We start from the raw sequence: 143,203 nt of genomic DNA, 5'->3' as shown, positions 1-143,203 counted from the left end.
TATTAAAAAATGAAATACTGTGTGTTTAACCTTTATCTTTTTTTTCTAAAAACAAATTAAAGTGAAATCGAACACATTAAGAAGCTTGCGCCTGACAATTATATACATATTTATACGAATTTGGGGAAAATAAAATTAAGAGACAGTTAGCTGATATTTCAATGTTATTGGCGAACATATTTAGCTGTTTACATATCCAGCATTTATAGAGCAACATTAGCATTCATGAAATTATGATGTTCGCGTCCACCTGCTAAAATTAAAGGGGCTTTATGAAACAATATTAGCTTAAAATGTCCAAAAATTAACCACTATTATAAACAGAATGTGATTAATTAATAAATTGTGTTTCAGAGATATCTACTAAAGTTAGCAAGCTATCAGCTAGCCTCACTTAGCAGTGGTCTAATGATATGCTGCCCCTATTTGTTTTGAGTATGAATTTGACAGGTTGCCAATTCTTACATGCTGCAGCTTTAAGTGCATCATTTACTCTCTTTTAGCTCCATTTTTGGTCTCCACCACCTCTTGAGTCAAATATCTTTCTCACTAGATGTTAAATGCTACTGCAGCTAGTGGCTAACTTAGTCTCTGCTGTTTGGTGGTGGACAGGTAGAGAACACTGACTGAAAAAGATGCAAATGAGACAGTAACAGTAAAGTTGCCAGTTAGAAAACCAAAACAAACTTTAAAGAAGCTGTTAAGAGCTGAAGAGAGATGCAGTGACTTGATAGTTCTCTATAGATTGTAAAATACAAGGGGGAGGCTTTGACATACACGTAGTCATGTGATACACTGGCAACACAAAAAAATATTTTCTAGCAGCTTTAGTTTCGGTTTTATTTAACACCACCTTTTAAACATTTTCTTCCTTGAGAGTTGGCCTCCAAAAGAAGAGGAGCCATGTTGTGTAAAACAAGCATGAATAAGTGAACAGTCATAGTAAACCACTAAGCCGCCCAGCGTTTTAAGTTTGCTCCCTTGACCCTGGCTGCGTCGCGACCATTTTGCTGCAGTGCTTCAGGTGTTTAACCTTGTCATATTAAAGCGTTTGTCACTGGAGGGCTAGACGACTGGGGCCAGGATGGTCCGGGGATTTAAAAAGGCCTGCGCTCCCAGATCATCAGACTGTCAGTTGCTGTCTGAAGCCTGCCAAGAAACATCAAAGCCTCGGAGGACACGCTCGTATCATCTTTGAACCTCAGCAGCAGAACACGCCCTCCCTGCCCGCTTGCATTCTTGCCATACATCACCAGTTTCTTTTGATAGTTAATAAAAAGTAGGGGGGAATTGATAAAGACAAGAATTAAATTAGACCAAGTGGAAAATCAAAAGAGAAACACCTTTGAAGATTTGTTTTGGACTCGTTGTTGTGGGCATGTCTGACGTGGCATGCCGAGCGCTCTGTCAAGGTGCGGAGACAGTCTCAGTCTGAGCTCGCCCGTCCTCGGAGGGAGCAGCCTCCCATCAGCTCCTGGCCAAGATTGATGGCTATGAAAGAGCTACCTGAGGCAGAGATCAAAGTCAGACAGGATACATACGCCTCAGTGTTTAACTCTTTCATCTCCCGCCTTTTCTACATGAGTCATGACCCTTCACCTGTCTATCTGTTTGACCTCTGGCTGATGAATGGTAAGGACGCTCCGTGGGGCCGCCATTTTTCTTTACTGGGCAAAAAAACAAACAGGTAATGTAAAATTTGTAAAGAATTCAAAAATACCTGTCTGATGTGGGAGAAGGATGGGAAACAGTGTCCAGAATTTCATGTGGTCATTTTTAAACTCTTCGCCAGGATAAATAGAACCTTGGTTTCTCAACGTGGGGCTCTCCTCACAGCGGAGGCCAGTGGTAGAGAGCTATTTGCATTCCAGCAGTGAGAGTGAGGACAATTAAGCCATTTCCCCTCCAATCTATCTCCCTCCAGCCAGCCATCCAGGCAGCCCAGTAGATCAATGGGAAGTGCAGCTGCACAGCCCATGTGTGCCAGTTTGTGAAGAGAAGATTGGGGTTAAAACCCTCCTGGCCTTCAGATTGGCTCCATACCTGAGTCAAAGCACAGACAAACCAACAGCTGTTGCCCGGCAGAACCGGGAAAGAGAGTTTCTTGCCCCATCTGTCAAACCATTACACGGTCCTGGCTTGAGAACACTGTTTATTTTCCTAACGATTTGAGCTGAGATGTCTGTATTTTGTGTTTAGCCTCATTTTGTACCTGAAAGGAGAGAGCAGGTTCATTCCACCACCTGTAGAAAGCCCCGCGCTTCCATCACAGTCCAGCCCTGTGCTGTTCTCCCCGCAAGCACTCGAGACTGGCCACTCCAAAATCAATTAGCCAAATCACATTTCACAAAAGTAGCTGAGTTCTGCTTTCAGCGGCCAGGGCCCTCAGGTGTCACAGAGTCGGCTTAAAGGTGCGGGCAGTGATCTCTGGTTTAAGTTGTGTGGGATTAGACCAAACAAAGAGCCATAGATATCCAGCCGCACCTGTGCAGCTTGCTCCTCAAGGACCGCTAATAGGAAGAGTCTTTGGTCCAAATGGTTGGTGCTCAGAACTTAATCTCCCAGCTCTCGGGCCATCGCAGGTATCCATTTCCCCTGTTCCCCAGCAGCAGAGGCTGCCCTGAACTTGGACATAATCGCAGAGCCATCATGTAACAAGGACTGCCATCTCTGCCAAGTCCAGGTGATCAATCATTTACATGTGTAATTAGGAACGGGTGTCAAAACAGAAACTGTACACTCGCTCGGGGACCCTGTGCACAGCGGGCTGACATCAGACTTGGCAAGTGGTGGGTAAACAGACTCAGAGAGAAAGAGACAGAGAGACAGACAGGAAGAAAAGTGAGATGCTGAGATGTGCAGGTTTTCATGACACTTTCAGCGTCTTACCACCGAAGGGCTGAACAGCTCCTCATCATATCAAGTTATGAAAAAGCATATCAGTGTTTGAATGGTGACTTGAATAATGGTGGGCAGGACTCTAAGTTCATCTCCGTTGTCACTGCAAATATATCCCTACAACCTTGTGTACTGTCTTGGTCAGATGTTGCTTTTTATAAATTGAGCATCCATATTAATGTTAGAAACGCTTGTTACACTAGACCACTGGTGGCGTAACGTGCAAACAAATGCGGCAACAAAGACAATGGCAAAGAAAAACTGGATGTAAACAAAGGACATCTTAGAATAAAAAAAGTCAGCATTGGCAATGCTGGACGAAGAATAAAAGGAATTTAACATGTTTGCTTAAGAAGACACATATATTGGTGAGTTACACTGAATGAAAACCCACATGTGTTTATTTACAAGAAAAGTCCACAGGGCACCCTTAATTCTTGAGTCCAACCCTAAAGCTATTTTTGGGACATCTAACCTCACAGATCACATTACAACAGTTTGACTGTTTCCTGAGTGTTTTCTTACTTTTAGACTTGTTGATTTATCTTAGTTAAAGGGGCAATATGTAAGAATTTTAGTTGCAAACGATCAAACATGAATTTAAAACTATCAACAGAGTGTTGTAAATAAATTAAAGATGCCTATGCATTGTGATATAGAGAAATCTATCAAAGTTATCATGCTACCAAGCTAGCCCTGAACCAGTTTGTACCCCAAAAGATAATACTTCGAAGGTAACAACAATACTTCCCCCGTGCTCCGGGCTCGACAGGTGATCAATTCTTACATATTACACCTTTAAACTTCCATACTATCAGGAACATCGCTGATTTTAAATACAGGTATATTACTTGAAAAAAAATAAAACGTGATTTGTGAGCGGGAATACTGAAGCAGAAAGCATGGGCCAAATGAGTTGTGTTAGGGATCAGCAATAATCACAAAACACTTTATAATAGATCCCATTTCCCAAACAAGTCAAACCACTTGTGCTTTGGTCAAGTGGCTTAATGGCCTCCTGAGTGGCCAATCAGCCATTCAGCCCATCTGAGGTCACAACAAGGGATTACACCGCGACAACAAACACACGCCACTGAAAAGTGATGCTTTGAATACACATGATAAAAGGACGAGGGATGCTAAGACATGCGGTGAATCTGCTTTGATTTTTAACCAGCATGTTATCTCATAGACGTTGTCGTCTTCTTCATAATGCTACTTCAGTTCAAACTGGTGTACGGTCCGAACGTGACATACAGAAATAACTTCGCCGCAACAATTTCAGTGTAAATTTGCACGACAGCTCTGTAAATCTTAAGTGACATTTTCCCACGGTCAACGGGCGTGCTTATAACTGGGCAGGGGAATCCACAAATACCAATGCCCAATAATCCACCTTTCACCTGGGGGGGATAGGTGTGGTGCTGCGGGGCTAAGGAGGGGATATGTGCAGGCTACCGTGACTTATGTGGACTCATCCAGCCAACACCTCAGTGCCCAGGGGGGTGAGTGGGTGTTTTAGAGGAGCCTCTCTGGGGCCTACGTTTAGAGTTTCCCGGTGCAGAGTGGCTGAGCTTTGAAGAGGCAGGTCCAGTAATGAATTAGAGTATTGTCTGCTCGGAGGGAGAAGCCTCCGGGTGGGACATCAGATCAAAGGATGTCCTGCCTTTATTACTACAGCGTCAGTTCAGGTATGCAACTGGACAGAGCAGAGGGCAGGCACGCTGACCCTTCAGGAGGCTTGGAGTGACCATCCCGACATATACAGGTGTGTTACTGCAATCTCACATCAAGGCCGTTTCACGTCATCTTATCTGATGAAGTCGCCAAAGACCATATGTAGGTGATTGAAGCTGTTGCTTTTCCAAACACCCAAATTCTGGGTCCGTCTATTTCCTGATGAATCACACACAAAGTGACTTGGTGATTTAGCACTGTATAGCAGTTTGTTTAGCCAGAAAAGAAGATTCAGATAGTGATAGCTACCATAACAGACTAAATTCAAATTCAAATTGTACGAAAACCCAAGCAAAAGATGTCACTGTGGCCACACTGTTATGTTCCGAAATGAACAAGATCTATGCAGTGTATCATGGACCATACCATATCGGGGATATATCTATATGTCTATATATATATATATATATATATATATATATATATATTCATGGACAATTTCCTCTGTCATCACTGTCAGGGTGTCAAGCTCAAATGAAATCTGACAAGTTGTCATAATTTCCCCACAATATAGTGGGTGGATGCTAGCTTGTTTACATTTACACACTATTTTTCTCGTCATTTTTGTACACTAAATATGTTCATATGTATATAGGACTTTATTCTTTCTGTTCTATTTCTTACCTTTTTTAATTTGTTTCGTTTCATTTTCTTTCCGCTTTTTCCGTGAGGGTTGCAGGATGTTGCCGCTTTTTATCCCCCTGAGGGGTTGTGGGGCTTACTGGGGCCAAATCCAGTTTGGCTCATGGGCCAAGGCCAGGGCACACCCTGAACGAGTCGCCAGCTCATTGCAGGACCCTTACTGATGGCAGTGGCTGCCCCACAGGTGCCAACTGCACATCAGGAGCAATTCTGGGGTTCAGTATCTTGCTCCAGGATACTTCGGCATGTAGCTCAGTCCCACCCCAGGGGAGCCGGGGATTCGAACCAGCGACCTTCCGATCACTGGTCCACCAGCTCTACCCACTGAGCTACACCCGCCCACCTTTTTTAAATTATTTTGTTTATTTTTCTCTATTGTTATTGTATTTTAAAGTACTACTGTCCTTTTGCTGCTGTAGCAAAGAAATATCCCCATTCCCCACTGATACTGATTCTGTTTCTGATGTACTCTTAGCGACCAGGTTGGGGTAAGGCTAATTTACTATTTTCAGCATTTAGCTGACTAGCACAGAAATTTTTGCTTTTGTTTCCTGTCGAGGTGAAGACTTTGAAAGGAGGAGAATGTCGCCTGAAAATAGCTAGCCAATGGCTGACTCATGTAAACAATGCACATCAGGTGAGTAAGACTATGAGTTAGTCATTTAACTCCACAGAATCAAGTGAATACAAATTACACCTACATCGTCCAGACTTTTCTTTGGAAGATAGTAGTTTTTTTTTTGTTTTGTTTTTTTTTATTTAAATTTTTATAACATTTAACAACTAAAGAAGACACATACAAATCATAATTAAAAAAACAAAAACAAAAACAAAACAAAACAAAACAAGACAAAAAAAAGCAAAAAAAACAGAAAAAACAAATAAACACAAAAAAAAACAAAACAAAGGAAGATAGTAGTTATGTAATAATGATGATGATAACCTTCAGTCCAGCGTGGCACACCGAGCCTCAGTGTATAGCTCTGACATCACAGAGAAAAACAGTTCTCTCTCTGGCATGTGACGGCTTCATGCATCAGGCCACTCAGCCTTTACAGTGCAAAGTCACAGAGGAATGCACTGACCGCTCCTATCAGGTGGCTCCGCTTTGTCCTGGGGCTTGACCAGCCTCTCGAGGGGTCACTCTCCCATGACATCCTCGTCCTCAGCGTGGAGAGGGAAACAACACACTTCTGCTTTGATGTCAAAGTGGTTGGGCTCAGAGGATGAGGCAATGACGCGAGAGACACAAACACCTGGATGGAGTGGAACCAAACAGGAATGCCGCTGAGCGTAGATGGCTGAGGAGTACATGTTGGATCTGAAACTTGAATATAGAAGAGCAATCACAACCTGTCCATAAGGTCCCTCTGCAATGGAAACATTGTAGGACGAAACCTTGATGACTTGACAACAAGAGATAAACCAATTCAGTTACCTCAGCTTACAGTAAGCATGATGAGATGGTATGTCAGGAGCCACACACATCCAAAGACTGGCAGGTGTTTGACCAACATACGATAAAAAGACATGAAACATGTAAAAAAAAACAGAAGAAGAAGAAAGTCTGCACAGTCTCCATAAGTAATATTTTTTTTAATTAACTCATGACATTCCCATCATCCTCGGCAGTACTTTGTGTTTAGTGTTAATTATCAGATGTAAGCATGCTAACTATGGGTTAACACAGTTAAAGATTATACCAGCGTAGCACCAGCATCTTTTTATTGTCACCATGTGTATGTTAGCATGCTGATTTTAGCAGCCTGAGCTGCTAGAACTGCTGTATTCTCAGTATGTTTGTCGCTCTTTTCAAGCATTGCTAGAAGCTATTGTTGGTCGTTCTCAGCCGTGGCATGCCTACCTGCACAGCCAAATTTGTCAGTTGTCATCTATGCAACATCAATGACAGTCAACACTTAATTTCTTTATAATTTCATTGTGTCTAAAAGGAGGGTGTTCCCACGGGTGCAGTATATGACAGTGCTGCAAATTCAGGTCAATCCACATGAAAAGAGAGTCTGTCAAAATTAAATTATGGTGTGTGTTTTTAAGTACTACCTCGGACCAGGCACACAGCCAGGTAGACCAATCCACCCTTAAACATTTGTTTTGATTTGTCATGTCACTCACTTGTTTCCTCCAGTTGACAGAATTGGCTCAAATGTCAAGAGAATCAACTGACGAGCTTCTGCAAGGAAGTGTTTTCTACTTCTACTCACTTTCCAGCAAATAAAAATAAACACCATCAAAAACGCCTGACACTGGGAAACACAAGCATGACTCAAATAACTGGGTTGGACATGACCTGCAGTGATAATTTGATAACAATAATAAAGTATGAGCCCAATGGTATGTATTCACTGTATATCTTATGTTTAGCTTAACAATCTATACTTATGGACCTGAATGTTTTTAAAGAATTAAAGGTGCAGTATGCAAGAATTGCCTACCTGTCTAGTTCATATATTCAAGACAAATAGGGAGAATCATATCACCAGAGTAACCGCTAACTGCTGGTAACTGTATCTCTCATTACCCCTGAACCACAGCCGCCCACTTCACACATTGAACTGTTTTATTTGAAAAACAAATACATATTGCACCTTTAACGTGAGTTTTATAAAGCAGTAAACCTTTGCTGAGAGACCTGGAATCGAATTTGATTAACTGTTGGATCAAATCCTCACACCCTTACCACCAACATAGGGGTCCAACACCGCAGACAACCCCCCACGGATGGGAACAGAACATTGTCTCTCTATGTGGTGGATTGCTTTCCTGTGGGAACGGTCCCTCTCCAGTTGCCCATTCCTCCTTTCTGTTTCTCACCAGCTGGGATTGTTGCTCAACCACCCAGCCATAATGTCATAATTGTCCTGTTCCTCTGCTCCTCTTCACCCACCCGGACACAAAGCAAAGGCGGCTTAGGGCGGAGTGTGAACAGGGGGTCCCAGGTTAACTGGGTGGGTCCTGGATTATTCCCACACCTGCTGCTCCACTCACCTTGGCACTGTGGTGGACTGTCCTGTGCCACAAGGAGGGAACTGAGTTAATGTTCTCTGGTTAGGAGTATTGTATTAATAACGCGCAACCGTGGAAAAATGGTGTCCTGTGCAGGCACCGCTTTAGTTATGTCTAAATGAAAGTTGTCTTCTCCATTGCTAAAAAATATTCAACGGAGGCCTTGCTGCACCCTCCTGCACTGAAAGCTCCACAGGTCTCAATTAGCCCTGATGACTTGCCTAAGGGGAGCATGTGTTTAAATCAACCGAGGAAGTTATTGCTGTGGAGGCATAATAATTGATTCCGTGGGCCCCAGAACCACAAAACAATTACTGAATACTTATTTTTGTTTGTCAGCTATGACAACAGGGGTTTCAATAAAGCAGCAGGAGGGGAAAACAAAACTCCTCACATGGGACCAGACGTCACACTGGAACAGCACCCAGCTTCTGTATGTTACACAGAATTAAATACTTGGATAGTTTTTCATGCAAGACTACAGTTAGATTTTTTTTCCTATTTTCTATAACTGATCCAAAACATTGATAAAAAGAAAAATTGATGGCTTTACATGAAACATCCTCACTAATTAAACGTCCCCTGTGAGTGATGTGGAGTCTTGTAAAAACATGAAAACAAAAGTGGGGACACAGGGGATCAGGGAACAGGTGTTCTACATGTATAGCATGTCACCTCATCAGTTGAGGTAAATGAAACCACACCGCCATCTGCCATAGTCACATGTATCACCTCTTATAGTCGTAGGCACGCTGAGGAAAATGACCCGCTTTAGCAGTGTACACAATATGGGTTGATTATTTTATTGTGGGTTACTGCTAGAATAAGTTTACATGATTCAGTGCGAAAAAAAATACATGAGCTTTCTCAAACTGTCCAGCGCTGCTGCTCTGTATTCCCCCTCTTTTTTAAACGCTCAGTTGTAGCTCCTGTTTCTTTAAGGCCAACCTTGAATATCCAAGTCTGCTCTGATTGGTCAGCTCACACATGCCTAGGCCAGCACCGCCAACAACAACATAGCAGCTGTGCTTAATCGATTTGTACGTTCCAAAGTAGCCACGAGGCCTAACATGCGAATGAGCGACATGGTGACGTGGTGTGATGTCACAAAGTCATGGTCATGTTGACGAGGCATTTCATGTCCAGTGTTGAGCCTCTGTTGACATTTTTAACTTTCAAGATTTTTCACATTCACAAGAACATAATATATCACTGCAGGAAAGGAAAAAACAAAAAAGCGTAATATGTTTCCAGCGTCTTTTAACCCAAATGTCTCGTCTTCACCAAGATTTCCTTATAAGTCACTGCAGCTCGTAATGTGGCGGCGTCGGCAGTGATGCACTTCCTGTGGGTTTGTCCCCCTGTCTGGCCCGCAGAGAGATCTCACGATAAAGGTTTCAACCAGGGCCCTGCTTCTCGCCAGCTGCCTCCTCTGGTCACGTTAACTTGGACCTCATTAGTCATAATCTGCTCCCCTGGGCCAGCTTTGAAAAACCTCTGTACAGAAACGCTCCGAGCGAAATGTTCCTGTTATGTGCCTGACCCCAAAAAACTACAACGGTTATCTGATGGATGGAGCCTTGGCAGTTCTCCTGTTCGAATGAGGCAGAAAGGAAAGTCTCTTTCAGATAACAGCGGCACTTTTGAAAATCTGCATGTGTAGACAAATATGCCTTGTGGTGCACCGTTTTCTACTGCTTATGAGAGCTTACCTAATTCACGACCACAAAACCAGCCGAAAGCATGCATCTAAAAACCATATTTATTTGTGGTCGCGCGGCATGAGGAGAGCATTTCTTAAAGAGGCAGTGCGAGAAACTGAGCGAGCAATGACCCCAGGACAGTAATCTTGGGCTGAGGAATTCAACAAGCTTTAGCAGACGTGACAAACTGGTAGTGATAACACCAGCAGAATGACTGATCCTGCTCAATGCCAAACATGTAACCTCCTTGTCGGCTGTGTGGGGGCGAGTGCTTCAAACACATCCATATTTCAGTGACAGAACGCTGGGGGGCAAAGACAACCCATTTACCTATAATCTGTTTTTAAAAGCACATGAGGAGGAGCGAGGCAAGGCCGATAACGATGGTAAAAGCTTCTTGGGGAGATCTGCCTAGGGAGACGAAAGAAGAAGAGGAAGATGAGGCTTCAGTTGACCAGAGCTTGACCCCCATTGCTCTGGTTAAGTCACTTCAGGTAACTAATACATTTTGTTTTCATGTAGATCACTGCCATGCCGACACTTCCCCAGCGCCCTGAGCTCCAAGGCCAGACTGCTAGCTGTCCAGCTAGCTGAGCTAACTAGCTAATCGCAGCAGGTGGCAAAATCTAACATCTATGCACCTTTAAGAGGTTAAATACTGTATTGACTAACTCTTTCCTCAGGTCGCTCAAGTTTTCCATGCCTCTTTACTGTCATTGTCATGCAGTTCTCTGGTGAGAAGGCCCCAAAGGCCACGAGGGCCCGAAATGGCTCAGGGGGTTCACCTTCTATTGTTTCTCCGTAAGATTTAAAAAACCACTCTGTTTTGTCGTCTTTCCCCCTCACCGCTACCTTTCTCCAGTACGCACTCACCGCAGAGCCAGGAGGAATGCTGTATTTAGTCTGGCCAACAATGAAAACAAAAAAAAAAAATCAACAAAAGCCAAAGTGCCAAACCCGACCAGGTTACCTCCCCTGGACTTACAATGCTCCTGCTTACCTCAACCCTTCAGCCCAACCCTTGCCCCCCTGCCAAGACAAGAATGCTGGAGGACAGTGACCTTTTCACCCAAGAGTCCCACCTTGGTTTCTCAGGAAGATTAGGAGGTGGTAGAGGAACTGGGAGTGCCCGATGGAGCTCGCTGTATATCCCAGTTGGAGGGGATTCCAGTTTTTCTGGAGCAGGACCAGAAACTGGGTTTGGAAAACTCGGGTCTTAAATTTCATGCTGTATTGCAACAACCTTGTGCGCTTTTTACGCTCCACTGGTTTGGCTATTATTCAACAATGTGAAACCAATGCAACTGCACCACAGCAGTTTTCTATTAACTGAGCCGTCCATTATGAATAACCGAGCGCAGCCTCATTAAAGGCGCTTCTCCTCAGTGGCAGCAGACTGTTAGCAAACATTAAAGTGTGATTGGTGATTTTATGAGCCCCGCTTTCAAACTTGGTTTCCGTTGACTTCCATGTTGTTGTTGGAGCGCTGCCCGAAACCGCCGTTCCAGCCGCTCGCAAGGCTCCCAAGAGAACAGAACCATGGGGAGCGCCATCAGGTGTGTTCATCATGCTTAGGTGCTCATCAGGTGGTCTGGTGATCGACTGCAGCTGTCTGGGTGGTAACAGTGGCCCAGCAACTGCTGATACCACATGGCTTCCACTGGTTACAAAGGGAGCATGACATCATAACCGAGGCCTGATGAACATTAACACGCCAAAAAATAACACATAGAAATGCACTTTTTCTGTTGTGTTATCAAAAGTATAGACTTTATGTTTTCAGTCACGCTAGTGGTAAGGCTCACTCTGATCCAATCTGAATATCTCAACAGCTGTTGGATGGACTGAAATGTAATTTTGTACACAAATTCATGGAAATTATCCCTGACGACTCTTACTGACTTTGGCAATTCACTGGCTTTTTCTCAGGCGTCAACATGAGGTTGCCATTTGTGGTTATGAGTGAAATATTGCACAACAATTGGATGGATTGGAATCAAGTCTTTGTACAGATACTAATTCCCTCCTCAGAATGAATTGTATTAACTTTGCTGCTCGTCAGGTCAAAATTTCAGGATGCTCAACAGTCTTTGGCCGAATAAAACTAATGAGGTTTCCATCTGTGTCACCGAGGCACAGAAGTTAACATGCTAACATGCTCGGTTTCCACATGTGGAAATTCCAATCACATATGAGAAAAAGCCGGTCGCATATGAAGACCATTCACATGTGTAAATGGAAATTTTGGGTGGAAACTTTCATTCAATCGAATGTCATATCACTTTTGAAATTGTCCAGTACACATGTGGCATTATTTTATTTGCTGTTTGATGTTCACATGTTTATGGGAAAATAACCAGTCCCATGTGAAAATGTGGAAATTCACACGTGAGGAATGAAAATGGGATTTTGTGTGCCATGTGGAAATTCTAATGTGAGAAGAAAAAGTACATAAATGAAAGTATGGAATTTGCAGTTTCCAGTTCATGTGACATTTTTGTTCCTCTCACATGTTAAAATCTCATTTCACATGTGTAAATATTCATTTCACATACGACATTGTGATTTTCACATGCAAAAATAGCACATTTAAATGTGACATTTTCATAAAGGTAAGTTAATGAACATAATAGACACATTTCCTAAACATTAGCATGTTAGCATCGTCACTGTGACCAGGTTACCTCATTGAACCGCTGTACTGAGGTACATACTCACAGAGCGGCTGGAAATGGACTGTGTTGTATCCATATGTTTATGTTTCTTTTGCAAAGATGTTTTTTGTCCTTGTTACAATAAATTATGAAAAGCCTCTATACTGCAGGTCAATGATCAAATACACCATCATCATATTACTAAATTAAACAAATAATGTCCAGAGGAGCGACACATGCAAAAGTGAAATGTCGGAACACAAACAGCAAAAGAGGGGTGTTATGAAACCTACTGTACATCTGCACGGCACACTTCAGAATTACCTCAACCATGTAGAGTCACACCATGTTCCACAAGAGTGAAAAGACAAACAACAGCAATAGTGGCAAGCAAAGCTCCTGACGTGCTCCACATACTACATCTCTGCAGCAGCTGGGTGTTACCTCCGCAGACCAAACCAAATAGAAAAAGCAGAGTTTTCCACTATTAAAGCTTTCACAAAGCAGAAAGCCTGAGATTCCAACGCAAAGATTAAAGACTAATCCACATCATGCAGTCCTGATAACCCAGATTAGCTGCCATTACCGTAAAGTGTTACCAGATGCTGCCACGACATGATCATTAGTCTCCAGGTTATCAAATCTTTGCTCTTTAGTTTCTTTATATCACATTTCCCTCATGTCCTATTAGATCCAGTTGATATCAGCTTGGTCTGAAGGTACAAAATAGGTGGTGTGACAAACACAAACAGATCCTACGTCCCTCAAATGATAGTTACATGCACAAATATTTAAGGGACGGGAGTTTGTACTTTAAGGAAAACAGTTTTATCTAAAGTACAGGCTCTTGTTTCTGTTGAGCTGACGAGTAGCTGGGTGGTGGTAGTGCCTGAGGATTAACAGAGGTGTGAAAGGGTAATACCTTGCCTCAAGCTTCATTTCAAGCTCCAACTGCAGCCACCTCAGACTGTCAGGAAAAACGGAAACCAAGCTAGATTACTGACTAGAAATATTCAGACATACTTACTGTTGCAGCTTTTTTGGCATTGTAAAGGAAATTTCACAAGATCGTCTCCATTTCAGCAACTGTGCTCAATCTAATCACATTTACCAACTGTGTACATTAGCACTGTTTAAACTCAGGACACTGTCTCTGATTTTCATGTGTTACTCTGGTCCATATACTGAGGTGTGTCTTGGGAGAGTACACAAATAAAATGCAATAATCTGTGTTTTGTATCAAATTAGGCAAACACTAGAAATAATATGCTCTTTATTCGAAAACAAAAAAACAAATAAAAACACAGCTATAACCAAAGTAAACTAAAAAGATGTAATAGACCAACAATACATTTGAGCAGGTAGGAGCTTCTAAGCCCGCCCTAGAACTTAAAACAACCAGTGATTGATCGTGTAGACAGATGACCCACTCTCTCCTCTTTCTCCTGTCTCCTGAGCCACTCACACGCCTGCCTCCAGTTGATCAACTGTGTCATGTAGCAATGAGATTTTGAATCCAGTTATATACTTTATAAAAAATGTTAAAGCCATAAACTTGGAAATTATGCAAGTTTATGTAGTATTATGCGTTTTGCTCTTTGAATTGGTTGTTTTTTACTATTGTTAATATGCACAAAGTTAGTGTAAATAAGGAAATAAAGAAAACTATGATGAGTTTGTGCCCCTTTTAGGTGTTAAGTGTCCAGTTTCAGTGCATATGTTATTAAATTTGAGACTATATGATGTGGACTCCTGCTAATAGGGGCAGTTACAGGTCATCTGCAGGCATATTTTTGTATTAAATGAATTATGCGAGAAAGATAAATACATAATTCAGTGTCTTCTAGCTCCTATAGATTAATGCCAGAAGCACAAATAGAGCTTCTGACATCTCAGGAGAAAAAACAGCTAATAACCTTTTAAAAAACAAAACCAGGACTGCACTCCAAATGGTCCAACAACAGCTTTACATTTACTTTGATCCAAAGTATGTTAATTGGACAGTGCAACCGAGAATTATTCAGACAAAACTGACACAGAATTTGTCCTCTTCTTAGGCACTGTGTAGAAGTTAGTATTACTCAGATTAGTTCATGTTTACCTGTCAAATGAATCAAACCACGTATCAAATAACAGTGTTAATCCAGGTATTCACTTCCTGTGTGCTACCACACTGCAGCCAGTGGTTCAGATTTCAGGACCAACAAACCGGATTAGTATCAGGTTCAACAGCATTTAGCCACTATATTTTTTGCATATTTTAGACAACAAGTAATTATAATATGTTTACTGACCCATAGTGTAAGCCTCATTATGCTAATGAATTGCCAGTCATAATCAATATTTCTTAAACTTGCCAGATCCAAGTCACTCTCATGTTTTGGCTTTTCCTTCAGATACTGACCATGAACAGGTCTGTCTTCGGCTTCCTCTTTGACGTTTCTTAAGTAATTTATTTGCTCAGGAAACATAAAATCACATTATAACTACCTAACAGGACTGACATGCATAATGCATTGCTCTCCTGTGAATATCTATTTTCCCCCAACTCAGTGATTAATTTCTGCAGGAAGCTGCAGGTTTGTGTGCATCTAGGTGCGGCGGAAACCCAATCCATCAGGGCAGAGCAAGGCGGGTGGGCCTGCGCTGTCTGACATTATCCAGACACCATCATGTTGGCTTCGGCTTCGCCGCTGACACACGTGTTGCCATCAGCACAAGCTGGCACTGAGGGACGAGAGAGCAGAGATAAACAAGTGGCTGCAAACGCAAAAATGTTGCATGAAAGAGCTGGTTTGTTGTCAAACAGGAAGTTAGAGGAACTACATCAACACATAAATACTGGAAAGTATTGTTGTACATACAAATTCAATGCAATGTCATTAAGCCTGTGGAAATGGACTGCTTAATTTTACCATGTAACTAAGTATTGGATGTAACAAAAAAATGTTACATTTTGAAATTTTTGATCGAAAGGCATACCAGAATACCATCATTGCAGGCAAAACAAAAAAAAATTCACTTTCTAATCAGAAAATAAATGAAGACAGAGCTTTGGAACTGGGTATAGTGTGAACACAAAATAGCACAATATATGTGTATCTCTAGCACATACATACATGCATACACATGTACATTTGAATGTTAAGATTTAAGGGGTGAAACGTTTTGGTTTTGAAATTAAAAACACTTTATATCACTAATATTATAAAACCTAAGCTTACCAAATAAAATAAGTCTGATCCTACTAAACAAGCCAATTCTCCCTTTAAGAGGTTGTGAATAATCACTACTACTCCTGTGATATTTAACTAGTAAGAACCCAGCGATAACACTGTGACTAAAATGAAAAAGACACCTGTACACAGAAACTCTTTGCACTAGTGAGTCAGTTTCCTCTCAGACTGTGTGATTGTGTTACTGTTTCTGAACTGCCTTCATCTTTATCTGCTTCTAAGGAAACCATCTGCTACCGCAGCAATGTTGTTTTGCAAGAGGTAACATCAGTCAGTGAGGAAGTTTATCCCACAAAACTAATCTCTCTCATCTCATGGTTTATGCCTTCGCAATATGCAAATGCGTAAACCATGAGACTTGTGCTGATTCAAAAAAACCAAAACATATATGAGTATGAGAAGAAGAGAAAACAAATCCAGAGGAAACACACCCTCAGATTTGTGGTGAACCAGCAGCTGAATCAGAATAAATTAGTGTTACAGGAGCTTTATTTTAGACATGCAAAGTTGAAAATGGACAGCTTTAAGCTTCACATTTGCCATGTAACTACAATAACTAGGTTATATTTAATTATTTGGTTATTTCAACTATTTATATGTAAAATATGGTGAGAATTCAAAGGTAGATCCAAAAACATTTCACCATAGTAAGTGGCAACAGCTGCTCTTTGCATAGCTTCAGTTGTGGCTAGCTCCTGTTGGCTAATTAGCTCGAGGCTCAGTTAGCCGCAGAGCCAATGACCAAGACCTTGAATGGGGTGTCACCACGGCACCCGGACTCAGCTCAACTGGGTGCAGCAGAGAGTGAACACGGCTGGACAGCGAAGTGGGACTGAACGAAGCCAGCACAACGACGGAGGTCAGTTTGACAACAGGGGATACACTACAGAAGTGATTTACAGCTCTGTCTAGAATATTCTTAATCACTGAATTGAGGATCTGTTTTCAACCAAACCCCATGGCCATGTTGATGATGTAACAAGACAATAAAGCCCAAATCATTTCAGTAAAGAAAGAAACTTGAATTCCGAAGGTGTACATTGTATTTTTAAGGATATAAATGAAAGAGATGTTTTACACTAAAACTCTGTCCATATCTTATAAATTTCTCTTTTAATATATTGTCAATCCATTTCGTTTCCCTATGGAACAAGCTCACTAACAGATCTCTAATTGTCTTATTGAATGTCTGCAGCGCCTTCACACATTCTAAGACTAAACAGGAGTGCGTACTCTCTTTGTCCAGGCCCGTCTGCTAATCCACACAACCAGCTTCCTACTGCAATCAAACCTTTGTAAACTTAAGCAAGATGGCCTCCTCTGCTGCTTTATTTCAACCCCGCTCTTACCACAAATAGGTCTAAATCGACCCAATTACTTACTGCTTCCTTAAATGCTGGAACCAGATTTACTGATACTTGCCAGCAATGACTCTGATTACTATCTGCTTCATCTGTTGTCTTCTTGTTTATCCTGTGAAGTGACAGTTAGTGTGGCACATTACGTAAACACAGCAGCAGTGATAGAAATCATAGCCCTGAAATGGACTTCCATTACAGACAAATACCCTGCAAGTAGAGGCTTTCAAGCCCATACTAAATCTAATCATCTAATTTTTTTAATCATTACATTTTTTCCACCAAATTTGACTTTTACACTTTTGAAACACAACAGCAGATGTTTCAATTAGCACACACTCAAAGTGTCATCCTGCTGCACTACACAAACAGGAAAAACCATTGAGAGACAGCAAAGGTGACAGATGAGACTCTGAGTGGGTTAGCATATGGTAACAATCAGGGAAAGTGAGGGTCTGCTGGCCCAACAGTAATTAGCAGACGGCCTCATGTTCATGTTTCTTTTAATAGCTCAACACGGCCCAGTGTGGACTAAAAATAAACAGGGCAATTATGGGCGGCAAGGAAGGGCATCATTTGAGGGGCCTGACCTTTGAACCCAGGTCAGAACCCATATAGAAGCATCCATGTGGACCACCTGCACCCCTCTGGGCCACTGGGGAAAGGAGCCATGTAGTGTTTATGTTAGGGGTCAGGCGCAGAGGTAGCCCATTGTAGGGTAAACTACATGTGTGAGTAAATACTGTCTATTTATATCATAAGAGGAGTCTAAAGACTTGCTATGTTTTGGAACTAAGATGCAAGCAGTTGAACCAGCTGTGTAGGTATACATTAGGCCTCCAAGTTTGAACTTAGAGGCCTAGAGATTTATGCACAGCTCCAAACAAACTAGTGTGCACAAACAGCAGTTTGGTCAGAGATTTGAGTGTTTTATGCTAGTCACAGCTACTATAGCCTCAACCAGAGATGAGAACCAGGATACAGAGGTCTCGTAAGCACTCTTCTTTCTAACTCCACACCAACATATCTCTCTTTTTTCAAACTGGTTGTCTTGAGCCCTGAAAGAAATTGACGCAAGTGACATTACTTGGGGAAAATATCATATTTAACGCAGCTTCCTCTGCTGCTACTTAGGGCTTTTCGCGCTAACAACTTTTCGCACACTGCAGTAGTACCCTCGAACACCTGTTATTGGACAGTTTATCTGATACTGCCATTTTGAGTTAATGTTGTTCCGGACCATCATTTCAACTTATGTCATTACAAGGAAGACCACATCCGTAGCATTGGTCGAATGGGTTACGCATAATACTAACTTGCCTATGTTCACTACTTTTCTGCTGTTTTGTTAAGTTTAGCACACTTAATACTTGGTTAGGTTTAGAGAACTAAAATATTTGTCTGGATTTAGGGAACTAAAGTACTAGGTTGGATTTAGGGAACTAAAATACTTAGTTACTTGGCAACAAAAGTACTTGGCAGCATAAAAACATGGTTTGGATTGACAACTTTATGTATAGTTGGTGCAACCCAGCTGAGAAATCAAAGTCTTATGTGGCTCAACAGAGGTTTTCAAAAAAATTTAGTTGCTTTCAATGAAGTAAGACCGGATCACGCCCCAAATGTTTCATGCAAAATTCTTGATGCGGAGCACAGAGATGTTTAATTCTAATCCCCCACCCCACCCACAAATGTGTTTTGTCTAAATGACCATGTGTTTGAGGGGAAATCAAAGTCCCCAGCTTCAGCATGGATCTGTTTCTCTGCAATGGCTAGTAGTCCAGCACAGATGTTCACATCAGCCCAAGAACAACAAGAAAAGCTTTTCACACCTGGCAACTCTCAAACAGAATTTGGCACCAAAGAACCTGCAAGGTTGTCCCAGATTGACCTTTCACCTCTTGTGATGTCAATGATCTTCTCGACCAATTAGACGCTGGAAGCTGCCCTTGGACTCGCCTTGCCTCAGACACAAAGACAAATGATTCTATCAGATTAAATGTTTTTTAATGGCAGGCAGAGAGGCCAAATGTGGGTCTTTCACAAGAGGCCATATGTGTATTTCTCTGGTTATCATTCCAAATGAGGCTCATTTGTAACCAATATGTGAATGAAAGGCTAACCTCTGGCAGACATGTGGGGGAAAATGTCTTGTTTGTTACGTCAGGGATAGCACACAAAAAACAACAGTGTAACAATTTATTTCCTTATGTCAGTATCACTCCATCATCATCATGTTCTCAGATTTGATTGACTATGAGAATAACTGGCAGGCAGTAACAACATGGAATCATATTATGTAGCTTTGCATATGAAGCGGATTATGTGCAATATGTTCTGACCTCAAGCTGCCAAAAGAAACAGCAAGAGCAAGCCACACATCCAGAGGCCACGCTATTTTTAAACCCACATTTGGACTTGGCGCTCTGTGCCTACCACAGCAAAGGCTGCTGGAGCCATCATTGAACCCAACACAAAGACATTGTCCATGAGACGAGAGCTTCAAAGAAACAACAAGGTCAAGTGTTGTATTTTTACTTTCGGGTTCTGGGCCACACTGTAAGGCCAATCGGACCTCATGTAATGGTATGTCTTGATGATATTCCACACATACATGCACAGACCTATGATCACTCAACCATCATCCTTTCATTCAGAGAGCTGGTTGTGGGGTCCTTCACCTGGCCATTGGGTGACCTGGTCATTCCTCCTGCCCCCTGTCAGTGGATTATACCCCACCCCCAAGAGAAGAAAGACTCCTGCACCACTTATGAAGCGTTTGTTCTTCCTGTCAGCCTTCAATTGAGGATAATTGTCTCTTTCAGATCTTGAGGGCCTGTGATCTGCCATCCATTGAGCCCAAAAAAAGGTTATGTTTCACCTCAGGTTGGGGAGTGGGGGGCAAAGATCATCCAAGATTCAGCAAGGAATGCCTTGATACTGATGTAAACACTGATTTTACATCAAAAGGTTGATCGTCAGTTTATAAAAGGAGCAGTCATAGGAGGTTGTGTGTAATGTGCAATGACTGTTCAGGGCATCCCATCGCCCTAGGGGCAATAGATAATGTGTTTGGGACAAACAGAGATCTTCCCTGGAGGCCCCTACATCATAAAAAACATTGACTGTAAGCTAGAAGCCAGAGCCACCATTACGTCATCCATAGGTCTCTTAAGAACCAGAACAAAGATCAAACTGGGTGGCACTGGCCGTTGCCATCTCGGTAGTGCCTGACTCCGCCTAACTCCCCTCTGATCGAAAATGGTCAAGGAGGTTATATGGAGGTAGAACTGAAGCGCAATAGTCAGATAAACAAGCCCACCCAGCTGGAAGCTACCAAGCAAACTAAGACTTATAAGCTATCCATGGGTTTGCCTGTGTTTGTTCTCAGTTTTGCCTCTGACCAAAGTCAGCACTCACCAGAGAGCCTTGAGTTTTTGTCAACTTCAGTATTCAAATAAGAAAGAATGATCGTACATTACAGTGGACTGTGGCACTTCCACGGCTCATTGCTGTAGACAGGGAGATAACACAAAAATGGCTGTAAGGTCAAGATTAGTGACTGGATTTAGCTGAAAGCCTAGCAAACAGCTTGCAGCTAGCTGTCACTCTAGGTGACCACACTCTTTATTATGCAAACGTTGTGTCCTAATACGATGTACAAATACATAAAACTTCCACCGTGCAAAGTTGTTTTGAGCCAACAATGCAAGGACACAACATTTAGATATCAATAGAGATAAAAAAAATAAAAACTGGGGTCCTACACGGATTGATTCACTTTCAGGACCAGCCTCAAGTGGACATTCTGGTGAAATGCAGATTTTGGGACTTCACTTCACCCTAATTTTTCAGCCCCGGAAGTTGCCCGTTTAGTTAAAATCGGCTGGAGGAGAGTTGGTTGGCAGTTAGCTGCTAACAGCCAGTGGGCAGCAGAGTCTTGCAGATTGCTTGGCTAAGGGAGCTAACAGCTACAGAGCAAGTAGCTTACAGCCAATGGAGCTAATAGAGGTGACAGCTAAACACATAGCAGGACTGAGAGCTGTGAAATGCAGTTTAATATGACAACACAACAATCTTTCAGTGAATTAATATACTAAAATACTTCAGTTCAGTACAATTTGGAGGTAATAGTACACTGAATGCTAATGATTTTAACTAACAACTATGGCTGATGATAACAAAGCAAGGACACAATATTTAGATTTTTAGTACTTCGGGATGGGTGAATTGGTCTTTCAGAGGGGTTCTAGGACGGTGGTGAAAAATGCTAGTCTGGATCTCTGAGTGCATCCGAGGTACTGAAGACTTTATACATGAGGTTTCGAATAAGATGATTCAATAAGGAATTCTGGTTTGTGTGAGGTTTCTGGTTTTTCTCTTTCTCTTTTTCTTTCTGGCACGGATGCGGCCATACACCATGCACGCACGCATACTTCTTCATCCCCTGTGGTACTTCCTCAACCCACACATGCAGCACAAAAATGCTCTGCATAGTAACAAGCTCTGGCTCAAATTTGCATAACACATCCAGTGCCGCTGACATCAGAGAGGGTTTCCTCCTCTCGCTGCCTTTGCTCTTCGCTGCAACACCTGCAGCTGGTCGGGTCTCACAATCAACTCCCAATGGCAACAGCTGCGCTCCAGCAAGAGCATCGTGTGGGAAATTAGCATAAGCTGAGCCTCGCAACTGGCCGCTCCGTCTGGTTATTCTCAAATCATATGTGAACCCGCACAACACATAAACACATCACCCCTCCTTCCTCCCTCTCTATCTCTATATTTCCCTCTGTCTGTCTGTCACACAGACACACACAGTCTGAATTGTGGGTCAGTGCCTCATGTGGTGACAATGTGTGCGCTGTGCTGCAGCGGTGGTGGAGGCAGCAGTCAGTCTGTAAAAAGAGGAAGTGGTGCTGTATGCCCCGGAGGAGTAGGGTCCCAGGGAAGAATGTTTATCCTGTCCGCCGCCTTTGATCTTTTACTGTTAATCACTTCCTGCACACTGTATATGAACTAAGCAGCTTTGCTTTGCAGTGACAACGGGAGAGGAAGAGGAGGGGCAGCCATTTTGGATTTTTCTAAACAGAGAAAGAAGGGAGGTCTAATGAGCGGTGTCATGCTCTCTCTCTCTCTCTCAATGAACGTTCTGACCACTGTGAGCAAATATATGGAAGCTTAGAGCCGCCTAATTGTCGTTTGACATGGGATAGAGCTGGACGCATTGTGTGGGACTTCCAGGAACAGCGAGCACAGACACTTACAGTAAAGCTGCCACGCTCGAGACTTATGAGGCCCTAATGTGCATCCAACACACCATGTGGTTTGAGTGGCGGTGACAGTCTGTGGCCGTTATAATTCAAAGTCTCCAACCCTCAATGCCACTGATCACACGAGGGGAGACTCAGAAGTTCTCTCACGTCCAGACTGCTTGTCTGGGTTTTTTTTTTTTTTTGCTTTCCATTTTTCTGTCGCAGTCTCTCTGTCTCGCTCTCTCTCGCGGATTTGCACACCACCCCAGCTGCAGGACCCCGTGCAGCACACACCTAACCCCTGCACATTCTGACCCCCCCGAGCATCTGAGAGCATTTATACGACTCTGGAATTCAGAGAGCTAAACCCCACACCTGGCAGCTGAAATTTTAGATCTCCAATCCAAGGACATTCGGACTTAAAGAAGACAGGGCCTGACCTATACCCCAAACCCCTGAATGGTGAGTGGTGTGCATGCAGAAAACACACACACAGACAGACAAAAGTCAATGACAGTTTGAATAGTACCAGTGGGCGGGATGCATCAATGAAAGACAAAGCGCGAAGCTTTTGTCCCTGAGTGATCGCCTTGAATTAAACCTGCTGCTGTAGATCACGTGTGTCATGAGCTGCTTTGACAAAAACAATATTGAGATGAGGAGACAGGCTTCATTCATTTTGGATTGTGTGTGTTGAGTTGTGTGCCTGCGTGCGTGCGTGCGTGCGTGCGTGTGTGTGTGTCAGGAGCTTTGTCTTAAAGGTCTCTCCTATCAGTCATTCAGCGATGCCCTGCAGCCTGTTCTGAAGCATGCATCCTGCTTGAGTAGGGCCCTCCTCTCTCACACACTTACCAGAACTATGCAGCGTGCTCGCACACACTCCAGTAACTAACCAAAGCAGATTCACAGTAGGGAAGGGTCATTGTTGCTTTGCCATGGTTTCAGTGTCGTGCATTTCCAGTAGTCAGGTAACGGCCGTGCTAATGCAGCAATGGTTTAGTTCTGTTGTGCGAATACAAACTTCCCTATTAATGGTTTAATGGCTCTCTGAGCTAAAAACTACAGAGATGCCGTCAAAGAGAAATAAGGCGTCAAAAGTATTCCTTAGGTTTTCCAATAACCGCATGAACCACATACCACAGCCTTACCCAACATGTGAATTTACTGTCCTTAGCCGCTCCTCTGACTCACTTTGTTTAAGTGCGAGGTTCGCGTCTGTGTGTTTTCCTGTGACTGTGCGAGTGCGTGTGTGCGCACCTATCTATGACGGGGCTTGCGTGACTAGTGCGGAGTGTGAGCAGAGAGTGGAAAGGTTCCTCTCTCGCCTCAGGGGAATAGCAGTGTGTTGTGTGCATCAAACCGCTTTTAATCCCACAGAAACTTTTAAAAGGCCATGTAAAACAGCAAGCCCCTCAGGTAGCTGCTGCACAGCACAGACAGGGCATTAACATAATGTGAACATGCGTGAACACCGTAGTTCCCACAAAGCTTTTGTGCCGCCATGTGAAAGAAGTGACAGCTATAAACATTATCCCTCCTAGATTTAACGGATATCTAATTCTGCTTTCCGTGTTTGTAAGTTGAGTTTTAAATGTTTAAAGGGGAACTATGTAGTTTTGGAGTAGAAATTACTTTTAATATTGACAATATTAGTGAGGTAATAATACAAACTCAGACATATTTATCTTTTGCATGGCTGAATAAACAAGCTGTTCCCAGGGGAAATATGGTCCCCAGAGCACTGTTTGGAGCTAGAGAGGTGGCAGGGCCTGCCACATATAATCAAAGTAAAATTGATTATTTGTGAAATTGTGTGGTCTTTTAAGGTCAGTTTGTTTATTTAGTTTTAACAGTCGTGACAGCAAATAGAGTTTGTTAATTTAGTTTGTTCAGACATAAAAAAAAAAATCTAAAATCAGTCAATGAGTATCTGAAAACTTCCTCCACAAGACTACATACTGCTCCTTTCAAAGGAAGACTTTGCGTGCAACTCCAGGAGTCTGCCTCTGTACTCATCACAACAGGTTTCAGCAGCCGTCTGGTGCAGTTGAGGTGAGTCAGACCGCGCTGAGCAGGGTGACTCACCGCCTGTCATCTCTCCTACAAAACATTATTTATTATCTCAACCAGTATTTATTTGGCGAAACTTACGCAAGCGTGCTCGCTCTTTCCTAGCTGCTGCACATTTGACACAGTTACACAAATTCACACCTAGAGGCTGCCCGGTACAACCACAGCCATCAACAGTCGGCTGCAGAACAGCTTCACCGAAGCAGCTGGGGGTTAAGTGTCCTGCACCATGAAGGCTTTCTGTTATGAAAAGGAGGGAGCTGCAGGAAATTTAAACCGGACTGACTTCCAAATACTGTGTGCTGTTGTCACTATGGTTAAAAGCAGAGGAGGGATAATGATGATGATTACAGTTGAATTGAAATGAAGCAGGTATCAGTTCAAATGTTTTAATCAAAATGGTTGAGTTATTGCTCCAACATCGAATAAACATTAGTAGGCCGAGTAAAGTGAATGGATTTCTCAATTTATCTATCACTCTGCCCCTAGAAAAAACACACATATACTATCAGGTGTAAACAGATACGTTTTCACAACATCTGGGGCCCTTTATACGTTATCTTGAAATAACAGTCTTAGCCTGTATGATGGACGCACCTGGACAAATACTTTAAGTAGCACTCTGCAATGTCCAAATCTGTCGAAGGCTTTTATTTATAACATTTGTACTGAGAGTGAATCATCATAATATGATGTTCAACGAAACCCCCAGTTATTTTTTGTGAGCGTGTGCTAAGTCTTACAATAAAAATACTGCTGTTAACCAAGTAAAATTCGAGATTTAAAAAAAAAGAAAGAAGAAGAAGAGACTCTTTTTTTTCTCTTACAAAAATGTGTATATATGTGACATGAAGGTTTTGCATGTGAAATTCAAATTAACAGCTGAAAAGAAAAATGTCACATGAGAACAAGAAATTTCCTCCAGTGATCGGCTTTTGTTTACACATTAAACAAAGTTCCCACATAAGAAATTTATGCTCAGATTGGAATTTTTCCGAATGTGGGACCATTTTGCTTTTTAACTGGGGATTTTTCACAAGCGATTGGGATTTTTTTCACATATGAAATAAACATTTCCACACAAGAAATGTACATATCTCGTAGTTTATACGCTCATGGCTTTTTTTAAACATGTGGATTTGAATTTCCTACAGGTTTAACTGCTATGTATCTGCTCCAAGATCTGAAGAGGCTTGAGTCCACATGCTTGACTGAACAGACTGCAGAGCAATATTTTGTTCCTCAGTCTGTAAAACTATTAAATCAAAGTTTGGGGTCTGCCTATTTGTAATAGCTGATTCATCTTGTTTGGTTAAATTGTGTGTTTTGTTATGTATGTAAACAAGTGTACATCCTGGGGCTGAATACAAATTTCAGACAAAACGTCTTTGAGAATTAATTAGTGCCACATTTTCGTCCCATCTTTGGTGCTAAGTGTTTGTGGTGTGTCTGTGCTGCCGTTCCCCGGGGGATCCCTTGTTAATCAAAGAGTGCGGGCACAACTGTGGTGTCTCTTTTTTGATTTTCTGTTAATGTTGTTTGCGTTTCTTTTATTTGTCTGTTCAGGGGTGGCAGATGGTGCTGCTCACGCTAAGTTCTTTTATGCGCTCCAAACAAACCACTGAAAAAGCAGAGTAAAACCCCTTACTAAGCAAAGAGAATGGACGCCATGTTGGTTCAACACACGCAGGATATTTATTATATTTATTTGAATAAGTCCGCAGGAACAATATTAATGTGTACTCGTTGAAGAGAACAGCTTGACATAGAGAGGTTGACAAAGGTGGAGTACAGGTAGTCCTGAGACAAACGGATGGGACGGGAATAGGGGGTGTAACAGAGATGGAGGAGCTGAAAGAGGGTGGGATGGATGAAGGGAAGCACCCTGCTGGTTCCCAGTCTCAGTGACAGAGTGACAGGTGGAGGGGGCTGGCCCCAAATGTGTGTTTTTTGCGTGTGTGTCTGTATGCGAGTGCAAGCAAATGCGAGCAGGGCCTTGGGGACGGGGGTTCACCTGTTCAGCTCATGTCCTGACAGGTAGGACCCCCTCCCCCATCTCTGCCAAAGACCCTAACTCCCCCTCACATCCTCAGCCCAAACACCGCCACCCAGGGCCCCACGTCGTTCCCCGACAGTTTCTTTTATTCCATTTCAGGGTTCAATCTGGTCGGTGCAGCCCCCTTACGCTCTCGTCCCTGGGCGGATGTGTGGCAGCTTAAAGATTCCCATCTGCTGTCCTTGAATTGGTGCCAGAGGAGCTGGGAATGGCCGTCTCCAATGCAGGAAGAAGTGAGAACTGTTGAGGCTTTGATTCCTGGTCGATTTCTACGCTCAGGGTTAGAGAGCATCACATGATGTTTGTGTTGGAAGCAGTCGGGAGGAATGATAATGACCTGTCTTTTATTGTTTTGACAGTCCAGGTTTTTAATGAGATCGGTCGGGATCTTTTCTCAAACGTGCTTACACTCAGCCTGCCCTTTTCCATTGATAGAGAGTTTTCATGTTTCAGATGAGTTTTGAAAACGCCACACCACCTCTTTAGCTTTGATTTGCATTTCCGGAGTTAAAGTTAGATTCCATTTGGTTTAGTTTGGTTGGTTGAGGTTATGGTGAGGCTTCGGAACCTGTTTTCCCTTTCCTTCTTGCGACTCACCACCCCGGCTGGGCCCACACAGCCCACTTCTTTTTCAATTCATATCCGATTGAGAAGTGGACGTTTTCCTCCATGCAAGAAAAATAAGAAATTCTCGTGAGCTCAGGTTACAATTAGCTAACAAAGAAGCTCATTTAGGTCCGGTTTGCTTGTGTTTTGTGTTCCTCATCCCTCAAAACTGACTTTTCACCCATTATTGTTATATCGCAGTACAAATACTTAGACAACTTTTGACCTTCACTCCCAACACTTTAACTCAAATATCTGTACTTCCTCCTTCTTCCATTTTCAAAACAGGCTTGTCAATGCAGTTTTCATGCATTTGAGGGAAACAATAAATCATTTTTACTTTGCGTCATTGCACGCTGCCCTGCCAGATTTGCAAGACTGATTTCAACCTCTCAGTGCATATCAGGCAGGGCACGGCAGAAGCAGCGGGACGAGGTTACGTAAGAAATGTAACAAGATGGAAACAGACAGCAAGGGAGACTTGAATGAGGAGAAAAGGCATGCAGGGACAAAGTTGAAGTCGTACTTTTTACCTTCAGTGTCTGTACTTTCTTACTTTTACTTAGTTGAACTAGGTCCTTCACATTCTTTACACAAGGATCTCTACTTCTGCATTTGCCACCTCTGCATACGGACACAAAGCCAGTATAAATAACCCACTCTTTCATATTATCTCACTGCAGCCACTCAATCATGTTGTTCTATGTGTTTCGGTGTGTCTCTCTCCCCCCCCCCCCCCCCTGCAAGAGACAGGGAAGTGGTGGCCTGGTGCCAGTAAACACAGAGCTTTTGTTTGTGGGAATCGGCCTCAGGTGCAGTTGACCCCTGACCTTTGAGCCTGCAGGTTGAACAAAGGGCCATTAAGTAGTACTGGGCATGTCTCCACTCCAGAACGACTGAGACAGAGAGGTTTACAAAGGGTCAGGACGTGGACATGTGGAGTATACTTTATGAGTGTTTAAAAGAAAATAACACAACGCCAGTCAAATTCATACTTACAATCTGGTGATGGTTTTAAAATCATGCAAAAAAAGAAAAGAAAGAAAACCCACAAAGCTCTGTCTCTGATTCCTAACATTAATCTGGTGTTTCTGAGGGGACAGCCACCCATCAAACGGGCGCCGACAGCCGCCGTCAACACTTGTGAATCCAGACCAAGTCACTTCATCATCATCTGATCAGTGGAACAAGGTCCCCTTGGAGGTTTCCTCTTGTCCCCCTGTCACTGCTATAACAAAGTAGAGACAGGGGCTCGTCCTCTGGGCTATGGCTGGTGACAGGTAGGTCCCTCAGATTCAGCTGGGACATACAATGCCCCCAGTCACTCGGAGGGACCCCGAGGGGAACATTGGGGGTCACTCAGACTGAAAAAGTTAGGGTGTGCGTGCCTTTCTCTTAAAAATGTCCAAGCAAATGTCAGTTTGCCTTTGCGGAAGTCACAATTTCAAATGTGTGTTGAAAAGCCTCACATGTGAACGACAACATGTAAATGAACATTTTACAGAAGAAATGTATATTTTCATTCCTGGATTAAAATTTACACACGTAAACTGAAATTGGGATGTGAAAGCAACAGAAATATGCACTAAACACATTACAGATTTGAGATTTCCTTTCTCTACCTTTTGATTGTTTCTGTCTCTGTTTTACATTTTAATGTGTGTGTGTGTGTGTGTGTGTGTGTGTGTGTGTGTGTGTGTGTGTGTGTGTGTGCATGCAAGCCTGAAGCCAGATTTCAGTCCTCCTCTCAGCTCTTCCCTCCTCCGTCTTTCTGGCTCAACACTGCCACCCAGTGATCTCACCCGGTGAGGTAACATCACTCAGTCAGTCATCAGTCCTGAGGCCTGTGGTTAGGTAGACAACATGACCTCACTGCTGCCAGGGAAATACATGGGACAGGACGGGATGGGATTTTCCATTGCACCCTGGAGGGAGTATGCCAAGACCCTCCTCCTATGAGCTAACAAAGACAAGTGCCTGACACAGTCAGAAAACCTCCACAGTGGACATGTCTGAATGCGAGCAAATGTGATTTATTGTCGAGCGTGGGCTCTCTCTGTTGAACCTGCTCTGATTTTCCTCCATGTTCACCTTTTTTCGATCATCATAAATGCCAAAAACAAAGTAGAAAGTGTGTTGGGGGGGAGAGCTGTGACTTCTCGTGTCTCTGTGCCACCTGTGATCTGAAACAGAGTGGATCATCACATCACATCACAGATGCCGGCATCAGAAAGTGGCAAAGCATTTCTTTCGTAGGTCATGAACAGCAAAGCTGCTACAGAAACGACACAGTGGCAGTCGTCACCTCTAGACAGACTAAACTGGGTAAGAGCCAAGTGTCATTTGGCATAACAAAGTGTTTCTGTTTTTAAGTTCATGCTGTTCTGCTATTATCCTAATAGAGAGCACGTCATTAGCATTCGACCTGAGAAGACACGCGGACCATCAAGATGTAGATGTAATTAGCGACGGGGAAGGAAACAGGAGCTGAAGGGGCCCATCACACCTCACGGAGACGTGAGATACTGGAGGGAAAGGTGGCTGAATAATTCAAGGTGGACGTCAGTAAAGAGCAGCCGCTCTGAATGGGGTCTTATATTCAAATGTCGTAAATATACATTTACAATCGCTGACACACACGCACACAGGGAGGTTTTCACACAGGTGAAGGATTTTTTTGAAAGCATCAGACAGTTTATCAGATATCACACAAAAAAATGTTTTCCGTCTTGATTCGTAAATTAGTCATACACATATAGACAGCATGGAAAAACCTAACAAACACACAATACAAAAACAGGAGAGGAGACAGATGGGACCAAGAGCCCACATGCAACACAGAGTAACAATGGCACTGTATAGAATTGGAGAAGAAATTCAAACTCAGACTTTTAATATTTACAAAAATAATGAGATAATAATACAAACCATAACTGAATAAATAACCTGTTTAGGTCCCCAGAACACTGAAGCTAAAAAGGTGGCAGGGTCCGCCACATATAAACAAAGTAAAACAGTATGAAATTATGGTGTCCTTTAAGGTCAGTTTGTTTATTCAGTCATAAAATTGAAGACAGTTTGTTTAGTTAGTTTGTTGAGGCATAAAAAATCTTCTCTTTTGATTCAAATTTCTGCCACAAAACTACATAGTGCAGCTTTAAATACAAACACAAAAACTTAACTAAATCAATAATTAAAAAATTAAATAAATTAAATAAGTGGAGAGCATGATTCGTGTGGGTGTGGATGCATTTGATGTGAATTTTGCAGGATAGCTTTGGTGTAGTATTATTAATTTTTTTCTACATACATCCCAAATATGAAGGAAATTTTTTTTTTCCCTTTTCCTTCTCTATCTATTTTTTTTCCATTCATGATCACATAAACATTCACAAAATTCAGGCTCCCTGTCATGAGCAGAATTTGTCCCAAAGAAAACTGTTATCAACTGTTCTTCAATAGCAATGGATCTACTAATCATGTGTCACGTGAAAGACAACACTTGCACTGATGAGCCCACCTGCCTCGACAGTCTCCTGCAGTTTTATAGTGTTTTTTTTTAAACTCATTGTTTTTGGTGTTCCGGCTCGTAATTCTATTGTTGTGGTCTGCTCTTACTGTTTTTTGGCTGCAGCAGACTGTTTTCGGCGACAAAACCTTCAAAAACCCCGCCGTACAGAGCGCCGAACACAGGACGGAAAAAAGCTTTCAGCCGCTAGAGAGACAGATATTTTTATATAGTTTTTTGTTTTAATCTCAAAGAAGAGAATACTGGACTTACATGAGTCAGCTCACCTGAACCATGACCCCAAGTGAATGGTAATGTTGCTACACATCTGCCTAATGTGCATCACCTATGAATACGTTGTACATTTAATTATATACTTTTTGTAGAAACTATTTAATAGAAAGACATGGACATTTGAATTTATGAATAAGAAAATATCTTAGTAAAACACGTAAAGTCAGTGTTTTAGGGATTTTTTATTTTCTTTTTTTGTGCGTAAAGAAAATAACATTTACTACACATTACCAACAAAAAGAGCTCAAAATTGAAGATGAAAAATATACTAGCAAAAGTAAACATCTCATTTTGTGGTCATCTTTCTGGGCCTGGTCTTTTTTGAGGATGTGCTGATTCGTGTTATCATTTGTTTATTTTACTGCATTCTACTTGTCTAACTGTCCATGACCAGATTTGTGTTTCCTGTAAGCTAACAGATATAATATGTTCAACAAAATACAACACTGGAGTATACATAATAGACACGTGAATTTCCGCTATGTGATAACCACTCACACATCTTTGCACGTGTGGAAACACACATCCCAAAACACACCAGGGTCTCAGCAGCGTGATCCTCCTACACCTCTCCTACACCTTGTTGGGATTATAGGTGTTGGTTTTCTTTCCACCGTGCAAGAGGAACCAGGGTCCTGCTCCTCCTATGTGCCGGAGCATTTGTACATATACATGAGCACGGGAAACCTGATCACATTTAATAATTTATGACGACTCTGAAACCCCTTCACTTCTGTCCATTAGTCCCTCTAAGACCTCAGGTCTTATGCTACTTTGTAACTTCTTGAACACAAGAGAGCGTGTCTGTCCGCTGCCTCCACTAAAGCCTGTCACAGTCACACTGACTAATATCAGGTTTGATTGTGCTCTAGGTCGTATCACCTGTAGCTTCACCCATTACTCATTTACCTTGATGATTTAAACTGATGGGCAGAGGAGGGCAGGGCAGCCGTACTAAGTAGGTGTCAGTGCGGTCTGGCCACACTTTGTCTCCATTTGCTTAATTAATGTGTGCCTCTTTCTCCTGCCAGCTCCACCAGAGGTATAAATCCTAGCTGACAGGGGCAGCAGGGGGTGGTGGGGGGCTGGAAGTGACAAAGACGCCTGCTGATAAATAATGCACAAGGTACACCTCAGAGTGTGACTAATCCAGACCTCTTGACACGAGACGGCCGGGGCTTAGCTACGACATTAGCCTCGATGCTTCCTGTGATCTTGGACCTCTGATCTTGGCCTTAGAGGTTCACGTAATGAGTGTGTGTTCAGTGGTGAGCCCAAATATATCAGAAAGAAAGAAATCTTATTACAAATCACAAATATTTGCTCATTAAAGGTGCAATATGTATATGTATGTATATTTAAGTTTTGAACATTTGAAAATTAACTACAATTATGAAAAGACTGTGAAGAAAGCAAATTTTTGACAATGTGTCAAAGACGTATATGTATCTCTCACTCCCATTAAACATTGGCTTAACTAAGGGTGGGTTAGCTAGATTCTGGGTAAACATCAGGTGGCACATCAGAGACAGAGGAAGGATTTCTATGAATGAAATGTGAAAAAAACTCTCCTCCTCGGCCTGAGTCAGGTAGATGGATCTATGCCAGAAATGATGGTTGTTGAATGAAGACAACAACTCCGATGATCCCACACGACTTACACCTTTTGTTTTGATTGGGTGACCCCTAACAGCAGAAATTACATAATGTGTGTTTAAAGATTTTGTTACAAACGCTAATGTTGTAAATGCTAGCTAACCTTAGCGTTACTAATGCTAGCTAGCTAAAATGAGGTATGGGTCACACAGAGATAATTAGAACAATCCTTTTGGAACTGAAAAACATTTAAAAGACAATTGATTCACAAGCATGATAATGTTTTGAAGGAAAAATAGTCAATTTTATAGTTTTATAGTTTCCACAAGCTCTGTAGATGTTTTTTTGTTTTTTTTATAATTTGTCTACATGAAAATGGTATCAATATGACCTTTTATTAATGTATATTTAATTAGATACTGCCCATCTCTATGAGTGTTTGTGTACGTCTGTATGCAAGAGAAAATAATGTTTCTGCGTTCCTACGATCGTAGCACAGATCACTGGGAGGAAAAAAAACAGTCCATCTAGAATAACAAGCTGGAGGCACAACAAAGAGAAAACTAACTGGCACCTTGCCTTGAGAATAACATGAACTTAATAAATCGGGTTCATCTGAGGTGAGCATTTGATTACATTGTGCCACCCTGTTCTCTGCCATTGGCGATGAAGCCGCAGATGGAAAGAGAACAAACGAATGACCACGCCCGAAACAATCGGGACGTCAGTGAGTCCAAATCCCTGTTTGTCCAAGGTTGCCACTTATCCTCTCGATTAAATAGGCCAGCTCTTATTTAAAATAAACATTAACATAGTATGCAAATGAGCGGGGCAAAACTGCGTGCCAGTTATTTGTGGTGTTGTAATCTAATGAGCAGCTAATGGCACAGGTAATGTCATAACACTCAGCAGATCCCTGCTCACTCACTCTACCACCTGCTGGAATGCAGTTTTCCCTTGATAATTGGGGCAATTAGAGATTCCCCTGCTTCACTATCCCTGGTCGTGGAGGAACCCTGCTATTACTATTACACAACTCGACCAGGAAGACTCACCTCAGGGTCTACAACCAGCTTATCTTAATTATCATATCAGCTTGCCTCAGTTCAGCTGCAAACGCAGCGCTAATGTAAATTAATGGCAAGAGAAAGTGGAGCAATTACATCAGTATGTGTATTTGAGACTGTTACTGATACAAAGCAAACCTAAAGCCATGTACATTAACTGTGTATATCTACACACATGTGCTCACATGCACAGGCTGAGAATGAAAATATGCTCACACCTCTCTGTTGTCGCTCTCAAAGGAATGACAGTGACAACTGAGATCAAACGGAAAGCAGAGAGTCTCGAGGTGTGGCGGCGCTGGAAAAGCAACAGTAGGAGTTGGTCTCTTCATCTGTCTTGAGTAAGTGTTTCATCTTGTGTCTCATGACAGCTGATGGCAATCATTTGCCTTTGTGTGTCATGCCACGCCAGCCGTCACTCACGGACCCCCAGTACTCTCACACGCGAGGCTTGTCTTTTATCAGGAGGCCCCTTCTTTTGTCTCCAACCTGACAGACAGAGATTAATCCCCCCTCGCACACCTTTACCTCACATTTAGGGCCACCTTGTTGTTGCTCGGGGTTGGGAACCACTTCAGAGAGATGACATGGGAGAGAAAAAATACAAGAGGAATATTGTGAGTGATACAGTATCGTCTCAACACGACCTAAACCGAAAACAAACATGAGATATGTTACAAAAAGCTCGGGCCTTGGTAGGAGCCCAGGGGTACCCCTCGGATCCAGTGTCTCCACCAAAGCTCTTGTTTTCCAGTACACAGTGACGGAGACAGCAGACACAGTAGGTAAGTGTTTGTGTCGGGCCAGGCCTAAGCCCCTTAGACTCCGTTAGTCCCCTAACGTCTACTCAGGTTCCTCAGGTTCTCAGGGTTGGACCTGTGTTCTGTTCTCTGAGCGCTGCCATGACACTGGCCCTAAGTGCCCACAAACACAAACAGTAATTGTGATAGATTCATACAAACAGGCACATATGCACACACACACACACACACACACACACACACACACACACACACACACACATACGGTGTAACACCCCTCCCTTTGCATAAAGAGCATCCCAATGGAATGTGGTGGTGTGTGTGTCTGACGCCACGCTAAGCCACCTCAGTCCTGCTGAGGAGTCTACTTTTGCAAGCCCTGTCGTCTGCGTCTGGCCATCACAATCATGAGAAAATCACTAGGTGCCTGCGGGGCACATCTCCCAGGTTACAGGTATGCCTGTTGACACATGCCAAATCCCCCTCTTTCTCCCAGGTTGGTGGTGAGCACGCTGGAACGCCCTGTCTAAACCACAGACTTCACATAGGCCGCTGAGCAGGGCAGGACATGTCTTGTCACGTGATGGAGCCACTGGCTGCGTCGATGCCTCGTAAACATGAGCGCAAACCTGCGTGTTGATTTGCACACCAACACATGCGCACATCCCAGCACGATTCGCCAGGTAAGGGTGCTGCTGCCCCCGGGGGCTGTTTGGGGCCTACAGCAAGCCACAACTCTGCCTGCTCTAGTCGAGCCGCTGATGGACAGGAGCGTTGGCACATTCCTGTGACAGGTGACGGGAGCAGCTCCTATTTGATCTCCGACTGAGTGCAGAGAGAAGAGGAAGAACCAGAGAAAATAGAAAATGCCCTAAGAAACATCTCCGGTGACAAACCTCACCAAGGCACCAGAGTACATACTGATGAATACGCTGATACAAGTTGTGAAGTGTTTCTCCAAAATTTTACTGATCAAGATTTTACTTGAACAATGTTTTCAGGCGAAATTTTTGTGCTTTTTGTGCCTTCACTCCTCTGTATCTAAAAGAAACAATAGTGTACATTTTATTATTGGTAAAATTTATTATTGTTATTGCTTACTGCAGATTGTAATTTGACACCAAAAACATGTGACTATTTTATAGGACATAATGTGTTGTTAGGGATTAAACATCACAGTAAATAGAATTAATACAAATATAATAATAAGAGCCCCTCCATGTGAAATACAAAAACATATACCCCAAAAAGGGGTCATTCAACATACTACTAACTACTTTTGACCCATTTTTGTTGAGAATATACTAAATTACAACATTTCTACTTGTAATGGAATGTTTTTCATCATGGTATTGTGATGATAAAAACAATGCTATAACAATTTATAACAGTTATTTAAACTTTTTGTACAAGAGGCACACAAAATCTCAAGGCACACCTGTATTCATAGCAGTGCAAAACCCCTTAATCTCAAAATGATACACCTTATCCCTCTGCACATGCTTTTTTTTAATCTATGCTAAATAAAGTCTAACAAACGGCTATATTACTCATGAAATGATCATGAGCAAAATGATTCAAGTATTCATTCAAAATGTTCTAAAATTACACAAAAGCATAAAATGATCCTCCTTCACACTGGCTGTCAATCAGGGCCTGTGATGTGTCACACCAGTTCTGACTCAGTAAATCAAAACCTCAATAATTACTTGTATTATTGTAAATACATTGCTGTAACAAAAATCCTTCGGGCACACCATTTGGTAACCAGGGATTTAAAACACTGCAGGGGGATGTAACATTAAGCAATGTTGTAAAAAGTACACAAAATTCCTAATTTATAAAATTTACAGTAATTACTTAATTATCGAAAGTAATTTACTGGCAATAAAGGTAAAGTAAAGTACAAGTAAATTATATACTAACATGTAGGCCTAAGTATACTATATACTATGGGTACTATAGTATACTATGTTTTTTTTTATTCAATTGCTGATCATATAAATTAATTTAAAAATGTACTGCTGTGGCACTGATGCAGCATGAAATCTGCAAAGTAACTAGTAACTACAGTTTTCGAAAATAAAAGGGGCGGGGTAAAGAGTACAATGCTGTGTCCAAAATGTCCTGGAGTGTAAGTCTGAAGCAGCAGAAAATTGAAAAGCTTAAGTTAACTTAAGTATAAGTCCCTCAAAAGTAAATATAATAAGTTATAGCGCATCACTGTAAATTAGTACATTTACTGTTAAACATTCCATTGTTCCAGCTTAAAAAATTAGATGGTTTTTGCTTTGAATTATTTGATAATTTGTGGTTTTGTATTACTGGTTGGACAAGACATTGTGAAGATTCCACTCAGGGCTCTAGTTAATTGTGAGGGCAACTGAAGTGACATTTTGTATGCAGATTCTAACTTAACAGAGTGCTTTCAAAGTGTGGTATTAATAGTTATATTTAAGGATCTGAGCACTTCCTCCGCCGCTGTTAAAATGTGGGAGTGATATAAACAACGATCATCTGTACTGCAGTTTAAGTAATCTGCTGTAACAGCTGGCAGGACAATGATGTCGAAACAATGTTACACTGTTGTTCGGGTTGAAAACTGATCCAACAGTCACATTTCCTTGAAAACATTTATCCAGACGTGTGAGCTCATATCACACAGTAAGTCATTCAGTGGCATCTTAACGTTTCACTGTACCTGTGTCATCATTAGAAGTCTCCCTTTTATTCCCAGTTATGCCTGAAACCACACTGTGTACATCACAATACTCCTTAAGACTACCAACCACAAATGCAAACAAACCCACAATGCCCTTCTGCACACCTATAATGCACTGTTGTCTCCACTCAGAAACCGTGATATCCTTTAATGTGGGGGGAGAAAACGCAGGTTTGTGTGATTGAAATGCAACATTGGATGCGCGTATTTGTTTTGCCGCCATGGCGACGAAATCCGGGCGTAGGAGGGAACAAGAACGAGCCTGGAAACAGGAACGAGGAGAGTCGGATGATCGGGTCGGCGTTATTAAAAGCTGCTACCTGCACATAGCACGCGGCTGACACATAGAGTGCCCGCCGTGCCAACTGTGAAATGTGTGTCAGTACCCTGAGAATACTGTAGGTACATCCGTCAGCACCGAGCTCTGCTTGTTTGTTTTCTGTTCGCAGGTATCTGTCATTCTGGTGCAAAGACACAACAACTCTGCTGTTGAGAGTGTTCACAGGCCTGGAGATGTATTACATTTCAAAGCCGGGCTTGACACATAGACAGGCACGAGCAAGTCAAGTTGAGAGAAAAATAAAAAAATCTGTGTCCTCATCAAAAGAGCTACCTTTTTGGTTTTGCTGCAGACTGTTAAAGAGGTGTTTAATTAATTCTATTCTCTTGTGGCTCCAGTCTTTCTGGTGTGTGTAGCTGCTAGCGTCACATGCTCTGCTTGTAAACAAGGCCGTCTTGTATTTCCTGTTGCCTGCCTGGCACGCTATCTTTCCTCCATGCACTACGAGGCGCAAAAAGAGGAGACGAGGCCTGTGTGTTTCTGCTCGTATGTGCTTTCTTATATGTGCTTCTGCGTGCTCACATGTGTGTTTGGGGAGTGGGGTGGATGTCTTGGCTTGCGGAGGGAAGGTGGTTCAGCCACCGCCCTGACTGACTTCCAGGCTCCCCGGCACGACCGCAAACCCCCGCTCCCCCTCCCCTCCCCCTCCGCTCACCCCTGCAGAGGCCGATGCCAGATTCAACACAGCATCCACGAAACAAACACAAACTCCCACTGTTCCCTTCTACGTGGCTTGCAGCGGTTGTGCAAGACGTTTGGTAGAAAATCCTTGTTTATATCGCAACCATAATACAGTAGATCTACAAAGAGAGGCTCTGGCCCACGCCAGAGCCACTCAAAACATTACTGACCACCTTCTAAACACTGAAAATTGAGCCTCATTGCAATGTAAAGGTTGGGGCAACGGGGGTTTGGCCCCTTGTGGAAAAATTCTGTTCATACTTTCAGATGCATAAAATACGCTTGCGGACCGAGGGGTCGATGCGTAGGACATGCTCGTTGACTGGGCAATCCCTTCGCCTGAATGCAGCTCCTGTGCGATTGTGTTTCAGTAAGTAAGTAAGTCACGTTTCTGTATGAATGAGTGGTATTTGAGTCTATACGTCAGATTTGCGAGAGGCTCAGGAGGGCTGGTCCCCTCATGTCCCCCTCCATAAACCTCCAGCACGCCTCCCAGTCTAAGCACTGCCACTCTGTAATTGTGGAGAAACCACAGCACACAGCCCCATATATAAATACCCTATTCTCCCAGCCTTGTCAAAATAAAGGTTGTGTGGGGAGAGAGAAATAGGGCTTTTTTGGTGGCCCTCTCCCCCACTTTGGAGCTATTTTTGAGCGAGCTCCTTACCTTTCGGGTGAAGCGCCACAGATTTGATAAATGAACACGAATCTGAGGAGGTCCCCTTCCTCTTAAGTGTTTCTTTCTTCTTTTTTTTAGCTGAGCTTGACATCAAGGGAGCTAAAAATAAGGCCGCTGGTTTTAAAAGTTGTGAAACTTCCGTAACTGGATGGGAAAAGGTTTGACACTGGCACTGTAGCGTGTTCATTACAACACGCAGGTGAGCTGACGGGGGGCCCTGTTTCTTTACAACAACAAAAAAAAAGGCTTAAATGTAAAGATTTGTCTGAGCTATGTACACACGGCAGCCTGTTGACACGCAGCCTGCTTTGATCTGTGTTTTCAGTGAGCGGAGACTTCCTCGTCGCCTTTGCGGCCCACTCACCTGTCTGCGTCTGCGGCACTGTCTTGTCTCCTCTGAGCACACATGAAAAATGCTTTAAAAGTGCTTTGAACACCTGCTGAGAGTGCAGCCCCTGACCAGGGGGGAGACTGAGCCTCGTCACTTCAGTTCCACAGAGAATGATGTACGATTTTAGTAACTGGGGTTCAGAGTTATTGTTACTTTTTTTAGTTCTATTTTTCCCAACACATTAGTTACAGACAATCAGTGGTGGAAGCAGTATTAAGATCATTTACATAGGCATTAAACACACTTATTAGTGGAAATAACCACTCTGTGATTCCCATTTAGACTGTAAAATGACAACATCTATGTATAAACACAGTTCCCTATAAACTTCGCTTTCACAACGCTCATCGCTAGATTTTTTTCCCGCCAAAATGAGGGATTAATAACAACATAAAGGAATCTGCCACTGCGCAACCAAAACAGGAAGACACATCGTGTCCCTGGTCACTATCTCCGGGTAAAAACTTGAACAACTGTGAAAAGAAAAAAACCCTGCAGGTCGAGGAGGGGAAGAAGGTGAAGAGTGAGCGCAGTAGAAGCTGAGGTAAAACAAGAGCGAACCGACGGAGAGCGTCGGTGTTGTGTCAATGTCTGTTCCCGTTCTAATATGTGTTTCCCTTTCCATGGGGACTTGAGACAGTTCGAAACCGGCATTCTTTCAACCAAATCAGTAGACAAAAAACACGATAACACAACCAAGTGTTTAACTCTGCCTTTTTTGTAACTGTGAGGTCAGGGTTTCTAGGTCACATTGGGATTCTTAAGGTTATTTTTTGCTGTGGACAACAGCTCCAACAGTAATACCACAGGGAAACACTAGCAGGGGGGAATTTGAAAAATATGAGTCAAAGGTTGAGGTTAAATGGTAAATAAATGGTCTGCATTTTTATAGCGCTTTTCCAGTCTAACGACAGCTCAAAGCGCTGTACAACACATGCCACATTCACCCATTCACACACACATTCATACACTGATGACGGAGGCTGCCATGCAAGGCACCAACTGCTCATCAGGAGCAATTTGGGGTTCAGTATCTTGCTCAAGGACACTTCGACATGCAACTAGGGGGAGCTGGGATTTGAACTGGTGACCTACTCATCACTAGACGACCCGCTCTACCCACTGAGCCACAGCCGCTCAAGGTTAAGATTGAGCTCATTTTAACAACTTCATACACTGTCGGGCAGTTTTTCAGCAGTGCATCATATTCTATAAGATCCTCATGTGTTTTAAGCGTGGCAATCCTCTGAGAACCATATTTCTCTAAAAAGTAATTTTTTTAATGGTGTCAAATCGTACAGTGCAGCCATATGTTCAGAGACACAACCTCAGGAATAGATGCCATGGATTTCTGCATCTGTCCGTGTTTAGTTCCCACCATTCTCCAGGGGGGAAAACCCTGAAAATATAAATGAATAATGACAGTCGTCCACAGACACGAGAACACCAAGCGCACAAAGTCAAAGAGAAGACGAATAAATGAAAATAAGAAATGAAGTGTTAAGTGATATAAATGAGGAGACGAGGAAACCATGACAATGCATTTTCCTGATTATCCAAGAGGGCTTTTTTAATTGTTCATTTAGTTCGAGAAGTACAGGAATTTTCTCAGTCCATAAGGATACAGTTAATCCTTCAGGTTATCACGAACATTCATATTCAGAATCCCCTAACCTGGAAAATCCTGCTTTTCACTCAACAGGAAGTGTAGGACACATTGTAATCTAAACAGTAACTTTCCTCTGACATGTAGTGGAGTAGAAGTATGAAACTGCATAAAATCCCTTTAAACTTTACTTTACTTTAAAACATCACTCGAAAATCCCCATTTCATGTCAAAGTTGTACAAGAGTAACTTCATTTACATTCCACTATTGGACTAAACAACATATTGAGCCTTATTTGTTAAACTAATGGCATTCATATTTCCGAATACATCATCAGCCTGTGTCGTCTAACACTGTGAAATGGTACGTCCTCGTCATTTTTAAGAAGTTTCCTGGTAAGAACTGCCAGGTGCTCATTTGGTTATTATAAGAAACGTAGAGGCAATAACAATGGAAATCAATTCATTGCTGAAGCAGCGAATGTGAAATAGCAAGGATGGAGAACAAAGCTAATAATGAAAGTGAATGAACATTTAATTGAGCCATAATAGATTTTCTTTCCTGTTTTCTCCATAAAGTACTTACTTACATGGTTCTTGTCAGGATTTTTTAAAATCAGATTATAAGGAAATCATTTTAAAAACAATAACATTAAGTGTTGCCAGTATTGTGATTTAAACAAAATAACTCATCTTTTAGTGTCACCCCTTAAAGCGTCTACGTTTGCAAATAGCATGTCTCTTGTTTATACGGTCTCAAATATTGTTGCAAAGAAGTTGACTGAATCTTATTCTAACTCTTGCATAGATACATTTTTGTGCTGTCTCTTACATGCAGCATGTGTTGTCCTGCTGCCAATCTGTCATGTCCCATAAAAGTAAACCTACGTAGAGGAGAAGATTGAAAACACTGGGATTGTGAAACGATATGGAGGTGAGTTTCATGACAAAGGGGTTTTCTCAGTTGTGAGAGTTTACTTATTGATTAAAGTTCAGGTTTCAGAGAATCATCCTTGCCTCTTTTTAATACCGTATAATGCGAAGAAATCACATTTTTTACACATCTTTTCTAGCCTCTGCCTTGAGGACAGAATTGTTCCTCCACTGGGAAAAGGCATGAAACTGAGCCCTTGCTCTGCTTTAGACATGTGTACAAGATATTAGACTGGTTATGGATGTCAAAATCATTCAAAAGTTGCTTGTAAACGTGCCAAAGAAATCGGTCTATTCAGTGACAGCAGGGGAATCAGGGACTTAGCTGGCCCTCTCAATCCCCTGCTCAGCTCAGATATCATGATACCTCTGGTTGGGACGGGGTCTACATTGATGCTGCTGCACAGCCCGTACAGCCAAGGATGCAAACCCATGCACACATGTTCTTATGAACATGCACACGCATCGCATCCTTCACACATCTCCTTCCCTTGCTCGCTGTCTCACACACATACACACACACACGGGCAGGCAGCCATGGGAGGAGGGAATGTGAGGAATGCTCCAAACCCCGGGCTGGTGTTCTGACTCGTCCCAGACTTCATGCCGTCACCGCCGGGGTCTGTGGCCAGACCTCCCTGTGCCAGACCCACTGGCTCCAACACCCGCCCAGGCCAGCCGAGCTGCAGCTCGCGACCCATAATTAACCAGCAAGCCGCACTGCAGCGCACATCCCTTCCCCCCTCCCCACACTCCTGCAGGGGCCCCTCGGAAACTCGGAGGAAGAATATACAAACTTGAGCTTGAAGATGAGGATGCTCTGGAAGATAACGTATTCATACAGTATGTGTATTAAAAGCAGAAAGTGTCAGCGTTCAGGATCATTTGCTTTCAAGCCTTATGAATTCCCTGGATGCAATTTAGCATGAGATGTTCAGACCATATAATTATAGCCGGTAAGGCATTCTTGGCAAAGATCAAAGTTGAAAAGCTAAATGGTTTTCTGAAGAGTTTACGAACTCGGAGCAAGAGAAAACAAGAGTGTAGTACCTTTCGATAAATAAGAGGTAAGCGTGTGTGTATGTTAGTGTGTATTAGAAGTAATGCCAGGGTACCTGTAATTCTCCCAGACTGGCATAATTATGGTTGAGACGTCTGGAGGAACACTTTAGAGAGTAAGCAGTGATCATCTTCATTTTTCTGAAGGCTGCTCTCTTGTTCGGGCAGGAAAGACCTTTATTCAAGGTGAGGTTCCTTTGGATCAGCCAGAGGGTCTGATTCAGGAATCTCATGCCAGCCAAGTTTGGTATGCATGAATGCTAAACTATGACAGAGGAGTACAAGGTGAATGATTTATCTCTTCTTTTGATTGCAGAGCCAGGCGTCTCCTGATCAGACACAACACAAGATCTAAAAAAGCAGCGACACAGCTCCATCAAGTGCTAGATGAATGATCGTAAAGCTCCATACATGCCTCTTCTTCCCTGTCAGAGAAGCCTCCTTCCCGCTGATGTGGGGTCATGGCTTGTAAATTTAACAGGGCTTCCTCGAGGAATACCTCATCCTTTGAAAGAGAAACAGGAAAATTACATGGTGGACAGCCCACTTGGTTTTTCACCCCCTTTCTTGCACTGTAATTTGCTTCTGGAGCGGGTCGGCCTAAAATAACCTTAACCTAATATTCACAACATAGGGAGACTTTGAGAAATGCTGGAGGTCTCCCCTTGGGTGGCGGTGGACTGTCCTCAGCCTGTGGGCGTGTGAGAGATTGTTTACTTGCTTACCTCTCTTAGATACATCAAGAGGATAGGCGGGGTACTCGTTTTTGCTCCGGTGCTCAAAGCGTACTCTACCGCAGTTCTTGATATGCCTTTAAATGTGTTCGACTGGTCAACTTGATACCCCTTTTTGACCGAGGTAGTTCAGGTGCTGGTTCGGATCTACTGCCCACTATGGAACCAGTTCTCTGTGCTTCAACAGCCAAAAACAGGCTCCCGGCCAGGAAAACTAGTTCCAGAGCTGCTTAACAACTGCTTACATCAGGGGCTGGGAGTGGGGTTATTGTGACCAAGGACCAACTAAAACCACTTTTGACCGACTTGGGAGAATAAACAAATGATTTTAACTATTTTCACTAATCAACGCAACGGCAGTGCGAGGATCAGTCATGCTTGGGTGCCAGTGTAGGCAACAGAGTTGTTGCAGTCAGCCAATGCTTTTTTTAGCAATGCGGAGACAGTAACTGACTGATCTGAGTCTACAGTAGCTCCCCTACTTCACATGTTGAACCAACTTTGAACCAGCACTTTCACCGACCAGAACCAGCACTTGGTTCACTTTGGTCTTGTCCAAGTTCTCAATTCATTTAGTCATGTTTGTATTCAGTAGGCGAGATGTGGTTTATCACAAGTATATTGTGAATATGCAATAGATCCGTCAGTGTCCTGGCGAACCGCTCCGTAGTCCTGTTTCAGCATTATTCCCCACGTCTCCAGAGCTCAAGCAGAAAACCACTAAACCCAATTGATGGGCATCAAAAGAGAAGTGCCCATGATCTCACTTGAACCAAAGTTTCCTACAGGCAGGTTTCTCATTAATCTGAGGCTGCGCTCTTCTCCATATCCTCATCGTATTTCCATGATCAGCAACCATGACGCCCCAGATGTTTATACAGAGTAAGATTGGCTCTGTCTCAGCTCCAGTATGCACTCTTTAGATACAATATCCTTAAATTTGACAGTGATTTATGATTTGTGATTCATGGAATATGTGGTTTTATTTTGTAGCAGAATTGGACATGTTTCATCTTTGACATTTTGCAAATGAGTCAAAGATGTCTGTTTACTTTTGATGCTAATTATTTTAATCCCTGCAGGTTAAAAATCGAAATGTAAAGGGGAGACTTTCTGGTAATAGGATGACTTTTAATAAAGCATAATGTATTTTAATGCCAGGACACACCACACATGCCTACAGACATGAATATAAAGCCTTGCATTTCCTCATAAAAGCGCTTGCATTCACATACACACGCACAGTTTCCCCGCCAACCCCCCCTAAACCCCCAACACTCACACACCACACCACACCACAGGCACCACACACACACTGGTTCTCATATGGAATATCGTGGGTGGCGCTGGACCGGTAGAGGGCTCTGTAAATAGCTCGGGAGCAACCCCTCCATTTGAGCGACCCAAATTTCCTTTTCTGAGGTCGGCTGCCTGGGCTGGAAGTGCTGTGCAGCAAGCCTTCAGTCGCCACGGGAGACCACAACGGCCACGCTGACAGCACTTCACAGGGACCACGGCATGGCAGGGGTGACCAGATGGCCCTCCACACACAGCACGATGGCACAGCGAGCCCACGCACACACACCTTGTGCGTGCAGATCCCGCATACACCGGTGCATTTAACCATGCATTCTTGCTCCACCTCGGCGTCTACATACAGTACATGAGTGTGTAGGTATGTGTTTTCATGCTTACAAGGAGGTAAATACAGGTCAACCTACACACAAGACTGTGAAACTACATTCTGTGGAGGAGAGGGACAGTGGGTGGCAGGATGGGAGGGAGCGTGTGGTGTGTGTGTGGTGCATGTTTGTGTGTTTGGTTTGTATCTGTGTGTGTAGGAGGCGATTAGTTTGCTTTACTGTTTGACTGTAAGTATTTGTGACATTGGTTTGTGTAAAACTGTGTTTGTGTATGTGTGTGTCGGGAGGGTAAATCTCCACGCAGCAAAGATGGAAAAACATTGAAATGGAAGAGGTCGTCACCACTGCCCCCACATATCAGTTCAATTTCACAGCTGGGCGTTTACACTGCAGGTAAACTGTACATTGGTCAAGTTGTAACTCAGTCGTTTACAGCCGTTGTTTAACTAATTTCAGTGTTCATATTACTGACACTTAAAATTTGATGCGGCTTCCAACAGTTTTAAAATGTTTTGATAATATTCAGGAGATTCTGACTTCTGAGGTTTTACGACGCTAAGTTGTGTAGTGCTGAAAACTCAAATTGTAGCATTACGTTCACAGCCAAGGCAGCAATGTTAGTGAACGTCTGACATTTTTGGAATATATTTCCTGTATTACTGAGAGTTATAAGATTGATAACACTCTCAAATTTCAACACTGAATATGATGCTGTAGCCACCAGCTGATTAGCTTAGCTTCAAAACCAATGTTAGCCAGTCTAGCTCCACCCAAAGGAACCAAAATCCATCTACCAGCACCTGTAGCTCAGTGATTAACCTGTTATATCTGGTTTGATTTATGCACACAAAAACAATGCATCTTCACGTGGTTTTCGTGAGTCTAGCAGCAGGAAGTGTAATGCTGCAAAACAGTCCTAAAACTTGGGTTTCATAGAGTTTTCTGAGTGAAGGTAGGTGGATTTTGTGACCGTTGGACAGAGCCAGGCTAGCTGTCTCCAAATCTTTATGCTAAGCTAACAGAGCTGCATCGTATTTAGCAAACAAGTGTAAGAGTGGTCAGCTATTAATCCTCTCTCCTAACCCTTAACAAGCAGACAGGAAGAAGCGGACTGCATTTCCAGTGTGACATTAGCTACTGTTGCTCTCTGTTAGCATAAGCGGAGAGAGGCGCTAAGACGAGGCACATGAGAACTCATTTTTCACACCAATCTTGTCACATATTGCCAATAAAAGAAGTGATAAATACTTGTTAATTGTTTTAAAATTATACATATAACCCAATGCAAGCCACCTGGTTGGAAAAGTTATCAAATAAAAAAATTTTATGTGCTGAGGATTGATTCAGGTGTCTCAGTCTGAGGAAGGAGGCGGCTCTGTAGGCCCCTGGTATGGTACAGCACTGAAACGAGTTTATTTTATATCACCATATAAGATATATGAAGATTGTTACCACAATAGGTGGTCGTACTCATACCTCTATTTCTACAGGGGCCACCAGAATCAACAACAAATGACAGTTCCTTGTAGCAGATTTAAAGAGCCTTTATTTTACCCCTGGAAAAACAAAAACAATTTAAAAAATGCAATTTCTGTTATGAGTTTTTGATCGTAACTCCTCCTTTAATGTTTTGATGTTTTCATAGAAACATCTGGCAGGTCAAATCAAACCTATTTTTAAAATGTCTTTTCAAAATAGAATACCTCTATATCTGAAGACATTTAGCCCAGCATTTTCTTCATCCACTGAAACTCAGCTGAGCATAAATGTTTTCCAGCAATAGCCAGGAAAACCACATACTAATTACACTTTCAGCAACTGAGCAGCTTCACTGGAGGAGCAAGAGGTCCTGCTTAAAGGCACATCAGCAGCAGTAAGTGTATCCCAAGTTTTACCCAGCTACTTTGCGGATTTGAACAAGGGAAGTTCCAAACTCACTTGACAAATATCAAATTAAACTGTGGTCATCAAAATAGTAGGTAACTAGAGTCTTTCGTTGAGAAAATGATAACACATTTACAGACTTTGCAGTTTATCATGTACGTGTCCATTGCATCAAAACCTGATCTGAATGTGCAGAATTTAAGAAATATGCTCTACATGCACTGATAGCACTGGCAGATTTTATGTTAGATTGTCTTTCCAGGTAATTTAGAGCCATAACTCTGCCTCGGCAGTGCCAACAAACAGTTAAAGGGCTGTTCTCAGAGGTTGTTACACCATATCATGCACAATATCTCTGCCAGAAAACACAAAGCACTTACTAGAAACTCAAATGAACCATGAGAAACCGTAAAACACAAGGTTTTGGGCAGCAAAGGTAGTAAAAACAACAGAGACTACCCCATGTTTCTCCTTCAAAGGCCTTTTGTTTGTAGTGGAGGGACTGAATGTTGCCATTCATGTCGGCCATTTTTACTCGGGACAATATTTTATAAGCCCTTCAGAGAGGACCTTTTCGCTTCCTTTTCCTGTGGTTTGGCCCGGGCCGAGCTGTCAGGAGAGGGGAACAGCCAAACCCAAATGTAGATGCTCAACTTGGCAGGCTCTCCACGGAGTGTCCTGACCAGACAAAAGCAGGGGAGAGAAATACAGCCATTTATTTATATTCGCTGTGGTTTTGCGTGTTGCGTCCTAGACTTCCAGACCCCGGGTGGATATTCTGTCTGAGGACGAAGACAGACGGATGGCTTTCCATTGACACACTTAAAGGAACGCTCAGAATTGATGTCAGATCCATATGTGTTAATCGAGTGTGAAGTTTGGATGTGTGGTCCGCCCCGTCCTCCGTGGGTTTTTTTTCACCTTTCAGATAAAACGCTGTAGGTCTATCTTCCACAACAGGTTAAGGTTGAAGACAGACTATCATCCTGTTAATACTTGACATTTTGTATGATGGCCTATAATGACAGCAGCAGGGAAAGCATGAAATTTGAGCATTGTCAGATTTGCCCCTTTTTCTGTGTGGGATGACCTCACTACTGTCAGCCAAGGTATGGAACCAATTTAGGGGAGCTCCCCTGAATTGCTTGTGTGTTCAGATTTGTCAAACTCCACTACATCTGGGCCCTCCTCCACTTCACTTTCATGTATACTTGTGTGTGTTGTGTGTGTGTACGTGAGAGGGGTAAGGATCGGGGGGTTATAACAAAAACTGAAAATTCCTCCAAAATCAACTCTCTGACTCACACCTTTCAATGTGGGAGAGCCCATAAATGAGTCAACCAAAGCTGTTTCTATATAGGCTTCAGAGGCTGGGAGGAGGTGGAGGGGGAGGGCTATATATGTTCACACACAAACACACACATCCACACACACACACACACAGACACACACACACACACAGTGGCTGTGGCTAGCTAGACCTCTCTGGTCAGGAGCCGGTGCCAAGAGCAAAGCCCAACAGTGGAACACTGGGAGTCTTGTGCCTGATTTTGGAGCCACTGGCTCTCTCCCGACCTTGCTTCAAAATACACTGCGGCTTCGAGGAACAGCACTCTCAGCAGTGGGGAGGCCAGGCATGGAAAATTTAGACGCAACAAGAAAGACTGAGGGGGGAAAAAAAAGGAGGCAGGCGAAATTTATGTGCTCATTCACATTTGCGGCCGCGAGCGTTTTCTTAATGTTTTTAACACACTCACTGTACGGCTCTCCGAGAGAATTTCAAATCTGAAAGTGAAAGAAAAAACTGCACTGTAACGATAGTTTGTGACTCCGTCCAAACAATAGCGGGATTACACGTTGCAATGTGATGACAAGTTACACAAGCACATGTTTGAAAATGTCATGTTGAGTCAAAATGTATTTTTGTACAGAATATTTCACTTTATAAACTAGAGTCTGTTCCGAACACTGAGATACAGGGTGGTGCTCCTGAGGCTCTGCTGCTGTGTTTTGCCCAGTAGGTTAATTTCTTGAACTCTTGTATTTTGTGTATATAATTTAGCCTCGTTTATCGTGAGTTGTAATTTTACCTCCTCCATGGAGGTTATGTTTTCACCCGTGTCTGTTTGTTGGTTGGTTTGTCAACAGGATTACACAAAAACTACTGAAAAGATTTCCAGGAAACTTGGATGGAGGACGGGTCCCGACCCAGAATAGCCCCCGATACCTTTTGTAGTGAGATCTGGATAAAGTGATTTGTCCAGGATTTTATTCTTATTTTCTTTAATTTTCCAAGATTTTTCTACATTTATGTTAATTGTTCAGGGATTAATGCATGGATATTGATTTAAAAAATCAGGCGTAACTAGCTGGGGTATCTATGAGTGTGTACAATTAGATTCATTTATATATATTGCATATTAATAAATATACAGATGTGGCTGATTTAAATAGTTGCCTGGCTGAATTAAAGGGGGCTGTTGGGCCAGTGTCATTTTTATCAATGTATCTTGCTGAGATGTCTCTCATCTTGTTTTCACATTGCTGATGAGTTTGAGAAACATCCTCCTCATTTGGTTTTTCTCTATTTCAGTCAACAACATGCCTTGTGTAAGATGAACATTTCTAACTTTTACCTCTCTCACGTTGGACAAAAAAGACACACCTGCTAACATCTGGCTTCTGTCCTCAATGTGAATGTATATAATCTGCATTTAATCCCACATCAATTGACTCTGCAACAATCATGGGTTTCAACTGGCTGTGATGAAAACACAACATCCGCCTGAACATGCTATTTTCTCCACTTCCCAGACGCGATTATATGGCGGGTGTTGAAGTTAAGGCCACTGGCCTCGGTAATACTTTTACATCCGTCTCTGTTCAAGCTGCGCTCGAACATCGCTCAGTCGCTGCTAAGTTTAAAGAGAGACTCTTGTTAAAGATATTTTTAAAAGTAACCGTTGTCAGCTTCCATGCTAGTCAGCCGCCTGATCTGTACTGCACATGTGCAACTTTCAACAGAGACAAGAAAGAAGCAAGATATCTTACTCCCTACAACTTCCATCTTCAGCTCCGGAAAGAACGATGTGCCTGAGTCAGAATTTTATGTAGTCTGATGAGGAGTATGATTTGCTGCTTTCTATTGTTCTACGTGACACATGGGGGGAAAAAAGCAGAAATGTTTACCGAGGTTTAAAAAAAACCTGCATATATACACGAGTATCTGGTATCTGGGGCAGATATGTGTACCACAGAAAGTTTACATAAAAACTACATTCGCTAACTGATTGGTGAATGTTATCCATCTTTCTTTATAGATTTTTTTTCTGAGAGAAAAGTTTGACGGCATATTCAGCCAACATTGATAGCATGCTAGCTGTGTAGCATATGGCATCCATAATGCTAAAGTATTTCACAAAACTGGCTGTGGTTAAATGTCTCAATAAGGCTCCATACACTAATAAAAAAGACAAAATTAGTGTCGCTCTCGTATAAGCGGAAGAAATACTTGCGCTTAACAAGTATTTACTGTATGTTTTTATGACATGTCTTTTGATAAATGGATGTTTCTGGGTTAGTTTTTACAGCACGTCTTAGGGGGAACCTGAAGGCAAATTTTCACATCAGTAGACAAAAAAGTTTTTTCATCATCATAAACCGAGACCTTGTTCAGTAAAGTCTTGGATTATGGAAACACAAAGCATAGAATCACAAGGCTTCCCATTCAGAAAAGATTTATACAGTAGCGTCTGTTGTTAATGTGTTGTGTATTACTCACGTGTTACCGTGTAATCCTGCTGATCCGGCGATTGTAAGCATGACACAGACTGGCTGCTCTGACATCTCACCTGACACCAGAGGCATAATAACACCTTGTCTTGCTAATAGTGTGTGTTATTGCTGCTGTACCCTGTAATCTCTTCCCTTTCTGACGCTGGTAATGACTTGGAATATCAAACTGGCCTGCAGTGATACAATCCCTACAAACACATGCAGACACAAATAGTATGTCATACGGTGACACAAACACACACATACGCGGTAGACGCAGCTTCCAGTGAGCTCACCCGAGCTGGAAAAGGCAACTTACCCTTTTGTTTTTTACCTTTCGGGTTATTTGCCTGCAACTGATCCTGTGTTGTCTTTGTTGATCTCAGAGTCGAAGAGCAAGACTCGACTAACCCGCGCGCTGATGTGGGATACTGAACGGCGTACCATCCGTCTCTGCTTTGAAAAATACCCACCTTAAAAAGTCCCCTGTCTCGGTTTCAGAGCTTTACAATGTGCAGCTAATTGCTTTGAAAGTGCACAGGTGAGTGTAGGCAGCCACATGAGAACGAGCAGGTACGGTTGAAGTGCCATCAGAGAGCCCATATCAAAGCGAGCGGAAACTTTTTTATACCCCGAGTGGAGGCTTCTGCTCTCCTTTCATCATTTTTATTTGCCTGACTGGGAGAAATCTTGTGTTTTCTCCGCGAGGCCAAACAGAGCAGAGGCACTACCCCGTACATTCGACGGAGCCTCCTGCATTTGATCACGTCTGTGTGGCCCTGTCCTGTCTGCCTCGATGCTGATCCCCGCCGCTCTGATACACAAATGAATACACAAACACATCAATCACTCAGTGGAAATATAAACAGCTAAATACCAGACAGAATGGCCCACCTGTTAAGGTATTGTATTCAGCTGTATGTCCATATTAAAGTCTTTAAAGGTGCACTATGTAGTTTTGGGGAAGACATTTTAATCAGAAAAGAGAGAGACCTTCATTCACTGAATTTTATTGTATTTTTTTTTAACAAACAAACTGTCTTTGTATTCATGACTGAATAAACAAACTGACCTTATGTCAACACACTACTTTACTGTTTACTTTGCTTATATGTGGCGGACCCTGCCACCTTTCTAGCCTCGAACAGCGTTCTGGGGACCTTGTTTTCCTGTGAGAACAGCTTGTTTGCTCAGATATATTCAGTTTTATTATAACCTCATTAATATTGTAAATATTTAAATTCCTCCCCCAAAACTACATAGTGCCCTTTTAAGTCTGTAGGTAAGAGACTTTTGTTTCGTGATAAGTCAGTGCAACCTATATTTTTGGAAAAGTACTGCTGCTGCTTCCCTTTCTCAGGAGAGAGGATGAGTTACGCCTGAGGATCTCAAACATGTTTTGTCTGCGACTCACTCGAGGTTTACACCTGAACACACCTCAACACACTTCAACACCGGTTTGACTTATGATGCACGGGCACGCCTGTGGGTGGGTTGGGGAGAGGGACAAACTGGGGGAGTGAAGAAGTGGGTGAGAAAAAGACTAAAATGCAGCAGATAAAAATAGAGGAGAAGAAGAAGGAGCATGAGTGGAGGGATGGAAGGTGGGGAAGAGGAAAAGAGGGGCGGTGGAGAAGGGGGGTGGGCGAGTGAGTGACTGAGTGAGTGAAGAGCTGAAGGAGGGTAGGAGAGGATGAAGGGAGGAAGGAGGGAGGAAGGGAGGGAGGGGAGGAAGGGGGGGGTTGCTGCTTCCTGTCGCCATTCCTGCCTGCCCACATAGACAGCCGGAGAAAGAAAGAGAGAGAAAGAGAATATCTGGGCGGACTGCAGGCCACATGACATTCTCTCTGGGTCCCTTTGCTTTTTCCTCCACGCCGAGTGATGTGCTCCCTCCCTCCCTTCCCGTTCCCTCCCCTCTCCCTCCCTTCCCCTGCCCTTCAAAGCTTCGACATGTCATCTCCCACCACAAAAACAGAGGTGGGAAGACTCGCTGGCGCTACCGCTGCCTCAGGGTGTCTGGCACTAAAGCTGCCTGCAAATACAGCAGGGAGAGGAGGAGGAGGAGGAGGAGGAGGAGGGGGAGGGAAGAGACAGAGAGAGAAAGACAGAAGGAGGGAGGGAAGGAGGAAGGAGATAGAGACAGAAAACTCAAAAGAGAGACATGGAGAGAAGCAGCGAGCAGGACGGTGTGTATTAAACAGGGCTCGTAAAGCCCTGGGCATCAAAGTATGTGTGTGTGTGGAGAGGAGCTGTTATTAAGGTGGAGATGAGTCTATTTTTTTTTTTTTTTAAAGTGACACTGCTGCAACCGCACTGTCTGCCTCTCACGTCTCCCAGATGCTGACTGAAGTTTATGAAGTAGGGATGGAGGGAAAAAGGCTCAAACCATTGGGGGGGGGGACATCTCATGTACAGTTCTAGCTGTGTGGCCCGTCCCACGATCAGAACCACAAAAACACAATGACACCCATAAAGGCTGAACAAATGGGTTGAATTGTACCGGGCTTAATGTAAAATGTATGTAAACCACAGGCCCATAATTGAACGTATCTCCTCTGATTTGAGCGTAATCTTCTCCAGGACACCGTAGTATTTTGTGTGACTCTAAATACATACCGCGGACAGCCGTTCCTCTTGAATAAACGCTTCCAGGCCAACTGTTTGCAGCGAGGATACCACGAAATTTGCAGATTGATTTAAGGAGCAATTATGCACTTGGCTTTTGAACCTCTGAGGCTTTGGGAATGAATTGGCGATTGGCTCCCCGACAAAGTAAGCACATCTCACCGAATGTGGGCCCTGCCATCAGCTGAGAGTGTCGAAGAAGCCACAAGAGCCCAGCAAAATAGAACATCACTAGCAGGGCCCGGTCATGGGCCTCCGGGGACCGGTGGGTTCTGACCTAAGAACCAACAGATGTGCACTGTAATGAGTGTGGGAAAGGACAACAAATAATCATACTGAGAGAGAGGGATGTGACATATTGATGGCTAGCTTAACATACGACGACTAGAACTTAAAGAGACACTTCACCCCAAAAACAAAAAATACATATTTTTTCTCTTACCTGTTATGTTATTTCTTCATCTAGATTGTTTTGGTGTGAGTTGCAGAGTTTTGGATATATCGGCTACAGATGACTGTCTTCTCTCCAGTGCAGTGTAACTAGATGGTACTCAGCTTGTGTAGCTCAAACTCAAACATGTAGCTTGCACTTTCTGTTTCTGGAAATGACTAAACATTCTTTGGTTCAAAAGAAAAGTGTGTCATTGTGGGAAATACTCCTTTTTGCTCCCTAGCAGAGTTACACAGAGCCATGCTCGCTGTTTCCTTGTGCAAGCCTTTGTGCTAAGTCAAGTTAGCTAGCTGCCTGCTGTAGCTACACATTTAACTCACAGACATGGGAAAAATACATTTGGAAAAATTGACAGCGATGTCTCTTTCCAGAAGTCATGACCCAGTTAGTCAAAATAATCCACAGACCTTGTCATGAGCAGTTTCATGTAGGAGCTTTTTTCTTTCTACCGAACTACACCCACAAACTGTATCACCACGTAGAAGAGGGAGTGCTTCTAATCATAGAGGCTAACTAACTGAGCTAACTAAGCTAGCGAGATCTAGCTTACATCTGGCGTTGTTACTAGCTCAAACCTCATTGTCCATGAGTGGGTGCTAGTTTCCTTCTGCGCAGTGATGCAGTTGGCAGGTGTAGTTTGGTAGAAAGAAAATAGTTCCTACATGAATCCGCAACAAACATGAGAGTAAAAAAAAACCTTAAACAACAATGTTTTTGTATCACGGCACAAAAGGAAGCATACAGCTACACAGAGACGAGAGGTTTGTGCTCGTCATAGCGCCAGACGTAAACATTAATGGCGTCCTCCCTGGCTGAGCTATACGCTTAGTTAGCTTAGTTAGCTATAGCCCCTTGTTGATGAATAGATGAACACTTCCTTCTGCGCAGTGATGCGGTTGGCAGGTGTGGTTCTACAGAACCACTTCCTAAATGAAACGGCTCACAAGGTCATGATTTCTGAAAAGACATTTATTCAGATTAATTTTTTTGACGCTCATGTCCGTACAGTAAATGTGAAGCTAGTTGATTAGCTTAGCACAAAGACTGGCGCAAGGAAACAGCTGGCATGGCTCTATATAACTTTCCACTGAGGAGGCAAATATGAACTTAACTGAAATATCCAGGTCAGCAGTGTCACACTTTGAAGTATGTTCCATGAGAGCGAAAGAACACAGTAAATTGTTACATAACCACCTAATTTAAGTAATTATAGTGCGAGCAGATAAACTAACCTGTAATGTACTAATGTGATGGTATGTGCTGTAGATGCCACAGTCAAACAGCAAAAGGTCATGACACAGTTTTCCAGCCAGGTTTCAGCAATGAAAAAATTCTTCTCGACAATGATGCCATCACAGACAGAGGGGAAGTAGGAAATTATGTTTTGGTGACTGAAAGTGTCCTCTCAGACATGAGGTAACACTGAAACACAAACTCCCCGTGGAGATTTTGATCAAAGCCGAGAATCAGCTGCTTCTGACACAGGCCTCTTGAGTGAAGTCTTGTGTTTGAGGAAGCTCCAGTGAACCTCCGCCACCTGACATCACTTCCAAAAAAGCGTGACCGCCGCGATAAGACATCTACGCAACTTGCCGACATCTGAGTGTGCAGGTGGGGGGGGGGGGGGGTGTATTATCTACCAGTGATGACATCCGTGCAGTGCAGTGCACTCGCCGCGGCATTGATATGGCACTGCTGTGGTGTTGGAGGTGTAAAACACACAAAATAACCACCCGATGCTCCTCTCGGCCCATGACTAGTTCGACCAATCCCATGACCCGGAGCCCGTCTCACCCTGTTAGACACATGGAGACAGAATCACCACAGTACCAGCCTGAAGCCCCCAGTCTGAGCATGCAAAGGCAGACAGTGGTATTTCATTCTCAGAGAGCCTTGAAGAGCCGAATGTACGCCTCTGTAGAGAAACCACACTAAAGTGCCACAGGGCACCAAACGGGAAAAACAACTCGGAGAGCAAGAGTTAGGAGGCATCCAGGCTAACAGTAAAACTCCTATGATAATTTATAGCTACATGTACTTTATGTCGTACCGCCTACCATTGTATGTATGAATGGAGTCTTCATCCTACAGCGTCTGATCTATTCTAGCATGTGATACTTTGACATGAAAACGATTTGTGTCATCTCACTAAATGTGTTGTAGTAAACAGAATTAAAAAAAAAAGATCTGTTTAAAGACGCTGCAGTATCTCATGTAGAAATTCATCATTTTTACTTCTTAGGATCTAAAATAATTAGAAAAATTGCATAATTTTCTAGTGATGTTTTTGTGATGACAACTTTGAAACTTCTTTTTTTTCTCTACTCGACTGAGAGACTTCAAAAGTGTTTTTATGGTTATGTACTGTGTGGTCTGAGCAGATGTCATTACAAGTCCCTAGATTTTCTTGATTTATGCAAAACTAGCCCTTTTCAGCAACGTGGTTTTCATCTTTCACTAATTCAACACAGCGAGAACTTCGCCAGTTTACTGTGTGCAACAACAAATATCCAAATTTCTTTGTGGTGGTAAAAATATTGCATGCTGGCACTTTTAAAAATTGATCTTAAAACTCACAAGCAAACCATAAAAATCAAAGGCAATTATAATTTGTGTCACATTTCGCGTGACCACGGCAGTACTTCTTTTGTGTTTGGACATGTCAGCCAAACATACAGACAACAAATTAATCAAGAGGCCTTGACGGTCTTGTTGAAATATCTCCATTTTGGCTCTGAGGGAGTTGCACTGCAGGTTCTTGGTGCTGTGATTTCATTTGTGTGACACTACAGCCACCTGCTGGATGAGACTGATCCTGTCTCACAGTAACTCATGGACGTCTTTACAGAGGTCATTTGCTGATTTGATTCAGCATCTTGAGGTCCTTTCGACAAAAGATGAACTGAAACTCAACTCCTTAACCTCATGCAATGGACATTTATTTTGCCTATACGTAGATCTCATATATTAAAGGTGCAGTATGCAGGAAATTATAAAATGAACTCACATTATCAAGAGACTATGAAGAAACACGAGTAGTGATGTTACCTCAAAGATGTCTACGTTCTGTGTTGCAGAGGTATCTACTAAAGCTAGCATGCTAACCTTAACTGTGAAGGCTCCCTGACCTTGAACAAGGAACGACGCATCTGTGCATCTCAAGGAACAATGGAAGGTCAGTTAAAAAACTGAACTAAGCAATCAATAAAGTCTTAAAATCAATTCTAAACATGACAGGTAAACAGAGTGACGGGGCCAGGATCAGTTTCATCTCGTCAAGATTTTCTGGCCTGGCCGAGTCAAAACTCTGGCGGCAGAGTTCTGGATGAGCCGGAGGGCGAGAGAGGGATCTTTTACTGATGTCAGAGAGAAAAGGATTACAACAGTCTAATCGTGCAGTTATGAAGGCATGTACAACAGTTTCCAGATGTTTGCTAGAAAGAAATGGTCTAATCCTGGAAATATTTCTGAGATGGTGGAGGCTGGAAACATGTATATATATATATATATATATATGTATATATATACATATATATATATATATATAAGTATACACATATATATATATAAATATACATATATATATATATATATATATATATATATATATATATATATATATATATATATATATATATATATATCAAAGCAGCAAGGAAACCAATATTTTAAAGTCCCCATGCACTCAAAAACAGGATTTTTCCTATGTCTGACCTTCACTGTGCTGAATGACGTAAAGTTTGACATTAGGTGGCAGCTTTCACATTCATCAGGTGTATAAGATGAAGATGATCATTTATATGTCTCAAAACATGTCAGAAGTAGATGTTTAAGTTAAACACTTAACATGACGATACATTTACATACCCTTTGTCCCTTCTCTTTTCTTAACTGACCAGCTCTGATGAAGCCCACTTAGACATATGAATGGACCCATTTGTCAGTGTTAAGATGTTAAGATAGCACAGGAGTAGCTGGTCTGCCTTAAAGCCGCTCAATCAGCCTGTGAGGTGATGATATCAGGCCTCCAGTCTGAGCTCACCACAGTGCAGCATCTGTGGGGCTTGACTCATCTGATAACACGGTGTCTGTCAACAGGAGCTTAAGGCCCTCAGCTCAGAACAAGGAGCCGTCCTCGACCGGTTAGCACCGGTTGTTTGTTGTAGCGCCACCTTGTGTCATTGATCTGTATTTATCTGTAGATGTTCTCAAGTCTTAAAAAAAAGCAGTGAAGTGACAACATGGTTGCATTTGCTAAAAAGGCCATGTGAAAGCAGTTATTCACATGAATAGTATGATGATGTTTCTCATTATTTCCGACCACAAAGAAATGATGTACAGACACTGTAGCCTGTGTCTGTCATGTACAATTTCCCTGCAGGATGATGATCCATGTAATACAGCAGGCTGTATTTCCATAACAGAGGCTACAGTCGCAGTTGCCTAAGTGTAACAGCTCAGTAAGTGGAACCATATCCATGAAAGATGCCTGGACGTCAGTGACACATGTCAAAGAGGGAGCAGACAAATCAAATTCTCCTCTTGGGACCTGCATTAAAGTCGTACTGAGTTCTCAAGTATTGCACTTTATCAAACAAAACGACATGTTTGGAGTATGAACTCGTCAGGTGGCCAATTCTTACATATCGCACCTTTAATCTAGCATCTTTCTCATGAAGCTGAGCCCTGATCATGTGGCCCAGGGGTTGAGCCATCAGCCATAATGTCCCTAGTGTGTGTCTGGCTGGTGACCTTTGCTGGATGTTAGTCCCTCACCATCATCTCTTTACTATCTGCCATCTAATACACTGGTTTAAACCTGGAGGAAAACCAAATCACTTCACAGAAAATGTTGTGAACTAAAGCACTGTGATGGTAGAGATGATTTTTACCATGAGCTGCCCCCCAAAAGGCATAGAAATGCCCATATGTGGATTAAACTGAAATGAAGATGTAAATCTGGACCATAAAAAATAAGCTGGACCATTCAGGCCCTAGTTAATTTTGACATTTAAATCAAGATCTGAAATCACGGCCCACTCAAACAAAGCAACATGTGTTATTGGTTAGCTGAAGAACTGTGTGGCAGCAGGGGATGTAAGACTGACTGTTTATGTCAAAATCTCCTTAATCCTCGATAAAAACCAAAACATGATGATGTTTATATGAACGAGCAGTTCCCACTAAGAAGGTAACAGTTCCACAGAAGCATGAAAAGTTATTATTCTTAAACCTTGTCTGATTACAGTTACAATTCCTGTAGGTTGACAGATTAAAGGATACCCAAAAATGCAAATTCAGTCATTATCTAATGCTGATGGAGAGGTGGGTGAAGATTCGTGTCCCACAAAACATCTCTTGGACTTAAGAGCAAAACTAGATGGGGACTTGTTGTTTAAAACTTAAAAAAGAAACAAAAATGATGATAAAATGGCTCCATATGGCTCATCTGACGTTATCCAAGTCTCCAGAAGACTCGATATCCCAAAATCGATTTAAAACAAGCGTCCCATCTACTTCAGTTGTTTAGGAGAATGCTGCAACTCTGTTTTGCTGCGGAGCCCTGGAAACGTTTTGCAGACTACAAAACTTCACCGAAATTTCCATCGGCATGGGGACGAGTAGGTAATGACTGAATTTCCATTGTTGGGCGGCCTCATCCTTTTATCTGACAATTACATATCCCATGATGCAACTGCAAGGGGGTGATTCAGAGCGATCAAAGGAACACATTTGTTTTATAAGAATCAGAGCTCTCCAAAGAGGGCCGATGGCTTAATGATTACGTTTGTGACGCAGCACTTGAACCGTCACATAATATTCATAATTCGGCAGGAAAACACTGGAAGAGTCACATGTTTGCAGGTGAAATGGATCAGAGGTTAACATCAGACTCAACAGCCACAGAGCAGTGCAAATCCTGAAATGGCCTTCCAACAACCGCTCCCCTGCGTCACAGTGAGCTGCAGCGTTGTGTCATTACGCCGGGCTCTTTGTCACTGATCCATTTCATATGCAGATGCCGTGCCTCTGATTTCTTTTGATTCAGCACTCCAAGTTAGCTGTGCGCACACGAGGGGGCTGTTCAGGTGTAATTGCCTTTCAGGCCTAATTGTCCCGGGCTTTTCTTGCTTTTGGAAGCACCTGTGCCCGGATCAAAGCGCTGGATGTGCGTGTGTCAGCTTTGTTTCGAGTGGGTGTCCTCTCGGCGCACAGATCGTCGAGTAATTGCCTCTTCAGAAATTTCTATGGCCTCTGTGTTGGAAGAGGAGCTCACGTTTTTTTTATCAAAACAGAGCATTTAAATGGCTAAATAAGTAAAGATAATAAAAAGGTTTAATAACAGTGTCATTATCTCAGAGGGTGGAAGATAAATGACCCCACTGACAAAAAGAGTAAACAAGAAACTACAAATATTCACATTTTTAGCTATTTCAGGTTGAGGTGTGCAACTTGTTTCATACATATTTCATTGCACTTGAGATTTCAACCACTTATTCGCAGGCCTTCATAAATAATGAGCTCCTTTTTCATTGTCTCATTGACTTCTGACCATCAGTGGTCCAAATATACACGTGTAATCTAGCTGTTATGACATTTAAGGTCACACCTGTCTTGCCCCATTTAAAGGGACACCATGACATTTTGGAAAAGAAATTCAGAAATGATAAGGTAACAATACAAACACAGAAATATTTATTATTTCTATAACTCCTCCGAGGAAAAAAGGTCCGCAGAGCACTGTTTGAAGCTAGAAATGTGGCAGGGTCCGCCACATATAAACAAATCAGTATGAAGTTGGGTTGTCCTTTAAGGTCAGTTCATTTATTCAGTCATGACAACACAGAGTTTGTTTATTCTGGTTGTGTAAGCAATAAAAATCAATCAATAAAGAATTAGAATTTCCTCCCAAAAATGACACAGTGCACCTTTAATGAATCCAGATCTAGCAGTAATTCAGCAAGTCAACGACCTAACCAATAAAAGCGCTGCCTTCAAAGCACATGGTCATATTTGCAAAGCATCACACAAAGACCAGACACGCCTGCATGTCCTGCCCTCTCCCCCCGGTGATATCAAAGACCTATGTACGCATCACAGAATATTTTTAGACCAGCAGCGATCCAGACGTCTAATAAAAATGGAGATGAAAGGTGACCATGTCAAATGTAAATATTTAAGCTTTAAAATGATTGAACATGAAGGGTTCTTCTAAGAAATTAACACTGCTTGTAAATGTTTGGGTGACATAATCCTTCCAACTGTAGAAAATCTGAAGAAATACAGATTTTCTTTTTTCAGCTGAAAGCAATGGAATCTTGATGAATCATCTATTGAATATTTAATGGCTTCACAATATTGAACATGTGGGGTAAAAAGATATTGTAATCCAAAAAATTTATTTTCAAATGCAATGGAGACGTCGGTGCATAATCATGTTTGGAGAGGAGGGGTCTATCAGGGGGAAGAGGTATAAATGCAGCCTGGGTACAGCTGGGGCAGACAGAATAACACTGGAGCACATCTACCTAATATTCATTTTTCAATTGATTTTGAGCTTTTTTGGCTTAAAAATTACAATTTTGTTTGAAGGGACTAAAAGCAAAGCATTTTTCAGTGACCAAGAAATGGATAACTGGAAGATCCAGCTTGCTGTTGTGACTTTTTGTGCACTGGTGCAAACTTATCAGGCGCTGTCTTCTACTATGGAAGAGGAGAGATGGTTACCTGAAGACTGGCAGGTGAGCATCATCAGTAATGACAAATTCAATTTGTATTGCAGAAATGCAATGCTTCTAATTTCTAGATTTTCTTGATTTTACTGTGATTAAAATCAAATGTGTTCTGGATCTTTCCTGTCAGGCTGAGTCACTGGAGGCAGGTCTCACCCATCCGATGATCAGCCTGATGAAAAGAGCAAAAGCCCTTCGCTTCTATGGACTCATGGGGAAACGCTCAGGTGGCCTCCCACCTCCTCTCTTAATATATATATATATATGTTAAAAAAAATGCAACAAGTGTTTTTTGTTTTAGATCTATTTTTAAAGGGCTAGTTATAAACTATGTCTGCTGTGTCAATATGAATGGACTGATGTATTCAAAAAAACACTAATAACTTTTTTTTTTTCTCTCAGGTACAAAGAAACCTTTTCAAGTAAACAGACGTAAGTAACTTGATGTTTTCAAACTGTATGATATAATAATGCAAACATTTCCTAATACAGCTGCAACTAACAATTCATTTCATCGCTGATTGACTTTGTTAGTTATACTCATGATCAATCGTTTAGTCTATAAAGTCTCCAAAATCTGTGGAAAATGCTCATCACAAATTCTTGTCCGACCAGCGGTCCAAATACCAAAAGCTCGTCATGGGCTATCATAAAAGACAAAGGACCAAAATTGTTTTGTTTTGTTTTGTTTGTTAGCGTTAGGATGAGTGGGTCTCGGAGCTGCTTAAACCATTTCTTTTATCTTATTGTATATGCTTGAATAAAGATAAAGTTGTCCTCCGAAGAGAGTGGGTGAATAAATAAACAAATAAAAGATTAGTAAAACATTTTTACTTGAAATATCACTCCATCGCTTGATTAACAAGGGAATTTAGGAATGGATTTTAATTTGATGAATTGTTGCAGCTCTTCTGTCCGAACATCAAATGCCTTTGAACTTCAAAATATCTGACTGCTAACATTATAATCATGAATCTGGTGCTTTGTAAACATGTGCATCTTTCTCACATTTGTAGGAAATAAAGGAGAAACGTTTGTGGGTCTGATGGGAAGAAGCATTTCCAGCGGCGGTAAGCACAAAAACCCAAGAAAATCTTGTCTCAAAATATCAAGGCAGCTTTATTGATATTAAAAATATCAAATTGCTAACACACATTTAACAGCTAGGATTCAAATTACAAAGCAAAGACAGTCCCATTTAAAATGTGTTCTGTGCATTACAGAATCTTTAAACAGAATGATTCCATCTGCAACAACCACTGCCCTCGATGTCTCGGAGAAACCACACAAGCAGGGTATGATTGTATCAGTATAAAAACCTGAGGTTGTTTTATTTCTGTGTGCATTCTTACAGTGGTATTGTCGTCACTTTTAAAATCTATTATTCTGTGTTTTTTTTTTTTGGCAGGTTCATCAGAGGAATGGGTCCAAATCCTGTATTGATGGAGCTAGAGAAAAGAAATACATTTTAATATGATCTATACAATTTTACACCAACCAAAGAAGGCGCTACCATACATCACACTCCTCAAAATACACCCTGCTTATTGTTTCAGTTCATGCTTACAATTATTGTGTTTATCCCAAACAAAAACAGCTACCACCTTCAAAATGCACATTTCTTGAATGAAATTAAAAAAATGACAGCCTGTAAATGCTGCCAACTATAGGTATGTATTCTCTTTTTTTGCGTGAGCAAAGCAAAACATTCATTTTATCCACCACACTGGACCATTTATCATTTAACATTCAAAGCTTAGTAGACGCAGGCGGTTTAAAAACATATAGGATGAATGAATTCTCTACTGTCTGACAATGTTTAAATCAAGAGTCATCGGACTTGGAACGTACGGTGTTTAAAATACAAACAAAAGTAAAATATAAAAAGTAAAAAAAAAAAAGCAGGCTAAAAACAGTAAAGAAAGAAGGAACTCTGGTCTTTATTGACAGTTTGTAGGTCTAGGCTACTTGTGGCTGGTGAGGCTGCAGGTGAGTTCATTCAGTAGCCTGAGGATCTTAGTGCTTATGTGCCTTTAGGGGGGGTCCATTTAAGTGAGCTGGGGTCGATGGTTTTGTTGCTGTTGCCTCGCTTGATCTCCTTCGCTCTCCACTCATCGATCAGGTCCTGGGAGGGAGAATAAAGTAACAAACTGGGTGATCAAATACAATCCAAGAATACACTATTAGAGACTGAAATGTAATGCTAAGGACAATTTCAAATCATGTCAACCACATTTTAAGACAGATTATTTAAAGCACTGAGTGATAGTATAAAAGGTCTTCTGTTGATATGTAGCGAAGGTCGGTTATTATTGAAGACTGAAATTGCCAAAATCAAAACTTAATAGATGGCTCAATAAATAATCAGATGTTATTTAATGGATCAAATATAAAAAAATAAATGTAAGCATTTATTAATTCATAAAATCTGATATAAATTGACAATTCTGTTTTAATGTACTTATTTACCATCATAACAGTCCCTTCCATTTTCACGTTCATTTAGTTGCACATTTATTTCTGTATTACTTACTTATTTTGCAAGTTAATACAAAATAAATACATAAATAACACATAATTAAAGTATTTACAAGGTCAAACATATTACATAAATAGGGGAACTAATGCACAAGTAAATCAATAGACAAGCAATGTTTATTTTTATTTCTGGTGCATTGAACAGCAAATTTACTTATTTCTTTATTTCCTCCACAGATTTATTAAGAAATACGTTTATTAGAGTGAGTGGCATTAACCTGCCAACAATTATTTTTGCCATTTTAAGTCAGGTATAATGTAAAAATACAGTATTCAGGTCAGTGGCAGGTTTAAAACATTCTTAAATGTTTACTTTGATGCAGACATACTTGAGTCATTTTTACAGAAGGAAATTCAAAGCTGGATACATTTATTCAAATGTAATGTTTTTGTGTCAAGATTTCACAAATTTATATAAAAGACCATTTCATGACATTTAATGCTTAATGTTTACAAATGTAAGACATTTTAAGAGTGTTTAAGGATCCGCAGAAACTCTGATTAATGGGTATATAATCATTTTTCACTACAGGAAAAATGCAAAAGATATGGGGTACATAACATGTACACATGTCCATCCTAGTTAAATGATTTGTCTGACTGGATTAGCGTGACTATACTTAAGATGTAACTTTTCATTTACACCATGGGATTGAAATGTATTTAGAGATGATAAACAACCCTGAAAATGTTTTTTTAAACTAAGAATCACACAGAATAACAGGCCAGCATCTTACCTGTCGTTTCAACACCAAGTGCTTTCCCTTCCAATACTTCAGCATCTGAAGAGACTGCAAGGTGCTCACGATGTCCACCGGATTAACAGCTGTTTCCTGACTGATCTCTGTGGATCAAAGCAAACGTATATAACAGCCAGTAAATTCTGTATATGCAGCTGTTTGTTCAAGACAATCTTTTCAGGTGTTAATAAACCTTTTCCACCGGCAACAGCTGGACGCCTGCATAAATTCTGTGTCTTCTCACTCACCTTTGATCGAGATCTCCTTGCCTTGGAAATTGTACATGTATCGCAGTAACACTTCCTTCCAGTAACTACGGTAACTGATGAGGCCCAGGTCAGAGAGAGGTCTCTCTGGTGAGCCCACCTTCTCCTCCACTTTGGACAGCAGGTAGCCTGAACAAAGCACAGAGGGCAGTTAGAAAGAGAAGTCAGCAATATTGCGTAAATAATATTAATGTTAAAATTCTGATTCAAACAGACAGTTTAGTCAAGAATAAATCTGAGGTGACAAATCTAGCAGAGCTCAATACTCTACACACAAACTGCATAATGTGCTTTACCTATTGGTAGCTATTTAAAGAGGATAAACATACAGAAGGGTATCATAAAGTCACTAACAATTTAAAAGTCTCATACAATCTAATGCTAAAGCCCAGGATAAAGATTACCTAATTACAGCTTACATTAGAAATAGTCTTCTTCATATGATACAACAGCTTCACTTAAAGGAAGATTTAGCTCAATAAACGTCTAAGATGATAATTTTCAGTAAAAATAAAGATGTAAAACGGATCCAAACAGACGCATCAATGTCTTAGTTTGTGATATTAGTTTTTTAGTGTATGTGAACTAACACATTTTAAACTGAGTATTCTGCTTTACTGAATCATCCCACCGTTGGGACAGTCAATACAATTTTTATCAGTAAACAAGTGACAAAATGAGAGAAAAACAAAAACAAATCAGTGAACATTATACTTACTGAAGTCAATGAGCATCTTTCCAAAACCTTGCCTCATGTATTGTGGCATCGTCAGGATACAGGATACGTTGTAGTTAAGGAAGGAATTCTTCTCCTGGAAGTGAAAAAAAAAAATTAAAAAAAAAAGGGGAAAACATTGCAGTTGCTTCTGTATAAAAAATAGAATTTATTTCATAAATAACTGTTGTATACACACACACACACATCTAAACTTTTTTTTCTTTTTCAATTTACCTTGGAAAAGTATCCCACTAAATGGCAGCCAGTGTTGTCGGCCTCAGTCATGACGTAGAAGAGGAAAGGCTCCACGTCGTAGTACAAGGTTTTATGGTCCAAAAAGAGCTTGGCAAGTAAACAAAGGTTCTGGCAGTAGATCTGGGGATAAAAAGGCACTTACTTAATTTGTTATTCCTTTTTATTCGTCTAAAAGAGTAAGATTTCCTTATTGTGCTTGACAGATGGACAGAGCCGTTTCTTGCTATAAGCAGCCTATGCGGGTGCATAGGGCCCCCGCGCCACTAGGGGGCCCCCTCAAGTTGCAAGGTCAGCTGCAATACCTGAGGAATGACCCGAAGGAAAAGATGTGAAAAGGACCTGACACCTGGCCCGCTGATTGGTCAGATCTGGTGTCTACCACGCCGCGTTGCTATGTACTACTAAACTAGGAGGGGGCGGGGAATTGTGCCAAGCCGTAAGTTCAGGTCATTCACGGCATGGCGACCAAACTAGCGTATTCAGCGAAAAAGGAAGAAACAAGATGAAGAAAAAAGCTCGCTGGATAAAGGTAAGGGTAAGGGGTTTTTTTTCGTTATGTGGGTTGGAGGGGCTAGCTAAAATGCCGATTTTTTTAGCTAGCTTAAGTGTTTGCTTAAGGAGAGGGCGAAAATAAAATGTATCTCACATGTGAATGCCATAACACTGAATGACTGAAGTGTCACCCGTTTTGGTGAATCACAGCAGGTACAGTTCTTTGGCATTATATTTGTGAGGGAGGGTGTGCGTGTGTGTGTTAGGCAGATATCTGTCATGTCTGCTGGATCCTCATCCAGTAGAGCTGCTGGTCCGTCATAGACCTCCTCTGCTCTTCAATATTTGTCACATAACATTACTTTAGGATTGGTTTTATGATTAATTTATCAATTTTAGTGTTTCCTCAGTTTGTAGGTCTCTAATGTGAAGTGTGCTAAACAACCCTAATGCATATGAGGCCTACTGTGGATGATTATGGACTATTGTGGCAGTAAATTATTGCTCTGAGGGGATTATTGTTAACTCTACTGAGCTAGTTGTGTCTTTCTTTTCCACATTTATTGTGACAATATAATTTGAACACATTTGCCTACATTCCTACAGTTTAGTTATGTTTTTGATGTATTACTTTGTTTTATTCAAAAGAATCATAATAACACAAATTAAAGTCAATTTAAAGTGAACTATACTATATAGGACTGTTAGTTCTGCCCACAGAATCTATGTTAAGACCAAATCATCAGTTAAGCAAGTAGTTCACTTTGTAATACTCCGTGAAATATAAACTAAGATATTCCTTCAATATCACATAAAGCTCATCAGTCATTTATCTTTGTTTGATAACTCTTTGAAACTGCTTAAAAGTGACAACTTTGAAATTGGGTGCATGCTTTAAAGGGACACTGTGCTGTATATTGCACGGTTTAAAATAAAAACAGATTATGAATTTCTCCATTAGTGTAATATAACTCAATTATATAGTATGCTTAAGATCTGTTTTGCTTGGTAACCTGAGGAGTTTCGTCTTTGCAGGAGCAATTCTGAAGTATTTTGGAGCCGCAGAACAGGAAGCAGTACTGCCGCCTTCAGCACCAGAGATTGGCTAGATCTGCTTAAAACACAAGACTCAGATGATACTGATAATCATCACAAAGTGGTGTGATTGTGTTATATAGTTCTGTATGGTTCCTTTAAAGTATTGTTTTTATTGTTGGTTTGTTTTCATCGTTGTATTTTTATTGTATGCTGGTTTATTGTGTTGGTCCTGAAAGGCTTGTGTTACATTTGAAAGGTTCCTTATTACCTACTAACAGTATTATTCTCGTTAGTTTTTTTGTTTTTATTGTTTGCATATTGATATGGATGCTGGCTCATTGTGATTTTCTTTTCTAAGTAATAGCCCATTTTATTTTCTCTACAACTTTAACTTTAGTTTTGGGTGTATGTATGTTATATGTTTAATGTCAACTTAAAATAAAATAAAATTGAGGACACTCCATCAGTTTCATTTATTGACCTATCAAGGATCCCTATTGTTTACCTTGTATTATCATTTTCTATCAGTTCAACTTACTAGTGTGGTTCAACTTAAGATGTTTGATTTTAATTTGAGAGAGGTTTTCACGACTCTAGCCTGTTTTCCTCTTAGAATGTAATAGATTGTTGCATCTTTATGGATCACCCAAAAGGGTTAGGAATCTATCCATCGTAGTTTGACAAAATAGGGGCCCCCAAACAGCATCTTGCATAGGGCCCCCAAAAAGACAGAAACGGCCCTGCAGATGGATATGTAACCAATCTTTTACTATTGACAAGAAAGCAGAAACTGTGTGTGTCTCCTTACCTTGTTCTTTTTACCGTCGACTTCAAACACAGATATAGACCCCTTTCTGTACACCTCGTCTCCTGGAGGATGCTTCCACACACACTTGGCCTGATAGGAACACAACAAAAACATAGCAGCGTTATTCCCAAAGGACTCGGGGAGTATGAACATATATTTTAAATGTAGTGTTTAAAAGGCCTGATACGTAGTATACATAAATAAACAGTTCTTTGCCAAATAAGATCTCTAAATGTCTGGGGAGAATAAAATAAAATCAACTAAAATGCATTATTTCTAAATTATGAAAGACCCTGTCTATAAATGTGATCATCAACCATAAGTTGGTTGATCATGAATAGACAAAACAAAAAAATCTGATATACAATTTAAATTCTTTTTTTTTTTTTGGCATAGACACCTTTATTAGTAGTAGACAGAGAGGAAACACAGGAGAGAGAGAGGGGGATGTGACATGCAGCATGCAGGAATCGAACCGGGGTCGGCTGCATCTATGGCTTGCGCTCTAACCACTCGACCACCTGCGCGCCATACAATTTTAATTCTCAAAAGAACTTTAGCTCAACAGTATTTGGCCTGACAATTAGGGTGTATGGTGAAATTTCCCTGTGCTGCTCACCATGTGTCGCCTGAGAATGGTCTGGCTCTTCATGTACTTTAGGCAGAATTCGCAGACGTAAAGTCGACCAAGACGTGCATACTCCTCAGGATAGGGCGAGTGGTACCAGGTGTCCAGCTCGTACCGGCCAAACAGGATGGTCTTGATCATGTTGCTGCCCTCAGTGATCTGACCCTGGATACGCAGCTTTTCCTGCAGGAAGGAAGACATGGTGTTAAACCGCTGGTCGTAGCATCAACATGTGTGATTGTCCCGCAAAAACGGTTGCGCAAATATGCTGAGAATTGGCTCTTATTGGTCATTCAGGAAAGGAAGCACTGAAGAATGTAGCAATAATAACAATTGGATACAAGAGTGACATTGATGGGAGATGTGCAACAGCTTAGTACCAGATCTTCAGATGCCCGAGCCTGGGCTTTCCTAAAGAGCTCCAGGTCATAATCGCTGGTGATGTTCTCCAGCAGAGGCTCTCTTGTGTTGCCGTGTGTCTGCCGATGCTCCTGCAGACCAAACAGAGAGAGGAACAGAGATAAGATGATATATGATCCAATATACAAAATACACGCCAGTTGGAATAGTGACAAATGGTGAACAACTGCATGTTAGCGAGCCAGTGACGTACCATGTGCTTCTCTTTCTGCTCCTTCTGAAGGCCAGAGTTTCGCCCTTTCCTCATCTCAGCCACCTGCTCTTTGTATTTGCTCTGTTTTGATGTTGGCGTCTGAAAAGCGAGATATATAAATACATTAACTTGTACGGTGATATCAGACTGGTACAATAACAAATGTCATCGTTATCTGATGTCCATTTTTGGCACATTAATCAAAGCAGTAAGCAATTCTGCAGCAGTCTAAAAAAACATTTATATGCTAGCTGTTAGAAAGCAAATCCAATTAATTTTGTGCCAATTATTGTAAAAAGAGGTTACCTGGTGTCGAGTTGCGTGGCGAGAGTTGCTTTCTTCCTGCACCTTAACCTCCTCTTCTTGTTTCTCACGGCTGACGGCTTTGACCTTTAATAAAAAGCAGTAAAAGGATTAGAGTCTGTGTAAAAGAAAGTCTGACAAGGACTGTCATTGTTGTGCGATACGGATCTTTTCACTGTTTTGTCTGCAAGTCTTTGTTACAGTCTGGAGAATTTGATGAAATGTTACCATAATACCATTTAGGTTAATTTGAAAAAAATACAGTTCTACACCGGTGTGTATGACAGTGGTATTAAATTGCATTTATCAAACCGACGATAAATGATAACTCATAAAAACACACAAGAGGCATTATGAGAATATCAATATTAGAAGGATTCAGTAATCATGAAGGGAAAAATAAATCACGGAAGACAAAGAAGGACAAAGGAAGAAAACAAAAATAAAACCCACACTAAGATATATCAAGACATTGTTAGCTATCCAAATCATAGCTACCAACAGTGGACAAGCAACTGAAATGTATTATGAGACCATCAACTAAAGATAAATAGAACTACAACGATTTTTTAGGAGATACTCACTTTGCATTCATCAGCAGAGAGATTGTGGTAAAGAGGGCAGCCTGATACAGCAAAATGACGTTCATGTTTCCCTGTGAGGTGACCTGTGCAAATTGAGAATAGAAGGAAATCCATTTTGCTACAATTTCACTATGATAGCACTCAATGCCACAGAATAAAATGAGATTAATAATCAGGAATAGCCTAGATTAAATAATGTATCAAATTTTCAAAATGGTGCGTTTTTTACCAAGTGAATTGCAACCCGGCGTAGGACATTTCATGTTAAAGTTGTAGGTCTCGTGACAGCGGCGGCGCTTGGGTCGATGGGAGAGATCCTTATCTGAGTCTCTGTTGGCTTGGTCTTTGGAATGGCTCTCATCATGCGAGGCGTTGGGGCTGGAGATGTCCAGCTCAGATTCAGAGGAGGGGGCATTTCCAGTTGGCGTCAGTGGTGGAGACTCATCGTGGTCCGCGGCTCGCTTCAAGTCCGGAGTATCTAAAGCAACAGGAGTCAAAGCATCATGTTGACTACACGGCTGAGATGCAGAACAATGTTGAAACTTCATATTTCATTTTCAGGACGTGTTGGCTAACCCTGAGAGCTTTGGCTAAGGCGAGTAGAGGCTCTGGTGAGACGCTGTCTCTTGTGCATGTTCCCATCACTTTCTGAACTATTGGTCTGTTCTCTCTCAGCAGAGGAGTCCGAGTCTTCAGTTCCATCTGAACCACTCCCTGGCATATGTCTCTGTCAGGGGAGAAAACTTTAAATTATCATCAGCATCCTACACAAATTCCATAATCATGGTACAAAAATGTTGAAGCGCGTGTGTCATGGCAGCAAGCGTCAGTCATGTCAATCACACTGACAACGATAGGGCTGTGCCTTGAAAAGCACCATCGATGAGGTTAGCTTGCTAATAACTGTTGTTTTTTGAGTCATAAGGCCAGCATGCCAAAATCTGGGACAAAGGGAGGCTTGAGCAACGAGAGCTGTTCACAGGTTTGCCCCCTTGTTTTTAATCCAGACATCTTTGTAATCATGCTCTTGAAGAAAGGCCACAGACAGCTGATCGCTCGCTGTTAGCCGGGATTGTAGCCGGTTAAACAGCTGTGCCTTGTGCGGCTAACTGTTAGGCCTGTATCTTACTACAGTTAGCATTTGGTACTTTTCTAGCAGCGACTAACTAATCAAACAGCGTGACAGTTGCAGGCCACAGTAGTAGCTGTACGACAAAGTAGCAAGCCTGGTTAGCACTTCATAACCTATTATTATTGTTAGCTTAGCGTGTCAAGTTAGCTAACGCTAGCTAATATGCCCCCTCTCATACGGCTTATAGACTGTGGCACCAAACTGCATAAACAAATCAGGTAGTTTCAGATGTAGCGATTATTGCCGTCTTTCATCGTGTACCTTTTTACATATCACTAACATAATAACATTAATCGTCGTCTTTTGGTCAGTTCGGCATACATATAACCCACAAAGCACCCTTTATTTTCAATAATACTAGAGTCCAAGTTTAAGATTTGGTATGGCTAGCTGCTCGTTACCGCCCACCAATTTCTAGTAAACTTACTTTAATATTTACTGAAAATGTTGACGAAAGCAAAATGGGACAGCTAATACAGTTGGAAATCATTGAAATGGGTTAAACGCATTAAGGTTAAGTGGACGCACGCACAACTAATGCTATAATATGACATGCTAAATTGCAGGTTTTTTTGAATGGAATATGGTGGAACATCCTTCCCACTCGAATGAGTGGAACACATCGGTGCTAAGTTAGCTAGTTACCCTCTTGTGCGACCTACATTTGGTCTTACCTGTCGTCTGCGAGGCATTATCTCCTTGTTGAGCGGTACTTCCGCTGGGCTTTTAGTCCAAAACAGCGAAATTCCACAAATGCAGGTCAAAGAGACGCCAGAAAACTATTTATTGATTATTTTACAGGCTGAAGTTTATATGTACACAGGGTTGCCTGGGTCTCTCGCGCCACATTCCCCGCACAGACAGAGCAGAGAATTGCATTTCCGGTTGGAAATGTATGTGTGTGAGCCTCCAGACCAGCAGGGGGCGACTCTGTGTCGTGCCCGAAAACCCTCATAATCTAGTTAATTTGTAAAGTAAATTTGTATTTATTCAAAATAACTTTCTCTCAGAGTGTAGCAGTGTCAAGACACCTTTACACCATTATTATCTGTGTTTGACTATAAAACTCTTACTATAGACCTTTTTCTACATGGAACAAGAAAATAATCCAAATCTATCTATGGATTGTATTTGTTCCCTCAGTTCTTTTGATGACCCTCCTCCACAATGGTCTAATAGTTGTTTCACCAATTGAATTAAAGACATTTTAATCAGAAGAGAAAGAGCTTCATTGACTGATTTTTCGAAACCAAAAAACAAACTACTACTCTACTGACTATTTTCGTTCTCATGACTGAATAAACTGAATTAACAAACTGACCTTAAAGGACCTTGCCACCTTTCTAACTTCAAATATTGTTCTGGGGACCTTATTTTCCTCTGAGAACAGCTTGTTTATTATAGTTTGTATTATTACCTCATTAATATTGTAAATATTACAATTTTGAGTTTGAATTTTATCCCTAAAATGACATTGTGCTTCTTTGATGTAACTTAGAGAGACAAGAAAAACTAAACTGGTTCAAAATGATATATGTACATTTTCAGATGCCCAATTTATTGACATGTACTTCCCGGTTTTGTGTCTCCCTGCCCCCACCTTCACCTTCTCATCACCCAGTCGGGGGTGGGACCCAGAAAACGCATCTGTTTTCCCGAGACTTCCACTCACAGACTATAAAGGGCAGGGGAAGGGGCTGTGGCAGGCAAATCTCCCGGCAGCTGATACCAAACTCCTCTATATATAGCCTCTACAGACTGGTCATTGCAGTAGAGCAGACGCGGAGGGAAGCCACATGCTTTTTAACTTTCTGGAAGTTTCTGATTTAGTTTTTGTGCAAGAAATACGATGAACAAGCCCAAAATTGCCAGACCGGAGGAGAGGTGAGTGACACACATGCACTTTTACCCTTCCTTGATACTTTATTACGAATAGTTTCACCTTTGAAAAGAAAACCAATACAACTTCTCACACATTTGATTCAAGAGTATAATAGTTTAATATGTGTCTTAACAGCCAGCCCGCACATGCGCTGTGGTTTGACAGGAAGAAATATGTCACAATCAACTTTGTGGTTCAGAGACCTAAAGATGTCAAGGTGGATATCCAGGATGATAAAATGATTTTATGGTAAGTAAGATCATTGGTGCATGGCATTCTGTTTCTCTGCTTGTGAAATCGCTGTCATGCTTTCTATCCCTCTCTTGTTAAATATAAACTACATAGTACACAGTTGTCCGTACCATAAAATGTTGCAAATTGTTCATATTTTGTACTAAACTCTTCCCCTGACAACTCTGACCCAACAGCTGCAAAAACCAAACAGATGACGTGATCTACAATGAGCTGTACTTCTACGACAAAGTTCAAAAATTTGTAAGCAACATAAATGTAATGTATGACAAATAATATGGATGATATGTGAAGTCAGCGTGAGGTAAAATTAAGTGTGTTTTTTCTTCTTTCAACAATATAAAGGATTCGAGAGAAACAGTCCATGAACGCACCATCCATGTCCTGCTGAGGAAGATGAAGCCTGACTTTGCATGGCCTCGTCTCCAGAGGGATGAAGCTAAGGTAAGAGGTGTGTGTGTGTGTGTGTGTGTGCACACGCTAAATATAAAACATGGGAGTGATACCTAAAATCTGAAAGTTTAAATGTATATCTAAATGTACTATAAAGTTGACTGGAAGCATATACAATGACCCCCCAGCAACTGTATAAATATGAACCAAACTTTACTTTTTTATATAAAATGTAAAATTGTGTTGTTTCTCCTTTTTGCAGGCGAGCTGGATCGCTGTCGACTTTGATAACTGGAGGGACTGGGATAATGAAGAGGACGAAGGGAAGGAAGAGTTTGACAGATACGCAGATGTGAGTACCCGCAATGTGTCCAGTAATGAGGTTACCTAATCTCTGATAATGCTCAAGAGCTATATTCATATCATTGCCACTTGTCTGATCTTTTTCAGATGATCCAAGAAATGGCTTCGGAAAATAAAGGAGCAGCACCAGACATGGATGATCTCAGTGATGTAAGTGCAGAGCAATAGTTATAGGGGAGGTTACTTAAAAATGTAATATGGATAACCAGTGTTTTTGTATGTATGTTTTGTTTTTTGTTTTTAAAAAATACTAAATTGATTTTTACCTTCTGATAATGTTGGCATGCTGTGATGTACAACTTGATATTTTATTGATCATTCAAATGTTTAAATTCTGACTTTCTCCCTCTTCCCCTTCAGTCTGACTGAGCCTCACGGTACACTCGCTATTGTGTTGGAGGCCACTGCAACTTTATTGCTCAGAACCAGAGGACAACACCACGTTTGCTGAAGCTTGTAATATTTGCCGATGATTTCATGTGTCCAAAATACTGTTTTTACATAAGTGATATTTTCTATGGGACTATTTACTGACTTATTATTGTCCACTGTGCGCTGGCATTATTCTCAGTTTTAATAAAAAATAAGATTTTTCAACATGGTTTGAAAGTCATTTTAATGTGGTGCTTGGAGGGTTCCATATGGGGTAATATATTTTATGTTAATAATTTTATATGGTTGGATTGGTTGTTTGTTTTAGAAACTCCAAATGATGTCAGTAAACAGCAGTAAGGATACCATTTTCTTTCATTTATTATTAATTCTTGTTGGTACATCCCCTCAAATAAACCATATTTATTTATATTTATATATATATATATATATATATAAATATGAGAGAGAGAGAGAGAGGTAATAACGCCTAGAAGGATACATGGAGTAACTTAATTCGGAGTGGAATTTACTTTTTTTTCTTATGATCAAATGTTTGCTCTATGTTTCGCTTGAAATTATTCATCTTGGCACGAAGCAAGTAAAAGGTTAAAAGTATCTTTTCTTTCATCCTTCTGTCTAATATTTACAAGACATTTCATTAAAAGAATGAAACAAGTCGCAACCAACCAAAGTCGGACTAAACAATGTTTGGACTACGTTGCTTGCCGTACTAGGCGCTGACGCTATCAGTCATTTGACTCGTGTGGTTTCCATTCATGGTGCTTTCAGGGACACTTCCTCCTTAATAACACTCCAAAATGGCTTTTCAGTGTCAACGAGACTGCTATATGAAAGAGGTATTAAACCGCTATAGGACAGTTTATTACGGCTGGACTGTTTAGTTGCATGTGAAAAGCAGCATTCATTCACTGCTATAGAAGATTAGCATGGTAGCTAACAACAGTGGGAGCAATACCTAATGTAACTGAGTACTCTTCAGCTACGTTATGGAAGATAATGTGCATTTGTTAATTAAACAATGAATACAATATGAGAATATTTGTTTTCCTTTTATGCTATGTACGTCCGTCGTGGTTTAAATGCACGCATTTGATAAGCAAAGCTTTAATATAAAACTGAATCTACACCCATTCACATGAAGCTGACCTTTACTGTAAGTTTAAAGTTTTCATTTCATGTTTCCTCCCTTGTAGTTTGTTACCTCTGTGGTATCCTGCTGCCCAGCGGAGCTCAAACATGAAGTCAATGGGAAGAAAGAAACTCTGAAGGGTTTTAATGTGAAGCTCCAGGACACCATTTTGTTTCCTGAAGGGGGCGGCCAGGTAAGCTGGCTTTTTAAAATAATACTCCTCTAATTCAGTTTCCACATCCAGCTAGTCTTGTCGGTGGTTGCTGCTGGTATGGCCATTAATTTCCAGGTTGCTACTTTGTGTCAGAAGCAATATTCAAGCCCAAAATATGAGATAGAACTCAAATCATTTTCATGTGTTGTGTTGTCTTCCTCCAGCCAGATGATCATGGGCTGATTGGAGATGTCTCAGTTGTGAGGGTGACGAGGCAGGGGCCCGAGGCTGTACACTTTGTGAGCTCAGCTCTGGAGGAAGGTCAGCAGGTGCAGGTGAAGCTGGACTGGGAGAGGAGGTTTGACCACATGCAGCAACACTCAGGTGAGATACGCTAAACAAAGACGGTAAGGGACTGTTGTACATGCTCAGTAATGGAGTTACTCCTTTATCAGACTGAATGCATGGCTATGATCATGTGTTGTTATTAAGCTGCCATCGTTTTCCCTCTGACTCTTAGGTCAACACTTGATCACAGCTTTGGCAGATGCACTTTTTGGATACAAGACCACATCCTGGTAAAATCACAGCTGCACAGATTCCTTCCATTGTTGCCATAAAAACGTGTGGGTGTACCTCTCTTCAATGGTATTTTTTTTTCTTTTTCCAGGGACCTGGGGCGCCAGAGAAGCACCATTGAACTGGACACTCCCTCTGTGAAGGCTGCCCAGCTGCAGACCTTGGAGGAAGCCGTAAACGAAAAGATCAGGGCCCATGTCCCTGTGAATGTTCAGCTTCTCTCTATAGATGATCCTGCTGTAGAAAAGGTGCATATACTGATTTCCTTCTGATCGATCAATGACTCGCAAGTCTAAGGTTTAGATATGTTTCATCACATGTCTTCTGTAAAATGTACTTCATCCATTAACATGAGATTTTACGTGTACAATAAATGTGACATGAGTTGTGTTTGTGATCACCAGGTGAGGAGTCGAGGGCTGCCAGACGACCATGCCGGGCCCATTCGGATCGTTGATATCGAGGGCGTTGATGCCAACATGTGCTGTGGAACCCACGTGTCTAACCTCAGTCACTTACAGGTTCAAGATCATACGCGCATGCAGACACACAAGCACTTCAAATTACTTCTAAATATGTAGAAGTATAACCCACTTTACACACATCATTTATTTATCATATTTGTAAGATTAAGTGTACCACAGATAATTGTATTTATCTGGATTTTAGGTGATAAAGCTGCTGGGAACCGAGAAAGGAAAGAAAAACAAAACCAACCTGATCTTCCTGGCAGGAAACAGGGTGTTGAAGTATGCCGAGAAAAGCTTCAGCGCAGAGCGATCGCTTGTGTCTCTGCTCAAGTAAGTTCAAAGCCTTTATCACCACACCATCACAAATGTGGTTTTTGTGCTTTTTAATAAAGTCTTGAGTGGAAAAAAATCCTGTCATTTTCTAATAGAACCGGACCTGATGAGCACGTGGAGGCGGTCGACAAGTTGCAGAAGTCTGCAAAGCTGCTGCAGAAAGTAAGAACATTTAACGGGTGACTTATTTGCTAGGTGCTCACTCCTGTTGCTGGCCAGAAGAGGGCGTCATTAGATAATCTTTCTATTTTTAACACGTCTTTAATCACATATGTTCATAGACAGATTCCCTAATCAACATGGTATCTTGTGCAGACTAACCTGAGCCTGCTACGAGACATGGCTGTCCTTATTGCTCAGAACTTTAAGAACGACCCCCAGAGAGGAAGCTTCTTCAGCTTACACAAGTAAGAGACTCTGAGCATTATACTTCACTCTGATGTTCAATAACCCTGCAACAATGACTGAGACATCTGCAGAGAGACCCGGTCAAGCATCAATATGAGTATTACAGAAACGAAAAATGTGTCTCTTTCTCTTTCAACAGAAAAGAGGGGGACAACGAGTTCATGAATATCATTGCCAATGAACTAAACACTGAGGTAAGATGATTATCATGACTGCTTAGATCTCAGTGTTAGCAGTTAAATATTTTTCTTAAGCTTTGTGTTGTCTGCTTTTAGGAAACTTTGGTTTTCCTGACTGTCGGAGAGGAGAAGGGACCTGGTTTGTTTGTACTGGCCGGACCCAGTGGACCAGTGGCAGAGCTGGGACCCCGGTAAGAGACACCCCCACATATTTAATCTACATCTTCCTTTGAAACCTTCATGTAGGTTGGCATAGTATGATTCTCCGTGCTCTGCAGGGTGTTGGAGATTCTCCAAGGGAAGGGAGCAGGAAAGAACGGACGCTTCCAGGGCAAAGCCAACAGCCTGGCCCGAAGAGGAGAGGTGGAGGCTTTACTGCAGCAGCACTGCAAACAGCTCACCTCCGGAGAGGAATAAATCCAGTAATGGTTCAACACAATACGACTTTATATGATGGGAAACAGTACATTTAGATTCATTCATAATTTTTAGTAAATAGAAAATGATGCATTAAAGCACACACAAGAAACTAATTTATGTGAAAATGTAAATAATCAGGACTTCTGTACAAAATGCACTGTACATATCTGAATGTTAATTGTCATGCACCTATTTTACCATTTGAAATCTCACCTGCTATACATTCTGAGATCAGATTTTCTTTATGTTCCGTTATAATTGCTTTATACTTGCACATGGAGGTGTTAAGTGATGGGAAGTAACTCTTCTGTTCTTAAGCACATTTCTCAGGTACTTGTACTTTACTTTAGTAACTTCTTACTGTCACTCCTTACATTTTAATACATATCTGTACTTTATAGTCCTTCTCAAGGCAGGCTCATTGCTTTATTTTAAGTCATTTAAGGGGAATAATCGATTATTTTTATTTTGTGTCATTGCATGCAAAGACTGATTTCAATCTGTCAGTGCAGATCACATGTGGCAGACGTAGTGAGAGGACAATGTAAAAGACATAACAAGAGAGAAACTTAGAATGGTTTTAAGGCATAATGTGCAAAAGTTTCCAGTGTAGTCCAAACAATGCATAGACTTATATAAACACAATCCCTTTCAATCATCACTTATGAGCCAGTACAAGTGTATGCGGTGGTGGCTGTGTCTGAAGAGACCCTGCAGCCCTCTGCCTGGATTTTCTCATTTTTCACTTTGTCGCTGTCCACAGGACGCTTTACCAACCCAAAATGTGGGTATTTAAGTCCTGGGAATAAGATTCAATAACAACCATCTTTCTGGTGCGTTCACGAACAGGTCGGACTTTGAACTTTAATTGTCTTTGAATCATATTAATACAACGTTGGGTTCAGTTAGCTTGGTTACTAAAATGGCCAGTAGCAATGTCTTTCAGAGGAATACTTTTGACTGTTATACTTTGAGTACATTTCAGAGCCTGTATTTTCTTACTTTAACTTGAGTAAAGAAGTTGAATAAGTACGTGTACCAGATTTTTTTTCTATTCAATACAGTATGTACCTGTATTTCTACTTGAGTAAAAAATGTGAGTACTTATAACACCTGCCCTGGCTCAAGGGCTCCGTCAGGCTGCTTTTTAATTTTCCTACTGTTTACAGCTGTTTTAAATAGATTAAACATGCAATTTTGAACCACTGATGAAACGGACACCAACGTCTGTTGACTAATGTTTTAATATATTTAATTTAAGACATCCATGAAAATGAAATGTACAAAAGACATACACACTCGACTGCTGGGACATGAAGTCTTTTTCATGAAAACTTCTCTTTGGCAGGACTACGTTGAGTGATGTAGAAGAATTGCTTGCACATTGTAATGCAATAAAACATAACAGTCCTGTCATAAATACAACCTTAGTGAAACTTTTAACTACTCATCGTTGTTAGTCCCCTCATTTACGCTATAAGAAAATATTAGAACTCTTCACACTAATGTGCAATCATAAAACATCAATAATAACAGCCTCAAAATTATCATTATATCACCAACAAATAAAAATGGCAAGTGTTGTTACAGGACTGTTGTATTGGATTGCATTAACATGTACAGTGGTAACTATTTTTCTCATCACTCAGTGTGTTTGTGTGCATGATAAAAAAAGCAATGGTTTATTATGAACGTATTGCTCACAAATCTGTCACAGTTCAGCGGTGTAGCCAAAGTGTTCAAGGTAAAATACAACGGCATAGTGCAAAAGTGCAAGCACCCCTTCCCATTTAATTAGCACTTTATAAAATACTATAGGCAGTAAAAAAAAAAGATATTGAGATGGTTTGGCAACTAAGTGTCAAGTTAATGTGATCCCGCAGGATCGTTCTTTTCAGTTCCTCTGCTGCTCGTCCTCCATTGTACAGTTATTGTAGGGGTTTCACTATCTTCATTGAGATGTAGTTCTGGAAAAGGCAAAAGAAAACATTCAATTCATTCATTTTGATAACCAAGCATTTGATTTTTGTTCCAGCTTCTTAAATGAACAGATTTGCTGCCTTTCTTTGTCATTTATAATACTAAATGTTTTGGCTGTTCATTGAAGAAGATAACAAGGCATGTTAAGGCAAGGACCTGGAAGGCATCACCACAGGCTCTGAAACTGTCAAAAGAACTTTTCACCATCTTTTGCCATTTTACAGTCAAAATGACTAATCGATTCATTGCGAAAATGAAGCGTAGATTAACTTAAGGTTATGCTAACTGGACCAAATGATTTTCTAATATATCCTTTAGTCTCCCTTTTGTCTGTCCTTACCGGTAGAGAGTACAGCAGGATGGCGAGGAAGAGAATAACTATGGTGAGGATGATGAGTCCGATGAAGAGGCATCTGAACCGTCGCCATACAATGAACTTCATGGTCTTACACGGGTTGGTGAACCAGAAGAAGGAGGTTTCTGGCCGACTGATGGTTGATGAGAGTAAAAGGAGGAAAGTGTATTAATTAGACATTACAGCCCTCGTGTTTTCTTTTTCTTATTAATCCAAACCATTCATTTATTTCAATCTCATTTACAGAATGTAAAATAGGGTATGATCCACAGTGGGTTCTTACTTGGGAGAGTCCAGTTTTGGGTTCATGTTGGGTTCGTCTCTGCCCTTTCCTGCAGGTCTCTCGTCTGCGTGTGCTTCACTCACAATCTCCAGAGTCATCTCCACTTTTCCCTGAAAACACAAGACGAGCAGATAAAATGAGCAAGCTACGACAACTGGGCTGATATTAGATATGACCGAAAATCATTTGTCGTCAATATCTTTCACAATATTTTGTATCAAACAGCTGCAATGGCATCCTCTGGCTTTTATTCTGAAAAGAAATGCACGCAGAGCTGTTGTGGCAGCAGAGGCAATGTGCATCAATATTTGGGATGATACTTCAGGTAAATTGGCCTGATGCAGCAGCATGAATGCAGTGCTTTAACATACAGACATGGAGGACTTGCCAAGCTGGCAATATTTTTGGTTTAAGCGGGACAAAATGGAGCGCCAGAGGATTTGAATGAGGCTGCATGTCGTCTTTGCTTCAAGCAGTTTACAGGGCAGCAGCACAGATTTGCCCCTCACCTTCACCATCAGCCAGCGAAGTTCATTTGGCTGGACTCACTGAGAGAACAAGTTATGATAATATCATCTATCGCTATATTTGGGCGGGAAAAAATCTTAATATAACATTTTGGATATTGCCAAAGTCCGGCGACAACATAATGATGATCAATGGAGCTGAAATGTGTTCATCAAGCTCCTGCAGATTATGAATACTTTATTTAAGAACGATGATAGGAGCATTTGGTGCCCCAGTATGAGGCATGAAACCGTTTTAAATCAGCCCTGACGTCATTCCAACCTCAGCCCCATTGTTGTTAATTCATTTCCTCAATAGTACAAGTTTGAACATGCCAATTTACCTAAAAATGCACGCATGTCTCTCTCTGCATACTTTCTATTCATACTTACACCCAGAGCCTTCTTTCCATCCTTTTCAATGGAACAGGGCCACCAGCCTCTGACTGACTGCTGAGCAAACAGAGACTTGGCTTGCTCCGTCTTGTGTGGAGCTCCAATTTCCACATCGTCCATCATCGTCAGAGAACACTTCTCAGGGGTCTTTGCAGGAGCAACCAGGTTACGCAGATCCAGCTCTAGTGTGCCTGTGATCACAGTGTTATACTGCAGTGGTCAGGCTTTGAAATGATTGTCTCTAGGTAAACAAAACACTTGAAACTGCTTTTTTTTGTTATCTATAACTGTCTTACCGAGGTAGTCGTCCAATGAGAATTTGTCGTTATCCCAAATCTGAACAATCAGCTTTGGGGGAATCCTGAACTCGGTTGCATCAAGACTCCAGAAGCGCTCCTGTTAGTTAAAGAAAAGGGGTGAACATTTTTTTTTAAATGTCAATAACATTGGCCTCTGTAAGGCCATTGGTTGATAGGTCATGACAAGCCTCACCTTCTTGGAAACGAGGCAGAGTTGTTCGGCAGGCAGGAAGTCGAACTCGAAGATGAACCTCCAGTTGAAGTTGCCATCACCATCCAGCGACCTGTAGTGGACATCAGTCTTCTGCTTTTCCTCCTCCATGCCTGGCATCCAGCTGGTAATGGGAACAACAGCTGTGAGCATTCAACATCATTACCAATAGGTTCCACAGTACCCTTCTACAGATAGTTAGGCTCTTAGAAAATTGAATACAATCAAAGTTATGTTTTTTCAAAATGGCTGCCGATGACAAACAACATCATGAGGCTGGACTAAGAAAATGTGTAATTTCAATGATTTATCAGCCATACCCTTTGACGTAGATGTCACTCATCTGTTCTCCTGTAATGCTGGTCTCATCTAAGGTCACATCTGTGGTGTTCCAGATGACGGCACGCAGAAAGTACCTGAGCATTCAAACATGGTAAACGTTAACTCTGGCATCTCATGTGACCCCGCGTTGGGGTACTGAAGAGCCGCACAGCACTCACCTCTTAGGCTTGCGTGGTGTGATTACAAATGGAGGTCCAGGAATGCCAATGGATTTGGGGAAAACATCCACCCACATCTGAAGGCTTCCCTAAATGAACAAAATATAGATGTTTTACAAAACAGCTGTCAGATTGGACGTGGATGTACACAGACGCAGTGTGTGTGAGCTGTGACATCTAACCTGAGAGAGATTAGGCTGGAACGAGCTGTACAGGGTCCTGGTCTCCACATGTTCAGGGACAAGTCCCTGCTTTCTGAGCACGTGCAGACAAAGTCGTTCGCGGGCCTCACCTAAGTGCTGATGAATTTCCTTGTTGTTCTCTGCATGTGAAAAAATATATTACACCTTAATTGGACTTGCATCTGTAAAATAGGGCAAATAATTCAGTCATGTCAAAATGTCAAACAGGATTCTATTATTACATTGAGAAGTGCAATAGCATGTTTTTGACATCCTGTAGTTTGTGAGTATGGAGGACTGAAACTGCCCCCAAAAATGATAGTTTAGTAAATTAATATACACCAAAATTATGAAAAAAGGTAGCCATTAATGAATATTAAAAAAGTAACATAAGTATGTGAATAAATAAATGATAAAAATATACAAATCAATTCATTAAATGGAAAATTAAGTGGGAAAGTAAATTAATAGTGTAATTAATACAAAGGTAAATTAATACAGATGCAAATTTAAGCACAAATATCAATTGTCAGGTTTGATATATTAATTACATTCATTTTCAATATTACTTTTGGTGCATTTTTTGGCATCTCTATTATTTTGGCAGCTTCAGTCTTCCATACTGATCAAGTCTGGATAATTGGATGTATTGGGCGTTTGGTGTAATTCACTGTTACTAGCCCACAGTCAAATAAAAAAATATTTTAAGCACACATTTATACTATTACACTGATGACATTACCAAACTGAGCCAGCGTGTACTGTGTGCCATTGAAGGTGAGTGATGTGCCGTTGTCTTCAGTCCTGGGTTTGGACAAGCCTTTCATACGAGCCAGGTTCTCCAGGATCTGAGACGGCTTCAGCTGGTCCCGCCACTGGTTGACACCAGATCTAAATCACCAAGAGAGACAAACAGAAGAAGGATTAATACTGCCTACACAGGTAAGTCATGAATATCTCTTACTTTCATAAATTAATTGCCGAGTTCCCTACATGCAATAGGTTTGTGGCAGGCCACAGTAGGAGTTATATCGGGACAGAAAGCGGTTCTCCAGGTCAATCACTGTCTCGCCGACTTTCTCATCACGGCTCAGGAGATCATAGTCATAGACTGAGATTTTCAGGTCCTTGTCCTGGGGCAGGAAGCACGACATCTCAAACATCCTAAACAAAACATGTGAGTGTTGAGAAGAGAGATGGTAAACCAGATTTGACTTTGAGGATAATTTAGCCCATAATAATTTCTTCCCTTCATAGTGTTTACCTTCCAAACACAGGGTTGGTGGTGTTGGGTAAGTAATGGTCCCTGTCGTCAACCGTATTTCTTCCCAGTGCTATTTTGATGTACGGATCACACTGGGCAGAAGAGAGACCACAAATTCAAACAGAAGATACAGACTGAGCCAATGAGACAAAATCTACTGCTTTTATTCCTGGTAAGACATTAAATCATTCTCACTTTGCCATTGTTGTCTTTAGGCTGCAGGTCTGTCGCCCTGACCACATAAATCCTGACCAGGCACTCCTGAGGTCCACTTTCTGGCAGCTCTCTGAACTGACGGGGAGGGGGAGCAACACCTGGGTCGTCTGGCAGGGGGTACACCTTAAATGAACCCTGCAGGTACAAGAAGAAATAAGATATATTAGCTACTAATAAAGTCTTTTGCTTAGCAAACATTTGATAATGTCAGACCAAGTGCTCATGCTACCTTCAACTCTCCAACCACAGTGGGGTCCTCGTCCCCATTTTCATTCTTCCCTCGTAGCAGTTTGTAGGTGTTGCAGAAATCAGTCAGCCCTTTGAATTCTGGGACATTCTCCAGTTCGCAGTCATACACCTGAGGATACACAACCACATTCATGTAATCTACAGCTCAGGAGAGAGAAGCTTCTCCCCATCTATTACAAACCACAACCAAGTAAATAAATACATTGAATCGTGTCACCTGGGAAGAAATAAACTTACCGTAAGGGTGTCATATCCTTTTTTGAGGTAAGGGCCACATCTCTCCTGGTCTCCAGTTGAAGCGTACAATTTACTCCACCAATCAACCGTCTCTTTTTCCTAAAGATCGAATTGCACAATTTTAATTTTCATATATATAGGTTTCTGCATTTGGGGTAAGAATCTGAACTGTCACATTCTTGCTTCCTCTCACCTTCTCTGCAATCTTTGGAGAAAAGAAGATGACAAAAAAACAGAAAAGAAGTCACACGTCTATACACGTCCAGCAGAAACACAATGCAAAAACACACATGCAGTATATACAATAGGCTATAAAGAACGTGGAATTATGAATGGTGGTGTACAACAGGTTGATGAGAAGACCCTAGCTGCAATTTTACAATTGATAGAAAATCTGAAGACAAGGGCGTAACAAAGTAAGGTAATGTGCATATAGGCCCTGGGCCTGTAGGGGGCCCACTAACACCACTCGTCCTTTCACTTGTAACATGGCACCAGTGGTTTAGTGGTATCCATGCCTGCCATGAGTGAGACGTGGCATTGAATCATGGTCACTTACTTTAGAAGGATAAGAAACCTTCTTCCTCTTCCAACACAGCAGTGATTATTAAGTTTAGCATGGCAACTGTGAGAGATCAGTTTAACTCTTGTCCAAAACAATGACTTGCCTTTACATAATTAAGAAGATTGATAGCACTCTTGTGTCTGTATGCTAAATATAAAGCTACTTCCTGCAGCTGGTTAGCTTAGCACAGAGACTGGAAACATGAGAAAACTGTCACAAGAGAGGACCCACTTTACGATCAGAATTTTATCCATTCAGCCCAATGACAATTGGAAAATCTAGTAGAGTTACAGAATTACATCATTTTATCCCCAATCAAGTTAACCAGCTCACATGCTCTACCAGCCCCCGGAAGATCCAGGTAATTTTATACCTGGGGTTTTTGACTTCATACATCACTGAGTAACTTTCACAGGAAAGCACAGGGACCCTTACTCTGAAACTTAATCCAGATTTTTCTTAATACATCCACAATTAATGGAGACTCAAGGGCCAACAAACAGTCCAGCACTTAGCCCCTATAACTTCTTTTTAGTTTTATTTTTAAATTTCAGTTTTGAGTATTTAACAAATAATTATTGAATGAACAATTCAATTATTGTACTCTAAAATTGCTGGTAGTCAGATTTTGTAACCTTTGGATGGACACAGGCTAGCCGTTTCCTGGATTTCTTGTATTTATGCTCAGCTAGCTAACTGGCTAGTGGTAGCTTAATTTTTAGCATACAAAAAGAGTGATATCAGTCTTCTGCAATTTCCCAAAATGTGGCTAACTTTTGTTGAATATCTATAACTGCGCTTCCAGTAACATCATGGCAGTTATGGTGTGACAGCAAAATCAGCTTTCATGTTAGTTAGTTAGGTGCTTGGGGGCCTTATTTGCTCCAGGGCCTATTTATTTGTTACGCCCCCGCTGTGGAAAAAAAAAAATTAAATGTGCTCATTAAATCAGTGTCAATTTAATGAAGTATAATCAGAGTAATTGTGACAACTCCCACATAGATTAGTGTCATTGCAACATCATTATGAGTCCTTTTGTCAAGCTTGCTGTAGCGTGGATTAAGTGATCTCAGCCTTCCAGTGTCATTGGTGCCCAGCCTTGTGAATTAGAAAGCTACAATATGTAATCATACATACAAAGTGGGAGGTTGGGGAAGCCATTTTGTTGACAGCAGCTGACATGCTGTACATGAACTGTAAGCCAGAGTGATGCAGTTTGTCAAATTTGACTATAGAGTCAAATTCTACACTTCTTAGTCACAGGAGGGGCTTGAGAAAGAAGAAGAATTATTAGGAATTATTAGGAATCATTTTGTGATGGAGTTTACCTGAGCCTCCAGCAGTGGTCTTCTTTCCTCCATGTTAATGGAGACGTGTTTGGAGGGAGAAGCTGCCATCAGAGCCACTGTAAACGGTGTGAGGACGACATTAGAACAAAGATTTTTTTGTCTCTCTGAGGTAGGTGTATCAGAATATGTTTTTCTTTTGCCCTCTTACTTTTGGAAGACATGGCTCCCTCTGCAGTAATGACATATGGGTCACATCTGAACTCCTCCAGAGTTGTGATGGTGCACTGACCCACCACAGGCTTCCTGCCAAACGGACGGTGGTCGATCACCTTCAGCACAATAGGAGGCGTGTACATCTCATCCTTTGGAAGGAGCTGGACCGAGGACAGAGAGGAAATGTCAGACACATACACAGCAGTATTGTGAATTTACAGTATAATGTAAAAGCTGTAAAACTCTGATCTGCCATTACCACTTTGATGAAGAGGACAGAGCTGGGGAAGTTTGGGCTCTTCTTCATGTTCTTAATGACGGCTGACTCCACCCTCTGCCCGCCACACTCCACCACCAGGCTGGGTGACGACACTGAGGCCAGCTGGTACGGCTTCATGTTCCTCAGGCCCCATGCTAGAATCTGGATACACACACAGAGAGCAAGGATTTAGAGACATAATGTGTGTCAGTTCAGAGGGCCAGTGTCTAAAGGTTGTGTGTTACCTCCACAGCAGTGAGCTGCACCACAGGCCGGATGCCCTGGGGAACCATGTAGAGGTTCTCTGCTCTCTTTGGGGGAACCAGAGGAAGATCTGACTCGCCAGACTACAGAGGAAGTATAGATTATGCTCACCTTCATGGTTTTTGCAGTAATATCAAATTTAATCACACTTGAGGGCCAGCTGAATGACTCTGTATTTACGCCTTGTAATGTGAAACTAGCCCGTCCTCCAAACCTTGTCTTTCAGGATTAGTTCAGCAGCCACCAGTGCCTCCCCCGCTTTGTGACCTTTCTGAATAATGGGGTGCCACAGCAGTTTGGGTGTCTGATCCATGCCTGGGTTCAACTTCACCATTGGTACGCAGACACTACGGCCCAGCAGCTCATCCTTCCCCTGGAGAGAAGATTAACATGTCAGTTATATTTTTTATGCCTTAAACTGATATTTTCATTTGAGGCAAGTAAACATAGTAAATGCTATAGTATAATGAAGTTCTCCTTGGACAAAGGAGGTTATTTTTTTAACCATTACACTTCATGTTTGGTGGACATTAAGATAAGAAAGAAGAAAACAACGAAAAGAAAAAGCATAACATGATCTTCGCAGATAGTTCATGCTACGGACTGGGACGTGACAGTGCTAGCTGGTTAAAGGTAGGAACACACTGGCCCAACCGTTGGATGTCTGAAGCGTTTGGAGAGGCTCGGACAAGGTCGGGAACACATATGTTTGGTGTGTTCAGGTGCGTCGGAAGCTTTCAGAGCCGCGCGGACGTTGTCGGATCCGACTGAGCATGCGAAGTCTGAGGAGGAGGGCCGTCGGACGTCTGAGCCATTGGATTCTCTGATTGGTTGTGTGCCAGCTGAATGGCCGTTCTGATTGGCGTTGTGCTGGCGAATCAGCGCGGTGTGTGGGAGGGGCGGAATACTGTGTGCGCTTTGTTTTTCTATGTACTCCGTTCCGTCATTCCCCGTTTTCATGTTTTGCAGTACTGGCACCAGACTAGTTGTTATGTCCGTTCAGGACGAATTAATTCTTGTTCGTCTGGTAATGCTTCGCTGCATGTTTAGTATGCAGCTGTTTTTATCGGAAATAGTTAAGTTTCGTTTTGATCGAAAGTAAAGAGAGTTGCGTGCACAAGCCTCTTGTTTACAACTCACAACACAAGCGCCACCCGCTTATTGCATCTCGCGCAAGCGCAGAACGTACACGCTACTGTGGAGTAGGCAGTACGTCGAAGCGGTGTGTTCAATGCAACTTTTCTGCCGAACGGGTCAGACAAGAGGCAACGGAGTGGTCGGAGAGTGGTCGGATAAGGCAGTTGGACGTCTGGGCGGTGTGTGGGGGCCTTAACATGCTTACTTCAATAGATATCTCTGCATCACAATATGTCGACATAATATCAAAACTGTTTCCTACTTACATGCTGTTGATAATTTTAGTAAAATTTTGAATGTTTCCAATTAAAATTCTAACATATTGCACCTCTAAGTGACATCTAAGTCATTTCATCTTTCGCTATAGCAACTATCTGCAATAATCCTCAGTTAGATGTATTAGACTGGTATGCACGGGTTAAAAATTTAATGGAAAAACCTAAATGAATAAATGCAGCAACAAAAAAATGCAGCTGCTTTCATACAGGACATCATTGATGATTTGATTAGACTCAAAGAGATGTGAATCACTTGAACATCTACTTGAGAATGAGGAGAGCTCAAGGAACTTTTTTTTTTCTTCGAATGCTCACCCATCAGTTGTGCAAATACTCTCCATTTATATCTGCCCAAACTCACCACTTGGTCATTGTCGTAGAACTCCAGGACAACATCAGGGGGCTGCTGAGCGATGTTCTGGGGGTCTCCATAAATCTGCACATCGTTGAAAATCAGAGTTTGGTCCCAGGTTGGGTTCAGTGTGGATTGCAGCTTCTCTGTTCTCTTACTGAGATGCAGGAAGGAGACGTGTGCATACGGATCTGTGAATGAAATTAAAATCCATCAGCAGTCTTGACATTTGAACCATTTAGTTATATTTTTGACCGGCAGTTAGATTCCTACCAGAAAAGCTGTCTTTGTCCATCGATGCCAAGTTTCGTGCCTGATAGACATAAACACGCAGATGGTACACATGTGACCCTGTGGAGCAAAGGAAAATATTCAGTAGGATATATTTATGTATAAATGTTTGCATGTGTATCATCATTTAATTTGTGTCACGGTACGCCTCACTCACTGTCAAAGGTGCAGGACACGGTGGGCGTGTTGGCACCAAACAGCTTGGTGGCATCGGCCTTGGAGCCTTTCTCTTTCACGTCAGTATCGACACCCTGCAGCGCAAGGCAAAGAGCACATCTCAGAGCTTTTCATGAGTCACACACTGACAAATAAAAACACACCACGGCTCTGCAGATGTGTTTAATAGATGAGTCAATATTTGAAAATATTTGCAGAGTCAAGTTACTCAGATCCGGTTCATGCTTTCATGCCAGCCCTTTCTTTCCTATCAATTATGAACAGCTACTACTAATACTGTTTAAGCCACGGTCTTACTGTCTCTATGTCTTTGTGTAACCAGATCCTATGACAATATATTGGGGCCATTGTAGGGTAAAAAAATGCAGAGCTGGGTGGATTGGTAATATTCCCAGATGAAGTTGTGAATTGGCAAACTTAAATTAATGAGAAAAAAAACTCAGATATTCTGAGATTAAAAAGGTAAATTTACAAGAAAAAATTAGCTTTCAATGGGAACTTTACCGATTTTCAACGAGCACTATAATTTTGGTAATATTCGCAAATAAAAATGTTAACCGTCTCCATATTTTGCCTGTTCCCCGAGCCCCCGATTTATTTGCCAGCAAAAGTCTGATAGATGATGTGAAACTTGTCATCTGCCTGCCATCTGAAATTGCCTGTAACCTGAAAAATTCTACGTGGTAGTTCCTGCACAACAGCCATCAGCTCGTCCAAATCAGTGTGCTGTTTTCCTCTGAATAAGCCTGATTCACAGGAATGTTTCTTCTTCTTGTAAATGTACTACTTTAATCTCAGAGAATATCCAAGGTTTCTTTTCCTCATAATAGTAGCCCATCCCCTGTTTCTGTATTTTTTTTTGCCGGGCCCAAACACACCATCTTAAGATCCTGAACCCCAATCAGCGGCTCAAATCAAAATAAAGCATTTTTTTCCCTTTCATTACTCACCAGCGCTCCCTCCAGTTGGAAGATAGCCGATGCTCCAAGCCGGTCTTCTGGCGCCATCTTCCGCCTCCAGCGCCTTCGACGGAACGTGTCTGATGAACGCTCCTTCCTGTGAAACTTCCAGCCAATCAGGGAAGAGAATTCCCAGCCCTCAGGGTCGCCTCTGTCCCTCCTCTGTGAGCAACAATTGAAATCACTGTCATACAGTCATTACTAATGCAAGATTATATACGGTGACATAAAACTGGTATCAAAATATTTCTCTCTCTTTATCAGAATTGTGTTGGACAAATTCAGCTTCCTGACAAAAAAAAACATTGTATGTGTGCTATATCAACAGTAGTGCAGCCTTATTGTCCTCTGCTGACCTCTGCAGCGGCTCCTGCAGAACCTGCAGCTCTCTTGCGAGGTCGGACCAGCCTCCTCCTGCGGTGGACATGGTACACCTTCTCTGCAGGGACCCACGACCGAGGCTTGTCATCCGGGGGGATGGTGACTCCATACTCCCAGCCTGCAGAGTGCACACACACACACACAGAAAGATGCACACAAACACAGTTTCATTACTGTGTGAATGCAAGAGCATATGGTTTAGATCTCACCATATGAGTTTAATTTATTATTATTATTATTGTTATGAACTAGCATGAGTGAGTCAGAGTCCTGTAAATAAGAAACATCTGACACAATTTAGTCCTTTCCTTTATGAATAACTACTTTTGCTTAAGACTGCTTAAAAAACAGATTTTAGATGATGAGGTTGACAACTGCACCTAGATCATCCACGGCTCTGTTGTCATCCACAGTCCACTCGTCCTCCCACGTCCAACCTGGAGGACAATCAAACTCCCCGGGGTTACGGCTCTTCTCTCCATTCTGTGCATCACAAAACCTCAGTTAGGCACAAGCACAAGTTCATTTTTTAATTGGCTGATTTTCTTCATGTGTTTTGGCCATCTCATAAAATTACAATAGATTATTCCTCCATCGTAGGCATCAGGAGAAAAGCGTAGAGAAAATAATGGAAAACAACCGTCATCAAAGTCAAGACAAAGTGTAAGCTTGGGTTTTTTGGAAGGAATAATGGGACATGTGTTTATTTCATTTTTTGTATGTGTGATGTTTGTTTTCGCCCTGCACATTATTTGCATGTCAAAGCGCCGTTTTTCCTCACCACATCAGTAAAGGGCTCGGAGGCGGCCTTCCACTCCCCACCAGGGAAGCGAGTCTCGTTTTGGAACACCTCATCCATGAACTCGGTGTGACCGGCATCTGCCTCCGTTAACAGACTGAAACACAAAGACAAACACATGATCCACCTGTGTGTGAGATATTAAAACACCACTACTACTACTACTACTACTACTACTACGCCACAAAAATAAAAAATCCCAACGATATTTGTCTCATTTGTGGTAAAAAAACAAATCTCAAAACAATTACTATATGTAAGACACAATCACCTTTAAAATAACAAGTTAGGGACTTGTTTTTAGACAATTTTCAGTTGTATTTGCTGATTTTTATTTACTTTTAACTCATTACAAGCATTTTTTCCACTACAATGTTTGAGATTTGGCACCCTCTAGTGGTTGCATGAAAAAAACATCCTGGCACACCAGGGCCCGCCACAACGTTTGTCAAATGATGTCGGTGCAGAGAGAGAAAGGAAAAGGTTTGCTTGTTTTCACAATCACTGTTTACATGTTGGGAGTATCCTAACTGTTTGCGATACTCTAGAAGAAGTTTATTCAAATGAAAGTGTGTGCTCCAATTGATGCTTATTTTTTTTTGTTATATATTGTAATGGTTCACTTATAATATACATAGAAGGTCACGAATTAAAGGAAAAACAGACATAAAGATGTTGTCCTCTCATGTCATGTATACAAAATGTGTTGTTTCTCCACCTTTATTAATCTTTTTCCATTATTTTCCCACCTGTCTGTACATAGCAGACAAACAGTAGTACTGATAAGGCTGAGGTGGAAAACTCAACATTGTGCATGAACATTTTGAGTCAGAATCAGATTAAGAAAGTAAGAGTAAATAACTTTTATCCCACTGGTACAGTCTGGTACTTTGTCATTAAATCATGGTCTGCGGCATAAGAGGAATGTAAACAGCGGAGAGAGGAGACATAGCCCACTTCCTCTGCAGTCCACAGAAATATGTGTATAGTGGAGGATTTTAGAGGAGGATGGCAATCTACAATTACACTCACGCTTTCTCTGGGTCAATGAACCAGTCATCTTCCCACTCCCATCCTCTTGGTGGCAGGAAGTACTCTTGCTTCAGCTTCAGTTTGCCCGTTACATCTGAGAATTTGTGGCGCCCCACCAGCCCTGTGGTCCCCCACTTCCCAAACACCTGGGCCTGGTTCTCATACTGGGATGCAACAGGAGAACATGTTTAGTTCTAGGTGCTGACTGGACTGATGGGCTCTGAATAATCCTCAGAAAATCTTAGACACATTATTTTTAAAATTGCTATACCATCTCAGCAAACACGCTGAAGGTTCCCTCAGAGAAGGAGTTGAACTTCTTCTCATGTGCAGACAGACCCAGCCACATGTTGACCCTAACCTGAACCGGCACCTTCAGGCCCTTAGTCTTGTCCATGGGGTACTGAGAGGAAAAGAAAAAAACAAAATACCCCCATGAGTTCTGATTTCAGAGAAACAATCTCTACACTACCTTTTAGCCCCATTATAATAAATGTGTACCTGTAAAAAGATAGTCTGTGTCTTGCCACAGTGTTGTCCACAGGCCTGCTCACTGTACGTGGAGAAGAGGACCTGGTGAGCGGGGATACGGGCGTAGGCCACCCTCTTCTCACCTCGCAGCATCCAGATGATCACGTCAGGCATGCTGTTCTGGGGCTGGACACAGTGACGGTAAAAACACGCGCACAAATGAAAGATTATGGATGTTTTGATGTGAAATCTTGTTGCATAATTTCCCAAATTTTTTAAAACTTGAAATTGGTTTTGCCTGAGGTAGTGTGAATAATCTAAGCTCTAGGGAACACTTCTGAACTGCTATCCCAGAGCCAAATCAGTTCAGTTCAGTTCAGTTCAGTTCGTACCTCCTCAGCCAGCACTTTAAGTTTTTCTGCCCAGGACTCGATGTCGGACAGAGTGTCACGGATCTCTCTGGCCTCCTCTCTCATGCGTCTGGCCCCGTCCCTGATGGTGGTCAAAGCGCTGTCTCGCAACTTCTTGATTTGGATGTCCAGAGCTGTCAGGTTGGAGCGTCCCTCCAGCTCTGGTGTTGGGTAACTGAAGGAGAGCAGAGACGAACATGGGACTCAATAGGTACGATGTGTATGATTTTAAAGTAACTGTCATGTATTAATTGCTTTGTATTACCAACATGTGGACAGATTGTGACATAACAAGCTAGAATTACCACCAAAGCATTTGCTAAAAATGATGTTGTCACAATCAAGTTGACCTCTGATTTCCATGTAGTCAGGCGGTTTTCCTCTAAAAGTCATCCAAATGAAATGTTTAGCTAAACTTGGCTTGCTTGCTAACATTACCAAGTGGAGATGTCAGTTGGCTTGCTTCCAATGAAGCTGCTTGACATCCTACATAACCCATGATACTAACTTACTTATTCTAACACTGTTGATTTAAGCTAACAATACATGATGTAATGGAACAAAGCAAAGGTGTATAACTAATGACTGCTTTCTACTAGCCAAAAGCGATACATATTCCACATAGTAGATTACCTTTAATTACTTACAGTCAAAACATCACACAAACAAAGATTATATTGACCAGTCACCCGGCACTCTTTTGTGGTTACTAGCCGTTTTTTTTTTTGTTGGTCAGACCAATTTTAAACTCATTTTCCTTAGTTTTTGTCCAACTCAGGCCCAGACAGCCAAAATAATCTTGTTGTAATCTTTAGAAACACCACATCCTTTATTTACCTTTCTAGGTCTTCGATCAGCTGGTTGAGCAACTTCAGCCACACCTCTACAAGTTGGTTGTCGGAGACTTTCCCCACGATGCCAGTTTTAAATGCCTCCAGGTTGGATTGCTACAACACCAATACAATAAGGGGTGAGGATTACATTCCCACTTTGAACTTCTATGACTGATTTTCACATTGGCACAAGTACACACACATAACACAACATTAGTGCAACACTGTATGCTTTAATGGCTGCAAACCAACAGGCCATAAATCAAACTCTGATTGTTATTAAAGTTTTTTGTGGATCACAGAGGATTGTGCAGTATTACCAGGCGGTGACTAATGTAGAGGATGATGTTGACAGTGTCCAGGCGGTGGCTGATGTCCTCCCAGAATGAGATCACCACAACCACCGGCTTAGTGTCCGCCCAGGGGAGGTAATAGTAGTGATTACCTAGAAAGATTATGAACAAATTAAGAACCCTCCTGATAAGAACGCAGGTTTTCTTTAGAGCGTGAACAGAGCAGACAGCATGACAACAGCTTTCTCACTCACCATCAAACACAGCACAGCTATATTGAGTGGTGGAGGCCAGCGGTTTGCAGGTGGTGTCCAACTTGTTGCCGTAGTTGCCGATGCTGACCTCAAACTGGATGGGCTCTCCTGGTTCCTGTATCATTGAGGCGCTGTGGAAGACTGCACACAGACAATACTTCCTCCTCCTCTGGTACTTCTAATGTAGGGATGAAAAGAGAAGAGTGAAACCTTTTAAAAAGGAGACATTTTACGCTAATTTTCAGGTTCATAATCTTATTTTAGGTGACTACTGGTAAAGGTTCCCATGCTCAAGGGCTCAAAAAACACATCAATTTTCTCACGGCGTTCTAAATCTTGGACAAGTTAAACCACACTGCTCTCATATGGAACAGGTATCAAACAGAGGACACTCATCATAGACAACAGTCGTACCTGTGCCACCAGGATGTCATCACTGGGGATACCGTCTACTGCTTTATCCGCTTTCCCCTCGAGCTTAGTGGACAGCTCGACCATGATCCTGCCTCTGTATGCCACGCCCTCTCCCTGCAAAACGTTATATGAAATGTAAAAAACCACTAAAGGGAAGGGAAAAAAGGTTGATAACTGTTTTATCCAAGTCTTTATCACAACCTTGCCATAGTTGAGATCCTCATATGGGTCTGGCAGGCCACTGAACTCTCTGGGGCTCCCGTACAGGTTGACATAGCAAGGACCGAAGACAGGCAGGAAACCAACTTCAGCCTGTCCTGTGTTAGCTGTGGAGACATGGAGGTGGACTTAACCTCTTTATTATAGACTCCAGCTAAGCTAAGCAAAGCTTTAAAGGGGCATTATGTAGTTTTAGAGAAGAAATTCAAACTCAGACTTAATTTTAATATAATAATATTTACATATCAATGAGGTAATACTACAAATTCAGACATACTTATAGTTTCCATAACCGAATAAACAACCTGTTCTCTGAGGAAAATTAGACCAGAACACAGTTTGAAGCTGGTAAGGTGGCAGGGTCCGCCAAATATAACCAGTATGAGATTTTCTTAACCTTTAAGGTCAGTTTGTTTATTCAGTCATGAAAACAAAGTTTGGTGATTTAGTTTTTTCTTTCTCTTGTGATTAAAATTTCTACCACAAACTACATAGTGCACCTTTAATGTTAGTATGTTGGTGTGGCTTTTTTTGAAGCGGTGGTGATGGGCAGACTGAAACAGTGAATGCTGGGTGAAGCAAGGGGGCAGACACTATGACGACAAAAACAGTTAAACATTTAATCCTACTGCTGATGTCAAAACAGAGAACAACACAGCTTTATTAGCAATGTGCACACAGAATGAGACTCATTTAGCCAATAGGCGTGCATGACATGCTTTAGGCGTAACATCTCATGCAACACGGGGCGAAAAAAAAGCACAGTTGAACCTTCGAATGACGGTTCCCCAGTTCCCGCATGTTCCTCTATTCCAGGAGAAAAGGGAAATTTTAAGGACCATTTAGAAGTTAATATAAACAGACACATGAGAGTAACACTGGTTTTCAACTGTAAAATGTTATTTGGTTCACACAGTGGTACAATGATTAAAGGCAAAAAGGTATGAACTACTATACTTGAGTTTTCACTCAATAACTTTAAATACCTTCTATCTCTCCACCAGAAGAGGCAATCTTGGCCAGGTTCAGGTACGTGGTGCCAATAGCATCATTTCCTGTCAAACGATCCCTGCAATCACACGCACGACACCTTTAGCATACACACACTGACTTATGTTTAACTGTTAAATACATGCAAATCTCACAACGTAGGAGAACTGTTATGCTCTACTTAATGGAGGAAGTACACAGACTCGCTTTCAACAATGCACCTACTGGCCTTTCAGAACTGGATTGTGTTTTTCTAACCTTGTGCTTATTTCCCCTCAGGTTTCCTGGACTCTTCGTTCACTCAGAAACACACAATAATGAAAATTGGCAGAGAGACGGTGCCAACAGGATCCCAGGGCATGTAACTGAGGGGAAGGGAGGGGCCTGCATAGCACTTAGTCATAGCAGTCATAGGCTGCTACAGTATTCTCATGTGGTTGGTGATGGAGTGTGGAAACACATACACACACTTACACAGCACAGCTGACCACACTGCACAAATATTGCGTTACACTTTCTCAACCCCGGATATCTCTTAGTACCAAAGAATGCTGCCTCTACTCAGATACAGAGACTAAAATCTCTTAAAAAGGTACATTGTGCAGTTTTCTTTTAAACAAAAGTTATGTTTACATTTAGTGTTTCTAACTAAAAAACTTGCTCAGTACATTTCCTTCCTCATAAAACTCAGCCAATTTAATGTTTAAAAACCTCCATCCTTTGTTTACATTGACGTTTCCTTGCCAGTTGTCTTCTTTAGTTCCTTTATTTGGGCATTGCTATGCTTCCTTGGGCATTACTGCCGCCAACTGTCAATCAGTGAAATAGCACAAAACAGTAGCAATGTGTATATCACTAGCCATTTGCAAATGCACTCTTGTGCATTTCACTTCAATATGCAATACAAACAGGGAGCCACACATAAAAAACATTGTTCCACACTCTACCTTTAGATATAATAATTGCAATCTTGTTTGACTTACCAATCAAAGACCGTCAGTTTGACACGCTCACACATAGATGGAAACTAGAGCAAATACAAAACAGGGTAAGATATTTTTAAGCTTAATTCATGATGTCCATTACTTTCTCACCAGAATGCATCTTTCCATCATTATGACATCTTACCTTTACTTGGAGGTTCAGTACTTGATTCCACTCTGGGTTTGCGTTCTTCTCAACGATCTGAGTACACAGCTGAGAGACAGAGCAGTTGCATCAGCATTTTGTCCGTTACACAACAAATGGTCCATCAACTTGAGCTATAAAGACGTCAATGATCAGGAACCTTTTTGCCAGCAAAGCGAGCCTCTAAGAAGGGATCCACCAGGTTCTTCTTGTTTTCATCGCCTCCAAAAATTTCCTTCATTGTCTGGACGAACGCATCATCCACTGACATAAGAACATGCATGAAGATTTAATCAAGTAATCATTTGTCTTACAGTTTGGTAACATACTCTTCTTGCTTTTACTAGTTGTGGCAGCCACAGAATGGGAATTAATATCAACATGGAGTTTTCAGTGTATGAACTGTTCATTTGTTACAAATAAAACTCATCTTACTCTGAGGAATGTCCTCAGCTCGGAACACCTTCAGTGACAGGGTGGCCCATCGCAGAGTCACACCAGCTGGCAGCAGCAGATTGCTCTCTATGTCATCCTGATCGGCATTTGACTCCCTCTTCTCCACCTACAGTATGTGAGAGAGAAGAACAGAACACAGTTGGTAAGAGCGCTAAAGGTGTATAGGCACCATATTTACATGAGGAAAGAGGAAGCAACCAGCGCCAGTGAAAGTGATCTGAGCTGTGAGTCGTACCGGGGGCTCGTCTCCGGTCCCCACTACGAAGAGGCTGACTTTGAGGTAGCCTTTAGCACCGGAGCTCGAGTCATTGGGGTCGTTCAACAGGAGCCACTTCCTCATGACACAGTGGGCTGCAACAAGACACACATTAATGTATACAAAGATACACACAAAAAGATTCAAATCAAATTGAATAAAGTTTTAAAAATCTATTTTAGAAATTAAAGTAAAACCCAGAAATGTATATGTCTTTTACACCACTTTACATTTCAATTCTTTGCCGAAAGACCCTAATAAAGCTAATGGGAACTGTGGGGCATAATTATCCAATTCTTGAGCGACACAATATGAATACGAGTAGTCATGTGACCTACTGTTAATGAAAAAAAAAATATTGATTATAGTCACTTTGACAATACTTTCTTTTTTTTCCCCAAGTTAACAACAGTTATAGGCACCAATTCTGAACAAAATCACTTATATGAACTGTGATGATGACTCTGTCCACTATATGGTGGGTGGGGCAGGTAATCATTTCTCAGAACACCTAGACCCAGTGTTCCCAGTCTGTAGCTAAAAGTCTCTTCCTGTCCTTCCCTGCAGGCACCCATTTGGTTAGGTTGTAGCTTTAGTTCCTGTTCAGTTCTTCCCTTTACTCTGTTTGAATGCATCTGACAACACTTCAGTCACACAACATCTCCACTCTCATGCACACCCTACACTTCTAATCCCACTGACCACCACCCTCCATGTGTTTTTGCACTTTTGTTAAGTTATCATTCTGGTGAATATATGACTTTGTAAAACTTTTGTGCGTTTCCCACTTTGACAGAACACTATAATAATCCTGTCACATTCTGACGTCCACAATCCCAACAACAGCATCCTCTAAGCAAATGCAAATGACACACAAATCTGTGGTTTGTGACAGGCTTACCTGGTTCATCGTAGACATAGCCAACGTCGAGCTGTGTGAGAGAACAAAAAAACCAGATCAGCCAGTCTCACATTAAGCCACGAAATACACTTTTTCATATATCAACAATTGTGTCCACACTACCTTGAACTCCCCCATGAGACTGTCAGCCCTCAGTGAGTAGGAATTATACACCTGCAGAGGAGCGGGCACAACTCACAGTTAATATATCTATACAGACAGACAGAAGATGCAACTTTAAAATGGACATATGTGTACTGACCCGGAAGCTGATGTGCTTATCAAACAGATCAGATGGGAGCATGTGGACGTTGTAGAAGAACATCTGCAAAAATACAGAAAATATGTATATAGTTTCAATGAAGATAGGAAAAGGAAACTATCCATCACAAGCTTGTAGTCTTGGGTGGCTTAGCTCTAAAGTCAAATTCAAAGAGCCACTAAAACCAAAAGGATTTTTTATTCCGTGTTGAATCTGTAAGAGTCAAGTGAGAGTACCTCATCAAAGAAGGGGTTGTTCCCTCTCTTGATCCGTGTCCTGTGGGTCTCTTCACACACACTGACCTTCACCACTGGTTTGACGTTGTTGCCCGACAACTGACGGGCCTCAATGATCCGGACACGAATCTGAAGAAACATATTATCACAGATTGAGGATGAAGGCATATAATCCATGACAGTATGAGAAAATATGATTCTGACCTAGATTAACACAGTTTGTTTAGATATACTGACGACTATAGATATACAACCTGAGAAATCACTCAGACCTGAGACCCAAAACTAACATTTAAATACGTGATATTCATACATTTTTATCTAGACAATCATTTTTTTAAAACGTCTACAGAGCTCAAACATAGTTGCAGAATAAAAGTATCCCTTTTCTTTAAAAATAGTATTATGTAGTAAGTATCTGTGTTTTGACCATCATCAACAGACTTGATAGTTGCCAGTTTGTGGAAAGAAAAAAAAAAGTAAAAATGGTTTACATCTACTGCAGGCCTATGTGCCCAGCAAACTGTAACACTAACTAACCTAACCACGTTACTCACATTGCTTACGCTAGCTGAATTACGCTAAATACCACATTAAAGCCACTACCCTACATATAGTAGCTTTAAGTTCTTGGTTGCAAACCAAACAAGAACTGGTTCCGTTCTTGATCTGTGAAATAGAAATTCGGATTTGCGCTGAACTTGTTGATCTTAGTTGATAATCGTATAGCTCTTCAGCAAAGACACTATCAAACTGACCTGGAAGTCCTGAGGTTTATTGACGAGTCGGTGGCGATTCTGTGGCCTGGCCACCCGCTGGCGGAGATTAGCATTCTGACCGGGGGACGAGGGGACGCCTGCAGCGCCACTTTGGCCCCCATCTGGTAGAGTTTCATCACCCTCCTCACCACCGCCACCACCTCCTCATCAACAGAAAAACAAATGATGAGATATCAACCACCTGACAAGACTCTAGTCAATCTTTACGGCACTGCAATGCATAATCAACATACCAGCATCCACTGTAGCATCTCCTGCTTGAGGGTCGTTGAGATTTGGTGCAGCATTAGGGGGCGGATCATAGCCAATCACAAGGTTGATTGTGGCCTGGAAGGAAATGGATGGTCAGTAGGGTTATGGCTAGGGTTTCTTTTTATGTTTATTAAGAAAGATTTTCTTCCTTATTATTTTTAATCCTCAAAGACAGGAACTTACTCCAATATTCTGTCCACTTTCATTGACCAGAGGAACATTTCTGGATGGCAGTGATCTCACTTGACCAGAGGAAAGCTCTCTCAAAGAGATTTTGGTGGCACCAAGGAATCTGGACATAAAACAAAATAGAAATATAACCAAAATAGATTTAACGTACAACATGTGACTGCTTGGTGACAATTCTGCCCTGATTTCCTGATTTAATAGGGCTAAAACCCAGGCAGCCATTATATTTCAAACCACACCGAGATGCAATGCAGTATGTGTGCTCAGTGAAGTCACATTAACAAAAGGGGCATATAGCAGGTCACCACCCAGAGCCAACAAACCCTGCCTGCTCGGACAAACAAACGCACCCCATGAGCCAGCATTCAGTCAACACAGCACAGAAGCTCCAAGCCAGTGATTTACGGTCTGTTCTGATCATCTGTAACCTTCAACAAAGACAACTGAAATTAACTAATTCTTCCATTTCTTTCCGTTTGGAGGTCGTTTAAATATCGGCCATGGACAACAGAAGCAGGAGGACTTTGGAGGCCTGCAAACTAGACTACCAAGTATTTTTCCAGTGGTCAAAAAAACGTGTAACCTAAATGCTGAGACACAGTTAACTCCATTTTTACTTCTCTTTGCCATGGCTGAAAATCACAGGAAACACTGATATCAAAAACATCATTCCTACTGTCTGTATCTTACGCTTACTGTCACAGTTCTCCTGTTAAGCTATTTGCCTCTGTGAGTGAGTCAGACATTTTCTTTATGGAATGTTAATTACAACATTTTATTGATTAAACAGAATCTAATTAGTCAAACGGTTGTCAAGGACAGGCTGTGAGTTAAGGACGCAGATGGACTTGAACTAGAGTTGATATGAGAGCTGTAGCAATCACATTCCTTTGGAATCTCCTATTTAGATATTTCAAGGACATCATCAATCAAATCAAATTAAACTAAATGTCTGTCCAAGTGAGATTTCGCAAACATGAATACTGAGCTCTTATGATACATTATCTTACCAGAAAGTCTTGGTTGAAAAAAATTGCTTAGAAAGTGTTTGTTATTGCTTGTGGCTGATCATTGCTAGTGTCTCTGTGAGCAGCCAAGAACTACACAGCTTCATGTGCAACTTGTTTAAACGCCATCTATCATGAGTAAATATGAATCCAACAGCAGGGGAAGAAAGAAATGTGTCTTACAAAACTAAAATGTTGCCACTAAACCATTAGACGCCCAGACATTTGAAACAGATGCACTCCCTTGACAGTTTATCAGTCACATCTGATGCAAGGTAGCATTACAGTGACAGGTGTTTCTATTATTTTGTCCACTGTCTTTTGTCTGACATTAATGATGGTTGGCTGAATAACTGAAACACCTCTGTTCATCACAACAAAATCTTCCAAAACAGATCTTTACATTTTACTGTAGTTAGATTGTATTGTTTTTCGCTTGGTGAACCTAATAAACTGGCAACTCCTAAGATGCTGTTCACTGCATTGTTACCAGAGTAACACAATGTCCTGTAGCAAAGGGAACGCACTACATCATCTCTACTGCACCGTTCTCTGGGTGGACTGAGTCATATTACTTTGGCTGCATTCCTGACAGAAGGAATTTCCCTGAGAGAGAAACTCAGTTATTCACTGTGGACTTTAGATTACATGACACCAGTGCAGACTCAGAGTCAGATACATCCAAGACTGGCCAGAAGTTAAAGGGTAACTCCACCAATTTGACACATTAAAGTGTGTTTACAGGTCTTATGGAGTACTTCTTCATATGTGAAAAAAGTAGTATAAAGCACTTTGTGGCTCCAGAGGAAGCTGCATGTAGTATGGAAAATTGCTTCCAGTGATGTCACTATGGCTCAGTGGCATTGTGGGAAATGTAGGCAACATGTTTTGAAAAGGAAGAAGAACGCATGGATTAAAGAAGGTGATGTCTCTGGTTCCGCTCAATTGGTTTTGATCATTTGTTTTAAAACTGTCCATAAAGACTCCAACTGTGTTAGACAGTAGGAGCGCATTGCTAGACCAGTTAACTATTTTTAAGGACCTGTCACCTACATTACCCACAATGCAACTTACCCAATGAGTGACATAGCTGGAGGTAATTTATCAGATGACATACAGCTTTCTCTGAAGCCACAAAAGTCTATGCAGTTGCACTCCCCAAGACCTGTTAGCACACTTTAATGTGTAAAATTGGTGGAGTTTCCCTTTAAAAGCTTTTGGACACAGATATTCAAAACGTATATATTTTTTTCCCCCAAACAACTTTGACTTGTCCTGGATGGAAAATGCCACATGACCAAGAAGGATTGAACAACCTCCGTCCAATTTAAACTTGACTTCTATGGGGAATGCATTTCTTTGAAGATACAGCACATTTTCATTGATCAACAACTTCAAGGGCAAAGTGAATCAAATAATTAACATTAGATCATATGAGCTTGTCTTCATACTGAGCAGCAAAACATCTTTCATGTAATATTTCAGTAACATTATCATTATATACACTAAAAACTGCACAATAAGGCTGTGCTACACTATGATATACTGGATATACTGCAATAACTCACAGCTGCATATGTGGTTGCCAACAATCAATGCCCAAAACAGTCTGACAGAGTTTATTTGGAAAGAGAGAGGATGGAGGGTAATTGTTTAGGCTCTTCCACAACAGGATACAGGCTGACTCGGGGGCTCTCCAGGGAGTCAGTGACTGTATAAACCTGGTATGTTTCCTCAAATCTGACTGGGTGACCAACAAATTTTATGTACAGATTTAATTTCAATTAAGAGTGTCTTCAGGTAGGATGTGGCCCTCACCCTCTATCAGGGGAAATCACATGGGAGTGTTGGGAGTGAGAACTGACTTTTAACAAGCACCATTTCTGCTCAACTGCATTCATACAAGAGCACTCAAATATAAAAAAAGATGACGTCATACGGTAGGTATGATAGCATGCTTTCAAAGATTGACTTGCAGTGATACTAGCCTGATTACATTATTACAAACAGTGATGGAATGTAACTAGTTCCATTACCTAAATACTGTTCTTTATACAATTTTGAGGTACTTTACTTGAGTATTTCCCACTCACTTCACTATATTTTGGAGGCAAATATTGTACTTTTTACTAGCACATTTATTTGATAACTTTAGAAACTAGTTACTCATGCTGTATAAGAGCCAAGGTGGTGCATTTTTATTTTACATATTGTCTGCAATGCTGAATTGTGGTAGAACTTTTAATTGGTCACATTGTGTTGATAATTCTAGTTAGTTAATAATGGTTTAAACTAAAAATGCTTACATATTTATATACTTTAAGTACATTTATTGGCATAACTGGGTACTTATCACTGAATCCAGACCACTACTGTGTATACACTGAACTCTGAATCTGGAAGACAAGCTTTGACTGACAAATTGCCCATTGTTTTCCATGTAAACACAGCAAGATCACCAAAACAGGGTGAGTCACAGGAGAACATCCCACGGCCAGCCGATTAAGTCCCAGAGTCTTCACAATCACCCAGAGAAAGGGTGACATTGTGAGTTATTATAGGACGTAGGTAATGTTATGCCTTAAACAGTAAAACTGGCCAAACTTCTGTTTATACACAAATAAGTAACTTTTTAGCCTTTCCACATGATAGCGAAGTCATCAACTATCAAGACCAAATAACTCTGATCATCTATCCAGGAAAGGGAAGGAGTGACTGTCAACACAAGCAGCTTCACAGAGCGAGAGTTTTCTTGGCTCGTCCTCAGTTCCAAAATGTAACCACCCTCTCTCCAGACATAATTCATTTCCTTTCACAGATCTGTGAGATGTTGATACAGCTAATCTGAGATATGTTACCAGACTGTTCATGTTAGATATCCCAGTTCCCTGATTATTGCTGTTGAGTCATGTTTATCTGCAGAGTTGTCAGCACTTTGACGCTATACAAGCATTCAATAAGCAACAGCAGTGAAAGTAGGTGAGAAGTTCGGACGGGGACACTGATGTTTTCCAGCCATATCCTGTGAAGGGTTTTACCCAGCTTTTGTTGTTAACATTTGAATGCTGCAGAAAAAGTTAATATTTTATGGTCATGATAATATTTAAGAGGTCATTTGATTATCATGTTAGTGTTATCAAAACACTTATCATGCAACTCTGTGGGAGAATTTTACACTGTATTTTTCTACCTTACGTGGATTAAAAAGACAGGACAAAACAAAGCTCTCCAACAGCAGCATGCAAACCAAGTGAATAGCGGGAGATTGGTTATTCTTTAATCATGAACTAGCTTTACTAAGTTGCCTGTGTAGATACTTTTAAGTGTTAATTTTTAGCCAGGCTGGACGTGTGGCTTTAAGGATGACAATGTTAGTCCACCGCTCAGTCCAACGTTTTGGTCCAGCCAGAAATATCGCCACATTTGTTGCTCTGAATTGTACAGAAATTCATGGTACCAAGAGGAGAAACTCTTCTGAAGCAGGTCAAATGTTTAACTCACTTGGTGAAGTAGCTCAACATCCACTAATGAATCCATGGCCCCAAAGAGGATCACTCCTACCGACTCTGGTGATCCCTTGACTTTTCATCTAGTGCCACCCCAAGTTTGACATTTCTGGGTAAAAATATCTCAAAACTATTCGATGGACTGCTGTGATGTTTGCTACATATATTCATAGTCCCCAGAGGATGAATATAACCTTGTCACTTAACTGATCCCATCACTTTCCATTAGCACCATCATCAGTTCAACATGTCTGTGATCCACTACATTGGTTTATGACTATATTCCTGTGCTAAATAATGTTAGCATGCTGACACACTGACATTACTTGCTAAACATCTGTAGAATTTAGAATTAGAATTAGAATTTTTATTGTTAGCATGTTGGCATGTGGACATTAGCATTTAGTTCAAAGCACAGCTGTGATTAAGTACATCCTCACAGACCTCAAAGTTTTCAAATGCATTTCATATCCTAAATATATGCAAAATGAAATAAGATATCTTGTCCTTGATTAAACTCGTGAAAATCTTAATAGGCAGAAGTTAATTCTCAGATCTGATGATCTCAACACTACACCGCTGTTTACACAAGGAAATGTTGTCCTACAATCATCTGATTCCAGTGTAAAATCTAATTAGTTGAGAGGACACCGATTTATTTTTCGTTCCCTCTTCAGTTGCCACGACAACAGGGATTACCCACAACAGCAGCTGGAAAACTATTTGAAAGAGAGAAAGAGAGAGAGGGGGAAGTGATTTTCTGTTCCCACTGTGTAGATCTTTAGGGAGTGTGTCAGACGGGCCAGCCCAGTGGAAAACTTTAGTCGATTTAACATGGATTCATGTGCTGGAAGCACACATTTGAAAAGCTCCTCCCACAGTTATGACTGTCCTGTGCACTGGGGAAACTTTTACAAAAACATAACATATATGGTGTGTTGGACATAAATTCTTAAGAGAGATAAAGTTTGTTTTCCTAGCACAGACAAGACTTTGATCGCTCTAATTAGTGATGTCGAGGAAACATTCTTTGCGGTTGGTCTAGATTGGTCCCATATGCGACTCAGGTTTTATTTGGAGCAGCAACACTTCAGCTGTTCTGGAGCGACTCTGACTGCTTTTGCCTGGCAGCACCTCTCCTCACACACCATTCAAGTGGTTCATACACACTGCATGTACTGCAATAACCTCACTACAATCGAGTTTGTCAAGTAACTGCCACACGTAGTTTAACATTTTTCCCTGTCCTCTGTACCACACAAATCCCCGTCAGAGACAGAGAGGAAGAGAAAACAAACAGCGATTCATCCATCGGTTGTTGCCCAATCAGGGGCAGTCATCCCACACAGCCCGGCAAGTCTCTGCATGGCAAGCAGGGTGTGAGGGGGTAGAGGCAGCCAGCTACATAACTCAAACACTGGGTGACTCTGAAATATCCAACTTCCTTGTATAGTACTGAGTCAGTGTTGATAATGATATGTATCCTTACCAGCGGGCGGAGGCCTTTACAAATAATTATTTAGCACATGAGGTACATCAAAAACTCCCGTTCCTGTTGGCTAACCTGCCGTCTGAATGTCTTCGCTCAGACAAGAAGAGGTTTGCACAGTGACTCAGTTCAGGTGAGGCGCACGGCTTCTCTTTCATCACTGTGATCTCTCCGTTGCACAAACCATAAAGCCAAAGCTAAAAGGGGGGCTCAGTCTCAGGAGCTAAGTTGCACTTACTTATCTTTCCCAATAGTTTCATAGTCTTTCACAATCACGTCTACGTAGGAGCTGGAGTCCAGCGCAGTGCCCTTCAGATCGAACTCGAGCACCTACAAGACAAGATGAGGGGCACACAGTCAATAAGACATTCAGTCGCTGTTCTGTCCTGAAGAATCAACAGTTTATCTGACAGAGGAGCCTTTTAAATATTGATTTCAGTCACATAATCTATTACCATGGCCAATACATACTGTGACAGTCATATGATGTTTGTCACAGTATATATTTACCATGTGATGTCTAGTGCTGCGTTTATCTTCAGTTATTCATGCTCGCCGCTGCAGCTGGTCTGAATGTTCGACTGCGTGAGTGTGTTTGTGTAATGGATTTACCTCATTCCACACAGGATTCACCTCACTGTCAATCGACTTTGTTTTCTTCTTCTCATCTGAAATCAAAGTCGAGCTTTGTGAATTTGCACCTTTTTCTTTGTGATTTTACACAAAACATCAGCCTATTCTCTCCATTAGATCTGGACACACATGGGTCATGCAACTCAATGATTCACCTAGAATCCCTGGATCCATTGCGGAATTTGAGCTTTTTTCTAAACTGGCACTGTTGTGCATGTTTTGTGTGCAGAGGGATGTTTGTTTTTTAGCGGCTTGCAGTTTCTACTTCAACGGGGAACACGGAAAAAAGGGACAGAGAAGCTGCCACACCTGTGGACGATGATGATGATGACAGCGGTACAAAGAAAACAGCTGAGAGCAACTAGGGCTGATTGCCAGGATCATATGAACTCTGTTTGATATTGATTCAACGCAGTAGCTGTGGGATCATTTCCTTAAATTCCAACGTATGCCTTGCCTTTAATTGCGATCTTCTTTATTCTCTCTGAGCTAAGGTGCAGACACTGTCCACCCTGCAGGTCTGAGCATGGTCCCTACTCAGCAATCTGTGTATCTTGGAAATGCTAGGACATGTTGGAGAATCCTTCCGGGGTGCAGCTAATACAACTAATGCTGATCAAGATTTTAAACAAACAGAATTTAAGAAGGGAGTACAAAGACACTTTTTGCTCTTTGACATTTTGGACTTCCAAGTAATGCACAAGTACAAGAAATCTAAATAAGAGTCCTGCTATAGTCTATTGGCTGCATTAGCTGTCATACATATCACAGTAAAGCTATCAGAGTGACGTCATACAAGAAAAACATTTAGTTAAGTTCCCGAGCCACTTTTATTCCCACTGTACACACAATCACAACTTGTCAAAGACTTGTAAAGTAAGACTTACCTTTAAAAATCACAGAGGTGACTGGATCAGGATTTCCAAGTTTCTTCTTGGGCAGACCTTTGGCCGATTCTACCACAACGCGCAACATGGCAACAAACAGGTTAAAGTTAGAAAAAAGGAGAAAAAAATAGACTAAATCATTGAATTTGTGGCCAAAGACAAACAAGTCTACAGAGGACGGTCGCGCTCTGGCATCCTCACTGCCCCATCACAGCAGCACACAGGGCAGGGCTGAGGGAAGTTTCCGTGCCCCGATGGTGAGAACCGGGGGGAAATGAGGGCGGGTCACGGGTGTGTAATTACCCTGAGTGGAGGATGGTGAGCTGCTGCTGCCATCGTGCGAGTGGAGCCCCGCGCAGAAGGTCTCAGATTATAGCCTGGAGTGCTGACGGGAGAAGAGATGGCGAAAGTTAATAATAAAAGTATGGATCAACTATGTTCAGTAAAAAAATAATAATTGTGTAGCAGATAACACGATGATGTTGTTAGTTGAGTGTAAACATCGTCAGATGTTTGGCGAATAGTAACACTAGAGCTCTGCATGTTTGAGCGCTGAGCGAATAGTTCTGCTGTGGCCCCATCTAGTGGCCGTACTGGGTTATAACATGAGAAAGTGCCAGTCGACTCTGGGGGCCAGTAAAGGGTCCAAACCAGTGCAATAGGCAGCATGTCTGGACTTAAACAAAAGCAAATATTGTACTTTCAGCTCTACTTCACTTAAAATAGTAATGACAAAATAAATAATAATTTTAGTTACAAGAGACTTTACATTTTTGGATTAATCATACAAAATACAATCAGTCAATCATTTTGTTTAAATGAAGTGTATTGATCCCAGGTGGTGCAATTTCAATCCTATTTATCTATTCAGCTTATTTGTCAGGGACAGTGCAAGAAACATCATTTTACAATAATGCAATCATTTTGCATTCGGGATTTCCAGTCAAGGTTAATTTGTGTCCCCTGCCCCTGGATCTGCTACTGAAAAAGGTAATTTAATATCAGAATCAGAATTCATTTTATCAGTCCTGCAAACAGTGAAATTTGTGTGTCACAGCAGCCACAGGACGGTTCAATTTAACAATAAATATTAATAATGAATGACATAACAAAAGGTTAAGAAATAGAAATGGATGACATGATATGTATAATCATTATCAATTATTAATGTACACACCTAGAAGTATACACAGTAACAAAGTTCTTAATTAGTGAGTACCCAGAGGAAATCCACACAAGTGTGGGGAGAACATGCAAACTCCACAGAGAAAGGCTCCAGCTGGGGTTAAAACCCAGGACATTCTTGCTGAGGCTATTGAGTAGTTTATGCCAGCAATTCTGTTTTTCATCCAGCCCAGTCATACAGAACAAGTTATATCTGGCAGTCTGAATGAAATTAACCAAACATCCTGTGGTATTTTAGAACCAGGGAGATGTGATATGTACTGCAGAACACATTTTAAAACTCATGAACATTGTGCCTGTTATTCCTTTTTAAGAATAATTTTGAAAACAATTATATTTAATCTTTCTAACATCAGGAAAACAGCAGCTAAATACTGATATATTTACACTAATGGTGCTGATGCACGTTACCTACAGTAATTGTGAACGTCTGTCTTTTTTCCATTACTGGTCACTGCATCATATATCAGATGAATTATGAGGATTATTTGAGTCAGCTACAGTTGCAGCTGCAGGTGTACGTATTAGGTCGTACACCCGTAGGAGTTGCCCAGCAGACCAGTCTCCTGTGGGACTTTGCTGCCTTCATTAAACATAGTGGGAGGCCACTCTGGACAGTTCAAGCTCATTGAAGTGGGAAGCAGAAGTGCTGCGGGTTGCCTGGCAATAATTAAACAGCATTAGTTAGAGGACCGTGAGACCGTAAGAATAAAACAGGAAGTTTCACTGCTTGTTGCTTTTTCACTTGTTTTAACTTAAGAACATATACTGCTGTAGCAACGACATATGTGATTTTTGCATTGTCTTTATTATGTTTGGACATCTGAACTGTCCTCGTGCAAAAGTTACCAATCTTTACCCTCCTGGGTCCTGACTAACTTTGCCTCTATAAATGATTAATCCACAGAGGGCGTCTGTGGGGGTTGTGGCTCTGTTACCCCCAGCGGACTTGCAGTTATTTTGGAAACCCTCATCTCCCCACGGTGTTCTCACCACCGATGTGTTGACTCTCCCCCCCACCTCTCTGTGGTCAAACACATATGATGGTCGGCTCATTGATCAACGGACCTGCTGGACATTCCTCCCCTGTTCTGGAGACGAGGGGCTTTGTTTGAGCCAATCAGGGTTTGCCTGAAAGGACAAGGGGACAGGAGGGATGGAAACAAACTCAGAGTCTCAGCGCTTTTGAGGGGAACTTGTGGTTGCTGCGTACTCGCTCGTCACCCGGATATGGATCGAAAGAACTGCAAACAATGCAATGTGGATTAAATGTAGAATAGATGGAGCAACGTGTGGCGTTCGAAAGGCTTTAAAGAGAAGTTTATCAAGGTAATCAATATGGATGCCTTAAGAAAGAAAAGAAATCCATGGGTGTGTTATGAGAAAGAAGTGCCACACAGCAGGTTCTGGTGAGTTTCCGTGTCTCGACTTATCTCATTAAATGTAACTGATCACTGTATATGACCTGTTCCTACATACAAAGGCCTGTGATATGTGTGCTGTACCTTATTATATGCCTCCTTGATGTGTCCATGGCTCCTTACGTTTTATAATCTCAAATATCCTCCTGTCTAATAAATAAAAATGTTTACGCAGAGTGGAAGCAATATGCTGTTTCAGTCTTCATCCGTCCACCCACACGTCCGTTCTTTGATAACAATTAAAGAAATGATGTTAGGTCTTCTACGCATTCTACATTTGTACGTACATCCTTCCCACACAGCTTCACCTGCTCTTTCAGACACAACAGCCTTTTCACTCCGCTCCACTCTCAGCAGACTAATGCACTTTTACTACTTAATTATTTTACAGTTCCATTAGCTTTGTTGGTTAATTGTGTGAGTAATTTGCATGATGTAAAGGACCACTCCTGCGTCTCCTGATGGATCTGGAAAAAAGAGCTCACAGTTCTGAGAGACACAGTGCTGACTTATTGTTGGAGCTCTCAGTCTCCCTGAGCAACACGGCCACACAGGAGCTGCTGGTGGTCAGGGACACTCCGATCTGTTAAACACACCCTCCTAAACACTTACCGCTTATTCCCTTCTTGCAATATTTACCAAGTGCTGTATGTTTCAGATGAGTATATATCGTGTGCACATAATGTTAGATTAAACTTTTTTGGATCTGCAGTGCAATGGCTCAGTGCTGCCACTTGGGAGCGCTGCATTCATTCTGCATTCTGACCAGATGACGGTGACCGGATGGAATTACTTGACAAAAAGAACTCAAACAAACAAAAGCTAAAAAATAAGTGATGCTACGACATCTAATTGTCCCTGATCTTTGGCTTCAGTCCAACTAAATTGATATTTTGATCACAATCCACCTGAGGAGCTGGTTAAGGAACTAAGATTAGCTCCCAATTTAAGAGAAGCTTTAGAGAATAATGAACAATTCTGACGTTTTGGAAGGAAGTAGCAACAACAAAGTAAAGGTGATGCCTGCCTCCTACAGATCTTGCTGGCACTTGGTAAAAGGCCATTAACTGTCCCTCTACCAGCCTCTACCAGAAGGTGGAAAAAAGCCAATTATTATTTGAATATGAAAATCCGTCTTGATTTACCTATTATCCCATGTCCTCATATTTTTTCTCTGCGTTTTTTAATTTGCTTTTTTGTACTATCCCTGTGATGTGTAAAGAGTTCATAAATCAACATAAAAAAGGAGAATTCTGGTGCTTTTCTTACGAAACCTGTAAGAGTATCTCACAGAAATATTAGTAAAGCACCAACACCTAAATCTGTGATTGATCTGGATCCGGTAGCACTAAATCCCCTAAAGCTCCTAAAGCCCCTAAAAGTGGCTCCTGATGGTAGTCTTGACAGCAGGGACAGTCCCAACCTGGTCTAAGTTCAAGAACTTGAGAACATTTCTGCACAAATTAAGATTTTCCTTTTTCGATCAATCACCGGTGTGTGGGTGTCCCTCTGCAGTGATCCAGCCTGTGGCGTCAGCCCTGCAGAGAAATTGAGCCCCGAGCACCTGCAGCTCCTGAGAAATGCATTCACCTGTCCAAAAGCTGGAGTACAGATGCACGAAAACAGGCTGAACAGAAGGAGTGGAAGGAACGGAGGGGGACATGAGGAGCGTGGAATGAAGATCAAGGAGTTTCGGGAGGTTCTGAGGTCTGTGATCGGTCCAGATATTGAGGACGCATGGGTTGAAAGATTCTTCAGTGAGGTAAGGAGAAATTAAGTCTTTGTCAAAGTACAGATAAGATAAGGGTCCTTAAACTGTTCTATGTGCAGGTAGACATCACCTGTACTGGGCAGGTGGAGTGGCAGCAGTTGTGTTCCTACCTGCTTCTGGAGTACACTGAGAGAGAGAGAGCCTCCATCCCCAGAGCTGCTCTCCTGGACTCCCAGCCACTGATCAGACACTGCTCTCACAACAAGGTAGGACCCACCTGGTTGGCTACACCTGGTCAAATTAGAAGGAAGGGTCTTGGCAGGATGCTCAACGGTCAAAACCATTACAGTGAAATGCTTATTGGGGTCACAAAAAAGAAGAGAAAGGGAGGAGAAGACAAGCAGAGAGCTCACTGTAATTTAGCACATAAATATACCAAGGGACAGCAGATGGTCGCAAGTAACTAAATATAAAAGCATCTTCTATTTGTAAATAGCTAAATTAGCTAGTTTATTTGCTGTAGGTCCTGACAAGCCTACTGGGAAAAACAGCGTAGACCAGCACCAAAACACAACATATGCTGGTCTTGCTAGTGACAGGTCACCAACAAGATTTTATGGCCCACATATTTACCTCAGTGGCGTTATTCTTGAGTCTTACCATTCTCAGCAACTCCCGGGCAGAAGTTTAAAGCAAAAAAAAAAAAGCTTTGCTAACACGCTAGCCCAAGCTAACTGCCTGGCAACGAACGGCGGCTAACAATATCCTTTACCTAAACGGTATAGCAATTATCCTAGCTGGTGAGAGAAGCTAAAAGGGAAGCTAAATGGCCAGATATATCATCCTCAGACACCCGCAGTGGCAAAACAAAACCAAACAAGATAATGAGTTTTGGATGTACATTCATAAAATTAGAAGAAACAAGACTTATATGGAAATAAAGTTGTTTGCTGTCCCCCGTCTGGGTAGATTGTTAGTCCGCTGTGTGCCTGTCAGTTTAAAAACATTTCTCTGTTAAGCCAAAAGTGAGTATTGTGTGTCTGTTCATTACCTTCGGTTGGATATCAAATATGGAGACAAAACTGAAATAAATATTTAGCTGACAGGGAGTGGCGTTGGGTGTTGGTCTGGGTTTTGGAGAGGGATTTGCTGTTTGTCACTTGTTGTAATTGCGTCATGGCTCATAACAGTGTGACAAACCCTTCGCGTGGATTGAACTATTTCAGTATAAAACTTATATCCCATAGCCTAGCTGCTTTTCCAAATCATATTGAATTAAGGTACTAATGTTGTAATAAAGTAAATCTGTTAATCCACACAGATGCTGCAGGTAATTTTGTATTGGAGCTGTGGATTTGGAGTTTACTAACTGCATTTCTACCTATCTATCTGTCTGCACGCTTTCTGTCAATTTATTGTCTATTTACAAGTTCTGCTTATGTATTTTTCTAAAAGAAATACTTTTATTATACCAATGACCTCTTTTTATTAACGACAGTTGAACTCATTCCTCTGCAGCGGGAGCCTACGGTGCGCGTGGTTGCTGTTTCCCATCCTCCTCCACTGCGCTATATGAGTGTCAGTAAAGGGGGTCAAATCACTGTCTGGAACAGCAGCCTACACATCCTCAAAAGTCTAGGGGTGAGTGACATCATGGTACTATTTATGGAATCCGTGGGGAAGTACAACACACACGCACGCACGCACGCACACACACACACGCACGCGCGCGCACACACACACACACACACACACACACACACACACTTGTATTTAATCCTTTTTAATCCAGCTTGCTGGAGACCCAACTGAGGAAGTGGCCAACACCAGGAGATTCAGAGGCTGGACCACTGATGCCGTCTCTATGGGCAATGTCCACAGGGTTGCCATAGCGACCGACTGCAGGGACTTGCACTTTGTCAATGTCTCCACAGCCAGTGTATTCGAGGATGTCCACCTGTTTGGTGAGCTTGATTGCACTTAAATTGAGCTGGTCACTGACAGAAACCAATTGCTGCACAAAAATCTAAATTTTTTTCTTAAACGTTAACTCTTTGTCTCATCATTTCTCCAAGGGTTTCGTAGTGTCCCGACTGCTCTTTGTTATTGGCATGACATACAGGTAGGACCACTTTTCTTTTGTAATGTTCTTTTAAAGCCAACAAATTCACTCTGAGAACAATTGATTAAACGCTTTAATCTATGTGTGTCTAGTGTCGAGAGCGACCCTCCCTGCTGCTCCTGGGAGACGAGAAGGGTGGAGTGCACCTCATGTGGTTCCTGAACCCATTTAAAGGTCTTTTTAAGAATCTGTCAATGAAAGAGAACAGCCCACAGAGGATCTTTGTCCCAGTAAGCTTGGCCTTGTCTATTGAATTACTGAGCTCAGAAAAATGTGTCCTACTGCGATGATATAAACTGATAACACTCCAATTTCACAAACAATACTAGAGCATTTACTGTGTTAACAGGACCTGGGTGAACACAGCGACATGGTCTCCTACCGCCACATCCCCAACATCCACCAGGGGCCGGTCACCAGAGTGATGTTTGAGCCCGACACCAACATCATTATGACCTCATCAGAAAGTGACACCACCTCGGTGGTTTTCATGAATGTGACACTGAAGCAGGAGCCTTATATTTGGAAGTTTAAGCAGGTAACTGACAATCGCAATGTAGTTTGCTTGATCTGTCATTAAAAAGTTGGTTACCGTTTATTCACACTTGTAAATATTGATATATTGGTACCTTTTTCTTTGGGTTGGACTTGTATAATTACAGCCTCACATAACACTGTGCTCAAGTATGTTTTTATCCATCAGAAGTGCATTTCTCAACCCGATCCCACAGTGTAATAGCTACATCGGTACACAGCTCAAATACAATAGTTTCACAATAATGGTTTTAAAATTTTAAGATACTGACCTGTTATTCTGCCTATTCTTTTCTGTTGTCTCACCAACAATTTGTTGTTATCCACTTTTGAAGTGGATCAAGGTCAAATGGACACGTGTGGGTCACAGCACTCTGGTCTGGGTGACACTGACCTAGCTGGAGGTTTCAAGGTTAAAAAATAATGTCAGCTTTCACCCCATTAAAATCTGTAGTTGAGGAAAGATTGTGAACATCCTAATGTGATCCATATCCATAACCAGTTTTATCTTTAAGAACAATATGAGATTTGGTCCAAGTTATTTTTTTGTTGAGTTGACTCTCGGCCAGCACGCGCAGGCGCACAGTGCCACCGACCGTGGAGAAAAGAAGTAATGCTTTTGCCCAAAACATTATTAAAGTGGGTGGTGGAGCTTCCTGTTATTCACAATGGCATTTTTTTTTCTCGTCTAATTTTACACTCCAATTAACTGTCTGGACATTTTTAACAATAAACCCAACCTTACAAACTCCCACACTAATGACACCAGCTTACTATATTTGTTTTTAGAAGTGGACATTTTTCCCAACACACAACTATGAAACACCAGTTTATGTGCAGTTCTGTCTGCACAAAGCAACATATTCTGCTCCTTTTGTCTCATTTCAGGGAGCTAAATGTTTTGACTACAATGCCTCTCTGCAGTTGATGGTCACAGGAGGGGGTGACCGAGCAGTCCGACTGTGGACTCCATTTGTGACCACGTGTCCTGTGGCTACACTGCTGGGTCACCGCACCACTGTACTGGATGTTGCAATCTACCAGGCTGTCGAGCAGATCTTCAGCTACTCCAGAGATGCTGTGAGTCATTAAAGAAATGAAATCAAGGTAGCTTATTGTTTTTCATATGAAATCATGCTGTTTACTGAAGTGATGTTTGCTTGGGCCAGGAGCTGAGGGTTTGGGACATTTCCAGCCATCACTGTCTGAAAACCGTCCGCCTTCAGTTCCCCTGTCAGCAGCCGGGTCGAATCCCAGAACACGGCAACTTCCCCTTCCTGTTGCTGAGCCCTCCTCTTCCTGTGCAGTCTCATTTATTGGTGGGATGTAAAGATTACCTCGCACTGCTCCGTCTGACTGAAACGACAAGAGGAGGAGGCGGGTGGTTGACGGATGACAGGAGGGAACGTGGACCAAACCTTCAACGTGGTCCCGCCCTCTCCTGCGCTCTGTACAACTCCACCCTGAGACAGGTGGTGACTGGACACGCCGACTCATCTGTGTCTTTGTGGGACGTGGAGACAGGCAGGAGGCGGCTTCAGATCTTAAACACTCACGGAGAAGAGAAACTCACCTGCATGGCCCTCGACTCTTCCCACAGAAGACTGATCACCGGGGCTCGCAATGGCACCATCAAGGTTAAAAATTACAGTAAATTTAGATGTAAATATTTATTCTACATTTTATGAGAGACTTAAAATGAGTGTGTTAATGAGAGGACATTCACTCCCTGTGTAGGTGTGGAACTTACTCAATGGCCTCAACTTGCACAAGCTGGAGCCGGTCACCGACTCTGAGGTCACCGGGTTGACTTGTCTCCATGACAACCAGCTGCTGGCTGTGGGGCGGAGCCAGCGGATCGTTCAGTACGACATTGCGGCTGCCAAGGTGACATTAACTTTAGATCTGCAGCAGTTTGACAGAGAGTAATTTAACTGGACTGCAGTGTGTCACCGGGTGCAAGTTTCAAGCCAGTTTCACCTCTGCTGTGGTTGGATGTGGACGCAAGTCTGATCTGTTGCACCTGTAATCACACAGGTGATGTTATAGGATGCCAGAGCACACATGCATGTCACTGTAACTAAGTTTGAAATGAATCCCCTGGAGGCCAGCAAAAACAAGATTTTTGTCATCAGGTTCTGAAGCCGCTGTACTTATTACTGATACAACAAACTACTAATTTAACCCCGTGGTTCTCAACCTTGTGCTGTCATTGGTGTCCCCCCCCCCAGACCACATCCCAGTAGCAGGACAGACACATTATAAAGAGCCTAAAATGACGGTGACCGGGAGTTCTTATTCACAACGTCTTGATAGTGTCAGTTTTTCTGTGGCTGTGCCCAATGATAACACACACTTTGACTCTCATAAACACAATGAATACAATCTATTTGTCTAGGGTTCCCACAAGTCCTGGAAAACCTGAAAAACAGTTGACCAATTTTCCAGTCATGGAAAACACATGGAGAGTGAGAGATAAGCAAAAACCCAGAAAAGAGTGGGTATCCTGTTATTGTAATTAAATGTTTTTATTTTTGAAGAAGACGCTGTGGTTGGAATTGTACAAAACAAAGTAGAATCACAACCCCCCCAGCCCCCACACATGGCATGCATATATTAAAGTAAATGACACTTTACAAAAGTAGAAATAAATAGGTGAGAACATATAGGTCAAAACCTGTTAAAAGGCAAATTATATCACTGACACTGGCACATGTAAAAGCTATTCACCAGTTTAAATACATTTTAATTTCCAGCCATCTGGTGACCCTCGGAAATTGACTCAGCCATCTTGGGGGTCTCCACCCTGAGGTTCAAAATCTATTTATTAGCCTGGTATTTTAGGTTTTCACTAACTTTTAATTGAAAGATAGGAGACACAACATTAAAGGAACTATGAAGTTTATGTTTATATTAACTACTTCACACCGAAATGCATGAAGTAAATAAAAAATATGTTGAATATATTTAATTCCTAAAACATTTTACAATGCATTGCTGCATTTTTTGGCACATGACAGCAACAAACTCAGTGAAATAGCGTGAAACCATCAGCAGGACTGTGTGTCATTTGGACCGACTCTCTCACGCCGGATACAAAAATCCCACGAACACCAACTAACATGTGTATTTTGTCTTCATTGGGAATGGGTATAGTCGACTTCCATTCCCTGGAAAAATGACTATGCAGTAGTCACAGGTATTTATCGGCTGCAGCTCCAATTGGCAGCGTTTAAAACATGACAATCCGGTGGACATGCACATTTTCGCCCCTTGTCCAAGGCGATGCTGTGACGAACGTTGACAGGACCTTGGCGAGTGAACACATTTCAGTCCATCTGTTCAGCAGTGGTCAGACATTGATCGGTCAGCGTCAAGTTTGATAGAAAGACTGTTAAAGTAAAAGGTAAAAAAGAAGCTACCTTGACATTGTCACGCTGTCTTCTGTGCAACTCCCAACAGAGATGAGAAAGAAGTGAGATGTTCCACTTCTTAGCTGCTTCTGTCATCAGCTCAGAAAACACGTTTGTAATTTTACAAAAACTGTTCTGAAAGTCTGAAGTCTGACAAAATAGTCGGTCTGCTGCTTTGTACTCTTCCCTGTTTATTGGCCTATTCATGACATTGAACATAACCAATCAGGCACACGGCACTAAAGGCAAACCTGTCCACTGGCAGTGAGAAAGCAGGTTTACCTGCGTTTGAAAAACCTACATATAGATGCAAATTTTGGTGTAAATATTAGATTAAAATTAACAACAGTGCCCAGTAGGCCTACTAGTAGTCAGCACCATCCCAGGGTACTTTACATGTCAAAGTTGAAGTAGTTGGAGAACAGTCAGTGTGATTTGGACATAGAAAATACCACAAACTAAACGAAACAAAAATACCAGACATTCTTACATTTTTTTTGCGAATGTCTGGTACGTGTAGCTCAGTAATGCCACTCACAGATGATCACAGCATTAAATACATCACAGACGTTTGTGATTGACAGGTGATTTCTGGGAAGTGCTGCAATCACATTCACTAATGACCAAAAAGCTTAAATATGTCAAGATCTTAGCCTTCTCACTTGTGCTCGTCCGCAAGTTCTTCCCCAGATGTTGACTGCTGGATGATGAGTCCCACACAAACAGCTATCACCATAGCGACTAATCTGGTACAGACTTAAAAACACTGCATTTTTCTCGAGAATGCTGACAACAGTTTGAATTTTCACCTCAGAAAATATTTCCTGCAAAAAAAGTAGCACAAAAAGGTACCCAAGTCTATAAGCCTGTCATGTCTTGAAAGGAGACCTCATAATGTCTTTTTATTACAGCAACAAACATGTCTAGGGCTTTTCGGAGCATAATAAACCACATCCACCTACACACTTATACATGCTGACACTCAGGTCTTAGGAAATAATGATCAAGCATTGCCAGTGCCAGTACAAACACCAGTGTGAAGTGAGGGTGTGCAGACGTACATTTTCTCACCCCTCAAATTCTTGTGTTACAATTTACCTCTTAACCTTTTACTACCATCTGCGGTGCGGTCAGACGTATTCCCCTGAAGAATACCGCTGTTACATTCAGTATTCATGCTTCTCCAGCAAATTGCAAAGGCTCCTGTTTCAGCAGAGCCAGAATTTTCACATTAAGGGGAAACGAAAAATGCGAGGACCGTTGTTTCGGGAGCACAAAAAATATCAGCGAATGAGGTACATTACATGTTCAAGTGCACCTGGGGAGATCAAAGAAGACCACAGAAGTTATCTGGGCCAGTGTTCCGCTGACGTCCGCCACGCTGAGTTTCCAGCATTTTTAAGAGCCAACCACAACACTGTAGCCCAGAGGTGTAAACAAAGTCAGTAAACCACAGAAGGAAATAGAGCTGCTCTCCACAAGGCAACACAAACAATTACATGTTATTCCGGACCATTTGTAAACTGTCACACAGGAGGAAGTGGTGCGAGTTTCACAACGTCAGGCGGCAAGTTCATGCACACAGCAGAGCGTGACGACATCATGCTACTGGTGTTTTTCAGTTTGAATTTTCAATATTTGTGTAATTGATACCACATGAAAAAAAACTTTTGATGAGGTTTGATATTTACATCTGTGTATTCATTGTACTTACAGGATTTACATGTCAGAGCGGACATGTCGTGGAAGTCCAGCGGCGTCCACAAATCCCACACCCTGGCTGTGAGTCAGTGCGCCGCTCTCGGGGTCATTGCCACAGCGAGCCATGATGGAGAGGTCATCATCTGGAGGCTGGAGACGCAAGGACCGGTGCTCCACCTGCAGAGTCCGACACAGAGAGCGTGAGAAAACTAAATTGAAGGTTAAGCACTGCTGTTGAGTTATCGTGCCAATATGATCTCATTTTTAGTATAAAAAACCTTATCCCCTTGCTTCATCCATCCCTTGTGGTAATATAGAAACCACTGGACAGATGTGAGGGAACTTGATGCATCTTACTCACAAATGTTGATCATGATCAAACTGAAATTGAAATTCAGTTGATTCCTTTTTTGGTTCCTGTAGGCACATTTGTGTGTGTTTATTTGTTCATAGAGTATGAATGGTTCTCTGGTAACTGCACCCCAGCACTCTCCACACAGCACAACTGGGTCCAAGAGTTACTGAACTATACATTTACCATTTATAAATGATGGTTATTAAAAAGCATTCCCAGTATTTTTAAATTGTTTTATTAGTACATGTACTTCAGAGTCCACTGGTCCCCTACTGGCACGGGCATAGTAAATGCACATAGTAAACATTTAGTGAATGTATTTATCATAATAAATAAAATCCAAAATCCTTAGAGAAAAACAAGATTAACTATGATCGTACGCTAACACTAAAGGCTTTTTCATAAGAAATCATTTGACCTTTTTTCATAATTAAGGTTACTTATTATTTTACTGTGATTATGTAATCATTGTTAATATCTGTTATTTTTGTTCTTCTGCTTGCGTTAATCTAGAGTGGTGCCCCCCGTGGACAGCCTCTTGTTCCTGCAGCATCGAGCTGGCGACAGAAAGCTGAGAAACAGAGGTGTCCTGGTCGCATCTCAGGCCGGCTGTCTCCGCTTTTGGAGCGTCACCGGACAGACACACACTTATGGTGAGTGGGACAGAGAGAGGAGGGTGGACGCAGAGGGGATTTTTCGGAGGAAGTGCATCCAAAAATAAAAGACATCAAGTCTCGCAGTATGAGGGAGGTAGAAGCACCAAAGTGTACAAGCAGTTGACAAGCAGAGATGGATTTACAAACACCCCGATGCAGTGACAGTCAGACTGAGCTGTTGACTTGGCCTCCTGCCTGTACCATTCCTGGCAGCCCACAACTATGTCTTTTTCCAGATCCCATCTGTGTTTAGTGGTGTGGGATTCATGCACTGTGACCGCTGCATATGTGTACGCTCATGCATGGTTGTATGAGTGAGCCAGGGTGCATTTATGTGAGTGTGTCTGTATCTTTCTATATATGCATATTTCTAGCAGAAAGGAATTTGAGAGCGTGACATAATAGGGAGATGTGTGACATAACAGTAACCTTTAAAGAGCAGCAATTTGTCTCAGAGGTACATTTGTCATTTAAGTCAAGACTGTTTTGAGTCAGATTGTAAATAGATTCCCTCACATGCAACTTTGAGTGGAACAGTTGTTCCCCTGTAGACCTTCATTAAACCAGACTTACAGAGACTATTGTTAAAATGATAATCCATCTAGATTTCTTTATGTTTGGAGTACAATTCTGTTTTTTTTTCAGGCCAGTTCTTCGCTCCAGATCAGACTAATGAGTGTGTGCTGGCCCTGAGTTCAGATCAGCCTAAAAACACCATCCTGGTCTCTGGAGACACCGCGGGCTGGCTTCAGATCTGGGACATCTGCCACTTTGCAGTAGACATCCAAAACCAGGTGAGGATGTGTGTGCACCGTAGTGTATGTAGTAAATGTGTACTGTACAGTCCCATATACCTGTGGGCTTCTCTTTCTACACAGCCAGTTTGTGAGCGGCCTCCTCTGCTGCAGTGTTGGAAGGCTCATCAGAGAGCGTTAGTGAGTGTGGAAGTCCTTGAGCTGGCTGACAGATTGTTCGTCCTCACAGCCTCAGCTGACGGCTCTGTTGGACTGTGGACAAAAGATGGAGATCACGTGGGTTCTTTCGGGCAGGAAGTGATGTGGAATATCACTGAGCCAGCTGCTTACCAGAGGTGAGGTTGATCAGCTCCTCTCTGTTACACGATAGCATGAGTCAAATAATAGGAAAACATGAAATCAGTCACAGTGGCAGCTTAGAAATGGCAGTGCATCCATGACCAACTTGACTTAATGGAACAGTCCAGGTCTAAAATAAAAATGAATATGTGTCCTCCGTAGGACGTAGAGATGTCTGCCCTCTCTTAGATATAATGGAACTGGATGGCATTAGGCTTGTGATGCTTAAAGCACCTAAAAAAGCATTTTAGAATCTCAACAGCAATGTCTCTTTACAGATATCATGACCCGGTTCCTCAAAATAATCCACAGACCTTGTTGTGAGCAGGTTCATGGAGGAACTAAACCTGGCAGCCTTATCACTGTGCAAAGAAGGTTTAGTTTGGTAGAGAGAAAATAGTTCGGTTCAATTCAAGAGAAGGCAGGCATCCATCCTGATGATGTCTCCAAAGCTCAGCAACTCAAACCAAAACAATCTAGATGGATAAGTAGCACTTTAGGTAAAAGGACACATGTATTTTTGATTTTGAGTTGAACTTTAAATTTGCGACACACAATCGCATTAGTGGGGGGAAAAAATCTGAAAAAAATGTATTTTCTTGGTTGGAAGATTTGGTGAACCCACTAAGGGTTAACAGATTGACTCTGTGTCGCTCAGTGGTGTGCTAACTCTTCCATTGGAAGCCATAAATGCTAAAAATGACTGCGCTCATGCTGCCTGTGAAGCATATTGGATTACGCAGGCCAAAACTTTGAGGATGACCTGTGTAAACATGGCAGCCTTTTTGAAATGATATCACTCAGCTCTGCCAACACATAGTAGAGTGTACGGGACAGGTCCAAACAAATAATGATGTCAACACTGAGCCGTGATTGGTTTGTGCCAAATCTAATATAGAGAATGTGCGTCATGGTTGAGAACTTCCTCCAAAAGAAACTTCCCTCGTTGTTTCCACAGACATTTGAGTCTTAAATAGAAACTTCAGTTTGGTTAAAGGTCATAAACTCTGGCTTGGACGAGGCCCTCTGCTGTGTGCCTGACTGTATTTCTGCCACATGTTGGGTAAAGGAAAGAACACTCCTAATTTAAGAAGATGAAGTGAAAAACAGGATCAGCACTTGGTGAAGTACATAAATACACATCTGCATGCAGGTGTATGTATTCATATATATTTAACATTGTGGTGTAACGCTTGTGAAGAAATGCTGCTGATGGCCGCTTGTGGTCTCTTAATTGAGACGTACCACATGGAGAACTGTACTGAAATTTAAATGATAGGTTATGGTGATGTAGTGCACGTGTGTTTAAGGAAGAGAGAAAAAATGTGAGTAGTATAGAATTACGGTATTTTATATCGTCTGCATCAACTTCTCTCTGTCTGGCACTGCGTTTGTGGCTTCTGATTGGTCAACAGCTCACAGACTGTTACACATAATTTTAAAACAAAAACAGCATGGCTGCAGACTCTAAGCTATGCATTGCCCCGTTTTTAATCAAAGAGATAGATACTATACATTATCAAATGTTTTATTATACATAAATAAAACATCCCAAATTTCAACAAAGAGTCTGCAAAACCATAATTGGTATGAAATTGCGTACTGAGCTACTGTCAGCTTGTATATCCATGAAGTTTAGCCCTAGCATATGTTGAAATTGTAATCAGTCAGCTTTAATTTACCTAAAAAAGCGGACCGAAAAAAGAATGACAAGCTCTTAGACACACACACACACACACACACACACACAAAAGGAACACAGAGTGCTCAAGACCAGGCCAACTACACCACAGAACTTGGGAACAGCTACAGCTCTGGTTTAAATCAAATCTAACAACAAAAACACACACAGATATTGGACTCTGACAAAACATCATCCAACAGAGATCACCTATCTAAGTCCTGTCTACTTCAGTGACATGAGCAAAATTGGGAAACCTGTCTAATCTAATGTCAACAGCTTTGTGTTTGCACAAGTGAATTGCCTTCAGCGAAGAGCAATATCTTTTCTGACATTCATAGGAAAAAACTGTCAGAAGGCACAGAGGAGGAGAGGAGTGAGAGTGACGACGCGGGGTTCAGAGAGGTCAGAAGTCAAGTGACTGACCCCAACAACAGGGGTGAAACTTCACAGAAAGAATGCTGCTCTGAAGGTCACCATTCAGTGCAAACAGGTGTGTCAAGGTGCTGCACACACATACACACACACACAGATGGCCTCTCCCTGACCCAGGCCATCTCCAGCCACCGTGCACCAGGAATGTCCCCTCCAATAATTACTACTTTTGTCAGAATCCTACTCATATGTGTGTGTGTGTGTGTGTTTGTGTGTGTGCGTGCGTGCGTGCGTGCGTGCGTGTAGATACTGTAGGAAAAGGGTTTGTACGTACAGGTCAGGATGGTCTTCCAAGCTAATTAAACCTGATACTCTGATTAAATCATGGCCAATTTCACATCGTTATGAAGACAAGAGTCAGAGCATTCTTCACATTCTCCTCCCCTCAAATCTGGAGCTCAGCTCAGGAACATTTGGGCAATGTTCTGCTCCAGAGACACAAGCCAGATTAGAAAAAAAAAATTAAGTGCAAAAATGCTCAAGGCTTTTGTGTGTATATGTGTGTTGTGCGTGTGTGTGTATCCGCAATATCCACATTTCCTACATTTTCCTTTCACTGTCTGCCCATAACTCAGAACCTGCCAAAATAAGCGATTAACTGTGCTTTTGCAGCAACCACACCCAGGCAGGCAGTAACACACACACACACACACACACACACACACACACACACACACACACACACACACACTAGCTAACATTGTCTCCTGTCATCCACTTTAGCATCATCCATCAGGCCACCAGAGAATGAACACGAGCAACCTCAGCAGCCCTTGGTAAACAAAATCAGCAGCTGATGAGTGTAAACACTGTTGATGGTCACACCACTTGTCATTCTTATCTCAATTGTCTTCTTTACTTCCCTCATCCTTCCATCCATCCAACCGTCATCTGTGTGTGTGTGTGTCAGTATCTGCGTGAGGACTCTTGCCAGAAGGTAGCTGTGTGTCATGAGAGCAGACATCTGTTTGATGACATCCGCCACGGCAATCACTGCTGATTGGATGTGTTCGCCCCATCAGACTCTGATCCTACAGGTGAATTTGGTACTGATACTGGATCCTGTCCCTTCTCTCCTCCTCCTGCACGATCTTTATGTTCTGTTAGTGTCCAGTCACTGAAATTACAAATATGCTTTTCATTGCAGTTTTGTTTTTATTGTGCTGTTTTTACAAAATAATGCCAGAATCAGACATAAAAAACTAATCAAACTTAAAGGCATAGTTAAAAATTTGGGGAATGTGTTTATTTGCGGTCTTACCAATAGTTAGATGGGAGGTCAATACCACTCTCGTGTAAATTTTAGGAAACAGCCAGCAGCTAATTAGCTAAGCTTAGCATAGAGACTGGAAACCGGAAAAACAGCTAGCAAGGAACCTCTAAAGCTCAGTCAGAGACATGTAATGTCTTGTTTGTTCAATCCATACAAAGTATGCAGTGTAAAAGGACAATCTGTGGTTTTACAGAGGTTATGTGCTAGACTAAAGTATTTCTTGGCAGAGCACATGTACTTCCTAGAGTCTTGTCATCACTGAGAGGTTACTAAGCAAAAAGCAAAGAGACGTGAGGTGCTGATAGGTGGATTGTGTTACAATTGGATAGAGTCAGGCTCCCTCTGTTTCAAGTCTTAAAGCTAGTATTACTCTTGGCAGGAACGCGAATAACCTAATTCCCAAAATGTTGAACAGTTCCTTAAACTATCTACCTATTTTACTGTAGTGCAAGATTAAATGTGTAAATTAACTGTTAAACTTGCATATAAACCTGTTTTTGGACATGGTCTGGTATGACCATTAGCTTGTACCGGCAAACATCATATAGATTTTGCTGTGAAACTTACATTAGTGAGTCAGTTTGTTGACTTTTCATTACTTGTACTTCTATAAAGCTACAATTTACCATAACATGATCCTATTACTGTTACTGCTGTTTAGCATAAGTAACATTGAGGGAATTCAGACAGCTCACACCTGACAGTATCATACGTGACCACTTGTGATGGGATCTCTTCTCTGCTGTATATCCAAATAAAGACATAGATCAATGGAACACACAGATGTGACATCTTTTACACAAATTAAGAAATATCTTCGCATACAACGCTTTCCTAATTAACAAGAAGGCCCAAATAGTTTAGAATGTGTTGTAAAAAGCGTTTCACAAGGTCTATAAAGTTTCTTTCAACTCCACTATTAACAAAATTAAGCCATTTTTTAAGGGAGTCTGGGGACTTTCTCCACAGGTGTCAGAGAAGTTGCCTATATCAGGTACTGTTTAAAATGACATATTAACCGTCTGTGAAATGGCATTTTCTTGCATAAATTTAGCGTAAATGGTGAAATCAGCTGAAACAGTGAGTTCAAACAGCTGCTAAATGTTGACAGGCTAGATGCAATTTAGGCACAGAAGCAGACAGGATGGTTGAGCAACGCCTTAGCAAACTGAAACTCTTCACAAGAAAAGAATGAACTTAATGTATTGTATTTAAAGCCAAATGCAGAATGCACAAATAATTGAGAATTAGACGTAGCCATTTTTCAATCTGCTCTTTAATAGTGCAATGACTGGAGTTTTCATGAACGATAAACTTCATTTCTTAGCTCTCCACCCACAGCAGTCATTTTGCCAGGCTGGTCTGCTCTACCTGGTTCTGAAAATTGCAATTTCATATTAAATGTATTGTGTAAATACATGACAGTTGCATAGTTTTTCGTCTTTGTGGTAATTTAGGTTTGCAGCAGCGGCCAGCAGAAAAGGACTGGTCAGCACACTCGACTATAAAAGGCTCTATCAATTCTTGGAGGAATGCGAGGGCGCAGTTCCACTTCCTTTTCATCCCAGAACTGTGGCTGTGGCGCTCCACAGTCAGCCTGCAGAAACGTCCAACATCGCATGATTGATGTGAGGGGATAATGAAAGAGGAATAAAAGACAGAAGAGAGAAATTCTGCCTTCTATTTTAGATACATCTGATGGGAACAATCTGATTTTCTTTTTCCTCCTTTTCTTGTTTTTTTTGTCTTCACTGCTCTAAATCTCTCTCTTGATCTAACCCTTTGTTGAGCTTCTCCGTTTTCTCCCTGTTTCCATCTCCTGTTTCCTCATCCCTTTATATTGTGTATGTGCTGCCACACTGCGCCTTCTTTGTGGCCTAGATATGGAAGTGGCTTTTCCTGCCAATTCATGAGGAGTGGCCAACTGAGAGGTCAGACAGGAAGTTTAAAAGACTTCCATTGCTTTATCTTGCCGCTTTAGATGTCTGTTGAAGGGAGAATGTCTTGATGCCGGTGCTCCATATTTATGAAAATTGTTTTCTGAACCTGAAGCAAAAAAGTCTGTTCCTCATTTTCCTCCTTTTTTTTATTTATTTATTTATTTTTTATACTCATATTCCTTTTCCAGGAGATGCCTTCTCAACTGAGGATTTACCTACAATCCCTGGTATCAGAGTTTGACGGGCTGCAAAAAAGCTCAGCTCACAGCATCTGGAAGGAGAAATGAACTTCCTCCGTGTCCAGTCAGACATAAAGGAAGATGCACCTGACATTTCTTCGCATTCACACGTTTTACTTATCATCACGGGTCTGCTGAATCGCACAAATCAGTGATGCAAAGCCGCCATGTCCTATTTTTACTTGTTTTCCTTCCACATTCGATTTTGTACGTATTTGCATGTGCTTGCCCGCTCATCCCTGAAAACCGGGTTATTTTAAGCACCAGTCTGGATGTTTTAGCGGGGGAGGAAGCAAGAGCGGTTCCCTTTTCTTGAGTTTGTGTCTTAGGGATAAATACAAACAGACACAGCTGGGACACACAGGGCAAGTCATCCAGTCTGCACTTTTGCCCCTTCAGGCATCTGCACAACATTACTCAAATCTACCCAATGTGTTGTCAGGTTGTTTGATACCAATGATACAAATTTCACCCAAAAGATTGACATATTTTTTTTGCCTTTTTTTGTGATGTGGAATAAAACCTCAATGACATATTTATACATTTCTCAGTTTGTTGTCCCAGCGGGTCTATCAGGGCTTTCAGTTGTGGGATATTCTGACGTTCTTTCCTTTACAAAGTCAGTTTGAAAATAGAGTTTCAAGAGACCATGCACCACTGACAGAAACTTTATATGGAAAGCTCATTCAGTTGTGAAAAATGTGGCTCCTGCTTGTCTAAAAAGATATTTTTTGCAGCATGCATTTGGGTCAAAAGAACAACAAGAATGTCCCTTTTTTTGTATATGTAGCTGTGGTCCCCGAAAAAACTCCCACTCAGTCTGTGTGTGTGTGTGTGTGCGTGTGTGTGTGTGTGTGTGTGAAGCCAGAAAATGTCAGGTTAAAGGGACACTCTGTAGTTTTGGAGGTATTCAAACTTAGAATTTTGATATTTACAATATTAAGGAGGTAATAATACAAATAGAAAACAGGCTTGTTCTCAGAGGAAAATAAGGTCTCCAGAACACTGTTTGAAGCTAGAAAGGTGGCAGGGTCCGCCGCATGCAAACAAAGTAAAACAGTCTAAAATTGTGCTGTTCTTTACGGTTGGTTTATTCAGTCACGAAAAAATCAACAACGTTAGTTTATTTTGTTTGTTTCGGCATGAAATTAGACAAGTCTTTCCCAAAACTGCATAGTGCACCTTTAAAGCTCAATTTCACTCATATCCAACACCAGACCTCTCTTAGCCTGTTTTCACTTCAGAGAGGATAAAACACCCTGGAGAACAAGCTCGCAGACTTTAATGCGTAATTTCGTCTGACACACGCGCGCACACACACACACACACACACACACACACACACACACACACACACACACACACACCCAAACAGACGACAGATGTTTCAAAATACCAAAGTAACAACAGCGCAGATGCAGGCTGGGAAATGCCCTGCCAGATCGTCACTGCCTCAGTTTAAAGCTGCTTAAGGCTTTTTAGAGCCGAAAACGGGCAACAAGCTGCGATCGTTAAGTTATACGCGGTGTGATTTCACAGGAATCAGAGAGGGGAAGAGGAAAGAAAAGGTGGCCTGAGAGCGAGGGGATGTGTTATTTTTCCTCCCTGCGTGTTTCCTCACTTTAAGTTGTGCAAGAGTTTTTTGTTTTTTTTTTTGGTTGTTTTTTTTCCAGTGCTGCTTTTTCTGTTCTGAACTTGCTTCTCTTTGTAGATCGGCGTGACAGTCGGAGAGAAAGTTAGGGGGATTCATGTGTGGGAACTGCAGCTGGAAGGAAAAGTGCAGCTGGGAATTTTTCGCCCGGAGCGAGACAGGACGGGAGCTCTGTGGCGAAATAAGGCAGAGGGGAGAAAGGAGGGAAGAGGAGAGGTAGAAAGAGATGACAGAGGGAAGAGGTTGACGGGAGGAGAGACGGATGAGATGAAGGAGGAGCGAAATTGGACTTTCGCTTAACGAGGTGGAGCGAGGAGGAGACTGGAAGATGACAGAGGGGAGGGATGTCAAGGCAAGTCACACACACACACACACACACACACACACACACTCTTCCACACAAACACCTGTGCGGCTACACGTCTTCCTTCGTCTGCCTCGGAGCGTGTGTTCTCTCCACCCTCCTCACCCTCCCTCTCAGACTACTTACCTGTCATTTGCTTATTGTGTACACACCTGCACCCACGGTCTACACACACTCTCTACTCTCTCTCTAACACACACACACGCACACACACACACACACACAAACTCTGTCACTCTCTCGTCCTCGGAGCAGCAGGTCCCTGGAAGCAGCCAAACTGTCAGTGACTGTTGCAAACACATGCTCGTTCTCAGCTCGGCTCTCTCTTCAGTCGCTGCCAAGGAAAGAGGAAGAGGAGGAGGAGGAGGTGGTGGAGGAAGAGAAGTGAGCCTGAAAGGAACAGACTGAAACACACAGATAGTGAAGAGAGAGAGAGAGAGAGAGAGAGAGACACTTGGACCAAACCTCAGACTGCTTACCTCTCGCCTGCGCCGTGTGAGAGACTGGAGGCAGCCGACAAGTGATGCGTCGCGCATAGTCAGGACTTTTCTTCAGCTTCAGGGTATTTGCCTCTCTCTGTCACAATGATGAGGAGAGACCGTCTGTTCTTGGCCGCGACCCTCACAGCCATCTTCTCCGCTGACCTTTACTTCATCCTCCTGCCCAAGCTGCGGAGCGTGGGGCAGAGATCGGGCCACTTCTGCTCATGCGGTCCGGACGGCAACCTCACCCTTCCCAGGCACGGCGGTCTCGCCACCCCGCAGCTCTCCAACTGGACATCTTCGCCGCCCTTGGAGATCACCACGCCTGAACCCGCAGACGGGGGCTCAAAGCTGGGGAGGCTGTTCGCTCACCCTCTGTACAACATCCAGACTCCGATGCTGGGGCCGGAGGAGAGGCTGCTGCAGGTGGAGCAGCTGATGGAGTACTACAGGAGGAAGGTGTCGCGCTGGGAAAGGTCAGTTTCAGGCGTCATTCTTCAAAATTAAGCAAAAAATGACACGTTGCTTGTTTTGTTTTTTTTCCCCCTACAGTTGCAATGATTTTGCAACCGCTGACAAGTTATTAATGAGACATTTCCCTGGTGTTACTCAACTTGATTGTGAAAGAAGTTCATTTTGGCCGAGAGATCTCAACTGTGAAAGCACATGTTCAAGGGGCAGGGTCACTGACACCGCGGGCGATCCTTCAGCAGACGCGCGCGCGCACACACACACACGCACGCACACACTTGTGCATTTGCCCATGATAACGGATGTACACCCACGGACAAGACGTCAGGATGTGTAGACTATTCCGTGCGTCATGAAACTCTAAATGTCGAGTGGGCCGGTGGTGGCAGAAAAACCCTCACAAACATGTCACTCTGAGGACTCGCGTCTGGAGCGCGCTCTCTCTCTCTCTCTCTCTCTCTCTCTCTTAGGTAAACAAGGATTTAAAGCCGCTGAAGCCCAGTTTTTAATCTGTGGGAGCCGAGGCTGTCTTGGCGCGTGGGGCCGTCTGTCTATCCCGACACTGTGCACTCCCTGAGAGATACAGACTTTGGGCTCTTATGGTGGAAAATAAGAAGAAATATGAGCAACGGATCTCCTCCGTCTGCTGCCTTGTAAAGAAAAAAACAAAAACAATGGATGGAGCCCAGAGGCATGTTTAAGACTTGCAAAATCTTGCAACATCATCTCAACAGTGCAAACACCTAAGGGAGCGTTTTGACTGTTCAAATGATCAGTTCAGTTTGCTTGTTTGTCAGAGTTAGCTTTTCGGGACATAATTACAATTTTTAAGTCTGAAATCCCATCTTTCAGTGTAGGATGGTACTTAGAGTTGTTGGTGTTAGAGGACCATGTTTCCAAACTGCATTTAGGGGAAAAAAAATAATTCCTGTTTTATGACAGAGATTTAGCTATTACAGACCCATCCTAAGCAAAGAATTTCCTACATTAGGAATCCTAATTTGGGATGCATTAGAATTCAAATTACCTGCCAGAAACAGCAGCGCCTTTGTTGTTTGGTCTGTGTGGCGATGACAGTGAAGATGGAGACCATGAACAAAGACATATTATAATTGAAAGGCTACTCAGACCTTAACTTTTGGAGACGCTAACACTGCTTTTAGCATGATGGAGAAGCTAACACTGATGTTAACCTGCTTGAAAAGCTAACGCATATTTTAGCCAGTTGCGGATGCTTAACGGGACGAGTGCTGATTGAGTAATAAAGTTGACAGTGCTAGTAAGGATTGTGTAAGATAGGATACGTGGTCTGAGACAAAACATGACACATCTGTGAGGTAAGGAAATTGCTTCTGTAGTAAGATGGGATTTTCCCTGTCTTTGAAACTTAAAATAAGACAAGTAGTTTCTATGATGGAGCCCTCAGTCATCCTGTATTTTTGTTTAACCTTCCTGGCAACTGCTGCAAGAAATCAACGCAGAAGCATTGTTCACTTCCTCTTAATATGTCCTGTGTGAGTCTGCACTCTGTGGTCTGCACTTGTGTATTGTCTTGATTATCCTGATCTGTCACTTCAGCTCTGTAGGATGACAAACGCTTATTTATAGCCCCCCTGCTGTATTATCTTGCCGCTTCATCCAGCCCATGACTGCTGTTTGTTTGGGTTGGGAGATGACCATCCCACTCAGAGCGGTCAGCTCCGGCGATGTGGTGCACCCTCTCACCGCAGACATATTTGTTTTGGAATCAGTTTATTCTTGCTCAGGCTTAAAGTGCTGCAGAGAGGAGAGACGGCTGTGGAAATTCAGAATCTTCTTACAAATTCTGCCCTGAAAGACGATAGGAATAAAACCGTGCTACAGGGGGTACGTTGGCAAATACAACAGTATGTATAACAAATGTATTAAATAATTGTGTCCTTGTGTAGTTCCTCATATCCTCTTTTGTTTTGAACAGATTCTTGCTTGAGAACCTGCTGTGAAGGAAACCTGTTGAATGCACTTTGCCACAGATTTCTGGCACCAAGTACGCTCCAAATCTGTGGTCTTTCCAAAATAAAACACTGCCTTCACAAAATGCCGTTAGAAGTTTTGCCCAAGCAGTGGATTTTTTTTTTTTTTTTTTTTTTCAACTTGGCAATCCAGGTTTAGCAACACCACAGCCAGAGAGCACTAGTCTCTTTCAGTCGGCAACCTCATTGTTGTTTATGTAACACTCATTCAAAATGTATGAGAGCGCTTTCACATCCCGACTGTTAACCTCTGCTTGGCCTCTCACTCCTTAGGCATATGAAAGCCTACAGCGAGGCTGCAGCTGCGTCCAACATCACTGTGACCGAACATGAAGTGACCTTTGACCCTGACGCAAGCTGGGTGAAGTTTCACCTGGGGATAAACCGCTTTGCTCTGTACTCCCGTGAAGACCCCGCCATCCCACGACTCCTCAAGGAGATGCAGAGCATGACGGTCGTCAGTGCAGGTGATGGATGAATAGACGGGGTTTGGAGGGACATATTAGGCTCATTTTCAGGTTCATAATTTTGTTTTGGGTTGCTGCTAGAATAGGTCTCAAAAAACACATCAGTTATCTCATACTGTCCAGTGCAGCAGCTCTGTGTTCCCCCTCTGTCTGAAACACTCTCTTTAAGCCCCCTCCCTCCTGAATACTTAGTCTGCTCTGATTGGACAGCTCACAGATGCCTGAGCCAGCACGGCTAACAACAGCAGAGCTAGAATTACACCACCATATCTTACATCAAAATTAACTATTGACATTGTAATCCTACACGTAACCATTTTTAATGCCTATAAATGTGTGCTAAATTACAAGCTAACAAACGTTATCTCTTACAGATTACACTCAAGATGAGAAAGCCCTGAAAGGAGCATGTGATTGTACCCAAGGTATGTCGCATTAAACGCTGAATCAAATGAGGCTTCTATATCCGTTCAGGGTTTTAAGTTGCTTATCTCATATTTTTTGTGTACAGCATGTAACAGCATGATTGTTCGATCTCTGACTGGCGCCCTTTGTTTTCGCTCCTTCTGTTCCTCTCTTTTCCTTCGCTGTGCTCGGCGGTACTGTCAGAGACAAACACACTGCTGCCTTTGTGATAGAGAGGATTTTGTTTGCGTTTGGCACCAAAATTACGATTCGTCGGCCTGTATGAGACTCTTGCTCGGGGGCAGGGAAAAAAAAAAAACAGACGTTTGTTCGCGTTCAAAGGCAGAGCTCTTAATTAAATGTCTTCATGCTCCGAGGGAAGCCACCGCTTCCAGCGCTTCAACCTACAAGCCCGCCTCCACCTACTCTGCCTCCCAGCTATACCTCTGAGCAGCACACGAGGCAAAGCTGCCAGTGGAGACACGGATAACTGTAAAAGCTACTTTTGATAGATGTTATTGTAGTAAGAAACTAGCAGATACGATGGATGGAGGAGTGATGCGGCTAGCTGTTGGCTAATTGGCTGCTGAGTGCAGCATGTATAACGGCTGTAGTGTAATTTATCATGCGGAAATATAGAATATAAAGGGGTGCCGCGTGGTTTCAAAGAAGTCCAAACCCAGAATATATTGTATATATTGATGCGTTAATAATACAAAATATTTTCTTTAACTGAATAAACAACCTGTTCTTAGAGGGAAATATGGATCTCTAGAAAAGTGTTTGAAACTAGAAAAGTGGCAGGGTCCGCCAAATATAAACAAAGTAAATCAGTATGAAGTTGTGTTTGTTAATTCAGTTTGTTTTGGCATTAAAAATCTGTCAGTGAAGATCTTTCTCTTCTGATTAAAATTTCTCCCCCAAAACTACATAGTGCACCTTTAAAGATGATCTGGATGGCAAAACGAGCTCAGATTTGTTCAGTTTGTTCAGCCTTTCACATTTGCCTGTTTCTCTGAGCGCTGCACACTGCTCTTTCACACTCTCTGTCCTGTTTGTGCCTCACCAGTGCAGTGAGGTGGCTGACCACGCAAACATCATTTGCTGCCAGGAAGAAATGCAACAAAACAATCCCGTCCCGCTGGTTTCAGATTCCACTTCAAAAGACTCGCTCGTTATTTCAGTAACCAAAGAGCGACAGCGTTCAACGGCAACAAGGACTGTTTATGTTCCTCTTTTCATTCATGTCTACAGAAAAGGCGTGATTGTAAACGCTGAAATGATTGTTAACTATTAATAAACCCTGGAGTTTCACAGAGCGCAGCAGGGGGGAGGCGTGTGTGTGGTTAGCTCGGGCCTACCGCTGTGACATAATATGCAGACAGACTGAGAGAGAGGAACGCAAGTCTACTGAGAGAGCAGAGCGCAAGCTGTGTGACCAACCTCCAATTACTTTATCACAGGGAACAGGCAGATCGAGAAAATATTCCAGTTTGAGCTGGTCTCGGGGGCACTGAGCTGAAAAAACAAACATTTAGTCAGCAAGCGGATGCTCAGAGTTTATATGTAAAACTCGGGAAAGTTTACACAGAGTCCGTTTCTACATAGCCCAAAGCAACCGTGTGATAAAAAGTTGATTCACGTCAACTCGCACCTGACCATCCAACGTGTCCTTTTTCTGTCCGTCTCCCTGCTCTAGTTGTGAAGCCCAGCGGACATCACCTGAAACTGGCTCTGAAGATGCAAAACTTTGCCAAAGCTATGTTCAAACCAATGAGGTGAGGGCTGAATCCACGTTCGATGAGCCCCAAACATTTTCATTCCACGCATTTTATGTCAGTGCCCAACACGTGAATTGAAAAAGTCCATGAAGTGTTGCACACTATAATTAAACACTATGTTAATTTATGTCAGGTTAAACCATCTAGTATCTGTTAAAATGACAGTATTTGACATGTTGATTACATACTGCAGACAGCTTGATAACTGTATACGTCTTGCATGTGTATGTGTGTGTTTGTCAGGCAGCAGAGGGACGAGGAGACTCCAGAAGACCTCTTCTACTTTGTTGACTTTCAGAGGCACAATGCAGAGATCGCCGCCTTCCACCTGGACAGGTGAGAAAGAGCCCCCTCTTCTAACGCTCTTTACAACTTCATTGTTTTCCTGTTCTACTGTCTATCTCTGTTGTGCTCTGTGTAATTCAAGTGGTCTCTAAGTGGATTTATACAGCAGTGGTGCTTTTGGGTAATTTTAGGTTTTGTTGCACATCTGTCATTTTATTGCCCCCGGTTATGGTTCGGCTCCATACTGAAGTGCTACGAATGCTTTTCTTTAGGCTCTTTATGTTAAAGGCACAATCTTTGATGGAAATGTAAAACTAAAACCAGCAAGTAAAAATGCAAGTAAACAAATCTATTAATAGTTTCTAATGCTGTTGAATTTTAAATTATGAACACTTGGATGTAGGCTGAAGTAGGGACGGCCATGTTGGTCTGTAGGTCCAACACTTTGGTTTTGGCTGAAATATCTCTACAATTAATGGATGGATTGCCACCCAGAGGATGAATCCTGATTTTTCCTCCAGCGCCACCACAAGATTAAAGGAGATCACCAGAAATTTTCGGCATTATCTACTCATCCACATGCAGATGGAAAGTCAGATTTTCTCGAGCTTCACATCCCGAAAAGTTTTGTGAACTACAAAACTTCACCCAACTTTCCGTCAGCATGGAGGTGAGTAGATAATGACTGAATTTTCATTTTGTGGGGAACTTATCCTTTAATATTTGTGGTTTTGAGTGAAATATCTCAATAACTATGGGATGGGTTGCTGTCCACGGTAACTTTGGTAATTTGCTGACCTTTTATATAGTGACAGATTCCTGCAAAACTAACAGCATTCCATTGTTTATTACTAGCAAATATAAGCACATTTACATAGGCTTAATGTAAATGGTGAAAGTGGTGAATTTGCCTGCTTTGCATCAGTGTGCTAGCATGGTGATGCGAACATTTAGCCCAAAGCACTGCTGTGCCACAGCCTCGAACTGTCATTAGCAGTAAACTTGAAATTTATATCGGAAGAAATCATCAAGAAATTACCAAAAATCTTCTTGTTCATCATGTCTCAGAGGAGCAATGATGAAATTTGATTGTAATTCTTCTGAAACAGAGAGAAGCACTCTTGTGGGAGCACAACACTGTTGAGCAGCAACTAAACGCAGTCATCAACAAAAAATATATAAATTTAAATGACAGCTCCTGGTGCCAACACACGAACCACCAAGCCCACACAGAGATTACAACATGTGTGCCCAGCCCAGGATTTCCAAACTAGCTGATCAGCAGAAGCCACAGACTGTGGACAAACACGGGAACACACTCACGTCTGCGCGCAGTCACACATTAGCTGAGGTGAGGTGATTCACTCTCATCTGAGCTAGACAGTATCATTAAGGAGCCACACACAATGATAAGTCATCACCTCACCGCACAAAACTAGAGGAGTGGCACGTCAACAACTCTGTTCCACACAGTTGTAATTATGCTGTATATCTGCTCGTATTTAAACATCTATTAGCTTTTAAAATGTATCAACAGACGGACAGATCATGTCTCTGCTCTCTCTCGCTCGCTCTGATTCTTAATTCGAAGTGGTGTGTTTTTAATCTGTGGCAGTGTGTCGTCTCTCCCTGTTGTGTCTGCATTGGCTGCCAGAAGCCCTTATCATTATCGCTCGCAATCAGCAGTTGGGGAATGCTGACGATTTGAGAAACAGCTACTCAGCTTCACACACTGATTGTTGTTTGATTACTGTTTGTGAGACATGACTGAAATATGGCCCTCGGGGAGGCACAAGCCCTTGATAGTGTTCATGAACCCACCCAGCTAAATTATACAGCACGGAGACTGACAATAAGGTACATTCATTGATAAGAATCGGGGAGAAAAAAGAACCGTGGGCTCAGGTGAAACGAGGTGAGAAGACAGAGATTAAGATAGCATCATCTTCAGAGGGGTTCACATTACATTTACAGTGGATTTATTCAGGCATGAACTGTGCGAACTGTAAACCCTTCTTTACACTTGAAACCAAGATGATTTCAAGGGATAAAGGGATCCTCTGAATCTCAACAAATTGTTTGCTAGGATCCTGGACTTCCGGAGGGTCCCGCCGGTGGCTGGCAGGCTGGTGAACGTCACAGGAGAAGTCCTCCAAGTCACCCACAACGAAGACCTGCGCGCAGTCTTCTTTAACTCACCAGGTGAAGAGCTAGCACTCCTGGTCATAGTTTTATTTTTTTTATCCCTGGCAATGGGTACAGCATTAAGACCATGTTCAGCAACAAGGTGCCTGTTTAGTCTATTTCATGACAAAATTAGGTGGCTAATATCAGAGTTTTAGAGTTGACCAAAAATCTAAAATACACGTTTTTCCTCTTACCTGTAGCATTATTTATCCATCTAGACTTTTTGGTGGGAGTTGCTGAAGTTTGGCGATATCGGGCGTGGAGATGTTCGCCTTTTTTTCTGATATAATCGAAGTAGATGGCACTCAAAGCGACAAAAATGAATTTGATCATGACCCATCTGAACTACACTACTGATCATATCCTTGCCCAGTAGTAAGCATGCATCTACTCATGGACAAGAGGCTAGCCAACAAAGTTAACTGAAGTTACAGCTAAGAGGAGGTGGACACCGTTAATATTTATTACAGCGATATTCCAGAGTAGTCAGATATCTTGCAGTGAACTGTCCCTTTAATACCTACCGTAGGCATATGTCCCTATATCTTTTCAAGCAATGCACATTGAACCGAAAGACTATCCATGACTAACTTCTGTTCTGGGTTGATGAAACAGTTGGCTGGGAATGCAGCGCTGATCAGAAGCCATGTAATTGTATGTGAGCAGGAAACTCATTTTGTATTCCACTATTTCGCTCTGCTTCCCAACAGCGAACAACACGTGTTTCTTTGCCAAGTGCCTGTACGTGTGCAAGACGGAGTACGCGGTGTGCGGGAGCCCCGACCTGCTGGAGGGCTCCCTGTCCGCCTACCTGCCCGGCCTCAGCATCGCCCCACGCATCTCCATCCCCAACCCCTGGATACGCTCCTACACCTTCACCGGACGAGAGGAGTAAGAGCTCAGCCTCTGTGCACTTTTCATTTTATGAAACACTTCTTGATGAACTGTTTTCTCGTCTGGCTCAGTGGGAAGATCTTGGCTTATTTACTGTCAGGTCTTATGACTGTAATCCCGACTGCGGTTGAGACTGTTGGTGGCCTCCAGTCAGATTCTAGTGTTTTCACAATAGAATAAAAGACCAGATTTCCCCATAAATCCTGTCGATGCTGAATCAAATTGGATGTTTACCTCTTTGGTCAGACTTTTCCACTTAAGGATGAAAGAGGTGGAATAGCGGCCTTTGTTTGATGCTTCCCTTTCTGTCTTTGTGGATGGCGTCGTCCATTATTTCCGTAACTTATGAGGTCAATTTGTACCAGACTTCCTGTTTTGCACCATAAATCTGCTTGAAAGGGGTTCGGTCCTTCTCCAACTCAGTGACACACGGAACAAAATGAAATACGGAGGCTGAGAGAGGAGCATTTTAGAGGAGATATCTGCCTTCTCTTGAGTATAAATAAGTATGACCTAGTTACTTAAGTTAGCATGATGTGAAAGTGATGTCAGAGTCATGTCAGCGTGATGTCAGAGTGATGTCCTTTTAAACGCTGTTTTCCTCATCCGATCAAAAATAACACCCAGAGTGAGCAGTTTCTGGGTGAGGACTCCGAATAATGTCGTTGTTGTCTGTTTTTAAAGGTGGGAGGTGAATCCGTTCTTCTGTGACACCATAAAGCAGCTGTATCCCTATAACTCAGGCAACAGGCTCCTCAACATCATCGACATGTCCATCTTCGACTTCCTCATAAGTATTTTGCACCACTACCTACTGCTATCATCTACCACACACATACGCGCGAGAACTTTTCCCGTCTTTCATTACATTTCTGTAAAGCGTTCGGCCCTCCCTTACAGGCAACATGGACAGGCACCACTATGAGATTTTTACCAAATTCGGGGATGAAGGATTCCTCCTCCACTTGGACAACGCCAGAGGGTGAGACAAAAACCACCACAGAGCATCAGATATCATTACTGTGATGTGTTGCTTTGTGGTTTCATTTCCGTATTTCGTCTTGTGCTCAGGTTTGGGAGGCACTCTCAGGATGAGATGTCCATCCTGGCTCCACTGTCTCAGTGCTGCATGTAAGTGAAATGTGCTACAGGGAAGTTTCGAGGTCGTTTTTTAAAGACGTTTCTGGACGAAAATGACCTTCTCTTCTCTCCCTCCTCAGGATAAAGCGCTCCACACTGGTGCGTCTCCAGCTCTTGGCCCGACCAGAGTACAGGCTCAGCGATGTGATGAGGGAGTCCCTGGAGGGAGACCCACTGCGTCCCATCCTGACGGAGCCCCACCTCTTAGCGCTGGACCGCAGGTTACAGAAGGTCCTCGGCGTGGTGCAGCGCTGCGTCCGGAGGCTGGGCGAAGCAGAGGTGATCACCAGGGACTTTGTCAAATCCACAGAGAGACCTCAGGCTGCCACAGAGAAGAAAAAGGTCAGGTAACAGAGGGTGATCACTCCTCCTCCTCCTTCTCCTCCTCCTCCTGGAAAGCAAGCAAGACTTCATGATGAAGCGCAGATGAAGGTGGTTTCGATTTAAGGAACAAGCCATAAATGGAAGACGCTGTGAAATCTTCAAGAGGGGCTTGTCAGAGAAGGAAGGAATCTCCTTGTGGAGGTTCAGAACATGAATCACTGCCGGCCTCAAATTCCTACCACAGAGGGAGACCTGAGCTTATTTCCTTCAGTTTCACTCATGCTCATAAATTCATTTTAGGACAGGAATCTAATTTTTCATGTGCACTCACCTTCCGAAATACAGTCAATTTCAGCCCTTCAAGGATCAATTAAAAATGACCACTTTGACATGGAAATGAGCTGAAAGAGTAGAAGCAAAGCAGCAACAGTATCAGGGAATATTTCTGAGATACATGAAGCCATAGTTTATATTTATTAAGGATGAAAGAAAGAAAGTTTTGGGTGTCCATGTTATATTAAAAATAATTAAATAAACGTATTTTATGTGATGGCACGGTGCAAGTTTTGATTGTAGTTATCACCTGTAAGAAACTGATTTTGTGTGTGTGTGTGTGTGTGTGTTTGTGTGAGAGAAAGAGAGACAGAAAAGTGCTACCTATAAAACAGCCATTTAGTTTACTCCACCCCACTTTCCAGACTTGTAATCCTCCTGTCTCATCAGAGTGTTTAAACAGCTTTACGACTTCGCCGTCAACCAAAACAGGCTCAGACAGAAATTGCAAACCCAAAGCAACGGAGTAATATATATGTCCTTCTAAACCATATAAATCTGCGATTGAGTTTTCCTCTGCGAACATGTCTGAGCGTCGCACCGCTGTTCTCATCAGACAAACCTGATGCGTTCCAGCTCTCTGTTTGATGTAAAGTAAGACGAACAACCACAACTATTTTTTAAGAGATCTCAGAGTCTGCGAGTTGTGCCAAATACAGTCAGACGTCAGGCAGGGAGGCTGATAAGCAGCGAGAGCATAAAATGTAAATACCTTCATCCCTCAGAAGTCATACAGTATGTCTTCATCAGAACTTAGCAACAGGAATAAACATGAGGAAGGAAACAGACTGAACTTTTCCAACTCAAAATAACTAATGGCACTTTAAGTCAGCGAATGTCACTGCTTTCCAGGGCCAAGTTCAGTTGTTAATAATTAAGTTCAAAACTTTTGCTCATTATTCGAAAAATATCACTGCATGGAAAAATGACCCAAGTTTGCGGAAGTCATAAAAATCCCGTTGAAGGAAAAATTGAGAGATATAGCTTGTTATTAATCACACAAAAAAACATGTTTAAAAAAATAATGAGGGCTCGCAAAAGGGGGAACGAGAAAAGGTCAAAAGTAAGAGGTTTTTCACACAGGCTTTGGTGCAGGAACGAAGAGCACCTATCACAAGGCTTGACAGAGCAGCGACATGTCTCCCCCTGGTGGACAGATGTCATGCTACATCTGTCTTTAGACCCACTCTACACCTTCCACAAGGTTTTTGGCTTTTCCGGAATAAAATTCAAGGACTTTTCAAGCACTTTCACCACACATAAATCATTACAATAGATATCAGACAATGTGGTTACTTTGGGTCCCCCGAAGGCACCG

At 41.9% G+C, this 143,203-nt stretch overlaps 6 protein-coding genes and 2 long non-coding RNA genes across 20 annotated transcripts; 4 read left to right on the top strand and 4 right to left on the bottom strand.

Annotated features, from left to right (window-relative positions):
* Positions 1–62,817: 62,817 nt before the first annotated feature.
* On the bottom strand, positions 62,818–72,704 carry kat7b (K(lysine) acetyltransferase 7b). 2 transcript variants are annotated; one of them, XM_030400218.1, is made up of 14 exons: positions 72,495–72,704; positions 71,277–71,427; positions 70,930–71,178; positions 70,701–70,783; positions 70,120–70,203; positions 69,814–69,912; positions 69,581–69,691; positions 69,192–69,383; positions 68,573–68,662; positions 66,214–66,354; positions 65,980–66,073; positions 65,244–65,390; positions 64,993–65,099; positions 62,818–63,842 (listed from the first exon to the last, which is right to left on the bottom strand). In XM_030400218.1, exons 1-14 carry the CDS (start codon positions 72,522–72,524, stop codon positions 63,741–63,743), a joined length of 1,680 nt encoding a protein of 559 aa, XP_030256078.1. In that variant the 5' UTR covers positions 72,525–72,704; the 3' UTR covers positions 62,818–63,740. The 2 variants fall into 2 exon arrangements, with proteins under 2 accessions (XP_030256078.1, XP_030256079.1); XM_030400219.1 differs by having other exon boundaries at positions 72,507–72,704.
* ptges3l (prostaglandin E synthase 3 like) lies at positions 71,556–75,319 on the top strand. Of its 2 annotated transcripts, none has more exons than XM_030400228.1 (8): positions 71,556–71,682; positions 73,454–73,716; positions 73,880–73,963; positions 74,143–74,209; positions 74,312–74,410; positions 74,622–74,711; positions 74,810–74,872; positions 75,083–75,319. In XM_030400228.1, the coding sequence occupies exons 2-8, from the start codon at positions 73,682–73,684 to the stop codon at positions 75,089–75,091; spliced, it is 447 nt and encodes a 148-aa protein (XP_030256088.1). In that variant the 5' UTR covers positions 71,556–71,682; positions 73,454–73,681; the 3' UTR covers positions 75,092–75,319. The 2 variants fall into 2 exon arrangements, with proteins under 2 accessions (XP_030256088.1, XP_030256087.1); XM_030400227.1 differs by having other exon boundaries at positions 71,557–71,682; positions 73,850–73,963.
* A 490-nt stretch (positions 75,320–75,809) lies between these two features.
* On the top strand, positions 75,810–79,822 carry aarsd1 (alanyl-tRNA synthetase domain containing 1). Its single transcript, XM_030400225.1, has 12 exons — positions 75,810–75,954; positions 76,312–76,440; positions 76,626–76,785; positions 76,922–76,979; positions 77,072–77,228; positions 77,385–77,501; positions 77,650–77,780; positions 77,879–77,945; positions 78,099–78,190; positions 78,331–78,385; positions 78,467–78,561; positions 78,649–79,822. The coding sequence occupies exons 1-12, from the start codon at positions 75,916–75,918 to the stop codon at positions 78,785–78,787; spliced, it is 1,239 nt and encodes a 412-aa protein (XP_030256085.1). The 5' UTR covers positions 75,810–75,915; the 3' UTR covers positions 78,788–79,822.
* A 198-nt stretch (positions 79,823–80,020) lies between these two features.
* On the bottom strand, positions 80,021–109,457 carry LOC115571124 (myoferlin-like). Of its 7 annotated transcripts, none has more exons than XM_030400209.1 (55): positions 109,330–109,457; positions 108,422–108,477; positions 108,048–108,139; positions 101,802–101,910; positions 101,600–101,693; positions 101,346–101,509; positions 100,588–100,716; positions 100,352–100,414; positions 100,213–100,263; positions 100,090–100,120; positions 99,168–99,283; positions 98,912–99,038; positions 98,637–98,740; positions 98,477–98,545; positions 98,332–98,375; positions 97,345–97,427; positions 97,130–97,165; positions 96,341–96,465; positions 96,140–96,253; positions 95,726–95,903; positions 95,499–95,623; positions 95,183–95,292; positions 94,328–94,520; positions 93,966–94,121; positions 93,736–93,867; positions 93,465–93,628; positions 92,415–92,529; positions 92,014–92,116; positions 91,609–91,751; positions 91,244–91,414; positions 90,274–90,367; positions 90,099–90,176; positions 89,835–90,016; positions 88,273–88,431; positions 88,040–88,141; positions 87,795–87,956; positions 87,531–87,696; positions 87,362–87,438; positions 87,171–87,227; positions 85,662–85,673; positions 85,469–85,567; positions 85,212–85,340; positions 84,962–85,117; positions 84,767–84,858; positions 84,496–84,666; positions 84,245–84,393; positions 83,503–83,642; positions 83,321–83,409; positions 83,141–83,236; positions 82,803–82,944; positions 82,607–82,706; positions 82,308–82,501; positions 81,409–81,518; positions 81,111–81,258; positions 80,021–80,757 (listed from the first exon to the last, which is right to left on the bottom strand). In XM_030400209.1, exons 1-55 carry the CDS (start codon positions 109,415–109,417, stop codon positions 80,719–80,721), a joined length of 6,228 nt encoding a protein of 2,075 aa, XP_030256069.1. In that variant the 5' UTR covers positions 109,418–109,457; the 3' UTR covers positions 80,021–80,718. The 7 variants fall into 7 exon arrangements, with proteins under 7 accessions (XP_030256069.1, XP_030256070.1, XP_030256073.1 ...); XM_030400210.1 differs by having other exon boundaries at positions 101,346–101,506; XM_030400213.1 differs by lacking the exon at positions 87,171–87,227.
* A 2,103-nt stretch (positions 109,458–111,560) lies between these two features.
* LOC115571134 (uncharacterized) lies at positions 111,561–114,785 on the bottom strand. Its single transcript, XR_003981881.1, has 3 exons — positions 114,698–114,785; positions 113,817–113,937; positions 111,561–111,645 (listed from the first exon to the last, which is right to left on the bottom strand). It is a non-coding gene; the product is annotated as an uncharacterized LOC115571134 (long non-coding RNA).
* Positions 111,594–129,628, top strand: LOC115571125 (WD repeat-containing protein 49). 2 transcript variants are annotated; one of them, XM_030400217.1, is made up of 18 exons: positions 113,592–113,697; positions 113,770–113,912; positions 115,165–115,287; positions 115,439–115,610; positions 115,722–115,768; positions 115,861–115,998; positions 116,118–116,306; positions 117,191–117,382; positions 117,472–117,939; positions 118,040–118,189; positions 121,432–121,616; positions 122,285–122,424; positions 123,073–123,221; positions 123,306–123,517; positions 125,544–125,695; positions 126,361–126,413; positions 126,548–126,674; positions 128,368–129,628. In XM_030400217.1, exons 3-17 carry the CDS (start codon positions 115,219–115,221, stop codon positions 126,635–126,637), a joined length of 2,406 nt encoding a protein of 801 aa, XP_030256077.1. In that variant the 5' UTR covers positions 113,592–113,697; positions 113,770–113,912; positions 115,165–115,218; the 3' UTR covers positions 126,638–126,674; positions 128,368–129,628. The 2 variants fall into 2 exon arrangements, with proteins under 2 accessions (XP_030256076.1, XP_030256077.1); XM_030400216.1 differs by lacking the exons at positions 125,544–125,695; positions 126,361–126,413; positions 126,548–126,674; positions 128,368–129,628 and adding an exon at positions 111,594–111,923 and having other exon boundaries at positions 113,451–113,697; positions 113,766–113,912; positions 123,306–123,521.
* On the bottom strand, positions 121,458–131,675 carry LOC115571133 (uncharacterized). 2 transcript variants are annotated; one of them, XR_003981879.1, is made up of 3 exons: positions 131,584–131,675; positions 123,282–123,434; positions 121,458–121,593 (listed from the first exon to the last, which is right to left on the bottom strand). It is a non-coding gene; the product is annotated as an uncharacterized LOC115571133 (long non-coding RNA). The 2 variants fall into 2 exon arrangements; XR_003981880.1 differs by lacking the exon at positions 131,584–131,675 and adding an exon at positions 123,513–125,545.
* On the top strand, positions 130,442–142,107 carry fam20a (FAM20A golgi associated secretory pathway pseudokinase). 3 transcript variants are annotated; one of them, XM_030400223.1, is made up of 11 exons: positions 130,442–131,092; positions 134,343–134,536; positions 134,911–134,961; positions 136,641–136,719; positions 136,966–137,058; positions 139,094–139,209; positions 139,905–140,085; positions 140,773–140,882; positions 140,989–141,070; positions 141,160–141,219; positions 141,309–142,107. In XM_030400223.1, the coding sequence occupies exons 1-11, from the start codon at positions 131,085–131,087 to the stop codon at positions 141,577–141,579; spliced, it is 1,245 nt and encodes a 414-aa protein (XP_030256083.1). In that variant the 5' UTR covers positions 130,442–131,084; the 3' UTR covers positions 141,580–142,107. The 3 variants fall into 3 exon arrangements, with proteins under 3 accessions (XP_030256083.1, XP_030256082.1, XP_030256084.1); XM_030400222.1 differs by lacking the exon at positions 130,442–131,092 and adding an exon at positions 131,654–132,062; XM_030400224.1 differs by lacking the exon at positions 130,442–131,092 and adding an exon at positions 133,640–134,083.
* The last annotated feature ends 1,096 nt before the right edge of the window (positions 142,108–143,203 follow it).

Source organism: Sparus aurata, chromosome 20 (assembly GCF_900880675.1).
Source record: "Sparus aurata chromosome 20, fSpaAur1.1, whole genome shotgun sequence".
Taxonomy (NCBI): Eukaryota; Metazoa; Chordata; class Actinopteri; order Spariformes; family Sparidae; genus Sparus; species Sparus aurata.
Note: the sequence above shows the minus strand (reverse complement) of the source record. Positions and strands in the feature narration are given on the sequence as shown.

Coding starts and splice junctions, on each gene's coding strand:
- ptges3l (XM_030400227.1), top strand. CDS start 73,682: ATGAACAAGCCCAAAATTGCCAGACCGGAGGAGAG. Junction 73,717..73,849: donor ATTGCCAGACCGGAGGAGAG/GTGAGTGACACA, acceptor GTGTCTTAACAG/CCAGCCCGCACATGCGCTGT. Junction 74,411..74,621: donor TCCAGAGGGATGAAGCTAAG/GTAAGAGGTGTG, acceptor TCCTTTTTGCAG/GCGAGCTGGATCGCTGTCGA.
- kat7b (XM_030400218.1), bottom strand. CDS start 72,524: ATGCCTCGCAGACGACAGGTAAGACCAAAT. Junction 71,179..71,276: donor CCTTAGCCAAAGCTCTCAGG/GTTAGCCAACAC, acceptor CTGTTGCTTTAG/ATACTCCGGACTTGAAGCGA. Junction 69,913..70,119: donor GCCACGCAACTCGACACCAG/GTAACCTCTTTT, acceptor CTCGCTTTTCAG/ACGCCAACATCAAAACAGAG.
- LOC115571124 (XM_030400209.1), bottom strand. CDS start 109,417: ATGTTGCGCGTTGTGGTAGAATCGGCCAAAGGTCTGCCCAAGAAGAAA. Junction 100,121..100,212: donor GTCTCATGGGGGAGTTCAAG/GTAGTGTGGACA, acceptor TCTCTCACACAG/CTCGACGTTGGCTATGTCTA. Junction 90,177..90,273: donor CGTGTCCTGCACCTTTGACA/GTGAGTGAGGCG, acceptor TTTGCTCCACAG/GGTCACATGTGTACCATCTG.
- aarsd1 (XM_030400225.1), top strand. CDS start 75,916: ATGGCTTTTCAGTGTCAACGAGACTGCTATATGAAAGAG. Junction 75,955..76,311: donor GAGACTGCTATATGAAAGAG/GTATTAAACCGC, acceptor CCTCCCTTGTAG/TTTGTTACCTCTGTGGTATC. Junction 77,781..77,878: donor TCGCTTGTGTCTCTGCTCAA/GTAAGTTCAAAG, acceptor ATTTTCTAATAG/AACCGGACCTGATGAGCACG.
- LOC115571125 (XM_030400216.1), top strand. CDS start 111,853: ATGGATGCCTTAAGAAAGAAAAGAAATCCATGGGTGTGTTATGAGAAA. Junction 115,611..115,721: donor CGAGGATGTCCACCTGTTTG/GTGAGCTTGATT, acceptor CATTTCTCCAAG/GGTTTCGTAGTGTCCCGACT. Junction 123,222..123,305: donor CAGTAGACATCCAAAACCAG/GTGAGGATGTGT, acceptor CTTTCTACACAG/CCAGTTTGTGAGCGGCCTCC.
- fam20a (XM_030400222.1), top strand. CDS start 131,689: ATGATGAGGAGAGACCGTCTGTTCTTGGCCGCGACCCTCACAGCCATC. Junction 137,059..139,093: donor GCCGCCTTCCACCTGGACAG/GTGAGAAAGAGC, acceptor ATTGTTTGCTAG/GATCCTGGACTTCCGGAGGG. Junction 141,071..141,159: donor CACTTGGACAACGCCAGAGG/GTGAGACAAAAA, acceptor TCTTGTGCTCAG/GTTTGGGAGGCACTCTCAGG.